The 121,896-nt window shown below is 36.8% G+C and overlaps 1 protein-coding gene and 1 non-coding gene across 4 annotated transcripts; both read right to left on the reverse strand.

Moving 5' to 3' along the window:
* Positions 1–21,646: 21,646 nt before the first annotated feature.
* Positions 21,647–21,753, reverse strand: LOC114893459. Its single transcript, XR_003792888.1, has one exon. It is a non-coding gene; the product is annotated as a U6 spliceosomal RNA (small nuclear RNA).
* A 12,468-nt stretch (positions 21,754–34,221) lies between these two features.
* Positions 34,222–113,208, reverse strand: CEP120 (centrosomal protein 120). 3 transcript variants are annotated; one of them, XM_029216594.1, is made up of 21 exons: positions 113,005–113,208; positions 112,436–112,516; positions 108,607–108,763; positions 106,627–106,741; positions 103,374–103,515; positions 93,334–93,482; positions 85,556–85,753; positions 83,652–83,879; positions 82,463–82,679; positions 80,833–81,010; positions 77,613–77,762; positions 76,654–76,836; positions 74,735–74,831; positions 74,493–74,630; positions 73,846–73,935; positions 69,864–69,956; positions 68,648–68,809; positions 65,037–65,159; positions 57,718–57,816; positions 39,908–40,053; positions 34,222–36,083 (listed from the first exon to the last, which is right to left on the reverse strand). In XM_029216594.1, the coding sequence occupies exons 2-21, from the start codon at positions 112,482–112,484 to the stop codon at positions 35,849–35,851; spliced, it is 2,949 nt and encodes a 982-aa protein (XP_029072427.1). In that variant the 5' UTR covers positions 112,485–112,516; positions 113,005–113,208; the 3' UTR covers positions 34,222–35,848. The 3 variants fall into 3 exon arrangements, with proteins under 3 accessions (XP_029072427.1, XP_029072428.1, XP_029072429.1); XM_029216595.1 differs by lacking the exon at positions 113,005–113,208 and adding an exon at positions 112,763–112,869 and having other exon boundaries at positions 112,436–112,513; XM_029216596.1 differs by lacking the exons at positions 103,374–103,515; positions 108,607–108,763; positions 112,436–112,516; positions 113,005–113,208 and having other exon boundaries at positions 34,235–36,083; positions 106,627–106,737.
* Between the last annotated feature and the right edge of the window lie 8,688 nt (positions 113,209–121,896).

The following is a 121,896-nucleotide window of genomic DNA, read 5'->3' on the forward strand; positions in this document are numbered from 1 at the left end:
TGTTTGTAGATTCTTTGATGATGGCCATTCTGACTGGTGTGAGGTGATACCTCATTGTAGTTTTGATTTGCATTTCTCTAGTGATTAGTAATGTTGAGCATCCTTTCATATGTTTGTTGGCAATCTGTATATCTTCTTTGGAGAAATGTCTATGTAGGTCTTCTGCCCATTTTTGGATTGTTTGTTTGTTTGATATTGAGCTGCATGAGCTGCTTGTAAATTTTGGAGATGAATCCTTTGACAGTTGCGTCATTTGCAAATAATTTCTCCCATTCTGAGGGTTCTGTTTTCATCTTGTTTATGGTTTCCTTTGCTGTGCAAAATCTTTAAGTTTTGTTAGGACCAATTTGTTTATTTTTGTTTTTATTTCCATTTCTCTAGGAGGTGGGTCAGAAAGGATCTTGCTGTGATTTATGTCATAGAGTGTTCTGCCTATGTTTTCCTCTAAGAGTTTGATAGTGTCCAGCCTTATGTTTAGGTCTTTAATCCATTTTGAGTTTATTTTGGTGTATGGTGTTAGGGAGTGTTCTAATTTCATTCTTTTACATGTAGCTGTCCAGTTTTCCCAGCACCACTTACTGAAGAGGCTGTCTTTTCTCCGTTCTATATTCTTGCTTCCTTTATCAAAGATAAAGTGGCCATATGTGCGTGGGTTTATCTCTGGACTGTCTGTCCTGTTCCATTGATCTATCTTTCTGTTTTTGTGCCAGTACCATGCTGTATTGATTACTGTAGCTTTGTAGTATAGTCTGAAGTCAGGGATCCTAATTCCTCCAGCTCTGTTTTTCTTTCTCAAGATCGTTCTGGCTATTTGGGTTATTTTGTGTTTACATAAACATTGTGAAATTTTTTGTTCTAGTTCTGTGAGAAATGCCAGTGATAGTTTGATAGGGGTTGCATTGAATCTGTAGATGGCTTTGGGTAGTATAGTCATTTTCACAATGTTGATTCTTCCAATCCAAGAACATGGTGTCTCTCTCCATCTGTTTGTATCATCTTTAATTTCTTTCATCAGTGTCTTATAGTTTTCAGCATACAGGTCTTTTGTCTCCTTAGGTAGGTTTATTCCTAGGTATTTTATACTTTATGTTGCAGTGGTAAATGGGATTGTTTCCTTAATTTCTCTTTCATATTTTTCATCATTAGTGTAAAGGAATGCAAGAGATACCTGTGCATTGATTTTGTATCCTGCTACTTTACCAAATTCATTGATTAGCTCTAGTAGTTTTCTGGTAGCATCTTGAGGATTCTCTATGTATAGTATCATGTCATCTGTGAACAGTGACAGCTTTACTTCTTCTTTTCCAGTTTGGATTCCTTTTATTTTTTTTTCTTCTCTGATTGCTGTGGCTAAAACTTCCCAAACTATGTTGAATACTAGTGATGAGAATGTGCAGCCTTCTCCTGTTCCTGATCTTAGTGGAAATGGTTCAGTTTTTCAACATTGAGAATGATGTTGGCTTTTGGGTTTGTCATATATGGTCTTTATTATGTTGAGGTAGGTTCCCTCTATGCCTACTTTCTGGAGAGTTTTTATCATAAATGGGTGTTGAATTTTATCAAAAGATTTTTCTGCATCTATTGTGATGGTCATATGGTTTTTGTCCTTCAATTTGTTAATATGGTGTATCACACAGATTGATTTGTGTATATTGAAAAATCCTTGCATCCCTGAAATAAACCCCACTTGATCATGGCGTATGATCCTTTTAATGTGTAGTTGGATTCTGTTTGCTAGTATTTTGTTGAGGATTTTTGCACCTACGTTCATCAGTGATATTGGCCTGTAGTTTTCTTTTTTTGTGACATCTTTGTCTGGTTTTGGTATCAGGGTGATGGTGGCCTCGTAGAATGAGTTTGGGAGTGTTCCTTCCACTGCTGTATTTTGGAAGAGTTTGAGAAGGATAGGTGTTAGCTCTTCTCTAAATATTTGATAAAAGTCACCTGTGAAGCCATCTGGTCCTGGGCTTTTGTTTGCTGGAAGATTTTTAATCACAGTTGCAATTTCAGTGCTTGTGATTGGTCTGTTTATATTTTCTATTTCTTCCTGGTTCAGTCTTGGAAGGTTGTGCTTTTCTAAGAATTTGTCCATTTCTTCCAGGTTGTCCACTTTATTGTCATATCATATAGTTGCTTGTAGTAATCTCTCATGATCTTCTGTATTTCTGCAGTATCATTTGTTACCCTCCTTTTTCATTTCTAATTCTGTTGATTTGAGTCTTCTCTTTTTTTTCTTGATGACTCTGGCTAATGGTTTATTAATTTTGTTTATCTTTTCAAAGAACCAGCTTTTAGTTTTATTGATCTTTGCTATTGTTTTCTTCATTTCTCTTTCATTTATTTCTGATCTGATTTTTATGATTTCTTTCCTGCTGCTAACTTAGGGGGTTTTTTTTTGTTCTTCTTTCTCTCGTTCCTTTAGGGGTAAAGCAAGATTGTTTATTTGAGATTTTTCTTTTTTCTTGAGGTAGGATTGTACTGCTATGAACTTCCCTCTTAGAACTGTCTTTGCTGTATCCCATAGGCTTTGGGTCATCGTGTTTTCATTGTCAGTTGTTTCTAGGTATTTTTTGATTTGCCCTTTGATGTCTTTGGTAATCTCTTGGTTACTTAGTAGCATATTGTTTAGTTTCCATGTGTTTGTATTTTTTACAGTTTTTTTTCCTGTAACTGATATCTAGTCTCATAGTATTGTGGTTGGAAAAGATACTTGATATGATTTCAGTGTTCTTAAATTTACCAAGGCATGATATGTGACCCTAGACATGATCTATCCTGGAGAATATTCCATGAGCACTTGAGAAGAAAGTCTATTCTGATGTTTTTAGATGGAATGTCCTATAAATATCAATAAAGTCCATCTTGTTTAATGTGTCCTTTAAAGCTTGTGTTGCCTTATTTATTTTCATCTTGGATGATCTGTTTATTGGTGAAAGTGGGGTGTTAAAGTCCCCTACTATGATTGTGTTACTGTCGATTTCCCCTTTTATGGCTGTTAGCATTTGCCTTATGTATTATGTATTGAGGTGCTTCTATGTTGGGTGCATAAATTTTACAATTGTTATATCTTCTTCTTGGATTTATCCCTTGATCATTATGTAGTGTCCTTATTTGTCTCTTTTAATAGTCTTGATTTTGAAGTCTATTTTTTCTGATATGAGAATTGCCACTCCAGCTTTCTTTTGATTTCCATTTGCATGGAATATCTTTTCCATCCCCTCCCTTTCAGTCTGTATGTGTCCCTAGGTCTGAATTGGGTCTCTTGTAGACAGCATATATACAGGTCTTGTTTTTGTATGCATTCAGCCAGTCTGTGTCTTTTGGTTGGAGCATTTAATCCATTTACATTTAAGGTAATTATCAGTATGTATGTTCCTGTTACCATTTTCCTAATTGTTTTGGTTTTGCTTTTGTAAGTCTTTTCCTTCTCTTGTGTTTCCTGCCTAGAGAAGTTCCTTTAGCATTTGTTGTAGAGCTGGTTTGGTGGTGCTGAATTCTCTTAGCTTTTGCCTGTCTGTAAAGGTTTTAATTTCTGTGTCGAATCTGAATGAGATCCTTGCTGGGTAAAGTAATCTTGCTTGTAGGTTTTTCCGTTTCATCACTTTTAATATGTCCTGCCATGCCCTTCTGGCTTGCAGAGTTTCTGCTGAAAGTTCAGCTGCTAACCCTATGGGGATTCCCTTGTATGTTATTTGTTGTTTTTCCCTTGCTGCTTTTAATACTTTTTCTTTGTATTTAATTTTTGATAGCTTGATTACTATGTGTCTTGGCGTGTTTCCCCTTGGATTTATCCTGTATGGGATTCTCTGTGCTTCATGGACTTGATTAACTATTTCCTTTCCCATGTAAGGGAAGTTTTCAACTATAATCTCTTCAAATATTTTCTCATTTCCTTTCTTTTTCTCTTCTTCTTCTGGGACCCCTATAATTTGAATGTTGGTGCATTTAGTGTTGCCACAGAGGCCTCTGAGACTGTCCTCAATTCTTTTCATTCTTCTTATTCTGCCCTGCAGTAGTTATTTCCACTATTTTATCTTCCAGGTCACTTACCCATTCTTCTGCCTCAGTTATTCTGCTATTGATTGCATCTAGAGAATTTTTAATTTCATTTTTTGTGTTGTTCATCATTGTTTGCTCTTTAGTTCTTCTAGGTCCTTGTTGAATGTTTCTTGTATTTTCTCCATTCTATTTTGAAAATTTTGGATCATCTTTTCTATCATTATTCTGAATTCTTTTTCAGGTAGACTGCCTATTTCGTCTTCATTTGTTTAGTTTGCTGGGTTTTTACCTTGCTCCTTCATCTGGTGCATATTTCTCTGTCTTCTCATTTTGCTTAACTTACTCTTTTGGGAGTCTCGTTTTCACAGGCTGCAGGTTTGTAGTTCCTGTTGTTTTTGGTGTCTGCCCCCAGTATGTGAGGTTGGTTGAGTGGCCTGTGTAGGCTTCCTGTTAGAGGGGACTGATGCCTATGTTCTGGTGGGTGGGTCTGGATCTTTTCTTTCTGGTGGGCAGGGCAACGTCTGGTGGTATGTTTTGGGGTGTCTGTGAACTTAGTATGACTTTATGCGTCCTTCTGCTAATGGGTGGGGTTGTGTTCCTGTCTTGCTAGTTGTTTGGCATTGGGTGTCCAGAACTGGAGCTTGCTGGTCATTGAGTAGAGCTCAGTCTTAGTGTTGAGACAGAGATCTCTGGGGAAGCTCTTGCCAATTGATATTATGTGGGGCCGGGAGGTCTCAGGTGGTCCAATGTTCTGAACTTGGCTCTCCCACCTCAGAGGCTCAGGCCTGATACCCAGCCAGAGCACCAACACCCTGTCAGCCACACAGCTCAGAAGAAAATGGAGAAGAGAGAAAGAAAGAAAGAAAGAAAGAAAGAATAAAGTTATTAAAATTAAAAAAATTAATTATTTTTTAAAAAGTAATAAAAAAGAAGAGAACAACAAAACCAATAAAGAAATCCACCACCAATGATAACAATCACTAAAACTAAACTAAGATAAACTTAAAAATCAGATACAAATCAGTCGCAGACAGCAAACCCCAAGTCTACAGTTGCTCCCAAAGTCCACTGCTTCAGTTTTGGTACAATTCATTGTCTATTCAGGTATTCCACAGATGCTGGGTACATCAAGCTGATTATGGGGATTTAATCCACTGCTCCTGAGGCTTCACGGAGAAATTTTCCTTTCTCTTCTTTGTTCACACAGCTCCTGGGGGGTTCAGCTTTGGTTTTGGCCCCCCTCTGCATGTAGGTCATCCTCAGGCATCTGTTCCCGCCCAGACAGGATGGGGTTAAAGCAGTGGCTGATTAAGGGGCTCTTGCTCATTCAGGCAAGGGGGAGGGAGGGGTACAGTAGTTATAATTGGAATGTGGGGTGAGCCTGCGATGGCAGAGGCCAGAGTGACATTGCAACAGCCTGAGGTGCGCCGTGTGTTCTCCCGGGGAAGTTGTCGTTGATCATGGGACCCTGGCAGTGGCGGGCTGCACAGGCTCCCAGGGGGTTGGGGATAGTGACCTGTGCTTGCCCATAGGATTTTTGGTGGCTGCAGCAGCAGCGTTAGCATTTCATGCCTGTCTCTGGGGTCCAAGCTGATAACTGCAGCTTGTCCCTGTCTCTGGAGCTCATTTAGGTGGTGCTCTGCCTTCTGTGGGAAGACAGGGAAGGAATCCCCTCTTCTTGCGCACCCTGAAACAATGGTCTCTTGCCTCTTAGGCAGGTCCAGACTTCTTCCTGGACTCCCTCCCGGCTAGCTGTGGCACACTAGCCCCCTTCAGGCTGTGTTCACACAGCCAACCCCAGTCCTCTCCCTGGGATCTGACCTCCGAAGCCCAAGCCTCAGCTCCTAGCCCCTGCCTGCCCCAGCGGGTGAGCAGATAAGCCTCTCAGGCTGGTGAGTGCTGGTTGGCACCTATCCTCTGTGCAGGAATCTCTCCACTTTGCCCTCTGCACCCCTGTTGCTGCACTCTCCTCCATGGCTCCAAAGCTTCCCCACCCACCCACCCCCCGTCTCTGCCAGTGAAGGGATTTCCTAGTGTGTGGAAACTTTTCCTCCTTCACAGCTCCCTCCCAGAGGTGCAGGTCCCATCCCTATCCTTTTGTCTCTGTTTTTTCTTTTTCCTTTTGCCCTATGCAGGTACGTGGGGATTTTCTTGCCTTTTGGGATGCCTGAGGTCTTCTGCTAGAGTTCAGTAAGTGTTCTGTAGGAGTTGTTCCACGTGTAGATATATTTTTGGTGTATTTGTAGGGAGGAAGTTGATCTCCACGTCTTACTCCTCCACCATCTTGAAGATTCCCCGCCAATGGAATCTTGATAGAGATTGCATTGGCTTTTGGTAATATTGACATTTTAACAATATTAATTCTTCCAATCTGTGAGTTTGGATTATCTTTCCATTTATTTCCATTTATTTGTGTCTTCTTCCGTTTCTTTCATCAATGTCTTGTAGTTTTCAGTATAGAGATCTTTCACCTCTTTGGTTAAATTTATTCCTAAGAATATTATTGTTTTTGATGTTAGTGGAAATGGGATCAATTTCCTTTTTAAAAATTTATTTTATTGAAGTATAGTTGATTTACAATGTTGTGTTAGTTTATGGTGTACAGCAAAGTGATTCAGTTATACATACGTAAAATAGTTTGCATCTATTATTCCCAAATTCCCTATCCATCCCTCCCCCATCCCCCTTCCCACTTGGCAACCACAGGTCTGTTCTCTATTTCTGTGAGTCTGTTTCTCTATCATAGATGGGATCAATTTCTTTATTTCTACTCAGATAATTAGTTTCTAGTGTATAGAAACACTACTGATTCTTTATACTAATTTTGTGTCCTGAAACTTTACTGAATTCGTTGTTTAGATCTTACAGGATTTTGTGTGTGTGTGTGTGTGTGTGAAGTCTTGAGGATTTTCTATATATAAAATGATGTCATTGGTAAATAGAGCAAATTTTACTTCTTACTTTCCAATTCTGATACCTCTCATTTCTTTTCATTGCCTAATTACTCAGGTTAGAACTTCCAGTATGGTTTTCCATAGGAGTGATGAGAGTTGAGACTTTGTCTTGTCTTGATCTTAGAGGAAAAGCATTCAACCTTTCATCACTGAATATGATATTATCTGTGAACTTGTCATACATGGCCTGTACATTGTACAGGCCATGTTGAAGTACATTCTTTCTATACCTAATTTGTTAAGATTTTCTATCATGAATGGGTGTTGAATTTTTAAATGCTTTTTCTGTGTTTTGATATGATCATGATTTTTTCTTTCTATTATGTGATATAGCACATTTATTGATATGCATATATTTAACTGTTCTATATCTTAAGGAAAAATCCCACTTGATCATGATGAATGATCCTTTTAGTGTGCCACTGAATTCTATTTACTTGTATTTTACTGAGAATTTTTGCATCTATATTCATTAAGAATTTTGGCCTGTAGTTTTCTTTAATGTCCTTTTCTGATTTTGTTATTAGAGTAATGCTGTCCTTTGGGAGTGATCCTCCTCTTCAATTTTTAGACAGTTTGGAAGTATTGGCAATCTTCTTTAAATATTTGTTAAAATTTTTTGTAAAGCCAACTGCCCCTGGGTTTTTCTTTGTTGGGAGATTTTTGATTACAGATTCAATCTCCTTACTAGTAATTGGTCTGTTCAGATTTTCTATTTCTTCCAGTTCAGTCTTGGTAGGTTGTATGTTTCTAAGAGTTTTTCCATTTCTTCTAGGCTGTCCAGTTTGTTGGCATATATTGTTCATAGTAGCCTGTTAGGATTCTTTGTATTTCTGTTATGTCAGTTGGTAAAATCTTCCTTTTTATTTATAATTTTGTTGATTTGAGTGCTCTTTTTTTTCCCTTGGTTAGTTTAGCTAGATTTGTCAATTTTGTTTATCGTTTCAAAGAACCAACTCTTGGTTTGGTTAATCTTTTCTATTGTTTTCCTGTTTTCTATTTTATTTATTCTGTTCTAATCTTTATTATTTCCATCCTTCAACTAACTTTGGGCTCAGTTGGTTCTTACTGTAGTCCTTGAGGTGTAGTTAAGTTATTTATTTAAGAATTGTTTTTCGGGGGTTCCCTGGTGGTGCAGTGGTTTAGAGTCCACCTGCTGATGCAGGGGACACAGGTTCATGCCCCAGTCCGGGAAGATCCCACATGCCACAGAGCGGCTGGGCCTGTGAGCCATGGCCACTGAGCCTGTGCTTCCGGAGCCTGTGCTTCGCAACGGGAGAGGCCACAGCAGTGAGAGGCCCGCGTACCGCAAAAAAAAAAAAAAAAAAAAAGAATTGTTTTTCTTTATTTTTTTATTGAAGTATAGTTGATTTACAATGTTGTTTCAGGTGTACAGTAAAGTGATTCAGTTTATATATATATATATATATATATATATAAAATCAGTTATATATATAATGTGAAAAAGAATATAATATTTAATATTATTTAATATTTATATTTTAATAATATAATATATATTATATATGTTCTTTTCCAGATTCTTTTCCATTATAGGTTATTATAAGATATTGAATATAGTTCCCTGTGCCATACAGTAGGTCCTTGTTGTTTACCTATTTTATATATAGTAGTATGTATATGTTAATCCCAACCTCCTAATTTAGCGCCCCCTACTCTCCCCTTTGGTAACCATACGTTTGCTTTCTGTCTGATGAGTCTATTTCTGTTTTGTAAATAAGTTCATTTGTATCATTTTTTTAGATTCCACAAATAAGTGATATCATACGATATTCCTATTTGTTTTTTTTATCTTTTTATTATTTTTTTAATTTCGTTTTTTTTCTTTTTTGTTTGGCTGCATCAGGTCTTAGTTGCAGCATGTGGGATCTTTTCCTTGTGGCACGTGGGCTCTTTGTTGCAGTGTGTGGGCTTCTCTCTAGTTGTGGCATGCAGGTTTTCTCTCTCTAGTTGTGGCACATGGGCCTAGTTGCCCTGCGGCATGTGGGATCTTAGTTCCCTGACCAGGGATCAAACCAGTGTCCTCTGGATTGCAAGGCGGATTCTTTACCACTGGACCACCAGGGAAGTCCCCATGATATTCCTATTTCTTAATGTACACATTTATTATTATGAGCTTTCCTCTTAGAATTGCTTTTGCTGTATCCCATAAGTTTGGATATGTTGTATTTCCATTTTCATTTTTCTCAAGAAACTTTTAAATTTCTTTAAATTTTTTCTTTGATCCTTTGGTTGTTCAGGTGGGTATTGTTTAAATTCTAAGAATTCATGAGCTTTCCAGTTTTCCTCCTGTTATTGATTTCTAGTTTCATATCATTGTGGTCAGAGAAGATATGTATATGGTATGCTCTCGAGCTTTCTAAGACTTCTTTTGTGGTCTAACATTTGGTCTATCCTAGATAGTGTTCCATATGTGCTTAAGAAGAATGTGTATTTCGCTGGTTGTCAGAGTGAATGTTCTATATATGTTAGGTTCATTTGGTCTGTAGTGTTGTTCAAATCCACTGTTTCTTTATTGATTCTCTTTTTGGATGATATATCTATTGTTGAGAGTGGGGTATTAAAGTTTCCAGCTATTCTATTGCTGTTTATTTCTCCTTTTAGCTCTGTTAGTTTTTGCTTTATGTATTTAGGTGCTCAATATAGTTGATCACCTAAATATAATTATTTAAAAATTTTTGTCTGGTAAAACTGAAACCTGTGTTTTTGTAGGGTTGGTTTCTAGAGATTTATTTTGTTACTTTGAATAGGCCATGTTTCCTTTTTTCTTTGTATGACTTGAGATCTTTTGTTGAAAATTGGGCACAGGAGGAATGAGCCACCTCTCCAAGTCTTTCCAGACTGGCTCTGAGCAAAGGAAGAATTTCACTAATTCAACTGGCCTGAAGGTTTAATTCTTTTCAGACCTTTTCAGGGCTTGTGTCTTCCCTGAGCCTGTGTGTGTGTTTTCCCCTAACTCCCCAGTATACATGCCTGCTTTTAAATCTGTTAATTTCCCTTAGTTTTACCCCTGATTTTTCTCAGGTCTTCAAGGCTTTATTGTATTCTTCAGCCTATAGTATCTTGCCCCCAGGCACCCATGGGTCCGCAGTCCCCTGTAGTTTTTATGTGTCATTTTGCCTGCCACTGCTCTCAGCAGCCTCCAACCTGATAATCAAAATTATGCCACTGTTCCTGTCTGAGATTCAAGTCAGGAGAAACAGAAACTAGTCCCTCAGGGTTTTTCAGATAAGCCAAAATGTTGCAAGCAACTTCTACTCTTTCCCTTCCGTCCTGAGGAGAGGACCAGGTATTTGGCAACTTTCTCCTGACTGCCTTACTCTGCACTATTCCACATCAGGGATGGGGAGGGGTAAATGTGAGCAAAATATGCCACAAAATTTCCTATCATTTTGTGTGATTTTGTGTGTGACTTTTTAAAATTGTTATTCACTTGGTTGCTGCATAACTTCGATTTCTAGAGCTCACCAAAATTATTCTAGTCAGTCCGTTGTTTGCTTGATGTTTCCATGGGGGAATGAGGGCCTGGAGCTTCCTGGTCCACCATCTTGCTTGTGTCACTATAACATTAATTTTAATAAGTGTACTTTTCATCAATTTTATATTCTAGAGGTCTTGTAATTTGTATTGATTTGTATTTTTCTCTTTGATGCAAGTGTAAAGAGAGTGTTTAAGTAATTTTTAAGTAGAAGAGCCTCTTTATAATCTAGTTTTCGTATTAATTTTTAGTTTTTTCTCTTTAACTGGGGTATAGTTGTTTTACAATATTGTGTTAGTTTCTAACAAACAGCGAAGTGAAGTAGAGTTCCCTGTGCTATACAGCAGGTTCTCATTAGTTATCTATTTTATACCTATTAGTGTATATATTGTTAATCCCAATGTCCCAATTCATCCCTCCCCCACTTCCCCCCTTGGTGTCCATACATTTGTTCTCTATGTCTGTGTCTCTATTTCTGCCTTACAAACCCGTTCATCTGTACCATTTTTCTAGATTCCATATATATGCGTGAATATATGATATTTTTCTCTTTCTGCCTTACTTCACTCTGTATGACAGTCTCTAGGTCCATCCACATCTCTACAAATGACCCAGTTTCATTCCTTTTTATGGCTGAGTAATATTCCATTGTATATATGTACTACATCTTCTGTATCCATTTGTCTGTCGATGGGCATTTAGGTTGCTTCCATGACCTGGCTATTGTAAATAGATGCAATGAACATTGGGGTGCATTTGTCTTTTTGAATTATGGTTTTCTCTGGGTATATGCCCAGTAGTGGGATTGCTGGGTTTAATTTTTAGTTTTATCAAGACTGTGCTTTCTACATTTTTAGGTCATAAAATATTCTATGGCCTAACATACTCAATTTTTGCATATTTCATGTGAACTTGTAAAGGTTTATATACGGTTTTCTGGGTACAAAATGCATATATAAAAATTATATCTATCTAATTAATAATATTGAAGGTCTTCTACAACCTTTTTTTCGCCCCTTAATGTAGTGAAGGAAGGAGCCTTTAAGTACAGAGAAGCAAAGATAACAACACTCAGAATCCTAATGATGTTAATCTCAAGGCCATTCCCATTTCATTACTGCTGTATTTTTTTTGGCAATTATATCCTCTTTAGTGCCCAGACAATTTCAAGCTGGATTTTCTGTCACTTAGAGAAATAGACTTAAGTATGATGATATCACTAATATTTTCTCTGACATTAGTATTTGCCAGTCTATGTTTTTCTCTCATACTGATTCTTCAATTATTTGTTATTTCCTTTTGAATTAAATTTAATTTTGTAAATCATCTGAAATTCCTTGTTAAGGGCAGCAAATATAAACCTGTACATAATATCAAGTAACTTCAAATAGAGTACTTTTCCACCTCTGCTGCAGCTGTCATAATGTTAGTCTGTGACATAAAGATTACTTGGTTTCTGTATTCTCTGTTTCAAAAAGCAAAGATGACTTTGACACATTAAATATTTATCTTTAAAATGGTTAGAATAAGCAATTTTCAATGCAGTAAATGCTAAGCCTCCGTTATCTGGAAAATCCACTTACATGGAAATGTACAGTTGATCCTTGAACATGCAGGAATTAGAGGCACTGACCTTCCTCAGAATTGAACTTTACAGTTGGCACTCTGTATCTGATATTTTGCATCTATGGAATCAACCAGCTGTTCATTGTGTAGTACTGTAGTAAGTATTTATTGAAAAAAACCCACATATAAGTGGATCTGCACAGTTCTAATCCATGTTATTCAAGGTCAACTGCCTATAACCTAATATGGGAAACAGATGCATTATCAATATAGTAAATAGTATATTAAAAACTGAATACAATTGAAAAACAACCAAGAATGCCTTTATTAAGGCATTAGTGACATAAAGTAAATAGCAAATATTCAAAGTATACAATTCAAAAAGTTTTGAAATATGTATAAACCTGTGAAATCACCACCTAAGTCAAGATAATGAACATATCCATCACCCCTAGAAGTTTCCTTGTATCATTTTATAATTCCTCCACACTGTTCCTTTCCTTACTTTACACCCTAATACAAATGAAATGTTGATGTGCTTTTGGTTATTATGCATTAATTTTAGCTTTTAAGAAATCTCTATAAGTATAATCGTTCATTAAATGCTCTCTTTTAGTTGGACTTTATTCAGCCTACGAATACACTCTTTGAAATTATTTTGAGATTTATCCTTGTTGCATCAATAACTCATTCCTTTTTATTGGGGACTAGTATTCCATTGTATGGATATGCCATAATTTATCCATTCTCATACTGATGAACATTTGGACTGTTTCCAATGTGGCTACAAATAAAGCTTCTATGAACAGTTATTTACAAGTCTTTGTATGGACATATGCTTTATTTTTATTTATTTATTTATTTATTTTGGTAAACACCTAGGAAAAGAATGGACTATTTAATGTATTTAGTCTGTTTAGTGTATTTAATTTTAGCCATTCTAATTGTTGTATAGTAATATTGTGGATTTAATTTGCATTTTTTAATGACTATTGATGTTGAATATTTTTTCATGTACTTATTGGATATTCATATATCTTTCTTTAGTGAGGCATTTGTTCAAAGCTTTACCTTCCTAAAATTTGAGTGGTTTGTTTTCTTATTATTTTCTTGCAAGAGCTGTTTATATATTCTGAATACAAGTCCTGTATCAGATATGTGATTTGCAGATTTTTTCCTCCCTAGTTGTAGCTTGTTTATTCATTTTCTGATCAGTGTCTTTGAAGCGTGAGTTTTTAATTTGGATGAAGTTCTATTTATCAATTTATTCCTTTATGGATTGTGCTTTTGGTATTACATGTAGGGCATTTTTTTCTAACCCCAAACTACAAGGTTTCCTGCCAAAAGTCTTATAGTTTTATGAAATATTTTGAGTTAACTTTTGTATATGGTGTGAAGTATGAAAAGAAGTTCAGGTTTTTTACTTAAGGACAACCAAATTTTCCAGAACAATTTGTCAAAGACAATTCTTTCTTCACTGAATTGACTTTGCATTTTGGTAAAAAATCAGTTCTGTGTATATATGTGGTCTTTATTACTATATCTTTATAAAACTTGAAATTGGGTAGTGTTCATTGTCCAAATTTGTTTTTCATTTTGGTAAGTTCCTTTGGCTATTCTCGGTCCTTGGTATTTCAGTGTAAATTTATATCTCAACCTAATGAAGGCCATTTATGACAAGCTTTAATATTTTGGATATTAACCCCTTGTCAGTTGCATCATTTGCGAATATTTTCTCCCAGGCTATAGATTGTCTTTTTGTTTTATTGATGGTTTCCTTTGCTGTGCAAAAGCTTTTAAATTTAATTAGATCCCCTTATTTTTGCTTTTGTTTCCTTTCCCTTATGACTCAGATTTAAAAAAATATTGCTACAATTTATGTCAGAGTGTTTTGCCTATGCTCTCTTTTAGGAGTTTTATGGTTTCAGGTCTCACATTTAGGTCATTAATTCATTTTGGGTTTATTTTTGCATATGGTGTAAAAAATATTCTAATTTCATTCTTTTACATATAGCTATCCAGTTTCCCCAGCATCATTCATGGAAGAGAATGTATATTCTTGCCTCCTTTGTCATAGATTAATTGACCATATAAATGTGGGTTTATTTCTGGGCTCTCTGTTCTGTTTCATTGATCTATATGTCTCTTTTTGTGCCAGTACCATACTGTTTGCTTGTTTTATAAATTTATTTATCTATTTATTTATTTTTGGCTGCATTGGGTCTTCATTGCTGAGAGTGGGCTTTCTCTAGCTGCAGCGAGCAGGGGCTACTCTTTGTTGTGATGAACAGGCTTTTCATTGCAGTGGCTTCTCTTGTTGTGGAGCATGGGCTTCAGTAGTTGTGGCTCACAGGCTCTAGAGCAGAGGCTCAGTAGTTGTGGTGCATGGGCTTAGTTGCTCTGCAGCATGTGGGATCCTCCTGGACCAGGGCTCAAACCCGTGTTCCCTGCATTGGCAGGTGGATTCTTAACCACTGCACCACCAGGGAAGTCTAGTACCATACTGTTTTGATGACTGTAGCTTTGTAGCATAGTCTGAAGTCAGGGAGCATGATACATCCAACTTTGGTTTTTTTGTTGTTTTTTTCCCCCCCTCAAGATTGCTTTGGCAATTCAGGGTTTTCTGTGGTTCCATGTAAATTTTAGGATTATCTGTTCTAGCTCTGAGGAAAATGTCATGGGTATTTTGATAGGGATTTCATTAAACCTGTAAATTGCTTTGGGTAGTATTACCATTTTAACAATAGTATATCTGCCAATTCATGAACACAGTTTATATTTTCATTTCTTTGTATCATGTTCAATTTCCTTCATCATTGTTTTATACATTTCAGAGTATAGCTCTTTCACCTCCTTGGTTACGTTTATTCCTAAGTATTTGATTCTTGATGGGATTTTAAGTGGGATTTTTTTTTAACATTCTGTTTCTGATAGTTCATTATTAGTGTATAGAAAAGCAACAGATTTCTGTATATTCATCTTGTATCCTAAAACTTTACTGAATTCATTTATTAGTTACTGAATTCTAATAGTTTTCAGAAAGGTACTATCGGGTTTTCTCTATATAGTATCATGTCATCAGCAAATAGTGACAGTTAAAATTTTTCTCTTCCAATTTGGATGCATTTTCTGTTTCTTGTATGATTGTTGTGCCTAGGACTTCCAATGCTATGCTAAATATGAATAGTGAGAGTAGGCATCCTTGTCTTGTTCCTTATATTGGAGGAAAAGCTTTCAGACTTTCACCATTGAGTATGATGTTAGCTGTGGTTTTGTTATAAGTGGCCTATCATATTCCTGATCTGATGAGAGAGTTTTCATTGTGAATGATGTTGAATTTTGTCAAATGCTTTTTCTGCATCTATTGAGATGACCATGTGGTTTTTATCCTTCTTTTGTTAATGTGGTGTACCATCTTGATTGATTTGTGGATATTGAACCATCTTTGCATCCCTGGAATAAATCTCATTTGATCATGGTGTATGACACTTTTTATATATTGTTGAATTCAGTTTGCTAATATTCTGCTGAGGACTTCTGCATCTATTTATCATATATTGGCCTGTAATTTTGTTTTTTTGGTTGCATCTTTGTCTGGGTTTGGTATCAGGGTAATGGTGGCCTCATAGAATGAGTTTGAGAGTGTTCTCTCCTCTTCAATATAGTAGTATGTATATGTTAATCCAAAACTCCTAATTGATACCCCTGCCCCACATTTCTGCTTTGGCAATAATAAGTTTGTTTTTGAAGTGTGTGAGTCTGTTGATCTTTTGTAAATAACTTCATTTGTATCATTTTTTTAGATTCCACATATAAGTGATATCATACAGTATTTGTCTTTCTCTTTCTGACTTACTTTACTTAGGATGATAATCTCTAGGTTCATCCATGTTGTTGCAAATAGCATTATTTCATTCTTTTCTATGGCTGAGTAATATTCTATTGTATATATGTACCACGTCTTCTTTATCCATTCCTCTGTCGATGGACATTTAGGTTGATTCCATGTCTTGGCTGTTGTAAATAGTGCTGCAATAAACATTAGGGTGCATGTATGTTTTCGAAGTATGGTTTTCTCTGGATATATGCTCAGGAGTGGGATTGCTGGATCATATGGTAGCTCTATTTTTATTTTTTTAAGGAATCTCCATACTGTTCTCTCTAGTGGCTGCACCAATTTACATTCCCACCAACAGTGTAGGAGGGTTCCCTTTTCTTCATACCCTCTCCAGAATTTATTGTTTGTAGACGTTTTGATGCTGTCCATTCTGACCAGTGTGCGGTCATACCTCAGTGTAGTTCTGATTTGCATTTCTCTAATAGCTATGTTAAGCATCTTTTCATGTGCTTCTTGACCATCTGTGTGTTTTCTTTGGAGAAATGTCTATTTATATCTTCTGCCCCTTTTTTGATTGGGTTTTTTTTTTCATATAGAGCTGCATGAACTGTTTGTATATTTCAGAGATTAATCCCTTGTCACATCATTTGTCGGTCGCATCATTTACAAATATTTTCTCTCATTCTGTGGGTTTTTTGTTTTGTTTTGGTTTCTTTTTGTTTTATTTATGGTTTCTTTTGCTGTACAAAACCTTTTAAGTTTAGTTAGGTCCCATTTGTTTATTTTTGGTTTTATTTTCATTACTCTAGGAGGTGGATCCAAAAAGATATTGCTGCGATTTATGTCAAAGAGTGTTCTGCCTGTGTTTTCCTCTAAGAGTTTTACAGTATGTGGTCTTACATGTAGGTCTTTAATCCTTTTTGAGTTTATTTTTGTGTATGGTATTAGAGAATATTGTAATTTCATTCTTTTACATGTAGCTGTCCAGTTTTCCCAGCACCACTTACTGAAGAGACTGTCTTTTCTCCATTGTATATTCTTGCCTCTTTTGCTGTAGATTAATTGAGCATAGGTGTGTGGGTTTATTTCTGGGCTTTCTATCCTTTTCCACTGATCTATAAGTCTGTCTTTGTGCCAATATCATACTGTTTTGCTTACTGTAGCTTTGTAGTATAGTCTGAAGTGAGGGAGCCTGATTCCTTCAGTTCCATTTTTCTTACTAAAGATTGTTTTGGCTATTCGGGGTCTTTTGTGTTTCCATACAAATTTTAAGATTTTTGTTCTAGATCTGCAAAAAAAATAATTGCCATTGGTAATTTGATAGGGATTGCATTTAATCTGTAGATTGCCTTGGGTGGTACAGTCATTTTGACAATATTGATTCTTGCATTCCAAGAATATGGTATATCTTTCCATCTGTTTGTGTCATCTTTGATTTCTTTCATCAGCATCTTACAGTTTTCAGAGTACAGGTCTTTTGCCTCCTTAGGTAGGTATTTTATTCTTTTTGATGTGATAGTAAATGGGGTTGTTTCTTGAATTTCTCTTTCTGATGTTTCATTGTTAGTGTATAGAAATGCAACAGATTTCTGTGTATTAATTTTATATCCTGCAACTTTACCAAATTCATTAATGAGCTCTAGTAGTTTTCTGGTAGCATCTTTAGGATTTTCTATGTATAGTATCATGTCATCTGCAAACAGTGACAGTTTTACTTCTTTTCCAATTTTGACTTGTTTTATTTCTTTTTCTTCTTGGATTGCTATGGCTAGGACTTCCAGAACTATGTTGAATAAAAGTGGTGAGAATGGACATACTTATCTTGTTCCTGATCTTAGAGGAGATGCTTTCAGCTTTTCACCATTGAGTATGATGTTAGCTCTGGGTTTATCATATATTGCCTTTATCATGTTGAGGTATGTTCCCTCAATGCACTTTCTGGAGAGTTTTTATCATAAATGGATGTTGAATTTTGTCAAAAGCTTTCTCTGCATCTATTGAGATGATAATATGGGGTTTCTTTCTTTTTGTTTAATTGAAGTGTAGTTGATTTACAGTGTTGTGTTAATTTCTGCTGTACAGCAAAGTGACTTCATTTTATATGTGTATATATATATATATATATATATACACACACACATTCTTTTTCATATTCTTTTCCATTATAGTTTACCACAGGAGATTGGATATAATTCCCTCTGTGAGACAGTGGGACCTTGTTTTTTATCCATTCTAAATATGCCAGTTTGCATCTGCTAATCCCCAAATCCCAATCCATCCTTATCCCACTCTCCTCCCCCTTGGCAACCACCAGTCCATTCTCTTAGTCTGTCATTCTGTTTCTGTTTAACAGATACGTTCATTTTGGTCATATTTTAGATTCCACATATAATTGATATCATATGGTACTTGTCTTTCTCTTTCTGACTTACTTTACATAGTATGATAATCTCTAGGTTCATCCATGTTGCTGCAAATGGCATTATTTCATTGTTTTTGATGGCTGAGTAATATTCTATTGTATATATGTACCACATCTTCTTATCCATTCATCTGTCGATGGACATTTAGGTTGTTTCCATGTCTTGGCTATTATGAATAGTGCTTTTGTGAACATAGGGGTGCATGTATCTTTTCAAAGTGTGGTTTTCTCCAGATATATGCCTAGGAGTGGGATTGCTGGATCATATGACAGCTCTATTTTTAGTTTTCTGAGGAAACTTCATACTGTTTTCCATAGTGGCTGCACCAATTTACATTCCCACCAACAGTGTAGGAGTGTTCCCTTTTCTCCATACCCTCTCCAGAATTTATTGTTTGTAGAGGTTTTAATGATGGCCATCTGACTAGTGTGAGATGATACCTCATTGTAGTTCTGATTTGCATTTCTCTAATAATTAGCTATGTTAAGCATCTTTTCATGTGCTTCTTGGCCATCTGTGTGTTTTCTTTGGAGAAATGTCTATTTAGATCTGCCTCTTTTTTGATTGGGTTGTTTTTTTTTATATAGAGCTGCATGAGCTGTTTGTATATTTTGGAGATTAATCCTTTGTCAGTCACATCATTTAAAAATAATTTCTTTTATTCTGTGGGTTGTCTTTTCATTTTGTTTATGGTTTCCTGCACAAAAGCTTGTAAGTCTGATTATATCCCATTTGTTTATTTTTGTTTTTATTTCTTTTGCCTTGGGAGACTGACCTAAGAAAACATTGGTACGATTTATGTCAGAGAATGTTTTGCCCATGTTCTCTTCTAGGATTTTTATGGTGTTAGGTCTTATATTTAAGTTTTTAAGCCATTTTGAGTTTATTTCTGTGTATGGTAAGAAGGTGTGTTCTAACTTCATTGAGTTACATGTGGCTGTCCAACTTTCCCAGCGCCACTTGCTGAAAATACTGTCTTTTTCCCATTGTATATTCTTGCCTCTTTTGCCAAAGATTAATTTACTGTGGATGTGTGGGTTTATTTCTGGGCTCTCTATTCTGTTCTGTTGCTCCATATGTCTGTTTTTGTGTCAGTACCATGCTGCTTTGATTACTGTAGCTTTGTAGTATTGTCTGAAGTTTGGGATGGTTATGCCCCTGGTTTGTTCTTTTTCTTCAGGATTGATTTGGTAATTCTGGGTCTTTTATGGTTCCATATGAATTATACGATAATTTGGTCTAGTTCTATGAAAAATGTCATGGGTAATTTGACAGGGATCACGTTAAACTGTAGATTGCTTTGGGTAGTATGGCTGTTTTAACAATATTAATTCTTCCAATCCAAGAGCATGGGATGTCTTTCCATTTCTTTGAATCATCTTCAATTTTCTTTATTAATATTTTATAGTTCTCAACATATGTCTTTCACCTCCTTGGTGAGGTTTATTCCTATTTATTTTATTTTTGGGGTTGTGATTTTAAAAGTTATTATTTTTTTTAGCATTCCCTTTCTGATATTTCATTGTTGGTGTAAAGAAATGTAACTAATTTCTGTATGTTAATATTGTATCCTGCTACCTTGCTGAATTCGTTTATCAGTTCTAGTACTTTTTGTGTGAAGTCTTTAGGGTTTTCTATACATAGAATCATATCATCTGCATATAATAACAGTTTTACCTCTTTCCTTCCAATTTGGATATGTTTTATTTCTTTTTCTTGTGTCATTGCTGTGGCCAGGACTTCCAATACTATGTTGAATAGAAGAGATGAGAGTGAGCATTCTTGTCTTGTTCCAGATTTTAGCAGGAAGGCTTTCAATGTTTCACCATTGAGTATTATATTGGCTGTGGGTTTGTCATAAATAGCTTTTACTATTTTGAGATATGTTCCCTCTATACTGACTTTGATAAGAGTTTTTATGATGATTGGATGTTGAATTTAGTCAAATGCTTTTTCTGCATCTATTCAGATGATCATGTGTTTTTTGTCTTTTCTTTTTTTTTGATGTGGTGTATCATGTTGATTGATTTGTGTATGTTGAACCATCCTTGTGAACTTAGAAAGAATTCCACTTGATTGTGGTGTATGATCTTTTTTATGGGTTGTTGGATACAGTTTGCTAATATTTTGTTGAGAACTTTTGCATCTATATTCATCAAAGATATTGGCCTGCAATTTTCTTTTTTGGTGGTGTCTTTGTCTGGTTTTCGTATCAGGGAGATGGTGGCTTCATAGAATGTCTTTGGGAGTGTTCCCTTCTCTTCAGTTTTTTGGACGAGTTTGAGAAGGATTGGTATGCCTTCTTCCTTGTATGTTTGGCAGCATTTGCCTGTGAAGCCATCTGGTCCTGGACTTCTGTTTGTAGGGATTTTTAAAATTACAGATTCTATTTCACTTCTAGTGATCAGTCTGTTCAAATTATCTAATTCCTTTGTCATTCAATTTTGGTGCACTGTATGTTTCTAGAAACTTGTCCGTTTTTTATAGATTGTTGAATTTGTTTTAATATAATTGTTCATAGTATTCCCTTAAGGTTTTTTATATTTCTGCAGTATCTGTTGTTATGTCTCCTTTTCCATTTCTCATTTTGTTTATTTGGGCTCTCTCTCTTTTTTCTTCTTGGGGAGCCAAGCCAGAGATTTGTCAATCTTGCTTATCCTTTCAAAGAGCCAGATCTTGGTTTTATTGAATTTTTCTATTTTTTTTAAATTTCTATTTTATTTATTTCCTCTCTGATCTTTATTATTTCCTTCCTTCTGCTGACTTTACGTTTTGTTTCTTCTTCTTTTTCTAATTCTTTTAAGTGGTAGGTTAGGTTGTTTATTTGAGATTTTTCTTATTTTTTTGAGGATGGCCTGTATTATTATGAACTTCCCTCTAAGAACTGCTTTTCTGTATCCCACAGATTTTGTGTGTTCATTGTCATTTGTCTCTGAGTATTTTTTAATTTCCTCTTTGATTTCATCATTGACCCATTGGTTTTTTAGTAGCATGTTTTTTAGTCTCTGTGTAATTGTTTTTCCTCATTTCTTTTTCTGTCATTAATTTCTAGTTTCATGCTGTTGTGGTTGGAAAAGATGCTTGAGATAATTTCTATACTCTTAAATTTGCTGAGCATTGTTTTGTGCCCTAGTATGTGTTCAATCCTAGAGAATGTTCCACGTGTACCAAAAAAAATGTGTATTCTGGTTTTTTTGGATGTAATTTCCTAAAAATCTCAATTAAATCTAACTGTTCTAGTGTATCATTTAGTATCTCTGTTGCCTTATTGATTCTCTGTCTGGAAGATCTGTCTATTGATGTCAGTAGGGTGTTAAATTCTCCTAGTATTATTGTATTCCTATCAATTTCTCCCTTTATGTCTGTTAAAAATATGAAATGCTTTATGAATTTCCATTTCATCCTTGCACAGGGGCCATGCTAACGTTCTCTGTATCATTCTAATTTTAGCATATGTGCTGCCAAAGTGAGCATGAACATATGGTTTTATTTTTCAGTTTGTAAACATGGAGTATCACACTGATTTGCAGTTACTGAAAAATCCTTGCATCCCTTCGATAAATTCCCCTTTACATGGTGCATAATCCTTTTAATGCACTGTTGGATTCGGTTTGCAAGTATTTTGTTGAGGACTTTTACGTCTATGTTCATCAGTGATATTGGTCTTTATTCTCTTTTTTTTTTTTTGCAGTATCTTTGTCTGGTACTGGTATCAGAATGATGGCCTCATAGAATGAGTTAAGGAGTGTTTCTTCCTCTGCAGTTTTTTGAAATAGTTTCAGAAGGATCAGTGTTAACTCTTCTCTAAATGTTTGATAGAATTCGCCTGTGAAGCCATCTGGTCCTGTACTTTTGTTCATTGGGAGTTTCAATTTCAGTACTTGTGATTGGTCTGTTTATACTTTCTATTTCTTCCTGGTTCAGATTTGGGATATTGTACCTTTCTAGAAATTTTTCCATTTCTTCTAGATTGTCCATTTTATTGGCATATAGTTTCTTGTAGTGGTGTCTTATAATCCTTTGTAATTCTGTGGTGTTAGTTGTAACTTCTCCTTTTTCATTTCTAACTTTATTGATTTGAGCCCTCTCCCTTTTTATCTTGATGAGTCTGGCTCAAGGTTTATCAATTTTGCTTACTTTTTCAAAGAACCAGCCTTTAGTTTCATTGATGTTTTCTATTGTTTTCTTCATCTCTATTTCTTTTATTTCTGCTCTGATTTTTATGATTTCTTTCTTTCAGCTAACTCTAGGTTTTATTTGTTCTTTCTCTAGTTGCTTAGGTATAAGGTTGGGTTGCTTATTTTTGATTTTTCTTATTTCCTGAGGTAAGATTGTATTGCTATAAAGTTCCCTCTTAGAACTGCTTTTGCCACATTTCATATGTTTTGGATCATCCTGTTTTCGTTTTCATTTGTCTCTAGGTATTTTTTATTTCCTGTTTGATTTCTTCAGTGATCCAGTGGTTGTTTAGTAATATATTGTTTAGCCTCCACATGTTTGTGTTTACAATTGTTTTCTTGTAGTTGATTTCTAATCTCATAGTGTTGTGGTCAGGCAAGGTGCTAGATATGATTTCAATTTTCTTAAATTTACTGAGGCTTGCTTTGTGGCCCAGCATGTGATCTATCCTGGAGAATGTTCTGTGTGCACTTGAGAAGGTGTATTGTGCTGCTTTTGGATGGAATGCTCTATAAATATCAATTAAGTCCATCTGGTCTAATGTGTCATTTAAGGCCTGTGTTTCCTTATTGATTTTCTGTCTGGATGATCTGTCCCTTGATGTAAATGGGGTATTAAAGCCCCTCACTATTATTGTGTTACTGTCAATTTCTCCTTTTATGGCTGTTAGCATTTGCCTTATATATTGAGGTGCTCCTATGTTGGGTGCATATATATTTACAATTGCTATATCTTCTTCTTGGATGAATTGTTTGATCATTATGTGGTGTCCTTCTTTGTCTCTTGTAACAGTCTTTTTTTTTAAGGTCTATTTTGTCTGATATCAGTATTGCTACTCCAGCTTTCTTTTGATTTTCATTTGCATGAAATACCTTTTTCCATCCCCTCACTTTCATTCTGTATGTGTCCCTAGATCTGAAGTGTGTCTCTTTTAGACAGCACATATATGGGTGTTGTTTTTGTATGCATTCAGCCAGTCTATGTTTTTGGTTTAATCTGTTTACATTTCAGGTAATTATTGATATGTATGTTCTTATTGCCATTTTATTCATTGTTTTGGACTTGTTTTCGTGGGTCTTTTTTCTTCCCTTCCTCTTTTGTTCTATTGTGATTTGATGACTATCTTTAGTGTTGTGTTTGTATTGCATTTTCTTTTTTGTGTGTACATCTATTGTAGACTTTTGGTTTGTGGTTACCATGAGTTTCTGATGTAGCAGTCTATATATATACACAACTGTTTTAAGTTGCTGGTCTCTTAATTTCAAATGCACATCCAATATCCTGCATTTGTACTCTGCTCTTCTCACAATTGGTGGTTTTGATATCATATTTGTGTGTGGATGATCTACTACATTTATGTTTGCCTTTACTGGTGAGCCTTCCCATTTGTAATTTTCTTGTTTCTAGTTGTGACCTTTCCTTTCCTTCTAGAGAAGTTCCTTTAGCATTTGTTACAAAGCTGGTCTAGTGGTGCTGAGTTCTTTTAGCTTTTGCTTGTCTGTAAAGCTTTTGATTTCTTTGTCAAATCTGAATGAGAGCCTTGCTGGGTAGAGTATTCTTAGTTGTAGGCTTTTCCCTTTTATCACTTGAAATATATCATGCCACTCCTTTCCGACCCACAGAGTTTCTGCTGAGAAATCAGTTGATTATGGGAATTTCCTTGTATGTTGTTTGTTGCTTTTCCCTTGTTGCTTTAATATTGTCTCTTTGTCTTTAATTTTTGTCAATTTGATTAATATGTTCCTCAGTGTGTTCCTCCTTGGGTTTATCCTGCCTGGGACTCTCTGTGCTTCCTGAACTTGGGTGACTGTTTCCTTTCCGATGTTAGGGAAGTTTTCAGCTATTATCTCTTCACGTATTTTCTCAGGCCTTTTCTCTCCCTCTTCGCCTTCTGGGAGCCCCATAATGTGAATGTTGGTGAATTTGATGTTGTCCCAGATGTCTCTTAAAGTGTCCTAATTTCTTTTCATTCTTTTTTCTTTATTCTGTTCCACGGTAATGCTTTCCACAATTCTTTCTTCCAGCTCACTTATCTGTTCTTCTGCCTCATTTATTTTCCTATTGATTCCTTCTGGTGCATTTTTCATTTCAGTTATTGTATTGTTCAACTCTGTTTTTTATATCATCTAGCTCTTTGTTAAGCATTTCTTATGTCTTCTTGGTCTGTGCCTCCATTCTTTTTCTGAGATCTTGGATCATCTTTACTATCATTTCTCTGAATTATTTTTTTAGGTAGATGGCCTATCTCTGTTTCACTTGTTCTTCTGGGGTTTTATCTTGTTCCTTCATCTGGAACATATTCCTCTGCCATTCATTTCGTCTAACTTTATGTGTTTGTAGTCCCACGGGCTGCAGGAATTTAGTTGCTGCTGCTTCTGGTGTCTGCCCCCATCTTGTTGCTGCTTCTTCTTTGTCTTTGGAAGTAGAATATCATTTTCAGTAGGTTCGAGTCTCTTTTATTGATGGTTGTGCAGCAGTTAGTTGTGATTTGGGTGTTTTCATGAGAGCAGGTGAGCTCAGGTCCTTCTACTCTGCCTTCTTGTCCTCAGACCCTACAAAGCTTTTGTTTTCCTTTGTGCTCTGCCTAGTTTCACTTGTTTATAATGTGTTGTGGGCAGAGGCCTTTTACCTGGTGATTCAGGTAGAGATCCTGGTGAGAAATGGATGCACTGACATGTCAGCTCAGGATGTGTGCAGAGGTTTTTTCTTATTCTTGCATTTGAAACAAATTCCTGTCTTTTCATTTTCGATAAGTTTCTCTATTTCTATGAAATTAGATGCAAGAGTTACCCATCCTGGTCTTGAAGGGGTGTCCTTATGTGGGTGTGTCCATCTACAGTCTGTGTGTGTCTAGTGGCTTTTGATGAGAGAACACGAGTCATGTCTTCCCCCAGGGTATGCTGACAGCTATCACTGAGGTGGGCCACAGAGATGGCAGAGCTAGAGCCAGAGCCAGGTGTGAGCTGGGGCTTCTCCTATGTTCAGTGCCTGACACCACCGTATTGAGGGTGGCTTCAGGTCTCAAGGTGCTAAAGAAGAGGCCCTGAGGTTTGGATCCAAGCTGGTTCTGTTCTAAGTGTGTGCTCCTCACTCCACCCAGCATTGATACCTTAGCTCCAGATGGAAGCAGAGTTGGAGCAAGAGGGGCCAGATCAGGCACCCAGTGCAGGCCAGGGCCTGTACTAGAGTGGTCCCATATACCATTCAGAGTTCCAGACCACTCCTGATCTGCCTCCAAGAGTGCCAGGAAGGGCCACTCCAAACCCATTCAGATGTAGTGCCAGGTATAAGCCAGCTCCATCCTCCACAACTGCACATTCCCCCTGGCAGCAGCAACCTTCATCCTAGTGGGATGCTGCCCCACAGAGTAAGAGGGGCCAGAGTGGGCACTCAGTGTGGGCCAGGGTGCATGGTGGGGTGTCATGGGAAACTGGCCAGAGTCCCAGGCAGTCTCAAACTGCTTACTCAGCCTTGTTTGGGGAACAAGGAAGCATGTGCTTGCACTTCACAAGTGCAGTCCAAGTTTCTCACAGCCCCCCTACCAGTCTTACTGGTCCTCAAACAAGCCAAGGGGACTTATCTTCCTGGTATTGGACTCAAGGTCTGGCACATCCCATATGTGGTTTGAACCACTCACTTCCCAGGAAGTATCTCCAGGCCTGTGTAATACCCCCCTTCTGTGTCCCCTCCCAGGGGTGCAGGTCCTGACATGATCACTTCTCTTTCCTTCCTACCTGACTTTGTGTGGCTCTTTCTTTATAGCCTTGGTTTCTTTATCGCCTTTATAGTCTTTCTGCCAGTCTACAGTTTGTTTTCAGTGAGAATTGCTCCACATGTATATATATATATTTTTTTTTTTGATGTGTTCATGGAGGGGAGACAAGCTTAGCATCCTCCTACTCCACCATCTTGATCTCTCTAGTCATTATTTCTTTACATAAGCTTTCTGCCCCCTTTCTCTCTTTTGGTACTCTCATAGTACATATATTGTTTCACTTAATGGTATCCCATAATTCACATAGGATTTCTTCACTGTTTTTCATTCTTTTTTCTTTATTCTCCTCTGACTGGATAATAACAAATGACCTGTTCTCAAGTTCACAGATTCTTTCTTCTGTATCATTAAAGCCTGCTGTTGATGTTCTTCTTGCATTTTTGTTCATTCCATTATAATCTTCAGCTCCAGAATGTTTTTTTTTTTTGGATTTTGTTGTTTTGTTTTTATGATTTCTCTCTCTCTCTCTCTCTGTTGAGCTTCTCATTTGGTTTATGTATTGTTTTCCTAATTTGTCTATTTGTATTCTCTTATAGCTCACTAGTCTTCCTTAAACCAATTATCTTGAATTCTCTGTCAATTCATAGTTTTTATTTCTTTGGAGTTGATTACTGGAAAATTATTGTGTTTCTTTGGTTGTGTCATGCTTCCTTGATTTTTCACCTTTATTGTAGGCTTGTGTTGATGTCTCTGCATTTGATGGAACAGTAACCTCTTCCAGAATTTATGGACAGGTTTTGGTGGGAAAAGATCATCAGCATGTGGTACAAGGGCAGTGGCTGAGTGGGGTGTGGTAGTTCTGGCTCCCGGTAAGTCCTGGTGCTGCTGCTCCCTGCAGCTCCATCAGCTGACGTCACTGTTCACAAAGATTGCTGGGGTCTTCATTGGCCAGGGCCGTGACTGTCTGAAGCAGTGGTGGGGTCTGATGGGGTCTTTGGTGGTAAAGTCTTCTAGGGAACTCCTGATCTTTCTTCTCCTGCTGGGGTTGTCATGGCAAAGGGTATCCCTTTTGGATCCATGTCCAGCTCATGAGAGCCGTCGTGGTAGAGTTGGCATTGGTGTCGGATGCATAGGCACCATGGAACAGCTATGAAGTTGGGCTCTGGAGTGGATGTCCACAGAGCAACAGCGGCTCCAGGGATTGGGGCACTGGCTGCCCACAGTGGTGGTTGCTCTGGTATCTGAGATGTTGGTGCAAGCTGAGCAGCCAAGGAGCTGGGAGCTGGAGAGTGGGTGCATTTGTAGAGACAGTAACTCCAGAATCTGGGGCACTGCCTAGCCTTCAGTGGTGTTGACTCCAGTGCCCAAGATGTGGGTACACACAGAACAGGCACACAAAGAGCACATGCACAGTCAGGGTCTGAAGTTTTGGGACATGCAGAACAGCTGTGGCTCTGGGGTCTGGGGTAAGTATGGGGCTTGGTGGGAGGGGTGGCATCCTTGGTCCCAGGACACCAGACTCTTTCTTGGGGGGTTGTAGTATCTCCTCTCTGAGGGGTCCATTATGGCAATGGTTGTTGCTTACCTCAGTAGTGAAATCTGCTTGTATTCTCTGTGGAGCAGGCCATTGGGATTCATATGCACAAACACAATGGGGAGTAGTCCATACTGTCACGGGGGCTGTTGAGCTCCTCAGTGGCAAAGTCTGTTGGGATTCTCCACAGAGCACGCCATGGGGAATGTGGTGGCCTTTGCCATGTGGCTGACACCGATAGCCTTCACCTTTTTTATTTTTTGGTTCCTAGCTGTCTCTGGACACCTCAGCTACGCTGATTTCCTCGGAGATCTTTGTCGTGCAGTTATTCTCGTTTGGTTCCACTGTGTTGCTATAGGCTCTTAATTGGACTCTTGAGTCCTCCCAGGGCTGTTTTCATTCATGAATAGCTGCATACTTGTTATATTTTCTTGAGGAATGAAGGCTGGTATCTCCTACTCCATTATCTGGTTCTTTTCTGCCTTATTTCACTGGCTATGAACCTTTCATACAGTCTTGAACAGAGATAATGAGAGGAGATACTGTTTTGTTCTTGATCTTTTGGGAAAGCACTCACTCTTTTACTATTAAGTATGTTAGCTATAGGGTCCTGTAGATGTCCTTTATCAGGTTGAAGAAGTTCCCTTATATTCTTAGTTTGCTGGGAGTGTTTATCAGGAATGGATGTTGGATTTTGACGAATGCTTTTTCTCACTTGACTGCTATTGTCACTCGTACCCAGAACTGGCTATTGACACATTCTATGGAAATGCTTTGGACGCTATGGATTTTAAGGCCATCTTAGATTCCAGCTGAGTTTGCCTACATACACACCCCCCTTTGCTAGCTAAGCTTTGGGAGCACAGGCTTATAAACATACTGGTTTGTTGTTGTTTTTGTTTTTCTCATTCTCCCCCCTATACCTACCTCTGAAGTTTTAGTGTGACTAGCAACTACTCTGATGTAGCTTATGACATAAATTGTTCCTCTGGTTCAAACAAGTTTGATGCTACTTTTAATATCAAATTTAGTATCCAAATACTCTTACAAAATCTGAGAAAAAGTCTTGATATAAAATAACATGCATGAGCAAAGCTTCTACTAATAAAGCTGTGATTGGAAACTTCGTTGCTTACTCTACTTTATAGTAACAGAATCTATCAGAAACAGAACAGTGAGTGTAGATAAAGGACGAGGAGAAGGAAAATGCAGAAATGCTATTTTGGTCATTCTTTGCTGTTGATTACATGAAGGGATTGGAGGTGCACTGTCACCTGTAATTTTTCCTGATAACCATGAAGCGTATAATCTCTTTCCAAGATAACATACTAGGAAGAACAATAGTAATACTTTATATATAACTACAGTTGACCCTTGAACAACATGGGTTTGAACTGTATGGGTCCACTTATACAAATATATACTATAGAACTATGTGATCTGTGGTTGAATCTTCAGATGCAGAACCGCAGGTAGGAGGGTCGTCCTAAAGTTACAGGTGGATTTTTGACTGCCAGGGTTGGCACTGCTAACACACGCATTGTTCAATAGTCAACTGTATGTAGAACTGTATACTACATAAAGCACTTACATGTAGTGTGTATGTGTATATATATATTATATATAATAAATGTATATAAATCTATAATTTGATCTCTGTGGAACAGGCAGATTATTCTCTTTCATTTGGTAGAACAGCATGCCACTAGCAATTGCTAAATATGTACACACACTGAAGGAAGCATTGAAATGAATACTGCACATGTGCTCCAAATTTTAAGCTTAGATTCATGCCAGAATATACTAGATTGACAATTACTTCTCATGTGTACGTATACTGCTAGATTCATAGACATATTCAGATGGATCTGGACAGTGACACTGAGGTTCAAGTGATAATATAAGGGGTAAAGAGTAATCGAACCAGTGAACCCACCTGACAATTTTATAGACCTTAGGAAGAAAAAGAAAAGGTATACCACAGGAAAATTGAGGTGTGAGCTCTTCTTTCCACTCTTTCTTTCCCTCGTTTTTCTTTCTCCTTCTTTCTTTCTTCCTTTTCTTTTTTGGGGGGTTTATAAAGAATCTTTTACAGACAAATTTTGGGTGTCATTTGTTCCCAGTAAACACTTACACATTCATAGGGAGATAAGAGAGAAAGAAGTGTGGATTGATAACAGGGAGAGAGGTGGTAGGCCAAATGTGGGCTGGCTATTACAGTTTTTATTGGTGAAAAAAAGTCTGTGGGCTAAATCACTTCTGAAGACTATTTATAAAACTTTCCTATTTGGTACCTTTATTCTCTTCCTGCAAATTTTACAAATTTCAGTTGGTTCCCTAAATAAACTTCTGCCAGAAACCTTCAAGAGAATACCATTAATCTCACCTGCCAACAGTGAAGCTAAATCAGGAATTGAAAGTTCCTTCCTTGAGGCAACAACCGGGCACTACACCAGTCTACTATACTATCTCATCCAATCTAAACAGGATGACTCAAGATATGTGCTGAATATTAATATCTCAAGTTCTTGATTTGACATCCCATTTTCAGGGCATCTTTGCACACAATCTGAACTGAATTCAAGTAATGCAATAATAGCCTTGCTTGAAATTCAGAATTTCTCTCAAGAAAACAGATGGAAATTTTAGTAACCAAATCTTTCTCAATTTTTCAGATTACAGTAAGAAGTCATAGAAATGAAATGAGTTCTTTAATGCTTTTCATCTTGCTCCATCTATTAATATGAGAATTTGCTTAAAAAATGAGCAAATCTACTAGGCATAGGCTCTCTCACTATTGGGTTAGCATTCACTAAAATTTACAATAATGTCAAAGTAGGATTTTGCAATAATATTTCATTTGCCCTGGCCAAGTTTTAATCTAAAATATTGAGGAAAATTCAGCACTCATCCAATGAATCTGCATGCTTTTGACTAGTTAACATGTTAATCAAGAAAAGGGTTGTGCTGTCCAACTATTAGATAAGCTATTTGGAAAAGAAAAAATATTTGTCTGTGAATTTGTGGATGAAATGTTTCCAAGAAGAAATTATAAATGGACCCTATTTTAGTTCTCTCCTGTTATGAATGACAGGTTTAACATTCTTAGAAATCCTAAGAATATAACGACTACATCTTTAAAAGCCTCTAGGGATTATTGTACATTAATGTATCAGAGTCAGTAAATTATTTATCTATAAATTAGTCTTTCTAAACAGATTTCCACCCCCCTTCAATTTGAAAGCTAAACTTCTGAGTCTGTATTTCAGCAACTTTATATCTGAAGAGCCTACATCTGTAAAAACATTTCTAATGAAAACATGAAGACAACCCCCAGAGAAGCAAATAAAATGAGATTTAAGTATATAGCAGCCCTTCTACTGTTACATTCCTAACAACAGTGGGTTCTAATTTGATGCCAAATAGAGGTTATATAACAAAATCAGTGAGCACTCTAGTGCTTTTGGTTTCAGTGGAAAATTCAGGTGCTTAAACATTTCCGTCTGTACTTCCACATTTACACCAAGATGGAGGAGTTATGTCTTTGCCAAGTCACAGAAGCCGAGGGCCCATCGGATAGGAAGATACATAGATTGTGTTCTAAGGCAGGTGGCAGAAGAAGTGCATGCTGGGAAGTCTGTGTTCTGAGGCCTTTGTCCCAGTTGCCAAAACACAAATATCAAAGACGGATTTGAATTTTCAAGTCATACCATGTTAAAAATTATCCACCCAGACTTTATTCAGCACTCCCACACAAACCATTTCGTCAATTAATAAGACCACCAACCAACAATAAGACTACCTCATAGTAGCAACAAACTACCAGACTACCAAACTAACAGACTATCTCAATCGAAAAGATATTAAGCCTAATTTAGGGAACTAGTAATCCACTGTGAAAAATTCTCACTCAAATTTATGTCCATGTTCTGGACTACCTGCTAAATTAAATAACCAGTACTGTTTTGTGTTGATTTTGTCATTATTCTTTTTTAAAAGGATAATAAGACCTTAATTTTATAATACATGAAGGCATTACAATTCCAAGTTTCAAGGATGCTCCAATTTTACCTTTAGAGGTTGGGATGAAAAAAGTAGCCATTAATTTTCACTAATTTCAGAATTTGTCAACAAAGGCACTACAAACGTACAATGAAGTATCTGATCCACTCCTACAATCAAGGAATGAAAAGATAGTATCTTTAAAAATGGCTTGCCAGGAGGCTCATGTGCAAAAACCCTTTTAGTATTTAAACACTGGGTAGGCAGATCTGAAGCAAACGTTTTTTTAAAATTGTATAAATTGTTTTTTTTTAATTATATACATTTTATATAACACAAAATTTTAACAATTTTAAGCGTACAATTCAGTGGCGTTACATATATTCACAATGCAACCATTTCCACTGTCATCATCCTCAACAGAAACTCTGTACCTATTCAGCAGTGACTCCCCAGTTCCTGCACCCCCTCTCCCAGGTAACCTCTTTTGTACCTTCTGTCTCAATGCAATTGAAGCATACTTTTAAAAAGCCAAACAGGGCTCCCCTGGTGGCGCAGTGGTTGAGAGTCTGCCTGCCGATGCAGGGGACACGGGTTCGTGCCCCGGTCCGGGAAGATTCCACATGCCGCGGAGCGGCTGGGCCCGTGAGCCATGGCCACTGGGCCTGCGTGTCCGGAGCCTGTGCTCCGCAACGGGAGAGGCCGCAAGAGTGAGAGGCCCGCATACCACAAAAGACAAAAATAAATAAATAAAAGCCAAACAATCCAACAAACGAATCCCTCAGTTTCAACAGAGCCGGGTCAGTGAGGCCAGGAAAGCGCATTCTCCCAGTACCTCAGTCGTTAATTTTTATGTCTGTTTTGACTGGCAGGCCATATACACTATTTTTTCTTCATGAATGCAGCAACTATTGAGTACCTACCTGGGGAAGCCACTATTTTAGTCCTGGCAAATGGCAGAAAGTAAGACAGACCTAACCTCTGTCCTCATGGACCTTCTATTCTAGTTAAACATGCTTCTCCTTATCCCCACTCTAGAAATCACGCGGGAAAGTGTGCAATTTTGATAGGATACCAGTGGCACGACACATGCCCTGTATCAATAATCCATTTCCAGCATAAGAGGACTGCTCAGAGGTGCTACGGCAGAACATTATCTACCGTTCTCTATTTTAGGTCACTGCTTTACTAGGTAATGGATAATAGAACAGCTGAGCTATACTAACTGATTGATAAATGTTATACCCTTATTTGGGCCTTCTGCATCTGTTTCATTTAATTTAACATCTGATAAAATGCTATATACCATAGAAGCTGGGCACACAAAAATACTTAAGGTTTCCGATTTTAGGATCAAATTTGGAATTTCATTTATATGAAATGTCCAGAATAGACAAATCCACAGAGACAGAAAGTAGCTAAGTGGCTGTCAAGGGCTGGGGAGAGGGGTAAAGGGGGAATGATTGCTAATGAGTGTGGTGCTTCTTTAGGGGATGGTGAAAACGTTTCAGTATTAGATAGCAATGATGGCTGCACAACCGTGTGAATATACTAAAAACCACGGAAGTGCATACTTTAAAATGGTGAATCCTATGGTATGTGAATTATATCAATGAAAAAGTCAAGTCAGGTATTCAGTCAAGCCAGACACAATGGTAGTGAGAGGCCAAATTTTCAAAGTCCATCCATAGCTACCAGGGGACCCTTTTTATAGACTGTAAGAACCAGGTCAGTCAGTCCATTCGGAGGTGGCTGAGGACAAGCAAAATGTACTGGGGCAATCTGAGGACTCAGATTCGGGCTGGGACGTATCTGGACAGAGCAGTAAGTGGATGAGAAAGTCATCTGATCAGACTTGCCTGTTGTAATCTTAAAATTGTTCATGCAGTGCCTTAATACGTCCTTAAATCATACTCAAAACTTCCACACCTGCTGGAAGCAACAGGATCCCAAGTCTATATAGAAATCACTGGGATATACCTGTAAAGGAACTCTTCCAATTTATACAGACATGGCACCACACATACCGGGAAGACGTAGTAATACACCTTCCGCGCAGTATGTGCTAGCCTTACACATGGAACTAGGCTTTCTCCGTGAAAAGGAATCACAAACATTTTAAAGGTAAACTTTGTTTCACATGAAAATACCTGATGAAAGGTCTGCTGTTACATATAGTACTGAGGAAACTTCTTATTCACTCACCTACTCACTTGGTCATTCACTCATCTCTCTACTATGGTCATAACTCAACTCCCAGGCACCGATGATAATTTAGTAAGAGCAATCAGTATAAATACGGTAAATGCCACTTACAAATGAAATGTCTGTTGCTACAGGACCATAAAAAGGTGTTAAAATTTCAGAGTCTCCCAATCAGTTTTAGAACATATAAAAGTATCTATCTGCAATGTAAGCACTTAAAAACCCAAAATACAAAGTAACTTGATACAGCAAGTGCCAAGCACTTGCCCAATCCGTTTAACAAAAAAGTAACAGACTGCTCAGAAACTCAAAGATGCATACAAGTGTCATTTTTATTTGATGAAATACATAGCCAAAAGATTAGAGAAGGCAAACCGCACATCCATTTTAGAAACGTCCTTTTTGTTTCTTTAAATCTAAGGCCCCCTCTAGTGTCTGAAAACAGTCACATGCAGCACACAGTGCAATTGAAGGCACAGTCACAATATTTCCCCAAGACCTTCCCAAATAAAAAGAATACTTCTGTTCCATTCATGTGGCACAAAAATCAATGAGAGAAAATATATAGCCATAATTAATACTTCACATTCTTGCTATAATTCACATATTCATTATTCTCTCAGTAATTTCTCTATTTACTCTTGGGTTGTTTTCAGATTAATACTTGTTAACAAGGGGGGGAGGAAAGAAACATATAAAGCATGTAGGGACTTTAATTTCCCAAACAAGAAATATACCACCTTGAAAACAACAGAAAATTTAGTGTCACCAAATAGCCTATTCTGTTTTTGTGGAAGTTATCAGTAAATAGTATATATTTCTTAAAGTATATACTTAAAATTTATTATATTTGGAAGTAAGAAATTTTAAACTACATATATTTCAAAGCTCACCTAATCTGTGAATTTGCTAATCAAACCTTTTTAGTACCCTGTAAAAGGAAGTGGAAAGTGTTGCTTTGAGGGCAAATGTTGGCTCTGAAGAATACGATGTAAAGGAATTCTTAAAAATTTATACTGACATGGCACTACATAAATCCAATGGCTTAATCTCATGTTCTTTTGTAAAAGACTGATTAAATTCAGGGGGAGTCAAAAATAGGTTTTCACTCTACTTTCTTAGCTAAAGCGTTTATGCATCTGTTTCCATGTTTTATTACAGAGGGTTTACATTAACAACTAGTATTACTATTACTGGAAAATGAAATCTCTATTTTTAACAAAAGAAAACAATGCAATCTTGAGCAGGAGACTGACAGAGAAAACTTACTAAGCTATTACTTCATATTCTTAAAAGTTAAGAGTATACTAAAAAATTGAAAATTCAATAGCTGTTGAAACAAGTTTAATCTGTATTAACTTTATTTAAATAAATGACTAATTTGTCACTCAATAGATCACAAATGGCTTCTCTGCACTGATCCTTTCTGTTTTCGAACTTGTCACCTGCAAATGTTACAAGTTAAAACAGACAGCTCATCTAAAATGAATTAAATAAAACTAGTTGCATTTACAAGTGGTCTCAACTTTTAAGATACCTCTATTCAAATGAACAGGACAGCATTTTTAAAGTGCAACATGTACTCTTTTGGCTCAACATAAAAAATTATGTAACTGGAAATTACTACAGTCATTTCTCTGAGAACAAATTTAGTGAAAAGCTGTTCTGAAAGTTAGCCATGAAATTATAAATTATGAGAAACACTGAAAAGTCATTAAAAATGAGAATATAAAACGCAATTACAAATAAACCAGAGTGGGAGAGGTAGCATAAAGTGAATAAAATCGAATAAATACTATACAATAACATACAAAATTTTGCTTATAAAAAACTGAAAATTGCATTGTAAAACATCCATTTTCCCTTCTTTTGAGGGCTTTACTATTAAATTAAAATTCAGACCTGGAGTCTCTGTAAAGATTTTCCAAATGTTATTAATTACTGGCATTGTTTTTTGCCAAAATCTCTCCGATCTGTCGGTCAAGTTCACTTATTATTCGATCCTCATGATTATACACACCCGTCCTCATCAAAGTATCCCTTTCTTCTATGAGGCGAGTCAAATAATCATCCAAACCTTCTTCCAATGCACTGCCATGTGGGCCATCCATTTTTCCACTCGCAATCTCTCTGGAATCCTGGTACTGTTTTTGTTCTTGTTGCCTTAACCTGAGAAGTCAAGAACGCATGCCACTCTAGCAAGCAACAAACACTCTTCTGGTTTTCGGTTAACAACACCACTTAAAAACAAAATGATTTAGTGGTAAAATACATTTTTTAGTAATATTTTCAGGAAGAAAACAAAAACCACTTGGTTGGGCAGAGTTAGGGCACTTATAAAAGACAGTTTTAAAAACAATACTTGTTTTTCTAATTATAAAATACATGAAAACTGTAGAAATTTGGGGAATGTGTAGAAAAGAAAATCATCACAATCTTATTAACCAGAGATAACCAATCTGAGTAATAAGTTTCTGTATTCTCAATTTAAAAATGCATGTATTTTAAACACAGTATTGCTAACTTTTTAGAAAACTATATAGGCAATTCTGTACATTATATGTATCACTTATTACTATAATGAATATCTTCCTATATCATTATTATTGATCTTTAGGTTGTTATTAAACTTTTGTTATGTTTTTTGAACATAAAATTTTCTTCTAAATTCATCCCACAAATATTTACTCTTACTAAACAGTGCTAGGTTTGGGGGATACTGCAGTTGAATCAAGAAGAAAAGTTCCCATTATTATGGAGCTTATATTACTAAGTATTCATAGAAAGTGATATTCTATAGATGTGAATGCCTGGTTCAAAGGGCATGTACATTTTAAGAGACTGTATGGATAGCTTCAAGTTATATGCATGATGATCTTATCTAAGAGATGAAGAAAGGGGAGCAGGTGCCAGCCTGGGATTTGGGTCTTTACAATGGAATATCATCAATCACTTTACCTTGAAAATGGGAAGTATACTTAGCATTACTATCACTTAGTAAGTATACTAAGTTTGGACACAGAGTAGGTTTTAATTTAATTTGGAATCTACAACTAAGACATAACTTTATACTCTACGTAACAGGCTACGAAAATATTTAATTTGCAACTACTCCTAACCTTTGTCTTTATAAGTAAGATAAAAAAGCAATTGAGTCTAAGCCCCTGCTTCTAGATGGTCTTCATGGTAAGTAAGCCAATGGAAACCAAATCCACTTCTCAAATTACACATGGCGTTTGGGGGGAGAGGGAGGAAGAGCCTGGGAGGACAGTGTCCTGCCCCGACAGACAAGGAGCACTGGGAGTGTACAGTCTTGTTTGTTCATATACCTCTGAAACCTGAACTGACTCCTAAGATCCCTCACAAAAGAACAAGAAACTGAGGTATACAGTCCAAAAAGGACACCAAATACCTCTCTCTGTTCTAAGAAAAAAACCCTAAATAGTGAGGGCCCTGTGCTTTGAGACTGGGGTGGAAATCAAGTGATTAATGGGACACTAGTAAAACTGAGCAACACATGGGGATGAGTAAGAGAAGACTTCTGAATAGCTGTTTCCCCTACTCTAACTCTTACAACAGCTCTCTTGGAGGAATAGGTCCTCTTGGGAGATTAATGACACACAGTGCCAGACTATGTACCAGGAAGTTCAACCATTTCCCTGTTCATCTGTTTATGCATGAAGGACAAATGAAATTTTTACACAACTGAGAGATTATCCCTATCAATTCTTTACTAAAATGCAATCAACATTCATGATCACAACAGGATTTTAGAACCCTGTGGCTGAAGAAGTCCATAAAGTTATCAAAGGAAACTTTACTTTCCTGACAAACACTATGTATGGACTCCACTCACCCAGCTTCGTGTCACTAGGAACCTACTGCTTTTAGAATTGCTGTTAGAAAGTTCCTTCTTATATTGAACTCAGTATGTGCCTTTATACTCTCCAATAACTGGCTATGATTCTGTTCAAGAGGAAATCCTACTGAATTATTTTTAACATGGTAGCCCTCCAGATATCTGAAGAGAACTTTCTAATACTTTGCCCAAGACTTCTCTACAAATTAATATCCCTCACTCTCCTAACCACTTTTTGGTCACATTCCTTTGGCAGCTCTCTAGGTAGCTGATTTCCCTTAAAGTCTGTTGCACACTGGTAAGAACAACCCAGAGGTGGTTTTACCACAGTGTGTATTGAACACTCCTCCTATGAATGTCCCTAACTGCACTGGCTCTTTGGCAGCCAAGTCACATTGTTAGTAGTAGTCACTTAAACCCTCCTAGGCTTCCTCACATCAACTGTTTTATTATGTCTTGCCCATCACTTGAGAGATTTTTCTTATAATTTATACAGAGAACTCTGCTTTTGTTTCTAATGTATTTAATCTTGTTGGTTTCAGTTCTCCCTAAATCTTAATTAAGACATTAATAATAAGTTTTAATTTTATATGACTTATCGGCAAATAGCTATCTTTGTTTAAACCACCAAAACAGTGCTCAGCAAACAGTAGGTGCTTAATATGTATTTGCTAAACTAAAACACATTGCTATATATAATAGCAAAATTTTGCAAGGCAAAGGACATGTTAAAATTAATTTGTAACATCTTCCAAACCTATGACATAGTAGATACCAAATAAATATCTGCTGAACAAAAAGAGAATAATAGTGTGAATTGAGCCCTGCAGCATGCATTATAGACCTTGACCTTTTCCAACTGATATTTATACATTAATATTCTAAATGCAGTGGTGTAATTCAGCTCCAAACCCACCTAATATAGTGACTGAATTTTCCCCATTTATATAGGGATATATCATGGGATATTCTGTCAAATGTATGTCCTATGTACACATTGTGTCCTCCCAAAATTCATATGTTTAAAGCCCCAGCCCAAAATGTGATGGTATTTGGAGATGGAACCTTTGGGAGATGATTAGGTTTAGATGAGCATGAGCAGGGGTGTCATGATGAGATTTATGCACTTATTAGAAGAGACACAGTAGAGCTTGTGAGGACACAGAGGTAAGGCAGCTGTCTAACAAGTCAGGAAGAGAGTCCTCACCAGAAACTAACCATGCTGGCACTTTGATCTTGAACTTTTAGCCTCCAGAACTGTGAGAAAATAAATTTCTGTTGTTTAAGTCACCCAATCTATGGTATTTTGTTCTGCCAGCCTGAGCTAAGACAGTATGCTTCGCTGCAACAAAAATACTAGTCTCTTGCTAAACTAAGTTAGAAAGTCTTCCTGTACACTCCCCTTAAAGAGACAGTAATTTGTTCTAATACTGCTTCCTAATGATACTTTTCTAACATCAAATACTTGAAATTGTAACTAAGATGAACATGACACTATAGAGAAGCCCACTGTTGCAGAGTAGTTAAAAATACAACCTCTGGAATCAGATATGAACTCTGGCTCCCCGATTTACTAGCTGTGTGACCTTGGAAAGGGTACATAAATCTCTTTAATCCTTGGTTTCTTCATCTCGAAATGGGGATAATATCTTCCTCAAAAAGTTGCTTCGAGGATTAAAAAAAGTGGAGATAGGCATATAAGGCATTTAAAATAGCTGCTGACACACAGGGCAATAATTAAGAGCTATATTCTGTATTACTTACATTAAGAATATAACAATATTTGAAATTTTTTTTACTTTATATGTAATTAAAAATTCAGTATAATCAATTACCTTGAAATAGTAGCAATAATCCTAAAATAGTCACACAGGAATAAAATTTAAAGTACTAATGCTATGAGTGGAAACAAAAAAGCTAAACACGGCTACGTTCATGGCAAAAAAATGTTAAGAGTAATGGTCTTTGGCAAAGATTTTCTATTGTATAACTCAGCTACATTTTATATATGATGTACCTTATTCTTGAAAGACCTGATGTTGTACTTTCCCTAGACCAATGACTAAATAAAAAGTTGTCCTATTTGAACTTTAGTTTTTGTATGCAAAAAAAAGTAATTTCTTAGTTATTATACCTGTTCAGTTCATTTCTTATATCCAACAATTCTTGTCTCTCAGTGTTTACTGTATCTTTTTCCTCAGCAGCCAAGTAACGTAGTCTCATCTGTTCCAACTCTTCTTGCTGTTTTTTAAGACGAGCCATTTGACTTTCTTGCTCCCGCTTGAAAGAAACAAGCCAGATCTCTAATGTTAGGAATAAATATATTTATATGACTTTGACTTATGATTATAATCCTCCGTGACAGCACCCATGATAGAGCCACACACTGCAGATTCTATTATCTAGAAAGCCCAGGTTCTCTTTACAAACTTTTCTGTGATTTCCCTTCTTGTTATAAGCCATAACCACTCATGGCCCAATCAGTGATTGAGGTTAGCTAAATATCGTAAGATCTAATAGTAGTTAGAGGCAAGAAAGAGTCTGCTATCAACACAATGAGTTGCCACAGGACCAATGGTAAGAGTAGTATTTAAGAAATGGTTAATTATACAAAATTATCTAAGAAATTACAATTAGATAAAGGAATGGTAAATTATACAAATTAATTATACAAAAATACAAATTATACAAAGAGGTACTAAGATTCAATAACTGTCCCTGTACTAGTAACTCCACTCCTACCTCAAGAGATAATATGCCTTTCCACTCTTTTTTCAAGGCTTACATAGAAATCTATGCACATGATAAAATTTCTTTTATATAAATGTGTGACATTCCACACAATGGATATTCCATGATTTAGTCAACCACTCTCTCAATAACGGAGATTTTGGAATGCTGCAGTAAGACATCCTGTCATCTAACACAGTTAGCTCATGAATCTTTCTATAGATTTCCTTAGGGACCAGGAGTGCTTTTCTTTCTTTAGGACAGAGCCCCTAAATGGGAAAGCTTAGATCAATAGGTAATATCATCTTTTTTAAAAAAGAAGCATTTACTGAATAACAAAACTACCAAATCATAAACGTGCACTTTGGTCAAATTTTACAAAGTGAACTACTCACATAACCACCATCCAGAATAAGAAACAGGAGATTATCGTAACCCCAGAAGCCCCTCTGTGCTCCCGCCCAAGTCACTGACCACTCATCCTTCACCAAAGATAGGACTAATTTCTAACACCATGAATAAGTTTTCACTGCTTTGAACTTTCTGTATGTGGAACTGTACAATGTAAGTTTATGTCTGGCTTCTTTCGCTAAATATTTTTTCAGATCCGTCCGTATTATGTGTAGTTGATGATTCACAGTACTACTTAGCATTCTATTGGATGAATATACAGTCTTTTCATTCCACTGCCGAGGGACATTTGCGTTAAGTTTCCAGTTTTGTATTTTAAAGCTGATGTGAACATTATCATACATTCATGGACTTTTGTATGCATTTCTACTGCGTATATACGTGCGATTCAAAGTGCTGGGTCATTGGGTTTAAGAATTTCAATATTAGTAAATATGGTCTGTTTTTAAAGTAGTAGTACTAATTTACACTCCCATGTAAGCATTCCAGTGCTCTATACTCTTGCCAAAACTGGGTAATGTCAGTTGTTTTTTTTTTTTTTTTCATTTAAACCATTCTGATAACTTATGCAGTGGTATCTCATGATTTTATTTTGCATTTTTTCAAATACTAATGAGGTTGAACGTGTTTTAATATTTTTAATGGCATTCTTATTCTGTAAAATTCCTGTTCAACCATTTGGCCTATTGTTCTACTTGGCAGTCCATCCTTCCTTATTGATATGTGTGTGGTTCTTTACATATACTGGATAAATCCTTTGTCAATTATTTAAATTGTAAATATTTTCCACTAGTCTTTGTCTTGCCTTTTACTTTAATGGTGTTGTTTACTTAATTCTAATATGGTCCAAATTTATCTGTCTTTTTGTCTGCCTCAGTTTTTTGTTTTTAATTTTTATTTATTTATTTGGTTATATGGGGTCTTAGTTGCGGCATGCATGTGGGATCTAGTTCCCTGACCAGGGATCGAACCCAGACCCCCTGCATTGGTAGTGTGGGGTCTTATCCACTGTGCCACCAGGGAAGTCCCTATGTGCCTGTTTTGAAGACACTACTTTACATTACCCTCTTGAAGCTTCATTTATCAAAAACTCATATGCAATTGGTTTTGTGTATGGTGAGATCAAGTTTCTTCTTCTCCGCATATAGAGCTCCAATTGACTTAGCAACATTTACTGGAAAACAACTTTTTCCCCCACTGCTTGGCAGTGTCACCTGTTATACATCACCTCTGTCCTTTTATATATGAGTTGTTTCTGGACTCTCTATCCTTCCATTAAACTTCACTGTCTTAATTACTGTAACTTTTGTAACAATAACTCTGGATATTTGATAGTATGTCTTCTGTCTTCAAAATTCTTATTCTTGACTTGTGTGTTTTCATATAAATATCAATTTCTAGGGTTGAAAAAAAACTGGAACTGCTTATGATTATGCTGAATCTACAAATCAAATTTGGCCAAAACCATTATCTTTACAATATTAATTCTTCAAACAGTGAACATAGTTTACCTCTCCAATTATTCAGGTCTTCTTTAATTTTGTCTAACAATATTTTATACTTCTCTATATACTGAGTAGCATCTTTCTCGGAATGTGCGCCTAGGAGTTTCAAGTTTTTAAATGCTACTGCAAATGGCAGAGTTTAAAAATTTCTGTTCTCTGCCTCTGGTATAGAGAATTAAAATTGATATTTACATACTCGTTTTGTTTCCAGCAAGCTTGCTAAACTCATTTATTAATTCTAATAGGTCATCTGTAGATACTTTCTGGTTTTCTATGTACATAACAACTGTCATCTGCAAATGACAACAGTTTTACTTTTTCCTTTCCAGATGATAGACCCTTTCCGCCTGTTACACTGGATAGAACCTCTAGTACAATATTAAGAAATGATAATAGAGGGCATTTTTCTCTCATTCCTGATCTCAGAGGAAAACCTTTAAGAAATATTTTTTGGTAGGTTTTATTAGATTAAGAAATTTCCCCTACATTCTTAGTTTGCTAAGAATTGTTACTATGAATGGGTACTGACTTTTTCTGCATTTTTGATAGGAGCATTTGATTTCTTCTCCTTTATTTTTTTTTTCTTTTATAAATTTATTTATTTTTGGCTGCATTGGGTCTTTGTTGTTGGGTCTTCGTTGCTGCGTGCGGGCTTCCTCTAGTTGTGGTGAGTGGGCTTCTCATTGCAGTAGCTTCTCCGAGTTTCGTAGCTTGGGCTCTAGGCGCACGGGCTTCGGTAGTTGCGGCACGTGGGCTCAGTAGTTGTGGCTCACGGGCTCTAGAGTGCAGGCTCAGTAGTTGTGGCACACGGGCTTAGTTGCTCTGTGGCATGTGGGATCTTCCCGGACCAGGGCTCGAACCCGTGTTCCCTGCATTGGCAGGCGGATTCTTAACCACTGCGCCACCAGGGAAGTCTTCTTTTATTTTTTAAGGGGGTAAATAGTCAACTTCCCCTTTGTTTCATAAATAAACTTAGTTGTGATGCTTACAAGTTTTATATCTATGTTCATGAGATTGGCCAATTAATTTTCTTATAATGTCCTTGTCAGATTTTAGGATCAAGATAATGCTGGTCTCGTTTTTTTAAAAAGTGAGAAGTATTCTCTCTTTATAGTTTCTGAAACAGTTTGTGTAAGATTAGTGTTAGTTCTTTCTAAAATGTTTACTAAAATTGAAACGTGAAGCCATTTAGGTCTGGAGCCTTCTTTTGGTAAAGGTTTTTCATTACATATTAAATTTCTCTAATAGCTATATGACTACTTCTATTATGTTTCTTTTTGTATTGGTTTTGTGAGTTCTGTGTCTCATATTCACATAAAAGTTTCATACCATTCTCTTATGTCCTTAAATGTCTGTGGATCTGTAGCCCTGTCCCATTTTTTTAAACGTTGATATTGGGAGTTACTGCCTATTGTTTTGGTCCTTGAACACTCTTTGCCAACTTTGTTGATCTTGCTGTACATTTTCCCCATATTTCATCAATTTTTACTCATTTTGATTATTTCCTTCCTCCTAATTTCCTATTTGCTTACTGTTTGAAAGGGATATTTAGAGAATAGATTTCATGCTTTTCTTATTGATATTTTTCAAGTGAACCTGAGGCTATAAATCTCCTTAAGCACAATTGTCATTAAAGCTCATGTCTTTACATGTTTTAATTATTTAGTTCAAGACATTTTCTAATTTCATTTGTGGTCTCCAATTTAGCCATGGGTTATAAGAAGTGTACTATTTCAATCATGGGGGATACTTATTATCTTTTTATTACTAATTTCTAGCTTAATCTCACTGTGCTCAGAGAACATATTCTGAATTACAATCCTCTGAAATTTGTTTAGAATTGCTGTTCGATTCAGCATATGAGCAATTTAGCTAAATGTTCCAGTGCACTAGAAAATGATGTGTATCCTGGGACTTGTTTATTTATTTATTTATTTTTTAGAGGGCTTCAAATGCTTGGCTATCTATTTATTTATGGCTGTGTTGGGTCTTCATTTCTGTGTGAGGGCTTTCTCTAGTTGTGGCAAGGGGGGGCCACTCTTCATCGCAGTGCACGGGCCTCTCACTATCGCGGCCTCTCTTGTTGCAGAGCGCAGGCTCAGTAGTTGTGGCTCACGGGCCTAGTTGCTCTGCAGCATGTGGGATCCTCCCAGACCAGGGCTCGAACCCATGTCCCCTGCATTAGCAGGCAGATTCTCAACCAATGCACCACCAGGGAAACCCCCTGGGACTTTGATGAAGTATTCTACATATAACAATGGTTAGGTCATCTAAATCTTATTATCCATTGTTGGTTTGCTCTATCAGTTCCCAGGAGAGTTACGGTAAAATCTACCATTATTATGCGCTTGTCCATTTCTCCTTTTAGTTCTATTAATTTTTGCTTTATATAAATTTGTGGCTGTTACCAGGAACACTCAATGTAGAACTGTTGTCAGCTTCTAGGTGACAGACCCTTTTATGATTATGAAAACTCTCTTAAACTACAGTAATGCCTCTTGCCCTAGAGTCTAAGCTCTGTGGGTTAATATTAATGTAACATACAATTTCCCCTCTTTTTAAATTCAACCATTGTGTACTTATAGTTAAAGCGTCCTTATATGTAAGTCACATACTGTTGCTTTTTTAATTCAGGTTTTAGTTGAATATGTCTTTAATAATGGTATTCAGTCCATTTATATTTAAAGAAATGGGTGATATATATGGGTTTAAATCTTTACATATTACTATTTTCTACTTTTTCCATCTATTTTATGTTCTGCTTCTCTCCTTTTGTCTTTTTTTAGATTTATCTAATATTTTATGTCATTCTATTTTTCCCTTCTATCAGCTTATTTTTACTCTTCTTTTACATGGAAATTAGGACCTTTACAACTTCACAGACAATGCAACATACTTTAAACATTTTAACTCTATTTATCCCTTCATATCTTTTGTACTATTATTTGCCATGAATTTTAATTCTCTATATTTTAAACCCAACAAATACTGTGATTGTTTTCTCCCAATTTTTGTTAGTCTGAAAGTCTTACGTCGCTTTCAATAATGAAGTACATTTTCACTGGCTACTCAATTTAGGTGGGCCATTACTTCTTTTCAGTACTTTAAGGATGTTATTCCACTATGAATTCCTTTACTACTGTTGAAAGTTCATCTGTCAATCTCATTGTTGCTCCTGTGAAGGAAACGTTTCCCTCTTCATCCATGGCTTTAAATATTTTCTTTGCTTTGGGGCTATTTTTTTTAAATTAATTTTTATTGGACTACAGGTGATTTACAATGTTGTGTTAGTTTCTGCTCTACAGCAAAGTGAATCAGTTATACATATAAATATATCCACTCTTTTTTAGATTCTTTTTCCATATAGGTCATTACAGAGTATTGAGTAGACTTCCCTGTTCTATACGGTAGGTTCTTATTTGTTAACTATTTTATATATAGTAGTGTGTATATGTCAATCCCAAACTTCTAACTTACCCCTCCTTCCCCCTTTCCCCCTGGTAGCCATATGTTTTCTATAACTGTGACTCTATTTCTGTTTTGTAAATAAGTTCATTTGTACCATTTTTTTTAGATTCCACATATAAGTGATATCATACGATCTTTTTCTTTCTCTTCACTCAGTATGACAATCTCTAGGTCCATTCATGTTGCTGCAAATGGCATTATTTCATTCTTTTTTTATGGCTGAGTAATACTCCATTGTACATACGTACCACATCATCTTTATCCTTTCCTCTGTCAATGGACATTTAGGTTGCTTCCATGCCTTGGCTGTTGTAAATAGTGCTGCAATGAACACTCGGTGCATGTATCTTTTCGAATTATGGTTTTCTCCAGATATGTGCCCAAGAGTGGGATTGCTGGATCACATGGTAGCTGTTTTTTAAGTAACCTCCATACTGTTTTCCATAGTGGTTGTACCAATTTACATTGCAACCAACAGTGTAGGAGGGTTCCCTTTTCTCTACACCCTCTCCAGCATTTACTGTTTGTAGATTTTTTGATGATGGCCATTCTGACCGGCGTGAGGTGATACCTCATTGTAGTTTTGACTTGCATTTCTCTAATAACTAGTGATGTTGGGCCTCTTTTCATGTACTTTTTGGCCCTGTGTATGTCTTCCTTGGAGAACTGTCTATTCAGATCTTCTGCCCATTTTTTGATTGGGTTGTTTTTTTCATATTGAGCTGCATGAGCTGTTTGTATATCTTGGAGATTAATCCCTTGTCAGTAGCTTCGTTTGCAAATATTTTCTCCCATTCTGTGGGTTGTCTTTTCCTTTATGGTTTCCTTTGCTGTGCAAAAGCTTTTAAGCTTGATTAGGTCCATTTGTTTATTTTTGTTTTCATTTTCATTACTCTAGGTGGTGGATCTGAAAAGATATTGCTGCGAGTTATGTCAGTGAGTTTCTGCCTATGTTTTCCTCTAAGAGTTTTATAGTGTCTGGTCTTACATTTAGGTGTTTAATCCATTTTGAGTTTATTTTTGTGTATGGTGTTAGAGAATGTTCTAATTTCATTCTTTCACATGCAGCTGCCCAGTTTTCCCAGCACCACTTATTGAAGTGGCTGTCTTTTCTCCACTGCATATTCTTGCCTCCTTTGTCATAGATTAGGTGACCATGGGTGCATGGGTTTATCTCTGGACTTTCTATCCTGTTCCATTGATCTATATTTCTGTCTTTGTGCCAGTACCATACCGTTTTGATGACTGCAGCTTTGTAGTATAGCCTGAAGTCAGGGAATCTGATTCCCCCAGCTCCGTTTTTCTTTCTCAAGATTGCTTTGGCTATTTGGGGTCTTTTGTGTTTCCACAGAAACTGTAAATTTTTTTGTTCTAATTCGGTGAAAAATGCTATTGGTAATTTGATAGGGGTTGCACTGAATCTGTAGATTGCCTTGGGTAGTCATTTGGACAATACTGATCCTTCCAATCCAAGAACATGGTATATCTTTCCATCTCTTTGTGTCATCTTTGATTTCTTTCATCCGTATCTTATAGTTTTCTGAGTACAGGTCTTTTGCCTCCTTAGATAGGTTTATTCCTGGCTATTTTATTCTTTTTGATGTGATGGTAAATGGAATTGTTTCCTTAATTTCCCTTCTGATCTTTCATTGTTAGCGTATAGGAATGCAAGAGATTTCTGTGTATTAATTTTGTATCCTGCAACTTTACCAAATTCTTTAACGAGCTCTAGTAGTTTGACTATTTTAAATTATTTACAAAAGAGACCCAGCAGAGTTCTCTAGCTCTTCTATTATGTGAAGACAGTGGAAAGATGGCCATTTATGAACGGGGAAGTGGACCCTCTCGACACAGGACTTGACCATGTGTACACTTTGATCTCAGACTTCCAGCCTTCAGAAATGTGAGAAACAAATTTCTGTTGTTTATAAGCCATCTAGTCTGTGCTATTTGGTTACAGCAGCCCAAACAGACTAACACAGGGGTCTGTGGCTACACAAAAAGTAGTCAGTCTCATATACCCTATCCTGTATGTCACTTATGTTCTTTGTTGTATTTTCCATCCTTTCTTCTGTTCCAGTTTGGACACTTTTTATTGGTTTATCTTCAGTTCACATATCCTTGGTTCTGCTGTTAATTCATCTATTGAATCTTACAATTCATTTGTGATACTTTTCAGTTCCAGAATGTCTATATGATTGAAAAGGTTCTACTTCTCTAATACATCTCTCCATCATATCACCTATTTCCTAGTAGTTATCTCTAACTTTGTGTCTGGTGATTCCAAAATCTGTTAATTTATTTCTGTTGAGCAAAAGACAATAAGACATTCCACATGCAAGTCTAATAAACAAATGAAAAGATGCTCAAAGCCAATAATCAGGGAAATGAAAATTTAAGCCACAGAATGATATGATCTCAGACCCACCAAACTGGAAAAAATTAATACATCTGATAACAGCCAAGTGTTAGACATGGTGTGAAGAATAACAATTATACACCATTCTTGGGAACTGCAGATTTGTACAACCACTTTGGAAAGTAATTTCACAACATTTAGTGAAGCAGAAGAAATGAGTGAACCCTATGACCAGAAGTTCTACTTTTAGATTTAAACACTAGAGAAAAATTTTAATGTATAAAATATTTCACTGTTGTCTTATTTTCAGAAAACTTAGAATATTCATATGTTTAAGTTTTATAAAGCAATAAAATAAACTTTAGCTACTGCATCAAAATAGCTAAATTTTGAATCACACAAGGTAGTCACAGAAGAATGATTCAAACAGAATATTTCCATGTATATAAAGTTTAAAAACATACAAAAGTAAACTGTTGTTTACCAATATTTTTAATACCTTATAAGCTTATAAAGAAAAGCAAAGGAATAATAAATACCAAATTCAGCTAAGTAGTTACCTGCGGAGAGGATGCAGGTTAGAAAAGGCACAAGGAGCACTGATAATGCTGTTTCTTACACTAGAAGGTGGGGGTTGAAGTGCAGAAGAATCTTCTTTTTTCCCCCTCTTTGGAATGTATGATATATTTCATTTAAAGAGTAATTATTAGAAAATAAAGAAAGGAAAAAAAATCCAGACAAGGATACACCAAGTTGTTATCTCTGGCTGAGGAGGTGATAAGGTTACCAGTGACTATTATTTTTCTATGTCATGATGCTGCAAAATTTGGATTTCTTTTACACTAAGCAAATATAATTGCAAACAGGAAAAAAATGGTCAATTATTTAATTTTAGGTTATTTTGTAAAACTGTAACTTTATAAACCTTGAAACATTTTAATCCTTAAACATAAGAAAAGCCTTTAAATGCCCTGAATTTTTAATCAAGTATATATCATTAATAATAATCACACACGCACACACAAAAATTAGAGGTTAGAGGAAGAAATCCTCTCTGCTGCCAGGTGCTCTGGGTTAAAGGCTCCTCAATCAAGTGAGTATAATCTTTATTTTGCCTTGGCTGCCTATAAATCCAGAGAGGAGATGTAAACATGCATACACTAGACTAAACAGCGGCTAAAACGTGGCCACTACTTACTCTCCCACTCACACATACCATGTAAGTCTGTGGGAAAAAACTTACAGCTAAACTAAGGAGCTCAAGTCAAGTTTTCTGAAAATAACCCAGAGCTGACAAGTCAGTAGGAGGGCCTGGATGGTTTCAAGACACAGTTTTTAACCAAGACTTGGACCTCCAACTGTTTTCTTAAACAAAGATTTACATCCCATCCTTGGCTAAATTACTTGTAAATTAATCAAATTAATTACTCTGAGTGGATAAGCAGGAGGCTGGACAAGATAGTGCTGATGTCAGCCAATGAAGTCTGTGTTGTTTTAACTAAATATATCAGCTTAGTTTTAAACAGATCTACTGTGCACAAATATGGTAAGGGACTCACATCCTACCCAAAATCTTAGTTCTGTTTCCTGTCCTGTGAACAAACATACCTAGTTTTAATGTTTCAGACATGATAAATTTCTGGGAAATTTAAATTTCCCAGAACAACAAATTCATACCTTTTAACAATGATTCATTTATTTTTAAAAAGTAGTGGCTGTTATTCTTCCTCCATAACTATATTCTAATGTGTCAAGAAATGTTTTAAAATAAATATGCTACTTAGAACACAGTAAAGTAACAATCTTAGCTTGGAGATGGGAAAAAAAGAAACTAAATTACCCCTTAAATGTCTAACAACCAGAACTCTTTAAAGTCAGTGTTATACATCATACCAAAGATAGCAAATCCAGACTGTATGGATATCGTTTCCTTGTCTTCTAAGTTAGGACCCATTTTACGTTACACTTATTTATATTTTACAGCTGTTGCCTACCCAGTTACCCAAGAACAAAAAAGTTTACAACATGGAAACAGGGTTTTATGCTTTTGAATCAGAAGAAAAGGGTTTTTTCCAAATAATTGGAAGATTATGATTTTTTTAAATTCACAAATTGACTATACTGGGTCACCTTTGAGTAATGGAAATCTCTGTTTAAACATTCTTTTGGCAACAGGCACGGAGCATTAGGTCTTATTTCCAAGCTTTACCAGCTGGGTTTTGTCATTAACATTTATTAACAATCTAAGATATGGCTTTCGCCGTCTAATCCGTACTACACAAATGTTTTGTATGGCCCTCCAGAGGATTTTGCTGTGACAAATTACTGGCAGAGATTATAGCCCCGTGGCTATTCACCAGAGGCAATGTAAAATTAACATGGTACTAATCCAATTTAAACAAGAAGTTGCACAAACAATCCTCTGAACAAAAGCAGATAGAGGATTCCAATTTTATATTCAAATACAATGTGTTTTGAATAAAAAGCCTTAGAAAAAAAATTGAAGTAACTTTCACACATATAAATTGTGCCTATTTGATGAAGGTATTAATTTTAATCTTCCAAAAACAGTGGCAGAACACAATTCACTACGGTAATCGCAAGGTCTATTAAATTTCTTCTTAAAGTGTTGCATCTCAAATGTGGTCTGTAGCACATCAGTGATTCCTAGTGACCTTGAAATATGTTTACAGTGTTGTTTCTAAAGCAGAAAGTCTGTGGGATAAGGAATAGAAGTGGTCTGCAATGAAGGTTACTGTACTGAAAGAATGAGACTATTTTCTTTCATGAAGTAGAAGTCTGGAGTTGAACCAGGAATTTAACACCATGTTTTCTTTTCTTCTTAATTCACTTACAGTAACTTAAGAGAAAAGAGGCATCTGAACTTTTGCGATATCCTCTGTTATTAGGCACAAATAGTTAAAATTACTTTGCCAATGCTTTTTAGGCAAGAAGGTAGAAAACACTTAGGAAAAAAGGGTAAACAGAAAACAATGAATTAAAGGAAAAATCCAGAAGATAGCAAAAGTGTATGAGAATGCATATGTTAGGAAGGAGGGGTGCTTGGGTGGGAGCCTTTTAAACTGAACGTTTTTTTAAGAGTCTCAGTCCATGAACTGGGGGGTTTTTGTTCAGATTATTTTCTTACATTTGAAAAACCACCTCAAACAGTGAAAACGATGTCGTCTGTCAACATACACATATGAACATAACTTAAAAATCAATTTACTTAAAAAAAAAATCAATTTACTCAAAGTAATAAATTTTTGCATGGATATTTCTTAAGAAACATAACAATTATAATGAAATTATGCTCTGATAATTAATCACTCATTTCTCCAGAAGAAATGCCCTATCAACAGCTCACAGGCTTCCGTCTTTTCATTACTAACTTTGGTAATGCCTTGTAATTAATTACCATTGCATTAGCTCTTATCCTTCATAAGTTGCATAAATTTCTTCAGTGGTAGGCACTGTCTGCCACTTCCTCCCAATCTACTCTCCATTTTAAAACTTGAAATGAGGGGCTTCCCTGGTGGCGCAGTGGTTGAGAGTCCACCTGCCGATGCAAGGGACACGGGTTCGTGCCCCAGTCTGGGAAGATCCCACATGCCATGGAGCGGCTGGGCCCGTGAGCCATTGCCGCTGCCTGCATGTCCGGAGCCTGTGCTCCGCAACGGGAGAGGCCACAACAGTGAGAGGCCCGCATACCACAAAAAAAAAAAAAAAAAACTTGAAATGATTTCATATCTAATACTGATATTTATTATTATTTTTTAATGTTTATTTTATATTGGAGTATAGTTGATTTACAATGTTGTGTTAGTTTCAGGTGTACAACTGAGTGATTCAGTTATACATATACATATGTCCATTCTTTTTCAAATTCTTTTCCCATTTAGGTTGTTACATAATATTCAGTAGAGTTCCCTGTGCTATACAATCCTGTGCTTATATTCTTGTTGATCATCTATTCTATATATAGTAGTGTGTATAAGTCAATCACAAACTCCTAATTTATCCCTCCCTCCAACATTTCCCTTTTGGTAATCTTAAGTTTGTTTTCTATGTCTGTGCATCTGTTTCTGTTTCGTAAATAAGTTCAGTTGTATCTTTTTTTTTTTTTTTTTTTAAGATTCCACATATAAGTGATATCATGGTATTTGTCTTTCTCTGACTTACTTCACACAGTATGATAATCTTTAGGTCCATCCATGTTGCTGCAAATGGCATTATTTCATTCTTTTTTATGGCTGAGTAATATTCCATTGTACATATGTACCACATCTTCTTTATCCTTTCCTCTGTCAATGGACATTTAGGTTGCCTTCCATGTCCTGGCTATTGTAAATAGTGCTGCAATGAACACTCGGTGCATGTAGCTTTTCGAATTATGGTTTTCTCCAGATATATGCCCAGGAGTGGGATTGCTGGATCATATGGTAGCTCCATTTTTAATTTTTTAAGGAATCTCCATACTGTTTTCCATAATGGCTGTGCCAATTTACGTTCCCACCAACAGTGTAGGGTTCCCTTTCCTCCACACCCTCTCCAGCATTTACTATTTGTAGACTTTTTGATGATGGCCATTCTGACCGGTATGAGGTGATATCCCACTGTAGATTTGATTTGCATGTGTCTAATAACTAGTGATGTTGGGCCTCTTTTCATGTACTTTTTGGCTATCTGTATGTCTTCACTGGAGAACTATTTAGATCTTCTGCCCATTTTTTGATTGGGTTGTTTGTTTTTTTCATATTGAGCTGATGAGCTGTTTGTAAATTCTGGAGATTAATCCCTTGTCGGTTGCTTTGTTTGCAAATATTTTCTCTCATTCTGTGGGTTGTCTTTTCATTTTGTTTATGGCTTCCTTTGCTGTGCAAAAGCTTTTAAGTTTGAGTAGGTCCCATTTGTTTATTTTTGTTTTCATTTTTATTACTCTAGGAGGTGGATCCAAAAAGATAGTGCTGTGATTTATGTCAAAGAGTGTTCTGCCTATGTTTTCCTCTAAGAGTCTTATAGTGTCCGATCTTACATTTAGGTCTCTAATCCATTTTGAATTTATTTTTGTGTATGGTGTTAGGGAGTGTTCTAATTTCATTCTTTTCCATGTAGCTGGTCCAGTTTTCCCAGCACCACTTATTGAAGAGACTGTCTTTTCTCCACTGTATAGTCTTGCCTCCTTTGTCATAGATTAGGTGACCATGGGTGTGTGGGTTTATCTCTGGGCTTTCTATCCTATTCCTTTGATCTATATTTCTGTCTTTGTGCCAATACCATACTATGTTTTTTTTTTTAATTAATTTATTTTTGGCTGCACTGGGTCTTCGTTTCAGTGTGTGGGATTTTTATTGCAGTGGCTCCTTGTGTTGTAGAGCATGGGCTCTAGGCTCACGGGCTCTAGAGCGCAGGCTCAGTAGTTTTGGTGCACGGGCTCAGTTGCTCCATGGCATGTGGGATCTTCCCGGACCAGGGCTCAAACCTGTGTCCCCTGCATTGGCAGGCGGACTCTTAACCACTGTGCCACCAGGGAAGCCCATACTATACTGTTTTGATGATTGTAACTTTGTAATACAGTCTGAAGTCAGGGAGCATGATTTCTCCAGCTCCGTTTTTTTTTCCTCAAGATTGCTTTGGCTATTTGGGGTCTTCTGTGTTTCCACAGAAATTTTGAAGTTTCGTTCTAGTTCTGTGAAAAATGCCATTACTAATTTGATAGGGATTGCACTGAATCCGTAGATTGCCTCGGGAAGTAAAGTCATTTTCACAATATTGATTCTTTCAATTCAAGAACATGGTATATCTTTCCAACTGTTTGTGTCATCTTCAATTTCTTTCATCAACGTCTTATGCTTTTCAGGGTACAGGTCTTTAGGTAGGTTTATTCCTAGTTATTTAATGTGATGGTAAACGGGATTGTTTCCTTAATTTCTCTTTCTGATCTTTTGGTGTTGGTGTATAGAAGTGCAAGAGATTTCTGTGCACTAATTTTGTATCCTGCAGTGTTACCGAATTCATTGATGAGCCCTAGCAGTTTTCTGGTAGCATATGTAGGATTTTCTATGTATAGTATCATGTCATCTGCAAACAGTGACAGTTTTACTTCTTTTCCAGTTTGGATTCCTTTTTCTAATACTGATATTTGAAACACCGTTTTTGAACCATTTCTCCCTCAGCTTTGAATGACAAAATACAATGATAACCCACTGTCCTCGTGTTTTTCTAATGCTTATTTTCTATTATTTATGCTAACTTCACTTGCATTTCTTACTACTCTGCCATGTTCTTGTTAAATATCAGCCCTCCCAGCTGAACTTTAAGTTTACTGTGGGGAGAGAATTGCTGTATCTAGAGCATCTACCAGTGTGCAAGGTGCAAGTACTTGATGAATGAAAAATAAACAAATAAAACAACTATAGATGTTTCTTCAGACTCAATGCACTCTCATCTCTTTACACCTAACTTTAGGAAGTTCACCTACTGACTGACAGTATTGCATATCTGCACAATTAGCCCTAACATAGGTTTTCCCCCTTTTGTCAGTTTCTACAGAACATCTATATTCAAGCTACCATCCATATACAAAGTACTGTTACTAGTCAAACTACACTGAACCTCACTTCCCCACTGCTACTATTATATAACAACATTCTCCTATCCTGTAGACTTAAAAATTTTCTATTTTTGGTTGATGTCTGTCATTTTTCAGCTACTCAGTGGTAAATCCTTCTAATATTTGTTCTATTCATCAATATTCCAAAGCTACCATCTGATTAGGTCCCCAATGACTGAAACCAAGAATACTACACAATAGCTTTATGGCTCATATCCTCTTAACAAGTTACCATTTATTGAGCATACACTATGTACAAAACACTGTGTTAAATGCTTTACAGACCACTCATTTAACTCTCAGAACAACCTGTGAGGAAAGATTTTTCATTTTCCAAATGAGGAGACTAATCAGAGAAATTATATTCCCCAAGTCCCAGAGGTAGTTAAGAAGTACAGCCAAGATTCAATACAGCTCTCTTGACTCCAAGGCCATGTTCTAAACTGCTATGTATGCTGCCTGTGGTAGAATTTGTATCCTGTTATTTTTAATAGCCACTCTCACCACATTATTTCCTTGCTCCCAATTCCACAGGGACTCCTCCCTGTGGTGCTAAATGTAACTTAAATATCTTGCCATCATGACTTTATATTAGCTTATTCTCTTTCAAAGTCACTTTAATTCTCATTACCTGAGCTAGTCTATCTGTCAGTGATGTCATTTTCCTTGCTTATGATAGGCCAAATCATGACTTCTTCTGCTTCAATACTCACTCTGTCAGAAATCCCTAATGTCTTCCACAGCTCACTTTGTTCTATTTGAAATTCTTTCATTATGTGGCTTCTATGGAATTAAACCATAACATTATAAAGCAGGAAGAGCCTGAGACCGCACTCTAGTCAAATGAGTCTAATCCTTGCTCTATCACTTAGTACCTGTGTGATCGTGCACAACTTACTTAATGTCTCTAAGTCTGTTTCTTTCATCTATAAAATGGAAATATTACCTGCTATATAGGGATCTTGGTTAGGATCAAATGAAAACGTATGAAGGGCTTAGCATAATACCAAGCACTTATCAGCTTTCCTTCCTCCTTAAACATGAGAATTCTAAGTTCTATCTGCCACATCTTCAATTATCACCTCTGCAAAAGGATTCCTTCATGTTATTAAGCTCAATCATCCTCCCAACATCAGTCCATATTTCTAAATGCTTGCTGAATTTCTTTCTGTAAAAATTAAAATGTTCAAATCTGCAAGTCCTATCTCCTCCCCATGCCTCAATCAGCTTCTTGTCTTAATAACCATCATTACAATCCTGGAAAACTCTCTTTCCAGACACGAAGGCTTGAACCCTTGACATCATCTTTGACTTTCCACTCTGCATTCTGATTAGGTATAGTGTACTGTATAGAATCTACCAAAACCATGTCTTTTAAAATAATCTCCTTGTCATGTTCCCACTGCTACCTAGTCCTTATTTCCTGAAATGACCTCTAAAATGGGACCTCCTCTGTTCTCCATGGAGAGTCTATGCTTTCTGACTTTGTGCCTCCTTGCTATAATCATTCTATTCATTGTATATACAACATTTTCGCCACAGCTTTCCTAAATCACAACCAGTTCTCCAGAGATCCATCTCAAATATCTCGTCCTCTATGACACCTTTCCTAAGTTCTATTAAATAGATGTACTTCCCCTCCTGAGTACTCTGTACAGGTCTTTTCAGGGCTCTTACTATTTGGCAGTAAATGTTATATTTACAGTTTTCTTCCCTATTACTAAACTGCAAGCTCCCTGAGGCAAAGACCTATGTTTTACTTATAACTATAAATCTAGGACAGTGCCTTGAACACAGGAGGCCCTCAGTACTATATATGATTATTCCACTCATTCATCTATCCTTAGTCTTGTGAGCATCTATAAAACATATTCAGTGTGTGTAATATTATTTTATACTTATGCTTACAATCTCAATTCATCTAAAAGCTATGTTAAGGCAAACTGCACGATTTATTCTCAGGCAGTCTAGTACATACTCTTCTATGAAGGTGGTAAGCATTTAGTACAATACCACAAAGATGTTTAATGACATTTGATGGTTTGGGAGACACATTAAAAAAAAATACAAATCTGAGAGACCCTACGTACCAAAATTGCATTCGGCATATAACGGACACATTTCAGAAAAGCAAAACTTACAATAAACTAACCACTAATGATCCTTAAAAGTTTAGGTCAAATAGGTGAGATTCAAAATAAAAATCTTGCTCATATTTTACTTGATCTTAATAATTTGAAGAAATTATAGCCAACATTAAGGTTAATTCCTCAGGAAGCTAATGGCATTTGTTACCTGGTACCAGGAAGGAAAAAAAAAGTAATGTAAAGAATTTAGGAAACTACTCTCACTTTTAAATCCTTGTAAAATTATGCAAAAATCCCGTGATCCCTTTTTTTTAATGAATAAATTACTGTGTCTTCCTAGGAATGACTTTTAAAATATGTTCTTAAAATTCTCCCCCCAAAGGCACTCCCAATAGAAGGAAATTAATACCAAGGAAAAAAGGATGGTAGTTTTATAAGTGAAAGTAAAAGGAGAAAAAGAATGATTGTTTTTAAAGTAAAAGTAGAAATTATTCCCAACTTGCTGTGGGGAAGAGGATAGTTGGCTTTAAAAAAAAAAAAAAAAAAAAAGGAAAAGAAAAAGAAGTTTTAGTTTTTATAAAGGAGGATCTTATATGTAACACATTAAAAAAAGGGGGGTGGGGCCTAATCTCAAATACAGAACTGGACATTTAAATACAGACATGTGAACCTAACAGATATTGCCAAATGTGCAAACTTGTAAAAAAAAAAAAAAAATCAGGGGAGAAAGACATAAAAAGAATAATCCATCATTAGCTATAAACTACATACCTGTTTAAGTCTGGCAAGTTCTTTCAAAGCTCGTCCCCACTGCTGCTTATAATGCAGCTTAGACTTAGTTGTGGATTCCAACTTTCTTTCAAGTTCAACCTAACAGTGATTAAAATCATATCAAGTGAAACACTATACCACTGTGTACAATCACTGAAAGATAATATATACAAAGACTCTGGCTTAAGAAAAGAGTTTATATAGTGTAACATACGACATCATCTAAAACTGTTATATAATTTACTGTAAATATTATGGCACATGAACATTTTCTTGTTTAAAATATAGTTGTATTTTTACTGCCTAACAGCCGATACTAAAAGGAACTGAATCAGTCTTAACCTCCAGGCAGTTGCTATAAATGTATTTAAAACATATATATTACATAAAGATCACAGAGTGAATAATACATTTTTTTTTAATATAACAAAAAGCAGTTGTTAGCATTCCATTTCACTGACACTCTCAACCTTGAAACCAAATTATTCCTGTTGGAGACCTATCATTATGTGGAATTTTGTCTTACATTGAAGAGAGCTTGTAGAGATACTTTTATAACTCTATTTTGGCAAAAATCATAGAATGCTGAGAACAGTGAACTGTTTTATCAGAAGGCAGTTTACTGAGAGTACAAAGTCAAAAATATTTTAAGAATGTTAAACCCAAGAGTAAGAAAAATAATGCTCCTAAAAACACTCATCTAACTTTTATTTTCTATTTTTCCTCAAATATATAAAGAAAAACACGAAATAGATTTGATTTTTAAAATACGGTTATTTATACTTGCAGCAGGCAATCTGTTGTGTATGAACTGAAGCCAACTTGGCTAGGTTTTGGAATGTACTCTCTCAAAGTTTCAAACCAAGTACCAAACAAATTCATGTAGCCAACAGACAGTTTTACTATTTAAGTGATAAGGTAATTATATGGATGAATTACAGTAAAATACTGTTAATCTAAACTGGTCTAATTTTTTTATATCAAGTCTAGTTTTTCCCATACACACAACTCCTAATGTTTTGCAGAAAAATAAAATCGAAGACACTATCCAAAAATTCAAGCTTCAGAAAGCTCAGAAGGAAAATAAAATGAAAGGAAAAGCAGATTGCCAAAATCCCTTCACAAAAGACCAGAATGTTCTCTGCAGTAATATATGACTTCATGGAGTCAAGGTCTTTTCTGCTTTACAAATCCCTAGTGCTTGGATTTAAATGTGTTGACATTTCACAACTATACTCATACATCTTAAGTTGAATAATACTCTGAGATTATCAAAGATGATCTCTTCCACTTATGCCCTAAAGACTTATACTTATTAGTTGGTAATTTTAACAAGAGGACATATGTCAGAGGAAAAGCAAAAATCTGTTTTATGACTGTGTGATAAAAGAATAGGATTCAATTATAAAAGTGACCATGTCCCTGGGTCTTGGAGAAGGTACAGTATCCTGGACGAGCCTCAGAATGAGGGTTAGGACAACCTAGAGAGATCACTTATACCCACTGAACTGACTCCATCAGAAAAAGCTGGGGAGGTTTTATCAGTTTTGCCATGATTATCAAAATAACTCACATTTGCATTGATATTCACACAGTAGTTCACACTAATTTAAAATGCATATATAATCAAAATATATAATGTCTTTATTCTTAACAAACCAAAAAAACCTGTAGCTAACAAATCTGAGACGTTACACATCATTTTTCTAATTTACCCCAAACTACCAAATCAGTGATGCCTAACTTTTTTTAAGGATACAGATGCCTCTGTGATTCTAAAGAAATATATGGACCCAACTCCCAAAAAAAGGTACACAACCAAAATTTTGACACAATTTCAGGGCATTCAAAGACCTCGAGTTAAGAGCCCTTTTTGTGCGTAGACATGAGACTTCGGGAAGGCTTTTTTGACTTAAATCATAAGCCAAGTTATAGACTCAAATTAAAACTTGGCTCAGGACCTAGAGTCAATTCAGAGGCTAGGGAAGACCAAGCACAGACTTTCACTGATTCTCAATGTCCCTGTTTCTATCCTTGATATACCCACAACTCTAATTCTCTACTGGAGGCATGGCATTGTCTTTGCCTCTAATTTCCTATTCCCCAGTTCCAATGTGTCACAAAAAACTATAGATTTCTCCCTTGAAATATTTTCCAGTTTTATTCTTTTATGTTCTTTCTACCATTTCCTAAGCTCAGGCTTATCTCATCTCTTGTCTGCTCAGCCTCAAACGTATTCCATCTACAAATCCTGGAAATCACTATTACATCAATTTACTCTCTACTAAAAAATCTACAACAGCTACTACCTGCCTACAGGACTGAGCCTAAACAACTCTGCCTAGATGTTAAAGCACTCCGAGATAGAATTTCCATCCTACTTGTTCTACTACTTTCTTGGTACTCCTCAACAGGAAACCCTCTACTCCAACCACCGGGTTTGTCTCCCCTACATTCACCTTGTCCAAGTTACTTCCTGAGCCTGTCGATTCTTTTTCTTCATCGCTTATTTAAAACTTCAGATTCAGCTCAAATTCTACCTCTCCATGGAGCTGTCTTAAAACTACTATATTCTGAACACCAAATGACTTCTGAATTGCAAAGAGTTCCTATCACATTCCCTGGTATTCGATTATATATGGTCATTTAAGGTTCTCTGAGTCATCTCCCCAATTATATTACAAACTCTTCTAGAAGTGAGGTCCCAGGGACTTCCCTGGTGGTCTAGTGGTTAAGACTTCGCCTTCCAATGCAGAGGGTGTGGGTTCGATCCCTGGTCGGGGAGCTAAGATCCCACATGCCTCGCAGCCAAAAACCAAAACATAAAACAAAAGCAATATTGTAACAAATTCAATAAAGACTTTAAAAATGGTCCACATCAAAAAAAAAAAAGTGAGGTCCCAAAAGGATAACATACTTTTACTCTTTTCTTTTCTCTCATTTTTCCCTTTGTCCTAAGACACAGTAGATACTCACCAAATGTTCTTAAATACACAAATTTAGTTTCTGTCTTAATCTTCTGTATGCATTACTAAATTATAATGCTTTCCCTATTTTATTTTTTAAAAGTTCCAATTGTTTTTAAGCCATCTAAAAGTCATTTCCTAGCTAAAAGCACATCAAACTATTATTCACTTCTTAAGGGAATCAAGAATTGCATTTGGTAAAACTGTATCTTAATGTTAACTTATTTTTAGACTATTTCAGTGAAAATGGAACTATTTGTGTTATACTGAAGAGATGAGTAAACAGAAAAGAAAAAAAGCTCTCAATCAGACATAACCAGAAGTTGCAGACTAAATCAGGTACCTTTTCACTTAAGTCTTCCTTTTTATGCTTTTATCTCTTTGTTACTTAAGAAATAAGATTCTGCCCTCTTCTGGCTCCAAAAAAACTTACAAAGAATGTTCAAAAGAGCTGAGAAGCCTTGTTTTGCTAGGCATTTAAAAACAGTGGATGAATTCATTAGGTCTGATATAAAGGCGCTTCCATTACACTTTTTTTTTTCCTCAACAAGTTCATGGTGCTGTTTATATTTGTAATATGTTTGGTGATTTTTATCCTTTTGGTAGAAGTGTAATTGGAAGAAGAAATTTTTACAAATCATTTACAATTATTTCTATGGTGATATCTAGTATATATTCAGAAAAGATGAATATCATAAGCCCTCTGTTCCAATTTTGAGATATTTGGCCCTGAATTTCCCCAAGATAAAATGGAAATACTCTTGACACCTACTTAGGAGAACTTGTGAGAATTGATGAGATATTGTCTGAATGCTTCAAATATCTCTGGCAGGCCACATAATTCATAATATATAAACAGAAATACTTTAATATTTGGTTTAATCAAAAGGGGTGGGAAATGTCCAGTTTGATTCAAATTCAAGGTTACTGGTAGAGAAATGAGAAGGCCAAAAATGGAGAATGAAGAGATTGTCCAGATATGTACGAAGCAGAATCAACAAGACTTTGCAATTAAATAGATATCGGGGTAAGAAGAGGAACCAAAAATAGCATGGCACTTGACAAGCTGCAGAAACATTTAATGAATTCAGAAATGCTAGAGGAAAGCAGTTAATACCCTTTTCAACTCAATTTTTTTTAACCACTCTTATTCTTGTCTCCAAATTTTCTATATGCACCCTTCTGCCTCTTGAATAGTCATATCAAGGGCTAAATTTTATATCTATGCTCCAACCATCCCCTCCTCTCTTAAAGCTTCAATTTCTCCTTGCTGTTAATTTCTTGTCCTTAATCTAAAAATATTCTCTGATTTTTCCTACCTCTAAATAAGCTTTTCTCAAGAGCTTTAGGCCCTTGGGCTACATTTTTTCTTGTCTTCTGAGCTTTTTTGAAATTTATTTTTTTATTATATTTTAAATTTTTGGCTGCGTTGGGTCATCGTTGCTGTGCGTGGGCTTTCTCTAGCTGTGGTGAGCGGGGGCTACTCTTCGTTGCAGTGCGTGGTCTTCTCACTGCGGTGGCTTCTCTTGTTGTGGAGCACGGGCTCTAGGTGTGCAGGCTTCAGTAGTTGCAGCACACAGGCTCAGTAGTTGTGGCTCACGGGCTTAGCTGCTCCTCGGCATGTGGGATCTTCCCGGACCAGGGCTCGAACCCATGTCCCCTGCACTGGCAGGTGGATTCTTAACCACTGCACCACCAGGGAAGCCCTTTTCTTGTTTTCTTTTCAAAGCCAAACTTTCTATAACCTTCTGCAATTTGGCTTCTTAAAAATCAGTGACCTCTTAACTGCCAAACACATGGGGGTCTTTCCTCAACCACTCTTGACTTGCCCATCATGAAAGATTACTTTCACTTCCTCATTCTTTAAACTCCCCCTTTCCTTTTGGGCACAGCACTAGACTGTTTTTATTACTTCTCTAAATCTCATTAGCCTCCTTCCTCAACTCTTGATTGTTCTCAAAGCTGAACGTCCCCCCTAAGTTTTATCATCAATTAGCCTTCCTAAACACTCCTTAAGCAATTGCATATACCTGTAAGCTGTTACTTTATTCAAATGATTCTCAAATCTGTTTGTCTAGCCCTATTCTCTCCCTACTGTATTTTCTCATTTGTTAACCATTTAGTTAAACTCCTTCACTTAGATTACTGCATTAGCATCTCAAATGTAGTATGTCTAAAATCTGAATTCCCTACAACTTCCATCCCTCCAAAGAAGTTCATCGAAAATCTTCATTTCTATTAATATTAACATCCATTAAGCCAATCTTATAAATTTGAGAGTAATCTTTGACTTTTCTTACCAGATGAAATATGAATTCTTTAAGCAAACCTCTAAGCTCTTCCCTCATATGGCTGAAAATTACCTTTATTTCCAGCATTCTCTTATCAGGCCTATATTTATTTTAAAATTACAGCTGACATCTGCACAATGCAGGGGTACCACATGCTAATCCTCCATGCTGTCAAAAAAATGCCTATAACTTTACAGTTGGCCCTCTGAATATGTGGTACTGCATCTGAGGAATCAACCAACCACGGGTCATGTGGTACTGCAGAATGTATTTTCTGAAAAAAATCTGTGTATAAGTGGACCCTCACAGTTCAAACTCATGTTGTTCAAGGGTAAACCGTACTACTATAATGACTAGACTCCAGGTTCTAGTCAAGCAGCTATCCAAATATGCAACAGATATTTTAATCTTTTTTATGCTTTTGTTCAGTACTTCTTTTTGGAATAACCTCACCCACATATTTACCTATTTCAAGTTTCACCTATTCTTAGGCTCCATATACAATGTCATTCCTGCTTTATACTTAGTGTGTTGATTTCAGAAGTTGACTTTGTTTTCCCTTTGGACTCATGGCATTTAGCAAGAGAAAGTTAGACGATATCTGCTCGTTTGCCTTTTGCTATAATTATTTGGGTATGTTCCTCGTCTCCTTCTGTAACTTGTTATTTACTTGACGGTATCCTGAACATTTCTGAATCATTCATAATGGCATTTAGCATGGTATCATAAACAGCATACAACTTTGCTGGATAATGAAAAACCAACCCTATCAATCAGCATCCTGCCAGGAATCTAGAAATCAGAAGCAATTTAATACAGGAAACCGGTTCAACAGATAAAGGAAGAGCAGAAAGGCCAAAGAGGATATGGTGAGGCAACCCAGTAATCAGCAGCAGCAAGAAGCCCCCACCTCTCCTAGGTAGGAGGGACTACAAAAAGGTACCAGGAAATAGTAGTTCTTAATACAAGCAACCCACAAACTGGGGATGTCCAGTGGGCTAGAACCACAGTGGAGACTGACTAAAGGAAGCTGGAGAAGGGATGCCTGGTGGGAGATGGAACCATAAAAAGATGTAACTACTGCCAGAGAAAATAAGGGAGGTAGAGAGGCAGAAAGAGAGAGAAGAAAGAACTACTCTGGCATCTTCCCAACTCCTATCTACCAATCTTCTGTTAGTGTCCCCTAGTGGCTGAATCTACAGAAGAGAAAGGGCAAGGAAGCCTTCACTACAATGCTGAGTGGGAACAGACAGGCAATGGCTGCCATGACAATTAAATCCTTAAGCTTCTAAAGCTTATTTTCCTGTTTATTATTAACTCTGTTATTTTCTTAAGTCTGCTGTATCTTTTTAATAATGCCTAAAATTTATCAAACTCTAAAATGCAAGAGCTCATATTGTCAAACTTAGATTGTCTGTTGGATAGTACACATTTTTTAATGCCTAGAACTTGAACATTCTGTCTGTGGGGAATCCCAATACAAATTAGAGTCAGGACCTGGCTTCCAACCGCAGAAAGCAAAATAGGATGGCTATCGCTTCTTCCAAACTAAGAGTAGAGTACAGACCTGTGATTTAAATGCATGCTCCTACCTGAGACAGTGAATCTAAAGGGCACTAATACGGAGAGAGGGTATTCACAATGGCTACTGCAAAACTGAGAGTTCAACAGCCTAACACTAGAATCAGGGGAGACAGAATCCAGGGACATGGCAGTCATGGCACCAACAGTAGCATCCTGAGTAGACTGTTTTATGACAGGATGGGCCCATGACTTGCTTCCCCCAGGTTTTTTAGCTTTCTTGACAGGTTTGTGAATTCCTCTAGTCCAAGAGTTACTCAGTTCTGTTGTCTGTAACCAAGGACTGTAGTATAGGCTATAAACTGATAAAAGCTATGAAATTCAAGTATTGACAATGTCATGTGCCTCAAATTCTCTGATATGTTATTTGATATCAGAATACTACAGTTAAATGTTATTACATTGTATATGCAAGTATCATTTTTTATTTTATAAATTTACCAGTAAGGCTAGTTAAATTGCCATAACTTGACATGGGTACCTTTTCCAAAGTGAGAAGATTTATTTCAGACTGTAGCCGAATTTCTGGTTTGCTGCTTTGCTGATCCTTGAACTGATGGAACTCTTTTTCCAAAATCTTATACTTATTTTCAGCATCATTGAGCTGTATTAAAAAAAATTATAGCCACTTTAAAACAGCAGTACGCAAAGTTTAGTATTACAGAATTCAATTCAATAGTGTCATTTTTTCTTACTTTAAGGCATGTTTATATTAGAAAATTTAGAAAATACATAAAGTATAATGAAGAAAATTAAGATCTCCAGTAATCTTAAAAGTTCAGTAACTCAACTATATACAATACAATTGATTAATAATACAATTGTACAATTGTATTGATTAACAATACAATTGATTAACAATATACAAAAACTTTTCAGGAGTATGAAATTTCTTATAAAACCAGTATCTTGAGAACATTTTTGTTAAACTTTGGATGGCAAATGGAAAAGTCGGTTTATAAAAATACTGAAAATAATTTTTAAAAATGCAACATGTAAGACTGAGCATTATAGATATACCTGATTATCGATGAAAGTAATTTTAATGCAGTATTTATCGTTCCTATAATTTGATACTGTATGAATTTCATAATTCCAATGCTATTACAACTTACAGATTATTTGGCCCAGTCCCTTCATATTTACAGGTAGGAAAATTGAGGATCAAAGAGCTAAAGTACTGAGGCAGTGCCAAAGAGCTAGGCACTAGGAGACGCATGAAGAGAATTCAGATCTTTTCATCCCCTTGAACGATGCTCTAATGAATAGTTCCTTAAATTTAAAAAAAAAAAAAAAAAAAAAGAGAGACTGCCTTGACTAAACACTGTAATTTCCCTTAGAACAGTTTCAAAACTACCAAGAAAAAGAAAAAAAGATATAAAGGTATTTTTTTTAAATGTGGGATTTTTCTAACCAAATGCAAAGAAGCACTGTTTAAAGATGCTTTCTGAAAACATACACCAATATGACTAGCCATCTTTAGATAACCCAATTATCTCTTTAAGACTGACTTAACTAAATGCGAAATACTGAGAAAACTGGTGGCAAAAATGGAACTTAAATTACCAATAATAAATTCTTGTTTTATGCTAATAATTATCAATAATTCTAATTAGGATTTATCTAGCATCTTTAGGTAATGAATATCCCACACATGGAAATTTTCCATATAACTGAAGTTTACTTCTTTGAACATGTAAATTTTGTTTAAAGTTGAATAGAAACCTCTCTAAAGAATCTGTCACATTTTTGTTTTAAACAAAAACTAATAAACTTAATATTTGGCATTTTTTGACCATTCAGGACATTATCAATCTACTATTAAGAATTACTAATCAAGCTACTAGGCATACTGGGTTCTTTTTCCTTTGCTAAGTGGCCTATAAACTACATTGATTTTTTTCAGTTCCGATAACTGCCTTTACATATTTGAATATATATACTTTATCTTCATCACCTTGCACTGACAGTGTATCTATCTGTCCCTTCTACCTGTCCAGTTAGAATTGTGTGTATAGTACATGTAACCTGGTTCAGAGTAAGGGCCTAAAATATAAAAGGGGAAACGTTTACAGTCATGGACTTTGCAATTTGGGCATCCCAGAAACTTCTGCTGCCCACCACAGTTTTTTCCCCAGGTCTTAGCTTATGTTTTAGAAGTGCCCCGGGGAATTTTTCCAAAATACCAGTTCTTCCCGCCAAGGTTCTTCCCACAACGTTGTAAGCTAATTATACCAGTCTGGGACAGGGTGGACACGTGGATTTTCTCATGAGCTCCCCCGGTGATTCTAATACATGTTAGAAGCCTTTGTTCTAGATGGCTGAATCTCCCTGATAAGTGGTAGAAGAGAAGCATTACTGGCGAATCCCATCACAATTGCCCACTTTTACAACTTTATCTTTCATAAATTTACATGCGACCACCACAATAACAATCAAATTTATATTTATAACCACCTAAATAATATGATCTTAACTGACCCTGAACTGCTATGGAAACTATTCTTCATGCCAGGATTTACTAAAGACTTCAGAGGCATTCATCATACATATCTAATCTACACTGACATGTTTCAAGACAGATAAGCTTCATTTTTAAAAGCCTGAGCCTTCCTTTTTCCAGCAGATATTTATTAAGCCCCTATTATGTGCTGAAGACTGGCTGGGCTCCAGCCATACAGACAGAAACCGACACAGTTTTATGGAACTAATAATCTGACACTGATCAAATTATCACACTAATGAAAATAAAAACAAACTGCTGTAACAACATATCATAAAGAAATAGAATAAGAGAATAATACCCCAAGAAAACATACAACAAAAACTTGACCTAGACTTGGACAGCAGGGGTCAGGGAAGATTTCTCTGGGAAAGTGATGCCTCAGCTGGAAACTGAGGGATTAGTACAGTTCACTAGGCCAAGAAAAAGCAGCACACACAAAGATCCTAAGGGTGAAGCATGCATGGTATGCCTGAGGACCTGAAGAGGACGAGTGTGGCTGGAGAGCACACAGAAAAGGTGAAAGAGTGGGAGATGAGGTGAGAGAGGTAGGCTGGGTCCAAACTATGCAAAGACTGGTAGGGCAAGGTAGTAATTCTGATCTTTATGAGCGTTAAGACAACCCTGAATTTAGAGGAGGGTGTCATGATTCCAAATTTCAAAAATATCACTCAGGCTGCGACAGGAAGAACAGGTTACAGGGGTCCATTACTGACATAAAGAATACTTACAGCAAGGTCAAGTATGGATAGGAGGATCATGGTGGGTTTTAAATGCCTTTAAGACACCCAAGTAGAGATGTCTAAAAGGCAATGAGATAATTGGGTTGAGAGTGCAAAGGAAAGGTTTGGGATATAAATGCACAAGTCTCAGAGATACAGATTGTCTCTGAAACCACAGGCACGAATAAAAGATTGTTTAGCACAGTGTAAGTCTGGAGCTTGGAGGAAGTCCAACATTTAATGGCTAGATAAAGGAAAATAAACCTGCAACGGACCTGAGGCATGGCCGGAAAAGCAGAGAAAAACAAGAAGAGTGGTGTTATAGAAGTTGAGAGAAGAGAATATATAAAAACAAGAATAGTGTTGATGTTGTCAATAAGTTTGAGTAAGATGAGAAATGAAAAACACCCACTGAATTTAGTGACGGAGCCACTGGTGGCTTCTCTGACAACTGGCTGGCTGGGACAATGAGGATGGAAAGCTGAGGTGGATGGGTTGAGAGGTGAGAAAATGGAAAGGAGCACAGACAATTCTCTCATGAAATTTGGTTCTTAACTGAACTTGGTCCAAGTGATATATGAAGAATATCTACATTTGCTCAAAGGAGCAAAAAATTTTAAGATGAGAGTTAACTAAAATATAGCACAATCTCATACAAATAATTATAAGGGAAGTAAGATTACTCCAATATAGTCCTCAGCTTTCAGGAAAAGGAGATCCAACTTACATTTGACTCTCAGTGTAGTAAATGTGATTAATAATCCAAATTACTGGGAATTTTTATAACTCCTTAGTGAATGATTTCTATTATTTCTAGAATGCAAATAAACTCTAAGTTTAAAGAGATGACAGGTATTTTCATCCAACCTGTTGCTGAAGTCGGTGTTTATCCTCTTCTAGTTGCTTCATCTTCAACCTTTCTAGTTCTACTTGGTGAACACAATCTTCTTTGGCCCTACGGATAGAGTCCTGGAGTTCTTGCAGGTTCCGTTCACGTTCTGATTTCAGTTCCCTTCTTTCTCTCTGAAGCTTAAAACAGGTACATCTTTAAGAGGCTGACCTATTCCTACCTGCATTATACTAGTCAATATTCTATTATCCTTACATATGGTCAAATGTTCAGAATATTTTATGAAGTGATTTTTATATCATTTTCAGGTATTAGAGAGTTAATGTTTAAGTGTATTGAAATTATAAATTTTCGATCATTTACTCCTAAAATACAAAGTATATCCCAAAATGATGCATAAATTCAATTGAAAAGGCCCTAAATGCTTAAAACCCCTATTTGAATAAATCCATTTTATTATGTAAGCAAATATGCCCAAGTTTCTTTACGTCTTTAGAAACTTCTTATTTTTTACCTAATCACATAGAAGATAACAAAGCCTTAGTATTAGGAACAAATACACATTATGTTTAGGTTTAACAATCTAAATCAATTTAGAAATGGCCGAAAATGTGTAGAAATAAGGCTAGGGTGATATGCTGAGAAAATTTTAAGAAACATTTGGGTAAGGAAGGGGCATATAAATTTCACAAGGAAGAAATTCTAATAATTTGAGGTGAACTTTATAGTAATTTAAAAAAGTAGTTAGGGTACAATTTAATAAGACCTAACAAAAATGCTAACTAGGCATGGTACTAACGTAAGTTTATCCTTTCTTGGGATCTAATCTTCAATAGGCAAGAAGGAGGTATATTCCCTTCTTAGTGAAATACAAAATCATGATTCTAGGTCCCTGAGCCTACACTACATTTTCTCTTTTCTCTAGGTAGTGCAACTATCCATTCCTTCCACATAATTGCAAAGGTAACCAAAAATCTCCACTATTGCAAAAGCCAGCCAAAACTGACTGAATAATAGTTAAGAATTTCAAATAACAAACAGTTTTCTACCTAATTCCTCACCTTCTAACATATAAAACATGCTTCACCTAGTTGAATAGCAGTTTTCTCCATAATGTCTGAAAGACTATTTCCATGAAATATACTTTATACAGTACAAAGGAAAAACAAATGAATGGTATGAATTTAATATATGGATTCTGTGAAATAAAGACATGATAGATGAATAGAGTACCTCTGATTCTGCAAGGGCCAGCTGCTGCTCTCGCTTCTCCAAGTCAACTAGGGTTTTTTGAAGTTTTCCTTCGAGAATAGTATATTCAGCAACCTAAAATATAATAAAAGTTACCTTTTCCCCAAATTCAAAACACAAATTCAAAAATGCATATATTATGATTTTACTGAAACAGAGGATCTGAGACTAGGAAAATCATGAATTACATATACCAATTCACAGCAGAAATTCTTTCCACTATACTCCAAGGAAGGAAGCCAATCTAGCTTCTGCTTGGGTATCTCTAGTAATACTCAGTCTCCTGAGGAAGCCCTTCTCCCACTGGGTGGTAAGTTAGACTGCCAGTAAAACCTTGTGTTTTAGTAAAAACCTAGCTCCTTAAAAATCTGCCTTGCTCAATATTCCAGTATTTTTCTGAAGCCCTCTTAGTCACTTATGCTCTTTCTCTGGAACTAAGACTGGTGATAGGCCAGCTATCACCAATCAATTTCACGTCAGTCCTCCCATTATTGAGATCTAGTCCTTTATTACAGTTTAAACAACTGAGTTCTTAATTGCTTCTGAAGCTACAGTTCCTGCTTGGGACCTTAGCCTAGTACCCCAATCTGTACAAGCCTAAAGTCCTGCTCTGCTCTGTCTTTAAGGATGTGAGTCCCATTAAGGATAGAGGTCTACCTGCTTGGCCTGTATAGGATCCTCTCTCATGGTTTTCTGTCTTTTAGTTCAGACTGATCATATTTACTAGGACTTTCTGAACCAAATTTTCTGTGCTCCTCACCAACAAGTCTCCAGGTCCCAGGCCCCAACCTGATTTTCTCTTTACAAGCCTGGGTTTGATGCTCGTTAGAAGCCCTGTTTTTTTTAAGCCTTTAATCCTGTTTCTATCCCTTGGGAAGAAAAAAAGTAACTTCACATATTTGACTCCAGTGATAGCCATCATACATCCTCCTAGTCTTTTTTTCTCCAAGATAAGCACAAGCGTCAACTATTATTCACATGTTACTGTTTCCACATCCTCTAATACTTGGATTTAATCTGGAGTCTACATTCTAAACTAAGTCCTTTCAAAAATATGGTACCCAGGGGGCTTCCCTGGTGGCGTAGTGGTTGAGAGTCTGCCTGCCGATGCAGGGGACACGGGTTCGTGTCCCGGTCCGGGAAGATCCCACATGCCGCGGAGCAGCTGGGCCCGTGAGCCATGGCCGCTGAGCCTGCGCGTCCGGAGCCTGTGCTCCGCAACGGGAGAGGCCACAACAGTGAGAGGCCTGTGTACCGCAAAAAAAAAAATATCGTACCCAGATGTGATCTCACTAGTTCAGAGACTAAAGAATGTGCACGGCTAAAGACAGGTCAACAAATGTCTCCTAATTTTAACTCCATCTAAAATTGCATTTGCTATCTGAGGATCCTAGTCACACTGTTCGTTATGTCAAAGAAAATCCCCAAGGTCTGTGTTTTTAAACTTGGAATAACTATACCCATTGTCCAAGTGAATGTTTTACTCTGACTACAGAATGACATTTTTTTTTATTAAACTTTATTTTGATGATTTAGCTCAACATACCAACCAAGCAAGATCATTTATTTATTAATTCTGTTAACTCTACCACTGATTTTTGGTTCATCTTTAAATTCTTAACCAAATCACTAATATAAGTGTGTCAAATTCTGAGTGCCACATGTAAAAAAGCCTTATAGAAAGACAGGTAAACAGGATGGGGAGGAAGTATTCAAACCATGTGTTCGTCCTCTGGCAACCCAAACATCTTATCTATGTACCATCACAGATACGAAGAACTCCCAAATTTATATTGCAAAGTCAACCCCCCCTCCAGAGTTGCAGACCTGTAAATCCAAATACCTGCTGAACATGCCAAGAGTCCCCATAAATCTCAAACTCAAAACTATAAAACCTGAAATCATTCATTATCCTTTTAATTTTTTTTTTTTTTTTTTTTTTTTTGCCGTACACGGGCCTCTCACTGTTGTGGCCTCTCCCGTTGCGGAGCACAGGCTCCGGACTCACAGGCTCAGCGGCCATGGCTCACGGGCCCAGCCGCTCCGCGGCATGTGGGATCTTCCCAGACTGGGGCACGAACCCGTGTCCCCTGCATCGGCAGGCGAACTCTCAACCACTGCGCCACCAGGGAAGCCCTATCTTTTTAATTTAAACAAATATTTATTGTATACGTAGCAGATGCTGGGCAAAACAAAGTCATGTGGAATCTATACTCTGAGAGAAGACAAACTATAAACAAAGAAGTGGATATTTAATGTAATAGTAGGTAAATGCTACGAGGAAAATAAAGCAGAATGAGGGGACAGTTAGTGCCTGGGGGCAGGGGAAGAGAGCAGTATTTTGGATACAGCGGTCAAAGAAGGCCTCGCTCACATTACTCTGAGCAGAAACCAGAAAGTATCTCTGAAAGAAAAGCAGTCTACAGATCCTGAGGAGAGAGGTGGCTTAGCATGTTTGAGGAAATACACAGAGGCCAAGATGGTCAGAATAGACTGTGTGAACAGAAGGCTGACAGAAGATGAGGTCACAGAGAAAGCGAGGGGACAGATTACAAAAGGCCTTGTAGGTCCTGGTAAGAACTTTGAGTTCTATTCTAAATGTGATGAGGAGTATGATGTGTTTTAAGGAGGAGGAGTACATAATCTGACCTCCTCTACTCTTGGCTGATATCTCAAGCTACAGGGGTCAGTAATGGAGGACAGGATACCAAGTTAAGAAGTAAATGCAGAGACTCCGCAGTGCCAACGCAGGGGGCACAGGTTTGATCCCTAGCGGGGAAGATCCAAAATAATAATAATAATAAAAATAAAAATAAAGAAGTAAACGTAGTTATCTAGCAAAGAGATTGATTGCTTAAACTAGTAAAATAGTATGAGAACGTTACAACAGCGTTTGTCCATTTCCTCACTTCCATACTTTGTGTTATTTTCATCATATATTTTGCTTTTACATATAAGCATCAACACTGAAAAACACATCAGACACATTAAAAAATGGCTCAAAGATTAACTTGTCTTAAAAGCTAAATGTGCTATATCATCTGAAGGCTTACTGTGATAAGATGCATACCGTAAGCCCTACAGCAATCACTAAAAAAAGAAATAGATATTGCTAATAAGGCAACTGTAGAAATAAAATGGAATCATAAAAAAAAAGAAAAATTCAATGAATGCAAAAGAAAGCAGGAAAAGAGAGAAAACAAAGAATGTATGGGACAAATTGAAAACCAAGAGCAAGATAGTAGATTTAAACCCAAGCACGTCAATAAATATAAATGGCCAAAAGTCAGAGACCTGAAAAAACTTTAAAGAATTTTCTAGTCCATACCCTGTCCTGTCTCTTGATCTAGTGTAGCAAACTACCCTGCCACGGTCTTCTCCCATTTATAGACAGTTCATTAACCACTAATATGAGAGTATTTTTACAGACTTGAATTTGGAATATTTTAGACAAGTCTAATTTTCAGGGTTGTTTTACTCAATACCTTGAGTATAAATAGATAAATATTAAATTTTGGCTTTCTGGAATAAGATCAGATGGTGTCACGTTATCATTCTAAAAGATGTGATTTATAACATTTCATGATTCAATCTTTTAAAACAGCTTAAGAGTTTTTGGTCCTTTTTATTAACGAATAGATTATAATGTAATATTTATATATACTTAAATGTTCTATTTTCTTTTTAAATACAGAGATAGGCTTCTTCTCTAAAGTATTCACTTTCTATATTTATTCACTTTTTGAACAGGTAACACATTTGCAGGGTTCAAAATCTAAGGAGTACAAGACAACTTACAGCGAAAACCCTTCTTCCTATCCCTGACCCATTCATTCACTTTATCCAAGCCAATATATAACCACTATAATTAGTTATTCCTTCCAGAGATTTCCTTTAATGTATATAGAAGATACTATCATTAATATTCTTTCTTTCCTCCTTCAATTTTTATAAAAGTCATTACCTTTTTCTTTACTAGTGATTCCCTCTCTCGGTCCCTTTTCTTCCATTCCTCTGCAAGAGCTTGCATATGAGCCAGTTCTTTCTGCTTTAGCTGTCAAAGGAAGAAAAATAAAGTAAAAAAGAGAAACTCTAAATATTTCAAATAAATAAACCAGCTGTTTTCAGTTAAATAATTAATATTGATCATGATATATTTCTTTCAGACATTCCATTTTATTTAAAACAGAGGATGCCTGCGGTGAGTAATACCCATATGAGTATAATTCAGGACAGTATAAAGTTAATAGCTGTTTTCTACCTCTCTTGTTTAACAACTAATGATTCCAGCTTCCAGGCGGGTATGCTAAATGAGATCTTGAAATTAAAAGAAACCTTCAAGTCCTTAACCTCTGAATTCTAACCTTCAGTGCTAATTTTGCCCACAAATCATGGAGAAAGTTTAGGAGAATCCTTTACTGAGTGGCTTCTGTGAAGCTGTCACATTTTGAGTAATTTTTAATTCTTCATTTTTTTTAAAGAGTAAGGCATTCTTGAATTCAAAGGGACTAGACAGAGTACCCATGGAAAAGAGAGAGAAGCCTACTATGGAGAAGGGAAAATATACTAAATAGACAAAAAATCTTTTAAGTAACATTTTAAAAAAGTAACCTGATTTTCAAAAATGTCTTCCTGCATCTCCTTCCACATTTCTAGCTCAAGTGCTGCTTTGTACTCTAAGGTTTCACGAGGCTCTGTCTGGATTTCTGGAGGAACAGAAGATGGCTTTTGTTGTACAGCAGATACACCCTAAGATATGAATGAAAGAAGCATACTAAAACAAACACACTCACGCATATATACCCGTTACGTCTGTTTTAAAGAATAATTTCATAAGATTCAATGACATATACCTGAGATGAATCAGATACAAAAATCTCACGCATTTTCACTAGTCCATAATCTTCTAAAGTCACTGTGTAAGAAAGATCTACTATCCTGTTATTTGACCTACAAATGAAATCAGAAATATTTTAAAACTCATGGAAACACTTTTATATTTTTTACTTCCCCAATGCTAGAGCACCGAGTAGACAGCATGTCTTGCACCTGACACTTGCTGCTCAAAGTGCAACAGCTTCTGCAGACTTCAAGACCTTCTATATATGTGATATTATATGATCACAAACACAGTATGAAGTACATACTTACATTCACTACAAAATGACCTACAACAGTTACAGATTTGAAAAAACTGAACAGTATAAAAGAGAAATTTTAAATCTCACTGCCCACAGATAATCACTGCTAAAATTTCATTTCCTTCCTCTTTTTTAGATATGTAGATACACATGTACCCATGCACATAAAATCATACAGTTTTGTCCTTTTTTCCCCATTTATCCTCCTGCATTTTCCTCCTGTGTAATGACAAACATTAATTAAAAAATATAATTTTTAACGCCTGTAAAACACACTAATGAATTTATGTAGTAAAATTTTAAAAACTTAACAATTCCCCTACTCAATTATATATAGATTATTCTAGACTCTTTTTCTACTTTGCCTGGAATGAACAGCCTTGTTCATAAATCTTTTACCGGATATGAGCACTGCTTCAGGATTAAATCCTAGAAGTGGGATAATTATGTTACTTTTATTATAACGAATACCTTTCTGTATCACAGAACCTGAATGCAGCATTTACCATTAAATAAAAGGACAATGTTAGAGGAAAATAAAATTCTAGCAACAAAAAAATGTGGCTTTGTTTAAATCAAACAAAACTTTAATGAATGGATCCCACATGATTAGAACTCCTAATAACTTTTACATTTTCTTCTTCTAATGTCAGATTTCAGAAGAAATGAATAAAATAAAATGAAGCGCTATCATCTCTGAAGTTTTCACTTAGGTAAATCTCTTAAAACGTCTGTCTACAGAGCAGGGCGATAAAAGTTATTCAAAGCAATCAGCATTAAAATAACTTCCAACAAGTAATGATTATTTTCATTATATTCTACTTACAATAAGAGAAAAGAATGCTGATTTTTAAAAGAATTTTCAGTTAACCAGAATAACCGATTCTCTAAAAACCTGTTCCCAGATCTCCAAGTGAATAAAAGTTTACTAAACCCTTCACTCTCTGGAAGTGGCATGGATGAGGAAAAGTAAGGGAAGAAATTCCAATAATACTTCTACATCTCAGCTTTTTACTGGGCCTGATTTTCTTCTACAGTCTTACTATGCTTTAAAAATACAGGCATGTGATATGTAAGGTTAAAGTCAATTTAAATTTCTATTGTTAAATATAAAAAGATAACATATTTGTTGAATGATTTTGTGTAAAATATGTGAACTCAAGTTTCTCACGGTGGCAGTGAATTTCAGGGCAAAAAAATATTCTTTTTTTTTTTTAAAGTGTCGAACGTTTGCAACGTTCTCCAAGTATATTTGAGGCAAAAGTTTAAATATTTTTCAAGTAGAAAAATTCAAAATGTAAAAATACATTATAAATTTGACCCTGAGTTACTAAGCTAAAAAAAAAAAAAACACAAAAAACAAACTGATCCTGAACTTAAAATTATCAGTCTAAAGAGAGGAGAGAGAAATACTTACTCAACACTCTAAGTATAACAGTATTATGGTAGCACAGATTCACTCTGTGAGGATATAGTAGGTATCAGAAAGCTAAAGAGCAAACTGGGATATAACCCCCACAGGTCAAAGAAAAAAGATCAGAAAAAAAAAAAAATGACATGAAAGGATAAGGTTGTAGCTGGCTAAATGGAATAAAAAGCAAAGCTAAGACCAGCTCTAGGAAATGCATTACCCTTGTGCTGCTATAACAGGCACGCTTTCACTGAAAGTTTGTCGCCAACACTGTTCACCATTAGAACCTAAAAAGCGAGTTTTTTCTGAAGACAAGATGTTAGAAAGTTGGATTCTGGCAATTCCCAGAAGTAAATCTTTACTCATTTTATCCTTGTGCCATAATTCAACCAGCAATGGAATCCTAAAAGGAAAAGAGAAACATATGTTCATACCTATCAACTCTGAACTAAGGCTTTTCTGGACTAAAATTTTTGAATTCCTTTAATGTAGCCAAAGATGTTTTTGCTATCTGGAATGTAAAGGCTCAATTCCACAGGTAACAAACAGAAAATACTATTAGATTTTTTTTACACCTCTTCCTGTGCAATAAAGAAAAACCCTTCCGAACACTACTATTCCCACAAATGGTTACATAACGTTTAGTTACTCTTCATTCTTTCTTTTAAAATTCTTTTCAAATTGTGATACTCTGAGAAAGTAAAAAGACACTTCACAGATCTCATTTTTCGTCACAAATCCATTTCAGATGGCTGGATCGACATTTCCATTTTATATAGATGAAAAAACAGAAAAAGCAAATAATGCATTACAGTCATTAAGTAAATCAATAATAAAAACTAAACAGTTTATTTATCATCACATATTATATTAGGAAAAAGCAAGATTACGTTTCAAGGTTCCTTCATTATTCATATATTGTTTTAAGAAAGTTCTAATATCCCAACTCAGGCAAACAAGATATGAAAATCTAAAAAGAGCCCTCGTAACCACATAAAACTTTATAGTGGAACCACAAGTGTCACAGATTTTAAATTTGTTTCTAGATTCGCAAATGCATAAGCAGCTATGGATGTAAAAATATAGGAATTCCTCCTGTTAATCTGATACAAATTTTCAAGAGTTGATTTGAGAAAATCATATCCTAATATAATATCATACACGCCATGTATACATTACCTTAGGAAGGTATCCTGCAGCTGATGAGGCATAGTTGCAAAATCAAATGCACAGTAAGATTGGGGAAGAAAAACTTCCATGTTTTTCCGAACTTCTATAGGAGGATTAGTCATAATAGGAGCTGCACTTCCGAAGAAAGGATATGAGTACCTAGAAAACAAAATCCTATAGTTTACAAATTTATAGTCTGTTAAAAAGTGTAATATGAATATTAAATAAAAATTTTTTCATAGATAAATGGTACAAATACATTATGGTTTTACTCCTATCACCAACTTTAAAATTATACAAATATTTTCAGTGTTGATATAAAAATCACAGAAATTATAGAGAATTATAGAGAAAATTATAGAGAAAATGCATTATTTGCACAGCACTGGTTTCCAAAGTTCCTTTACAAGATCCTCTGGGGAAGGAGGAGTATACACTGGTATTTTGAAGGCAATACACCAAATAAGAAAGAGACAGTCACTCTGATACACTTCAAATAAGACAAAGATTCAGAAGTGAAAATGACTCCACTAAACAAAGACAGAGCTGCCATCTGTTAAGTGCTCCCTGAGGTATATAAATGTAGCAAATTAACATATTGTACACATTACATTCATACAATGTAATATGTCAAAAATATTTTTATAAAAAAATAAATACTAAAATGTGGGGGGGGGGGGGGAAGAGTTCCTGAGGGCATGGGTCTTACCTTTTTCATCTTTGCGCTCCCAGGACAGTTTCTGTCATATAGTAAACTGTCAAGAAATGCTTGCTAAATTTAATTTCTAAACCGATTTTTCTTTATATAATAATGTCCTGATTTTGTATGAGCTAAAAAAACCCTTAGTCAACTCCAAAAGGATGCATTCAGAGTATTTTGTCTCTGAACTGAGAATCAAGCATGAAAGCAACTCAAATATACTACAGATGAATCAAAGAGTGGCATAACACTATTTCTTTCTTTCATCATAAAAGTCACACCAGATTAAACAGAAGAATGTCTGACTACTGCTGAACTTATTTTGTACGTAAAGCCAAATAGAGATATTGTAATGCTCACTTAAATTTCATTTTATAATTTGTTATTCATTAATAAAACTAGACTTTAACTCTACTAGTAGAAATTGCTTTTCCTACAAGAAGAATCCTGCTCATAAACTCAATTCCTACACAATTACATAAATTGAATTTAGGTCATCTCAGAGAGCTCATCCCCTAGAAATTTAACCCCCTACTACAGATGTAGTGATTTAAAAGGAAAAAAAAAAAAGCAAACACATTAAACTTTTTCTAATATCAGTTATTTCACAAATTTCATTAGACAATTGTACACTACAATTTCATATCAACACAGAGCATGATAACATAAAATCTATCAGACATAAAATGCCCAACATTTAAAAAAAAAAGCCTTAAAATGAATCAAAGACAGAAGCAGTAGTCCTCAAGTGATTTCTATAGAGTATTAAGTGGATCATACCTATTTCCTCGGGGTAGTATATTCTTTCCCTTTTCTTTGTCAAGTGAACTAGTAGCCTCCCTCACGTACTGACATATTTCTGACTCTGTCTTCTTCACTAGATTGAGCTCTTTGTTTATATGCCCCATGCCCTAATACCGGACAAACTGTTGGCACAATGTAGGCACTTAATGATTAAACAAATGGCCCTATGGCAAGCAGGAAACACAAAAACTAATATGTGCTTTCTAACTGGGCTTGTTCAAGGCTCCTCCCTCACAGCATCCAATCTCAGATCATCCCTGTGCTTCTGGCCAACATCATCTCTAAGTGTCCTAAGATCAGTTTCTCCAGTAGTAGCAGGAGAGAAAAAGGAACAGTTCTATGTTATATAAAGCCTGTGAGAAAAGCTATGTCTATGGCAGAAAACTTTTTCCTGGCTTTCAATTTTTAAAAAAACAATATTTTAGTCATGATTCTCAGCCTCTAACATGAGGTAAAATGCAGAACTTAGGCTGTGAGGACAGACTTCCATTCTATGACTTCACCGTGTGAACTCAGTGCTGGGTCCCTTTGATTCTGTCCATTATTCACACCAAAGCTCACAGGACTTTGGAAACAACTTGATAAGGAATCAAACAACTGAAAAATTAGATACAAGTAGGAGTTGATTTATGCATTTGAAAGGCAGACATGCCTCAAATAACAGCAGGAAGCAATGAGAAGTTGCTGACATTCCTGGGAATGGCAATCCAAGATGATGGAAAGATTTTCTGATTTTCTCATTTTAGTCACATAAAGACCAAAAATTTTATTAAAAATGCTAATGCTTATTCCAAAGTAATTTATGAGGACCTAAAGACTCCAAGCTAAAACACATAATTATATTACATTTAATATATATATTAGCCACAAAGTCTATGGAAATGTAATATTATTAAAAACAAGCCATTATGGGGACTTCCCTGGTCCTAGGACTTCCCGCCTGCCAATGCATGGGACATGGGTTTGATCCATGGTCCGGGAAGATGCCACATGCCGCGGAGCAACTAAGCCCGTGTGCCACAACTACTGAGCCTGTGCTAGAGCCCACGAGCCACAACTACTGAAGCCCGCACACCTACAGCCTGTGCTCCACAACAAGAGAAGCCACCACAATGAGAAGCTCATGCACCGCAGAGTAGCCCCTGCTCACCACAACTAGACAAAGCCCAAGCTCAGCAACGAAGACCCAACGCAGCCCAAAATAAATAAATTAAAAAAAACAAAAAAACAAGCCATTATGTAAAAGCCATTTAACTGACTGAAATATATATGTTTCAATTCTCTAAACTGAACAGTGTGGACACTTCCAGTTCATTAGGTATGGTTTTTAGATTCACAGGTATAAAAGGTAGATATTAAGACTATAACCTCCCATTATAACACAGTTTTATAGAAAAATCAGATACTATACTCCCATTATTTTGACCTATGGCACCTTTTCTGGAAACAATACATTTTAAGTTCAAGAGTCACTATATTTTAAAAAGGAACATTAACAAATTATTATCAATACCTACAATTATTAGCAAGACTGTTACCTCTCATACTACCAATGCCACCTTTGATTAAGTTCAAAGTCATTAGGACATAATAGCCTTACGCCCTTTTAGTCCACTGATTTAACAAATGTCATAACTTCTTTGGTGACATTTCTCCTCTGCAAACCCCAAACAGAGGAAAGGCATTTCTCCTCAGAAAATATTCTGAAACAAAATCAAATCATACCTTAATATACAGTTGACTGGAAAACCAACTTCCAAATCACGGATACTCCTTAAGTCTATTGAAAAGCAAAAATGATGTGATGTTGCAGGAACAGCAATTTTCTGTCCTGAAGCTGTTCCTGAAGCAATGGATGTAGTCACTGGCTGGGCCAGTAAAGCAGGTTCAGAAGAACTGACAGCTAAAATGAACATAAAAATTAAAAAAAAAATTGTTTGCTGACAATTTCTCTTAAGTTATTCAGATAATTTAAAGATATCATCTCATTTACCTTCAAGCAAAGACTTGACTATCTGATTTTATAAACATATGAATTGAGGCATAAACTTCTTAAAGTGACTTATCCAATATTATGTAGGCTTTAATTCCCATTATAGAACTGTGTAAAGAAAAGAGCTTACTCTCACTCTCAACATATATTGCAAAACATAAAAGCATACAGTACCAATGCGGTAATGTATGATAGCAGCCTGGCAGGCACTAATATTTCTAAGAGACAGGTGAATATAGCTTAGTATTTGAAGGGTTGTATTTGAGACTTATTGCAGATATCATTACATCACTTTTTAAAAAGTAGTTTGGTTAGGGTTTAAAATGTAGTTTGTTAGACTATGTCTAACAAAAAACTAAAACTTGACAGAGAGACAATATCATATGATATTGCTTGTATGTGGAATCTAAAAAAATGGTACAAATGAACTTATTTACAAAACAGAAACAGAGTCACAGATATAGAAAACAAACTTATGGTCACCAAGGGGGAAAGGGGAGGGGAAGGGATAAACTGGGAGATTGGGATTGACATAGACACACTACTATATATAAAATAGATAACTAATAAGGACCTACTGTATAGCACAGGGAACTCTACTCAATACTCTGTAATGGCCTGTATGGGAAAAGAATCTAAAAAAGAGTGGATATATGTATATGAATAACTGATTCACTTTGCTGTACACCTGAAACTAACACACCTTTGTAAATCAACTATACTCCAACAAAAATTAAAAACAAACAAAAACACAAAAACTTGAAAAGACAGAGGTATCTAGTCCAATCCTATTATACACCAGAGATGTTTAATGAATGGGCCAAGTCCTATAGCTACTCAGTGACAGACCTATAACTTGCACCCAAACTTCTAACTCCTAATCTACCACTGCTCTTACAATTTATACTACTAAATTTAACTGTAGATTCTTACGTAACAGATGGAAAAATTTTATAAGACCAGATAAATATGCATTCTCAGACTGTCTCAACTTTAGGATCAAAAATGATTATTTTAAGTTTACTATAAGAGGCAGTTAGTATCTCTTTTCTCTAAAATTCCAGTGAAATTGAGATACTGAAGAGTTTGCTAACAATCTATTAGAAAGAACTATATTCTTTAATTTCTTTTGAATAAGCTACTATTTCTAGTATGAAAATAAATGAAAAATTCTCTTACCTTTTAGCAAATTCTACTATGAAGTTAAGTAAATTGCAATTACTTTAATCTGATTCTTTTTTTTACATTGGCTTTTTAAAAAACTCAATTTTTACTTAGCACCCATGAAAACTCGCACAGTCATTTATTAGATGGCTGAAAAATCTATACCTAAAAGATAGATCTGTGAAAAGAATACCTTACCCTTTGGATTGGGTTTTGTGTCCTTATCATACTGTAAGCTTTCCACTTCACTTTCTGTTGCGTCGTCTCTTGTTGGAGGTGACTGACTGTGAGGTGGAACAGGGGACACGCGTGGAGACTTGGCCCCAGTGTGTGTCTTCTCCTTTGTGGGGGTGAAAACTGTCTTCTTTGAATGGTGTGGCTCATGTTCATTCTGGGTCTTTAATTCAATTAAAGACTAAAAACAATTTTTAAATAAAGTATAATTTGCAAAGAACTCTCCTTCATAATTAAGCAAAAATCGTGATGTTGTTTTTAAAAAATATTAGCTTCCTTTCCCAGTTTAGACATTCCTAGTCTATTTCTCTTCATAATTTGCAAATTTTCTTATAGCATCTAGGACCATAAAAAGGAAGATGAACAGGAAGGAAATATGATATCCAGAGCTCCGTATCAAAATGCATCCTAATGCATAAGAAGGGATATTCAATAAAAGAAGTCAGGCATAGGTGTCCTTGGGAATGGTTATTCCTACCAAAGCAATACAAAGGAGGTCTATATTACTAAAAAACAAACAAAAAACCAAAAACCCAGAAGTCTAGTATGATTTTCTTCCTTTGCTCCACTATCCTCTAAAAATACACGCATATATGTCTTTTTAAACTCTCACTTCAGTTCACAGCCTACATAAAAATCAGTTCTTTAAAAGAAACATGACACTAAAGTTGATTCTGGGGCTATATATAATCAAAAAACATATATGTTCAAATGAATGTCTCTATTGCCTAGAGACAGTATGAGGACTATAAAATACTGAGCCAAAAACCTTATCTTAGCTAAGGCTGAGTCAACCAAAAAGGATCCATTAACGCAGGTTACCAGAAACTGGGTCTAAAAATATTCTCTTCTACCGTAGTCCCTCTTCTGCCACAGTCACTGACTACGAGCTGGGGGTGTGGGGAATGGTTTTCACTACATGAAAAGATTGGACTGAAGGGCTCTGGACAGTGTCACCTATGAAATGTGGCAGAAGCCACAGCACTTTTCAGAAGGGTCTCTTTGGAGAGGAGGTTATCATATAATGAAGGCCACTACCTAAGAATAATAAATACTTTCTTATGCGGGGTAATGCTTCTGAAGGTCAACTTTTGTGACTAATCATGAACTACATCGAAGAAGCTGGAGGAGGGGAAGGAGGGTCACTACTTGCCTGGGCATCTAAGCCTTCTCTCTGCAGAGCCACAGACACTCCCACAGTGGGGGCTAGATCCACAGGAACAGGTGCAAGCTTTTGTTTGGCTCGGTTTGGAGGGTCCAGAATAAAAGCACCTTCAACTGTGACTGGGCGATGGTTGATCTCTGTACTACCCTTTTTCAGTAGTCCGGTTAAGGGTATTTCTGTACTTCCCAGTGACTGGTCTCCACAGCAGAGGTGGATCTAATATGACAGGGAAAATCAAAATCAGGCTTTATATTTTCTCCTTTATTCTAAACACACAAACTTAACAAAAAGTTATAAAATGATCCATAGAAGGAAAACAGAATGCAGATTATCTTATTGACCTGCAGTGACTAAGGTACTCACACATGATTGTTAAAACTGTTGCTAAAGCACAAAATTTACCCAGAACTCAATAATAAAGTTATTAATTCTTTTCATTTTTCCTTTCAGTACTGTACCCTCCTATGTTATCACATTCTCTTTTCTGTCTCTTTGGTGAGCTATGGTTACTTTAATATTTTACTATGCTATCTTACATATGCAAATTATATCATGAATATATGAATTTAAACGGAAAACAAATACATCAAGCATCTTTTCTATTTCCATTATAACATTAAACACAGTTCTTAAAAAATAAGTGAGTGGGTCCAGCCCTATTTGGAAATTAAAGAACCTCAAATAATTCTGTTTTATTCACCCATAAAACACCATGAATGTTTCTTTCTCTCTTTTTTTGCTTTTCAAACTTTATATATAAAACAGAGTGCTTAACAGTGAAAGGTAAAAGAGAATACCTCTGGGGTGGTGGAATGTACCGTTAATCACTGCTAGCTAATCAAAACTTAAACATTACCACCTTTTGCAACGACCAAAAAAAAAAAAGAAAGGCTGCTCCAGATATGTGTCACATAACTATTCTTTTCCCTTACTACATTGAAGCCACAGCAAACCTAGTATTCATATGAACAATGAATACTAGGTATTCATTGAGGCCCGCTTACCACAAAACAAAACAAAACTTTTAATTCTACTATCAGCAATGACCTATAACAGTCCTAATGTTATTAGGTGTGATATTTTTAATGGGCTGGAGAGAAAGGATTTTTATGACTTAAATGTCCATGAGAATCAAACTAATAAATAGTTTTGGTAAGGAATTTTATAAGATAAAATTCAAAGTGCTTTTTTCCTGCATTTCATTTTATATAATCTTCAACTTTCTAAATAAATACCTTGGATTTAGCAGCACCACCTCTAAAATTTAGTTCCACTAAAATTTCTTAATGCCTCTTTTCACTATCCACTCAAAACGCAAAGTCTAATGAATGATCACTTTACTATATAAAAAAATGACTACCCCACCCTACTTCACCACCCATTTCAGTCTGATTAAAATTAATCATAACAAACAGAAAAGTAATTTTGGACTAGATAAGGTTCACTTTTAAATAAAGTCCAATTTAAAACTGGTTTACAAAACTACCAAGTTCAAGAACAGGTTTTAGAAAGTTGTTTTATCTCTTTGATTTTAATAGCAATAAGGTGTATAAATTCTGAAATCTAGAGTGTGATCTGTGTAGTGACAGCTAATCTCCACTAACAATAATAAAACCTGCCTGGTGCCCGCAGCTTTAAGCTCCAGGTACAACTTTTTATTATAAATGACCGATAACTGATCTACCGCTTTCCACAGTAACAAAGTAAGGCGGTATCTCTCCTAAAATTCTGAAATAACTGTCATGATGTGACTGTACAAGTCAGGATAATTCCTTAAAAATTAAAAGATGTGGCAGAAAGATGATATCCACTTCAGAAATAAGACAGAGTTTGGGTACCTCTTTAATGCTTAAAAAATCATCTCATAGGAAACAATTCTCTGCCATACCTACCTGTAGTTTAGACTGAAGAGCCAGGTAAACACGAAGAATTTCTATACTGCTACGTATTCGAACAGATGCTCTCTCTGGCTCAAAGTCTGGGTTGATCAAATCATTGAAGGGTTCATTTGTAACATCATTCCCCAGTAAAGAATAGTAAAAGAAAAACTCAGGCCGTCTTTCTGGAAGTTTCATGGTACATGGAATTAACTAAATATTTAAGAAAAAAAAGGATTATTATATTATAAACCACTAAACATCCTTAAAGATGTCTGACAACCTCCAGAAATATTTACTAAAATGATTTTTTATTTCAAGCCTTAAATTAATAACTCAAAATTTCTAAATCTCTGCCAAATTACTACCAAATCACTAGTTTAATTTTTAAAGGTTTATCTTACACAAGCACAGAGACTAAAATGTTTTTATACATTAATGTTGTTTTAAAGCTTATGTTTCATTCAACTAGTCGATGAAAACTCCATAAAAGTTCTTTTAGAAGAAAGTGGTCAAATATTTTACACTGAGCTTTCCTTATTTCCGCATATCCTTACTCCACCATCCTCTCTGTAAATGAGAGAAGGTTTTTTAAAAAATCTTAATCCAAGCTATTTACTATAACTTCTTTGATGGGAAAAAAAAAAAAAGCTTTGTAGCTACTCTTACAAAACTTGGAGACCTATAAATTAAGTTACAAAAGGCTGTCTTCCGCCCACTGTGAGGAGCTGCTGCAGGGGGAAAATGGAGCCCTTCACAAATGAAATGTTTACTGGGGGTGGAACAAGATGGCGGAGGAGGACATGAGCTCACCTCTTCTCAAGAAAACACCCCAAATCACAACTAACTGCTGAACAACCATCGACAAAAAAAAAAAAAAAGATGGAACCTACCAAAAAAGATATCCTACATCCAAAGACAAACAAGAAGCCACAAGGAGATGGTAGGAGGGGCACAATCACGATAAAATCAAATCCCATACCTGCTGGGTGGGCAACCCACAAACTGCAAAATAATTATATCTCAGAGGTTCTCCCACTGGAATGAAAGTTTTGAGCCCCATATCACAATCCCCAGCCTGGGGGTCTGGAATCAGGAGGCAGAGCCTGCAAGGCATCTGGCATTGAAGGCCAGAGGGATTTGATTGCAGGAAATCCACAGGACCAGGGGAAACAGAAGCTCCTCTCTTGGAGAGTGCACGCAAGGTCTTGTGTGCACCAGGAACCAGGGGAAAGAGCAATGACCTCATAAGAACCTGGGCCAGACCTAATTGCTGGTATTGGGGGGTCTCCTGTAGAGGCAGGGGTTGGCTGTAGCTCACTACTGAGATAAAGACACTGGTGGTTGTACTTCTGGAGAGTACCCATTGGCATGAGCCCTCCTAGAAGCCACCATTTTCTCACCAAGACCTGGCCCTATCCAACAGCCTCTAGGCTCCAGTACTGGGATGCTTCAGGCCAAACAACCAACACAGCCCCACTCATCAGCAGACAGGCTGCTTAAAGCCTTCCTGAGCCCACAACTTCCTGATAAACACACCCCTTGACATGGCCCTGCCCACCACAGGGACAAGACCCAAGTCCACCCACCAGTGGGTAGGAACAAGTCCTTCCCACCAGGAAGCCTGCACAAGCCACTAAGACCAGCCTCATCCACCAGGGGGCAGAGAGCAGAAGCCATAAGAATTACAACCCTGCAGGCTGCAGAATGGAAACCGCAATCACAGAAAGACAGACAAAATGACATGACAGAGGAATATGTCCCAGACAAAGGAACAAGATAAAACCCCAAAAGAACAAGTAAGTGAAGTGGAGATAGGCAATCTACACGAAAAAGAATTCAGAGTAACGATAGGAAAGATGATCCAAGGTCTTGGAAAAAGAATAGAGCCACAGATTGAGAAGATACAAAAAATGTTTAACAAAGAGCTAGAAGATCTGAAGAACTAAGAGATGAACAATAAAATAACTGAAAAGAAAAATACACTAGTAGAAATCAATAGCAGAATAAACAAGGAAGAAGAACAGATAAGTGATCTGGAAGAAAAAATGGTGAAAATCACAACTACAGAGCAGAATAAAGAAAAAAGAATGAAAAGAAGTGAGGATACTCTCAGAGGCCTCTGGGACAACATTAAGAGCACCAACATTTGCAATGCAGTAAGTCCCTTAAATACGAACTTTCAAGTTGCGAACATGCATCTGGTTCCAGCAAGGAACCAGAACCTGTGCCATCAATGTCAGGCATGAGTGAAACTGCAGCTTACCCTCCATCTATTGCTGATAATCCTTCAGATTTACCATCTCCCACCTCCTCTCCCTCCTCCAGTCAGTAACTCTTCTTGCCTGTTTACTTGATGCCAGCCCCTGTATGCCAGCTGTTGTACTGTACTACCATACATTTCAAGGTACTATACTGTAAGATTAGAAATGTTTTCTTCATTTTTTGTGTTTTTTATGTATTATTTGTGTGAAAAGTATTATAAACCTATTACAGTACATTACTATACAGCTGATTGTGTTAGTTGGGTACCCAGGCTAACTTCATTGGACTTTCGAACAAATAGGACTTACAAACACACTCTCAGAACAGAACTCATTCGTATGTAGGGGACTCACTGTATAGGGGTCCCAGAAAAGGAGAGAAAGGACCTGAGAAAATATTTGAAGAGATAATAACTGAAAACTTCCCTAAAATGGGAAAAGAAATAGTCACCCAAGTCCAGGATGTGCAGAGACTCCCAGGCAAGACAAACCCAAGGAGGAACATGCAGAGAACACGTTTATCAAACTGACAATAATTAAAGACAAAGAGATAATATTAAAAGCAACAAGGGAAATGCAACAAATAACATACAAGGGAATCCCTATAAGGTTATCAGCTGATTTTTCAGCAGAAACTCTGCAGGCCAGAAGGGAGTGGCACAATATATTTCAAGTGATGAAAGGGCAAAACCTACAACAAATAATACTCTACCCAGCAAGGCTCTTGTTCAGATTTGATACAGAAATCAAAAGCTTTACAGACATGCAAAAGCTAAGAGAATTCAGCACCACCAAACCAGCTTTACAACAAATCCTAAAGGAACTTCTCTAGGTAGAAAAGAAAAGGACACAACTAGAAACAAGAAAATTACAAATGGGAAGGCTCACCAGTAAAGGCAAACATAATGTAAAGGTAGTAAATCATCCACACACAAATATGCTCAGAGGGGAACAGCAGGGAGTTTCCTTAAAAAACTAAAAATAGAGCAGCCATACGATCCAGCAATCCCACTCCTGGACATATATCCAGAGAAAACCATGGTTTGAAAGGATACATGCACCCCAACGTTCACTGCAGTGCTGTTTACAATAGCCAAGGCATGGAAACAACCTAAATGTCCATCGACAGATGAATGGATAAAGAAGATGTGGTACACATATACAATGGAATATTACTCAGCCATTAAAAAAAAATGAAATAATGCCATTTGCAGCAACATGGATGGACCTAGAGATTATCGTACTAAGTGAAGTCAGACAGAGAAATAAAAATATCATATGATATCACTTATATGCGGGAAAAAAATGATACAAATGAACTTATTTACAAAACAGAAACAGATCTGCAGACATGGAAAATAAACTTATGGTTAGCAAAGGGGAAAGGTGGGGGGGAGGGATAAATTGGGAGTTTGGGATTGACATATATGCAGCACTATATTTAAAACAGATAACCAACAAGGACCTGCTGTATAGCACAGGGAACTCTGCTCAGTATTCTGTAGTAACTTAAGTAGAATATATATATATGTATGTATGTATAACTAAATCATTTTGCTGTACACCTGATACTAACACAACATTGTAAAGCAACTACAGTATAATATAAAATTAAAAAAAAAAAAAAAAAAGGATGTCTTCCATACTAGGAGTGTTACTTCTCAAAGCTGGTAGTTTCCTGGCTATGTGACATGAAGACATGCGATGCTTGTCGCATAAAATGCAAAATACCTTCTAACAGTCCTTTAATGTTTGCTAGCACATTGTTAAAAGTAACAAACTATAAGTAACTGACATGTTCTGCAACAGGAGATGGCTTAAAAATATTATAGTTATCAAACAATATGGCTCCTAAATAATGATATAGTGACATGAAAGTTACCTAAAATATTTTTAGGTCAAAAAAACTTACAGGACAGTTTGTAAGTCTGTAAGTTTGTGAAAATAAAAGTAAAAGATTAAAATAACCCAGTACTGAGCACACAGTAAATAGTCAATAAAGTTATTTTATATTAAATATATTTTATATACAAAGCAAGTTATTACTTTAATCCTATACTTTAAAATGTATTTGTTTGATTAGATTTTAATCATGTGGATTTTAATCATGTAGATTTATATTTATTGAGAGCCAGCACCTATACACTTTTAGTTGTTGAGAGCACAAATTCTGGAGTAAGCCCCGACCCTCAACTTTGGTTCCACCAATGGCTTCCTATGAGACTTCAGACAAGTACTTAATCACTCTGTACCTCCATTTCTCTTAGGGTTCTTGGAAGGATTAAAAGAGATAATACATGTTCACTTCTACAAGTCGGCCTAGCACATAGTCAGCTATTATGTGAACGGGAAAATATCTGAGGAAAAGAATATACTGCTCTTATGGGTGATTATTTCTGAGGAGTTTAATTAAAAGAGACTTTCATTTTCTTTTACTTTCTTCCATAGTCAGAAAGCAATAAAAATTTTAAGAAATAAAGATAGCCGTTTTATATTTCATAGCACATTTAATTCTAAGTAATTTCCACTAAGAGAAGAGATGCTTTTAAAAATCCTTTATCATCCTTGGATTTAGAAACAGGTTTTTTGCCCTAATTTCAATATTTAAAAAGGAAGCAAGATTATCACAATCCAGTATTCTTACTCTAATTTCATTCCTGCATTCTACTACTTTACAGTATCAATGTTCTAAGACACTTGTGTGCATCTGAAAGGTATGTTTGTTTATCGCTAGATGCTTTCTCACACTACCTTTGACTAGCTTGAGAAGAAAAAAACTAAACTATTTTTTAAAATCCTTGGCTTGTCCATAAAGAGTGAAAAAAGCAAACAAGTAATACTAAGCAGTATCAAGGGATGAATAAATTATTGGGCTTAATTTTTTGTGTTTTAAAAAATTATTGTAAAATACACATAACAGAAAATTTATCATTTTAACCATTAAAAACTGTGCAGTTCAGGAACATTAAGTACATTCACAATGTTGTGCAACCATCACCGCTACCTAGTTCCAGAACTCTTCCATCACCCCAAACAGAAACACCAGAACCACTGAGCAGCCACCCCTATTCCACTCCCCCATAACTTCTCCCTCCCCTGGTGACCACAAATCTGCGTTTTGTCTTTATTGGTCTGCCCATCTGGATATTTTATATAAATGGACTCATACAGTATGTGACCTTTTGTGTCTGGCTTATTTCACTCAACATGTTTACAACATTCATCTTTGTTGTAGCATGTATCAGTACTTCATTTCTTTTATAGTTAAATAATACTCCAGAGTGTGTGTGTGTGTGTGTGTGTGTGTATTTATTTATTTTGTTAATCTATTCATCCATAAATGGACATCTGGGTTATTTCTGTAATATTCTGGGATACTGTAAATAGTGCTGCTATGAACATTTATGTACAAGTTTTTATCTGAATACCTTGTTTTCAATTCTTTTGATATATACCCAGTAGTGAAATTGCTGGGTTCTATGGTAATTCTGTTTAATCTTTTGAGGAACCTACTTGGCTTAATTTTTATCAGAGATAGCAAATAGCTTGCCAGACATCAATCTGTTTTTTTATTTTTAACTAAACTGAGTGACTTGTCCTAAAAAGTTACTTTGTATTACCAAGAACTGTATTAGTTTTAGTCGTGGATTCAGTAGGTCAATTACCCACAAGCTTTCACTATATAAATATAGGTTCACACATACAAACTACAGGTTAAGCACATTAGTTTTATCTCATTCCTCATGCACACCCACAAGGCTGGTACTACTGCCACCATACAACTGAGAAAATTCAAGTCTGAGAAAGGTTAAGTAAGTTGCCTAAGTTAAAGAAGCCAGTAAGTAGTGAGAATTAGATTCCAACTCAAATTGATCTTACTCCAAAACCCCTTCAGAGACAAGAGAGCAAAATATGGGAACAAGAGAATGTGGAGAGTGACCATATGGCCAGAAATTCCTAGGATATTTACTAGCTAAAAAACTTTCTCAAAACTTGGTTTCCTCATCTCAAAAATGAAAATAATAATCCCCTAAAGTTGTGCTAGGATTAAATACAACATTAGCAAAGTAGTGAACACATACCTATTTCACAAAACATAACACAAGTAAAATTATGCCTTCCTAGGGAGTTGAAAAAATATTTTTAAAAATAAAGTAGCAATTTAAAATACTTTGCAGGTATTTAATAATAACACAGTAAAAACACAGTAGACTCACTATCTAATGTGTGTTCTGATGTGGTTAATGAACGAACAGTGGACATCTAGCTTCCCCCCCAACCAGGGTGGCATATTAAGCCGGGGCAATCCACAAGCAGAGCTTTTTGAAGAGAGGAAAAAAAGGAAATTGATGGAGAGAGACAAAATCACATATATATAGTGTCAATGAGAAAATGACAGTACCAAATTGGGAAAGAAAAAGCTCAAAGAATACGTATATATAAAAAGTACTTTTTGTAGTGGGCATGAATTCAGTGTGACAGAGCTAAACACATTTCCTGAGAAAAATCTGTACCTGATAGATCTTATTAAGATTTCGTGTCGTCACTAACTCATATTTCACTTATGAATGCGGATTATCTGGGAAAGTGAATAGTCTGATAAAAATTTTAAAGTCATAAGCCATATTCTCTATTTTTTAAAGTATTAATTTATTTCAGGTGCTATAGATCAACATAATGTCAAAAAATCTGGACTCGATCCTGAAAAGGACAATGAAATAACAGCTACTTTTGTGTTGAACCATTGCTGGGAGGAAGCAATCGGCAACAGGCCCTGAGCATCCCTGCACATTCTTGCTGAGTGTAACAAGAATGCAAGGCCCTGACCACTCTTACCCAGGCCATCTCCCAGCGTTGTTTATGCAGATCATAACTTTCATAAAGTAACGTGTCTTCCCAGACAAAGACCTAGACTACTTACAGTAAAAGTCGTATATTCCCTAAGTTCTGTGTTCCTCAGCTGTGACACACTCCCAATGAGTGTGGAGCAACCACCTGAGCCCCTCTACGTCACCTCCATGGGACTTGGGATGGGGGAACTGAAAGAAATATGCTGATATTCATGTTGCTTGCTGTGCTAAGAGTAGTATACTCCTTTCTCTCTGACCCAAGAATCTTCTGTCTTCTGGCAGCATTTAGGCTAATTTGTTAGTGTGTAAATAACGTAAAATCTAATCCCAGACCTGACAGCTATTAAGGTCTGACTGAGACAATGTTCCCAACATTGTATATTTCTCCAAAAAGTAAAGTATTTAACACTTAGAAAAAAATCATTTCATAACAGTCTTTACAATGTGAAACAATGCTTATTTATGGTCTTTCTTTTAAATTCTAAGAGATTTAATTTATTCTCTTACTACCAAGATCATCCCAATTTATTCTTTTCCTAAAACAAAAATGCTTTCTGATATGAAAGACAACATTTTTCTAAATTATTTTTGTAAGTCTACTTGCGAGTCTTTTTAATACCTAAAAGACAGATTTTAAAAATAAAATGTTTTCAAGTTCTTCATGAATCACTCATCTCACCTGCTCCAACTGGGTGGCGAATGCTATGGTCACGGACATCATGAAGAATTCAGTACAATTCTCTGCTGGTCCAATCTGATGATAGCCTCCCTCCTCATTCAGCACCGCCACAATGTCCTTTGCGTCAAGTCCAGACAGGCTGGCAGGTACTTTATGGAAAAAAACACAATTAAACTACATTGTAGTTTGCTGGTTATACTTTTTAATTTACTTGGCAGTTTTCACAGATACAGTTAATATCTCAGTAAGGTTTCCTTTGATTTCAATTTAATAAACCATGTAGAAAAGGTATCACAGGTTGCCCCAAGGAAGTGAATCTAAACTGCGAACTGAAAAATAAGTAAAACTTGGCTAAAAAGAGCAAGGTGACTAGACAGAGAATGAGGGAGTGGAAAACAGTGTTCTAGGCAGAAGAAACAACATATACAAAGACACTGAAGCAAGAGAAAGCATGTGGTTAGAGAACTGAAATAGATATGGCATGCTGGATCATAGAGTGAGGACTCAGGTACAGAAAGTGGGGAGAGGCCATATCATAAAGAGCTTCCTTGAATGCCATGCTGAAACATTTGGATAGTTTTCTAAGAATAAGAGAAAACAATAAAACAATTTTGAGGAGAGAAGAGATATAATCAAATAGGCTTCGTTATGAAGAGACTGGAGAGGGACAAGGATTTTTCAAAACTGATTAAGGAAAAAAACAAAACTACACAAAACTAAAATAATAGACAATATTCAGTGTCAGGGAGATTGCCAGCAGGTTGGCACTCTCCACATTGGTAGGTCCAGACTAGTACAACCTTTTGGAGGGTAATATATCAGGGCTTATCAAAATTTTGTATCTGCATACCCTGTAAACCAGCAATCCTCGACTCCTTCAGGAGTTAAGCCAAAAGAAATGTGCTTACAGTAGCACTAGCTAAAAACAGTTTAATGGTTAAGAGTATAGACACTACATTCACATAGACCAAAGTTCCAACCCTAGTTCTGTCATTCAGTAGTTGTATGGGAAAATTATATGATCTCCTTTAGTCTCCATTTTTCCTTCCGCAAAGCTTTTACAGTGTTGTTGAGAAGACCAAATTAGATAACAAAAGCACTTAGCACAGTACCTGACAATTAAGTACTTTAATAAAGGTAGCCATTAAATAGTAAGGTCAGCAGAGCTTAAGAGGTCAAAATACTAACTATGACAGGTCTCACATTATCAGAAAGGGAGAACACTAGGATAAATCTTGTGGTGTAGGATTAAAAGGATTGAATGTGTCAATGTGAATATATGTTGTTCAGTATATATATAGGCAAATCGATATATAAAGTATATAGGTATATATACATGTGTCTGTGTATATGTATCCATGTGTCTGCGTGTGTATGTATACATACATGGGAACAACACCCCAAGAGCACACCTAGCAGCTGGATCTTGACTTGTAAACATCATTCTTTTCTAAAAAGAAGCAGGGCTCCTTAAAGTAATGGCTGAATCCAGGGCTGAGATAGGAAAATTATTTGATGAACCTGGACCATCTTCTTGTATCAGGAAAAAGAAACAAAAGCTCAAAGAGACTTCCCTGGTGGTCCAGTGGTAAAGAATCCGCCTTCCGATGCAGGGGATGCGGGTTGGATCTCTGATCAGGGAACTAAGATACCACATGCTGCAGGGCAACTAAACCTGCACACCACAGCTACTGAGTCCGCGCACTCTAGAGCTCGTGCACCACAACTAGAGAGCCCATGTGCTGCAACTACTGAGCCTGCGCACTCTAGAGCCCACACCATGACTGGAGCGAAGCCCGCGAGCCACAACAAAAAATCCTGCATGCCACAACGAAGATCCCATGTGCTGCAACTAAGACACAACACAGCCAAATAAATAAATAAATAAATAAACTTTTTTTTTTAAAAAAGCTCAAAGGATTATTGAGATCATAAAAAGGAAACAGAAGAAGCTTGAAGGGGTTCTCAATGCCCAAATCTGGGACAAATAATGATGGTTAAAGATTATAACCCGCTAAATAAAGAGAAAACTGTCAAGTCCATACTTAGGCAATACAAATAAGTGAATAAATTGAAGGTATAATGAAGAATAAATATTTTTCTTATTTTCTAAATCTTCCCCACAAAATATTTATTAAGTACAAAAGAAAACAAAAATTTATAGTTGAGAACAGACACACACCACCATAATCAAGTAATCAAGTGATCATAATCAGTAGTGAGACTAAATCAAAATAGTGCGCCACCTGATAAGATGCAATGAGAACAGAGCATCTTAATAGGCCTGCCAAAGATGCATAACCAAAATCTAGTACCAGACAAGCCCAAACAGTACAGGGGACACAGCCTCACCAAGACTGAAACCTAATCACAAGACTATAGAATGCTTCCCCTCCCCCTTATCGCTATATTACTAAAAGTCTATTTTCCTTTACCCAGTATATCATGTCCATCTTTCAATAAAAAATTACAAGGCACACTAAAAGGCAAAAAAAAAAAAAAAAAATCCATAATCTACACTTCAATCTTAGGAAAACAGAAAAAGAGGAGCAAATTAAATCCAAAGTAAGCAGAAGAAGAGAAACAATAAAAACTAGAGCAAAAATCAATGAAATTGAAAACAGGAAATCAATGGAGAAAAAATTTAACAAAATCAAAATCTGGTTCTTTGAAAAGATCAATAAAATCAATAAGCATCTAGCCAGCCTAAGAAAATAAAGAAGACACAAATTACTATTAACAGAAATGAAAAAAGGGACATCACTACCGATTCCCATGGACATTAAAAGTTTAATAAAGGAATGCTATGAACAACTCTATGCCCACAAGTTCGATAACCTAGATGAAATGGACAATTCCTTTCAAAAACACAATCTGCTAAAACACACACAAGAAGAAACAATCAGAATAGGCCTATATCACTTAATGAAATTGAATCAATAACTTTAGAGAACAGAAAACACCAGATCCAGAAGGATTCACTGGTGAATTCTACCTAACATTCAAGGAAGAAATTATACCAATGCTCTACAATTTTTTTTTTTCCACAAGACAGAAGCAGAGGGAATACTTCCTAACTCATTATATGAGACTAGCATTATCCTAATATGAAATCCAAGCAAAGACATTACAAGAGAAGAAAACAACAGACCAATATCTCATAAACATAGATGTAAAAATCCTCAACAAAGTATTAGCCAATAAAATCAACACAATGTGTAAAAAGAACTATACACCACAACGAAATGGATTTATTCAAGGTACACAAGACTGGTTCAACATTCAAAAAGCCATTAATGTAATCCATCATGTCAACAGGCTAAAGAAGAAAAACCACATGATTGTATTAATACATGCAGAAAAAGCATTTGACAAAATCCAACACTCATTCATGATAAAACACTCTGCAAACTAGAAATAGAGAGTAACCTCCTCACCTGATAAAGAACATCTACAAAAAATCTACAGCTAACATCATACTTAATGGTGAGAAGCTTTCCCACTAAGAACAGGAGTACGGCAAGGATGTCCCCTTTCACTACTGCTTTTCAATAGCACACTGTAAGTCCTAGCTAATGCAGGAACACAAGAAAAGAAACAAAGTCATGCAGATTGGGAAGAAAGACACAAAACTGTCTTTGTTTGCAAGTAACTGTAGAATGACCATCTATGGAAAGACCAAAAACAAAAACAAAACAAAAAAAACCTACTACTGGAACTAATAATAAGCAATTATAACAAGGCTGCAGGAGACAAAGTTAATATGCAAAAGCCAACTGCTTCACTACAGACCAATAATAAACAAGTGGCATTTGAAATTTAAAATACCATTTACAAAAAATTAACTACCACGGAGACAAGATGGCAGAGTAGGGGATGTAAGCTCACCTCTTCCCAAAAAAACACCAAAATCACAGCTAACTGATGAACAACCATCAACAAAAAAAATGCTGGAACCTACCAAAAAAGATATCCTACATCCAAAGACAGAGAAGCCACAAAGACAGGGTAGGAGGGGCGCAAACTCAGTAAAATCAAATCCCATTCCCACTGGGTGGGCGACCCACGAACTGGAAAATAATTATATCACAGAGGTTCCCCCACAGGAGTGAAAGTTCTGAGCCCCATGTCAGGCTCCCTGGCCTGGAGGTCTGGCACGGGAAGGAGGAGCCCCCAGAGCAAACTGGCTTTGAAGGCCTGTGGGGTTTGATCGCAGGAAATCCACAGGACCGGAGGAAACAGAAACTCCACTCTTGGAGGGTGCACACAAGGTCTCATGCACACCAGGACCCAGGTGAAAAAGCAGTGATCTCATAGGAGCCTGGGCCAGACCTACCTGCTGGTACTGGAGGGTCTCCGGGAAAGGCGGGGGGCAGCTGTGGCTCACTGCAGGGACAGAGACATTGGTGGCAGTACTTCTGGGGAGTACTCATTGGCGTGAGCTGTCCTGGAGACTGCAATTTTCTCCCCAAGATCTGGCCCCACCCAACAGCCTGTAGGCTCCAGTGCTGGGACACCTGAGGCCAAACAACCAACAGGGCAGGAACACAGCCCCACTCATCAGGAGACAGGCTGAGTCTTTCTGAGCCCACAGCTTCCCGCTAAACAAATCCCTTGACACAGCCCTACCCACCAGAGGGTCAAGACCCAGGCCACCCACAAATGGGCAGGAAACTCCCACCAGGAAGCCTGCACAAGCCTCTTAGTTGGGCCTCATCCACCAGTGGGCAGAAAGCAGAAGCAAGAACTACAACCCTGCAGTCTGTGGAACAGAAACCTCAATCACAGAAAGTTGGACAAAATGAGATGACAGAGGAGTATGTCCCAGATGAAGGAACAAGATAAAACCCCAGAACTACTACTAAGTGAAGTGGAGATATGCAATCTACATGAAGAAGAATTCAGAGTAATGATAGTAAAGATGATCCAAGATCTCAAAAAAGAATGAAGGCAGAGACTGAAAAGATATAAGAAATGTTTAATAAAGAGCTAGAAGATCTAAAGAACAAGCAAACAGAGATGAACGATACAAGAACTGAAACAAAAAATCCACTAGAAGGAATCAATAGCAAACTAAACGAGGCAGAAGGATGGATAAGTGAGTTGGAAGACAGATGGTGGATATATTGCTGCGGAACAGAATAAAGGAAAAAAAATGGAAAGATATGAGGACGTTCTAAGAGACCCATGGAACAACATTAAAGGCAACAACATTCTCATTACATGGGGTCTCAGGAGGAGAAGAGAGAGAGAAACGGTCCAAGAAAACATCTGAAGAGATCATAGGTGAAAACTTCCCTAACATGGGAAAGGAAACACTCAAATCCACGAAGCGCAGAGAGTCCCAGGCAGGATAAACCCATGGAGGAACAAAGGCCAATATCACTGATGAACATAGATGCAAAAATTCTCAACAAAAAACTGGCAAACCAAATCCAGCAATATATTAAAAGGATCATACACCACGATCAAGTGGGATTTACCCCAGGGATGCGAGGATTCTTCAATATCTGCAAATCAATCAGTGTGATGCACCACATTAACAAACTGAAGAATAAAAACCATGTGATCATCTCAAGAGATGCAGAAAAAGCTTTTCACAAAATTCAATACCCATTTATGATTAAAAACTCTCCAGAAAGTGGGCACAGAAGGAACTTACCTCAACATAATAAGGGCCATATATGAGAAACCCACAGCTAACCATTCGCAATCAGGAACAGCTGAAAGCATTCCATCTCACCACTTTTATTGAACATAGTTTTGGAAGTCTTAGCCATGGCAATCAGAGAAGAAAAAGAAATAAAAGGAATCCAAATTGGAAGAGAAGAAGTAAAACTGTCACTGTTTGCAGATGACATGATACTATACATAAAACATCCTAAAGATGCTACCAGAAAACTACTAGAGCTCAACGATGAATTAGGTAAAGTTGCAGGATACAAGATTAATATACAGAAATCTCTTGCATTTCTATACACTACCAATGAAAGATCAGAAAGAGAAATTGAGGAAACAATCCCATTTACCATCACATCAAAAAGAATAAAATACCTAGGAATAAACCTACCTAAGAAGACAAAGATCTGTACTCTGAAAACTATAAGATGCTAATGAAACAAATCAAAGATGTCACACACAGATGGAAAGATATACCATATTCTTGAATTGGAAGAATCAATATTGTCAAAATGACTATACTATCCAAGGCAATCTACAGATTTAATGCAATACCTATCAAATTACCAATGGCATTTTTTGCAGATCTACAACAAAAAATTTTAAAATTTGTACGGAGACACAAAAGATCCCGAAGAGCCAAAGCAATCCTAAGAAAGAAAAACAGAGCTGGAGGAATCAGGCTCCCCAACTTCAGACTATACTACAAAGCTACAGTAATCAAAACAGTATGGTACTGGTGCAAAAACAGAAAGATAGATCAATGGAACAGGATAGAAAGCCCAGAAATAAACCCACGCACCTATGGTCAATTAATCTTCGACAAAAGAGGCAAGAATATTATAATGGAGAAAAGACAGCCTCTTCAATAAGTGGTGCTGGGAAAACTGGACAGCTACATGTAAAAGAATGAAATTAGAACATTCTCTAACACCATACACAAAAATAAACTCAAAATGGAGTAAAGACCTAAATGTAAGACCGGATACTATAAATCTGTTAGAGGAAATCATAGGAAAAACACTCTTTGACATAAACTGCAGGTATATCTTTTTCAATCCATCTCCTAGAGTAATGGAAATAAAAACAAAAATAAACCAATGGAGTAAAAATAGAGCAACCATATGATCCAGCAATCCCACTCCTGGGCATATATCTGGAGAAAACCATAACTTGAAAAGACACATGTACCCCAATGTTCACTGCAGCACTATTTACAATAGCCAGGACATGGAAGCAACCTAAATGTCCATCCACAGATGAATGGATAAAAAAGATGTGGTACATGTATACAATGGAATATTACTCATTAAAAAGAATGAAATAATGCCACTTGCAGCAATATGGATGGAGATTATCATACTAAGTGAAGTCAGAGAAAGACTAATATGATACCACTTATATGTAGAAATTTTAAAAATATGATACAAATAAACTTATTTACAGAACAGAGACTTACAAACTTAGAGAAGAGACTCATGGTTACCAAAGGGGAAAGGTGGGGAGGAGGGATAAATTGGGAGTTTGGGACTGACATATACACACTACTATATTTAAAATAGATAACCAATAAGGACCTACTGTATAGCACAGGGAACTCTACTCAATATTCTGTAATAACCTAAATGGGAAAAGAATTCGAAAAAGAACAGATATACGTATATGTATAACTGAATCACTTTGCTCTACACCTGAAAGTAACACAACATTGTAAATGAAATATACTCCAATATAAAATAAAAATTTCTTTAAAATGTACCATCAAAAAATAAAATAAAATACCATTTATATTAGCACCCAAAACTATTAAATACTTAGGAATAAATCTAACAAAGCATGCAGAAGATCTATATGAGGTAAACTATAAAACTGCGATAAATAAAGTCAAAGAAGAACTAAATAAGGAAAGATATTCTATGCTAATAGGACAATTCAATACTGTCAGGATGTCAGTCCTTCCCAACTTGATCTACACAATCAACGCAATCCCAATCAAAATCCCAGAAAATTATTTCGTGGACATGGACAAAACGCTTCCGAAGTTTACATGGAGAAGCAAAAGACCCAGAACAGGCAACTCAACACTGAAGAACAACAGAGTTGGAATACTCAACCTCAAGACTTAATATAAAGCTACAATAATCAAGACAGTGTGGTACTGGTGAAACAGACACAAAGATCAGTGAAATAGAATAGAAAGACTAGAAATAGACCAACATAAATACAGTCAACTGATCTTTGACAAAGTAGCAAAGGAAATACAATGGAGCAAAGATACTCTTTCAAAAAGTGGTGCTGGAACAACTGGACATCTACATGTAAAAAAAAAATGAATACAGACACAGACCTTAAAACCTTCACAAAAATGAACTCAAAATGGATCATAGGGCTTCCCTGGTGGCGCAGTGGTTGAGAGTCTGCCTGCCGATGCAGGGGACACGGGTTCGTGCCCCGGTCTGGGAAGATCCCACATGCCGCGGAGCGGCTGGGCCCGTGAGCCACGGCCGCTGAGCCTGCGCGTCCAGAGCCTGTGCTCCGCAACGGGAGAGGCCACAACAGTGAGAGGCCCACGTACCGCAAAAAACAAAACAAAACAAAACAAAAAAAACGGATCATAGACCAGTGTAAAGCACAAAACTTTATTAAATCCTAAAAAGACAATACAGGAAAAACCTGGACGACCTTGGGTATGATAATGACCTTTTAGATGTAACACTGTAGGTACAATGAATGAAAGAACTGATGAGGTGGATTTCATGAAAATTTAGAAACTTCTGCTCTACTAAAAACAATGTCAAAAGAATGAGAAGACAAGTCACAGACTGGAAAAAGTATTTGCAAAAGAGACATCTGATAAAGGACTGTTATCCAAAATATAAAAAGAACTCTTAAAATGCAACAAAACAAAACACACAACCAATTAAAAAATGGGCAAAAGACCTGAACAGACACCTCACTTAAGAAGATATACTGATGGCAAGTAAGCACATGAAAAGATATTAACATCATTTATTACTAGAGAATCGCAAATTAAAACAATGAGACACCACTACACATCTATCAGAATGAACAAAAACAGTGACAACACCAAATGCTGACAAGGACATGGAGGAACAAGAACTCTTATTCACTGCTGGTGGGAATGCAAAATGGTAGTCACTTTGGCAGACAGTTTGTTGGTTTTTTACAAAATTAAATATATTCTTACCATATACTCTTACAGTTTGGCAGTTTCTTATAAAACTAGGCATGCTTTTACCATAGGATCCAGTAATCACGCTCCTTGGTATTTACCCAAATGAACTGAAAACTTAGGTCTGCTCAAAAGCCTGCAGAGATGTCTGTAACAGCTTTATTCCTAACTGCCCCAACTTGGAAGCAACCAAGATATCCTTCAGTAGCTGAGTGTTTAAATAAACAGTGGTACATCCAAACAATGGAATATTATTCAGCTCTAAAAAGAAATGACCTATCATGCCACAAAAAGACACAGAAGAAACTTAAATGCATATTACTAAGTGAAAAAATCCAATCTGAAAAGGCTCCATGCTACATGATTCCAACAATACAACATTCTGAAAAAAGCAAAACTACGGAGATAGTAAGATCAGTAGTTGCCAAGGGTTAGAGGGGCGGGAGGGATGAACAAGCAGAACATAGAGGATCTTCAGGGCAGTGAAACTATTCTGTAGGATACTCCAATCACGGATATGTGTCCTTACACATTTGTCAAAACCTATACAGTGTACAATACCAAGGACAAACCCTAATATTAATTATGGATACTGGGTGATAATTATGTGTCAGTGTGGGTTCATCGATTTCAACAAGTGTACCGCTCTGGTGCGAGATGCTGATAGTGGTGGGGAGGACTGTGTGTGTATGTGGGTATCTGGGAACACTGAGTACTTCCCACTCAATTTTGCTGTGAACCTAAAAATGCTCTAAAAAAAAGGTTTATTAATTAAAAAATAAAGGGGAAAAAAAAATGAAGGTTTTCTTAAACTAAAGCTGAGTTAACAGAGACCAGCATAAGCATTTTTGGCTATCCTGCACTCATCCTAGGAAGAAAATTTTCCTAAATAGCAATTTTTATAAACAATATAAAATTCTGCTTTGTTCTATTATACATATCAAATAAAGAAAAGACAATCTTTCCTATTTCTAATTTTTGTAAACAAGAGATAAGAGCAACAAGCATTCATGTGTAACAATGTCCCAACGTTTGTCTGCTGCTCTAGAGTAAGATCAGTTTACACTCCTGCATTTATCTTCCTATAATACCTCCTCCCCTCCCTTCCTCAAGTTCTAGTGCACAGATATAACTGCTCAGAGAATAACCTTAGAGATGATGTACAAACCTCTTCCATCTCGAGAAGGGGCTCCCTTTGCTTTAAAACTATCCACTGGTGCCTTTGTATCTGTTTCCAAAGCAATGCTTATCTGTATCTCAGACTTGAACTTGGTGTATTTATTACTCAGCAACTGGTACCATTTTGGTGCCTAGAGAGTAACAACAAAACAAAACAAAAGCAAAACTCCTTAATAGTTAATAGGAAATATACAGTAGTGGGAAATGTTTTATAAGCTTCTAAATATACTTCCTGTAGTTTCTCAGTACTTTCTCCTCCTTTAAAGCATTTTCTTTCCCCACATTTTCCTCAAAAGAAATTAATCCTGCTTAGGAAACTAACTGAATTTCCTCATGAAAAAATTAAGTATAAGTTTAGATTGCCTTCCTTGTTTCTACTCCTATGCTTCAACAGGTAATAATATATTAAAGAGGAGGAAACCCAGTACGTGTATTTCTTTCTATCTTCACTCATATCCTTAATCTCACTTCATCCCTTATAACAACAACAAAGACTATCCAATTTTCCATTTCCTAACCCCTAATTTTTCACTTTTTCTGTTATACGTTTTCTGCCTGCCACATTTCTGCTTTGTTCTGTTTATATCAAATCAGAAAATGAAAAGCTTAGTGTTAATAAAAATACTAACAAAATACTTAAGTAAGGTCTAATGGTAGAGTTCTGGGTTATGAACCATGTATTTGACTGAAACTGAAATAGAAAGGGTTTCTCACAGAATGAGGTATCCTAAATTACCTGAATAGCCACCTCCTCCCCCAAACCGCAAGGTAACCTCAAGAATTCTAATACCAAAATCAAAATCTCATGGCCCAAGACCACGTGTATCATTAGTGAAGGGGCACCATTTCAATACGTGTAAACAGCACTCTTACTCTGACCACTGTAATATAGAGGCATAGGAACTGGTGCTTATAGTGATCAAAACCAAAAACTGCAGCTTTATATTCAAATTATGTTTGTAAGTAAAACAGAGTGAACTAGCCCACAGGTATTTAAAAAAAATCCACAACCAACTTTTTTAAAGGCAAAAACTCAGTTTGTTGCTGTATTTCTTATGACAGATATTTTCTAATTTTAAGTATAAGCCTGGAAAAAAATATTTTTAGCTGTTCACAGGATTTATATTTCTCTTATTAACTCAGAAAAATAAATCTAGGCTCTTCTGTTTGTGTTTATTTATAGAGAATCAATTTATCTTGAAATTCAAATATTCTACTATCCAACTTCAAATATTTCTTCTGCTGGCAAACCGAAGACATTAAACAAGACAATATTTGGTTTCCCCAAAACTAACATAATTTAAAAAAATTTCTCGGGGGCTTCCCTGGTGGCGCAGTGGTTGAGAGTCCACCTGCCGATGCAGGGGACATGGGTTCATGCCCCAGTCCGGGAAGATCCCACATGCCGCGGAGTGGCTGGGCCCGTGAGCCATGGCCGCTAAGCCTGCGCGTCCGGAGCTGTGATCCGCAACGGGAGAGGCCACAACAGTGAGAGGCCCGCGTACCGCAAAAAAAAAAAAAAAAAAAATTTCTCCTTAACTTTCTTCACCAATACGATGACAGACTGCCCTAAAGGACTAGACAAGGGGAAAAGGAACACCAAAAGCATTTAGAGGCATGATCTCAGCTCAGATATCCTCCTCCTGAAAGGATTTACCTTCTCTTTAACCAAAGCAACTGCGGAAGTATTCAGGGTCTAAGCTTAAAGAAGGAAAACCTTTTTCAGGACTTGGGGGCAGAGAGGTGATGAGTACCTAAGGATGGAGGAGAAAAAAGTCCTCTTTTAAAGCAGTTCAGTTTCTTTTGAATAATTCCAAATTTGGGCCAGGTTGACTGGCTCATTTGCAAATACACACACACCCTTGGAGATATTGTAAGTTCAGTTCCAGACCACCACAATAAAGTGACTATTGCAATAAAGTGAGTCACACAAATTTTTTGGTTTCCTGGTGCATAAAAAAGTTATGTTCACACTATCCTGTAGTCTATTAAGTGTGCAATAGCATTATGCCTAAAAAAACAATGTACATACCTTATTTAAAAAGTACTTTATCGCTAAAAATGCTAACCATCATCTGAGCCTTCAGTGAGTCATAATCTTTTTACAATAGTAACATCAGAGATCACTGATCACAGATCACTGTAACAAATATAATAATGAAAATGTTTGAAACATTACAAGAATTACCAAAATGTGAGCAAATGCTGCTGGAAAACAGCCCCAACAGATTTGCTTGACATAGGGTTGCCACAAACCTTCACTTGGTTTAAAAAAAAAAAAAAAAAAGTATCTGTGAAGCACAATAAAGTGAACTGCAATAAAACAAGGTATGCCTCTATCATTGCTATCAGTACCAAAAATGTTAGTAACAGGTAAATTTTTCTTCACAGAATCCTAATTTAAGATTCAAATCAACTGAGGACTTTAAAAGAATTTTTTTTTACTTTATTTTCTTAAGAAAGTTGGACCAAAAAAAAGTCATTAGGAAAAACTGAAAGTGAGAATTTCTAAAGTCAATAACACACAAAGAAGGTTCTAAGATATTTCCAAAGACATAAGAAGCATTTTCAATAACAAAAAGCACAGGAATCAAGACGCTGAGTTGTTCTTCCTTCCTGTGGTGGGAGTACTATTTACATAACAAGTGTGTTTCAAGAAATTTCCTTCCTCTAACCACTACATAAGGACTGCAAGGAGCGGGAAGCAGGGAAACCAGTTAGAAGGCTACTATTAAGACAGCCAAGGTAAGCAGCACAGATAGTGGCTTAAGTTGACACGGCAGCGTGAAAATGCAGAATAGCAGATGGATCAGGAAGGAAAACCAACTGCAAAGGGTGGCCAAGGAGGCCAGGAAAGGGACGTGTCAAGGAAGACTTCTATATTTCTAGCCCGCCTAACTGGTAGGAGGGTGGTGACCATCCACTGAAGCAAGGAACTCTAAAAGAGGCACACCTTTGAAGGTGAAGTGCAGGAGCTGAACGTGTTAAAGGTAATAGCAACTTGAACACAAATTTGAACTCAGAGAGAAGTTTCTTTGAGAGAGATGGTTCTAGGCCAAAAGAATAACCAAAAGGTCAGGATTTTCTAAATCAAATTCATCATAAGAACTAAGAACCACCATATTGGCTCAAGCCCATTATTTATTAGGTCCAATATTCCATGTCCTTTCCATCAATCTGTTATCTATTGAATATAACCAACTGTTTACATAATCAGTAACAAAACATCAAAAGGCCAGTACCTGCTTTGTTTCTTGAGCAGTTCTTAGGTCTAGAACAATGTAACCTATAGTTTCCCTGGCTGAAGATAAAGGATCCAAGGCAAAACAATGGAGTTTGATAGGAGTACGCTGTAGCCTGCAACATAACAATTTATGTGATAAATAAAATCGCTTTTGCTTAATACTGAACTTTCTATTAGCTTTGAAAAAGCAGCCTACTACTATCAAGACAATTATAATTTTGTTGGATAACCTATATCTATTCTATACTTTCTGAAAAACTCTTCAACTGGCATAACTATTATGTCTACTTATCTATACACCAACTAAAGTAATATACAAAACATGTCAAAAATTTTAGTCTCTCTCATCGAAGAAGCTAACATCTAGATCAATGTTTCTCAAGCTTCTGTAACATACAAAACTCTTTTAAAGTCAAAAATTACCATGAATTTTCAAGATTGATTTTAAATTGTCTTTCTTAGACTGTCACACACACATAAAGCTTCAAATACACACGCGTATATGCTCATAGCTCTTTTTGTTGCTAAAAAAATGAAACAAACTTAAGAATCAAATGTCATAATATCACAAATTATTAAAATTAAGTTAACAACAATTCAATGTACTACATGATAAGGTCATATAAGCATGACCTTCACTGGCATAACATGGCTTCTCTTGAGTCTGGAACCCCTACACTGGCTCATTCATATAGTAAGCTGATTGGACTTTGCCATCACTGTCATCTAATGGAATGACTATGAAACCTGCACTTGGCACAAGATCATCATCTCTATATTTAATTTATCTGTGTTATTTTCTCAGTCTACAAAATACAGAGTGGTACCACTCTGCACTAACACAATTAGATACACAACCACCAAGGCAGGCACTAATATATCAAGTCTCTGTCTGAGCAGATATTCCAGAAGTCACTGAGATGATATACAAAATTCTAATATCCTCTAGGAATTTGATACCCTTTGAAATAAATCCATGGACTAATCTAACAACAGAAGAAATTAAATTTCTCCTTGTTTTCATTTTTTAAACTTGGTACTTTTATTTCATTTAGTACTAAGAAAGAACAAATATTAAAGAGATTCTATGTTCCCCAGAGGAAACATATTTTCAATTCTTTTTAAAATAAAAGTATTAGTGTTCTTGCCTGCTCTGGTCGTAATAGTTCATGAAATAATAAGAAGCTATAACTTTAAATATGTTTTATATACCAATAAAGTATTTAAAGGTCTAAAATCAAGTGTAAAATTAGAAAGAATACCTTATATAATTACTATATATATATCCTTGGCAAGCCAGGTAAAATATACAATAAATTTATTAATAAAAATTACAGTGGGGTTTCCCTGGTGGCGCAGTGGTTGAGAGTCCGCCTGCCGATGCAGGGGACACGGGTTCGTGTCCCGGTCCAGGAGGATCCCACATGCCGCGGAGCGGCTGGGCCCGTGAGCCATGGCCGCTGAGCCTGCGCGTCCGGAGCCTGTGCTCCGCAACGGGAGAGGCCCCAACAGTGAGAGGCCCGCATACCGCAAAAAAAAAAAAAAAAAAAATTACAGTGAATTCCAACCCACATTTAATAGTGGGTAGGCATCATGATGGCACTTCTAGAATATTTATTCTCTCAGACATTAGCAAAAAAAGAAAGAAAAAAAGCAAGCTAAGCTAAGTGTAGTGGTTAAAAGCTTAGCTCTGGAGTTGAACTGGCTGCTGGGCTCTACCACTGTCCAGCTGACTGACTTAAGGCAAGTTACTTAACCTCTTAGGCCTCAGTTTTCTCATCTGTAATATGGGGGAAATAATACCTATTTCATAGGGTTAGTCTGATGTTTAAATGAATTACTGTTGCAAAGTACTTACAAATTTCCTGACACATTAAAAAACCACTCAACAAATATTACTATTATCTACTTAGAGATATATATGTATTTATTTATAACAGACTGAAAAAGAGCCAAACAAGTTGAAAATAACAGTCACCTGTGCTGATGAAGTGCTTTCCTGTCAATTTCCCAGGCTAACTCAGTAGCAAATTCTGGCTGGTCAGTATGGTCCACAGGATCAGTAGCCAACTGTTCTCCATCAAACTTTGCTTCTACTACAAGCATATGTTTTGGACGTTTGGGGAAGTGGCGACCTAGAAAAAAAGACTGTACAGGTTAACCACAAGTGTACAAAAATCAAATATGATCATTTAGCATGTGTTTTAAAAAGTGACATATGTTAACAGTGGTTGACTTGTATAGTCCATAAACTACCTCACTAGCACATACTCACAGATACACTCAAATTCATGATCCATAAAAAGCATTTATCAAATTGAAAGCTATAATTAATAAATTAGTGCTTCTCTAACACTAATGTGCAATGAATTACCCAGGAACCCTGTTAAAATGTAGATTCTGGTTCAGTAGGTCTGGGGTGGGCCAGAGAGTCTGTATTTCTAACAAGATCCCAGGAGATGTCCATGGTGTTGTCCTTGGTTCACACTGTGAGCAGCAATGATCTTAATAACATTTGAATTAAAGAGTTAAAAATGTGATTACACCAATTTTAGATATTACGATACCAGTACTTAATACAGAACAGTTAAATCATCTGGAAAGTTGAGAAATAAATTAGCAAAAACAAATTTACCTGCATCTTAATTTTCCTGCTAACACAGTTAAGAATACCTTACAATTAGCCAAAGGAAAATAAACACATTTATTCATTCATGTTATTTTCAAGGACAATGTTGTATATTATCAAGAAATATTAAAATATTCTATCTACACATTACTGTCCATTTGTACTGCCTGACCTCATTCCTTTACTGTTTGTTGAAGGCATATTCAAAGTCGGGTATACGCCAGAAAATGGGATGCAAAGAGTAAAACAGAGTACTTGTTCTTGAGGAATTGAGGGTCTAGTGGAAAGAGACAAACTTAAAACACTGAAAACAGAAAGCTAAAAAACTAAGAAAGAAGCACTAAGAATCTTACAGCCAACATGTTTCCAGGTCTGGTGAGGGGGATTTCGGTGAGCGGGATTTCAGTTAGGGGAGTTTTAACCACTGTTAAGTAAATACATCCCTGCTGCTACTCACCCTGCTACAAGCCACTTAGTAAGGAATTAAGCTGGCCAGAAAGAGCTAGATTGCAAACCTGTGAGTTTCAACCTGATGTTCTCATTTGAAACTCCCTATTAAGAGTCTTACCACACATGTCATGGCTCTCCCAATTAGCACTAATTGGAGGCCTCTCGCTGGACCTCATTTTCAGCTGCTCTGAAAGATCACTAAGTTTCCCAAATGAATTTCATATATGTCAAAAAACCCTGTATTTTCAGACTATCCTAACTACAACCTCCAATAAGCTTGAAAATAGAGGACAAGCAATAGAACAAACAGGTCCCTGCCTCGTCCCAAAGACAATGAATACCTTGAGAACAGAAACGCTGTCATTTTCGTCCTTGGAATCCAGTAAATAGCCCGAAGTTTGCTCATAGTAGAAACCCAATCATTTTATTTTGAATAAAGGGCATTTCTAGAAATGTGGTCAAGAAACTGCAAGCAGCTCAATATAGTTGAAGGACTGGGAACACATGAACATATGGCAGGAGGGGAGATGAGGCTGAAAAGATAGGCAACAGGTCTGTCATAAAGGACCATGTACGCCACTCTTAAGTACAGACCTTACCCCTCAGCACACCGAAGGATTTTAAGAAAATTAGATTGGCACTTCAGAAAGGTTATCCCAAGACAGTAAGGTGGGCACTAAGTGTTTTCTGAAAAGAAAACATTCACGAAACAGACTACTGAGACGAATACTACAGTAGATTAGGTGGATAATGACGGCCCCAAAGCAAGACACCCAGAATGGAAACTCATTCATTTAAAAGTTTATATGAAGCACGTACTATTATTTTAAAAATAAAATCAACACTCAGTGACCATTTATCAGTTGGGGATGGAGAGGGAATGCAGGAAGATGATGACTCCCAGGGTCTTGGCTTGATGCAACAGCATGGTTACAATGAATGAAAATACAAACACAAGAGGAGGAACAGTTCGGAGGACCATGGGCCAGTTTTAGATATGTTTGTAGCAACCCCTAACTGACCTTCCTGACTCCAGGTTCTCTTCCCTGCATGCTGCTACTCAAGTACATTTGCAAAAAAACCTCTTTCCTACTTAGGAATATACACTGGCTCCCTATTTTTTAGAACATTAAACCTAAATTCCTTGGCTTTCAAGATCCTCCAAGGCCTATTCACTCTATCTGTACAAGCTTATTTCTTACCACAATATTCCTGAATATTCACCTTCCTTGGGTCTGGTCACCTTGCTGACCTCTTCACTGTTCCACCCACCATGCTCAATCCCACAGTCGCCTGGGTTGTCCAATCTCCCGGAATGACTTCCTTCTATCCTCGCTTATCTAAAGCTTACCTACCACTCAAGGCACTTCAGCCATCATCCTCTCCCACCTCCAAAACCTGCATTTACAGCCCGTAACATTTATTTTTAGTTTATTTATATTACATCCCAACATATGTCCTCCACATTAATTTGATCTCCCCAAGGAGACAGAACCCTACAACCTTGAAGGGAGAGAGCGCTGGACATTTCTGTTACCTCAATCCAAGTCCAAAAGCTTATGTTCACCAAATTACAATGGGATTTCAGTCCTATGTCTTTAAAGAGGCAGTAACCTAACAGTTAAATCTGCCCCAACACTAAAGCTTCTGGTCAGTCTTCTCTTCCAAAACTCAAAATTTGGGTTTGTAATGTTTTCTTTCCTCTCACCACCCATATGGTGCCAGGCCTCCACAAGATACCTCCCACGGCAAGGCAGGGGTCCCCAGCCATTCCTCTCACCACTCAAGATGACCTCTTCGCGTCATGTTATTCAAAACCTATCTTCAATTTACCTATCAACTCCTATACCCTCCACTTTCCTGCAACCTGCTCTCCAACCACACTGAATTCAAGCAATCAAAGAACATGCCTTGTTTTTCTATACCTTAAACACGCCACTGGCTCTTCCCTTTGCCTGGAATGCCCTTCCTTCCTTTTTTTTCGCCTGACAAATTTCGAATCATTCTGTAGGACCCAAATAAATGTCACTTCCTCTGGGAAACCTTTCCCAGCCTTTCCCCAGAGAGGTGGTCATTCTCTCTTCCACATCACGATGAATTATTTGAATTATTTATTGTTCTCCATGCTACTCCCTTAGCTTTTAGAACCAGGACTATTTTACTCTTCCATTCCCAGCACAGTGCCTGACACTCAGTGAGTCTCCAAATAAACAAATGTCACTCATTCAACAAACCAAACTTCGAGGCATGTGTAATAGACCCTCTCGACAACTGTAGTCCTCTACGTCCCCCGTCAAGAGCTGTAAAGGGAACAGCCACTGCCAACACTTCTGAAAATGCAGGAAACGTGTACTCGAGTCAAAGTAAAGTTCTCACCAATGGTACTACCAGGAGATTGCTGAACAGAACGTGCTTTCCAGGCACACTTTCGGCTCATAATATACGTCATCGACGTGCTGCCTCTGATGGAAATCGTTTTTCCAACATTCTCTGGGTCTACGGCTAGTCACGCTAAAAATCACCTACCCCTAAGAGCTCTCATACTCCGTTGGGGGATTTTTAAATCAACTGGCCAACAGACCTCACTGTGTACAACTTTGAAGAAGTCTCTGGGGACGGCACAAGCAAAGATGACAGGGTTTTTCAGGTTAATAAAGCCTCGGTCCCATACTACTCTGTTAAAATTCAGGAAGCAGCAGTCGCAAACGCCAAGTCCCGGGCCACTCACCTTCTAGGATGGACACGACGATGAGCAGTTGGTCGGACTTGGAGACCATGGTCGCGGTCGGCGGCCCGCAGGCGGGGTCTGCTGCGAGGAAAAGGAGCCCGGCTGAGTGGCTGGCAGCCCGCGACCCCCTGCTGGACTCCCGCCGAGGCTCCCGCCACCCGCCTGCGGCCCGGGACACCCGGACCCCGCTGTGCGGTCCGCCTGCAGCGCACCCGGCTCCCCGGCCCCGGGCCGCCAGTCCACCCGCAACCCGGCCCCGACTCAAAAGCCGCTCGGCCACCCGGCCCGGCCTGTTTCCAGGGAGACGCGAGTCCGCCGCCTGAGGACCTTTTGCCGCCTGCGTAGCAGCTTTTTAAACGCCCGGGTAGCCGCCGCGGCCGCCGCCGCGCCCGCCGCCGCGCCCCGCTTCCACCTAGCAACCAGGCCCGCAGGCCCACAGCCCGGGCGAGGCTGGAGGACAAAGGGTCATAGAGACCAGGGCAGTCGAGGATAGAACGCCCCTCAGCCCGCTTCGCCTCCTACCGTTTTACGCAAAGTTCCAGAGGCCTGAGGAGAAGACTAGCCATTACCTCACAGCGCCCCCTGCTAGCCGGACGAAGGAAAGCGGGCAATTTGGTGGAGACCAACTGCGCAGGCGCACTACTGCAGTAAACGCTTCCGGAAGTTCCCCAGAAACGAAAGTGGATTTGTTCTCTGCTTTACGCGCTAGACACAGCCTGGGAAATATATCAATAGAGATTACCAAAAAAAAAAAAAAAAAACTAGCTCTGTTCAGGCCCTCATTGTCAACACTGCTTAAGAGTTAAGTCACATAAAAATAATGATTTTAAGTCTGAACTCTAAAATCAACTAAAACTGTCCTCGCGCGGATGCTCAAGTTTCCATGCTTTGTAAACGAGTAGCGTCAATACGGTAATTGCTGTAAACTGTTGGCTGTGACGTAAGCTCTCTGAGAATTTCCTGTCCAGTAAAATTTACCCTAAAACAAAAACATTGTCACGTGGGCCGGGGAATTAAAGGTATACGTTCTTCTACCCCCTGACGACAAAGTAATGAGCAAAGTCAAGACCAGAATAAAGAAGGCATCTAAAAGCTGTAAACCGACATTTTCCCCTTTCTACCCCTTCTTCCCCACAAACTTCAGCCTTTATTTTAGGAAACATTAGAAATCTTTCGGAGGGCACCTAGTTTGAAACGATCTTGGGCGGGATAGGTGTGAGGGAGGAGGAAGAGAACAATTTCCACTCCTTCACCCCCCTCAACCCCAACCTCCGCTTTGTGCCCCAAAGAAAAGGAGGATGTGGAGACCACACTACTTCTAAGACCCTTTCAGGCCCCTTCAGAGCCCTCTCTGATATAAAGCATTATGCAAAATAAAATCAAAGTAGTGATCTACTTTGGGTTCATCATTGAACAATACGTTCCCTTGCAGAAAATGTCAAACAGACTCAAAAGTAGGTAGAATAATATAATGAACCAGCAGGTACTCAGAACGCAGCTTCAGAAATTGTCAACTAAAGACCAATCATCTTCATCTGTTGCAGAGGAGCAGGGATTTGAAGGAAATCCCTAAGGTCATATCAATTCATCCCTTTCAATATGTACCTCTAAAAGATAAAGATTTTTTAAAATATCTTAAAATATTAGATAATTAACCACAATTGCATTATTACACCTTAAAAGTTAACAATAATTCCTTAATACAATTAAATATACACTGTTCAAATTTCCCTGATTGTCTCATAATTTGTTTCAGTTGGTTTGCTCAAATCAGGACCCAGACAAGTTCCAAAACACAATGTATTTGGTTGATCTATCTCTTGCCACTTTTAATCTGTAGGTACTCGCCTCCACTTTTTTTTTTTCCTTGAAACTCTTCATCGAGGAAACTGGCCGCGTAATTTTATAGAGTTTACCACTGTCAAAATTTTGTTGATGCAATACCAATGTTGTTATTTAACATATCCTCTGTTGAGCAGTCTAATAAATATGTCCACATTGACAATACTCAAAGAATATTAGCAAACAGATAAACAACAACAAGCAAAATACAATGTTATCAGTGGTGTAAAACACTACTTAGCCTTAAACTCTAGAAAAAGGGAGGTCAAAGCATGAGACTAAGGGTCTCCTGTGGAAAGAGATCAGAGTTTAGGACCTACTTCTGCCAATTTACATGCTGGGTTACCTTAAGCAAGTCACTTTATCTGTTTTAGCCTCAGTTTCAGCTATACAGTGGTAGCATAGATGATGCCTTAGTTCAGAACTTAAATGTAGTAAATGCCATTTAATTGTTACCTTTTTATATGAACAATCTCAGACCTTAAATAGTAGCTGTAAAAGAACTAGGAACTGCCATCAATATACCTCATTGTTTTGCTTTAGGATATCCACCAGGGCTGAAAACCTGGATTGTAAACCATCGCTGAATGCCAGAGAATAATCTCAGGTGAGAAAAAAATCTGACAAATCGTCGACATAGACTAAGAAACTTTTTCACATGGTAAAATTTTCACATGGCTCTCTTTCTCTGGATTTCCCCCCCAAAACAACACTATTACTTCTAAAATCACCTCATCACAGCTAATGAAAAGTCATCAACTTAGTTGGCATGGTTTTTATGTTTTTACAACTATAAAACTAATGACATGAAATTTCTCATTTATCCCACCTAGAAATGGAATTATAATTCTATCAGCATCTAGAGCCTCCTTATCTGTTATTCTACAATCTAATTTCCTCTCATATGTGATATTTAGCAGTAATAACTTCAGTTCTTGCATAAATCATCGTATTTTAGTTTAAATTCATGAGAGAAAATTTTGTTATAAGTTTATAAAGTATCAATACTGTTTCAAAATACATAAGTGCTAATAAGATATAAAATTTGTGTCTATTACATAATGTGAGATTCATTACACTGTAAACATGCAAATTCAAACTAACAAGTTTGATTAAATCCTTGATTCTGAAATCATGTTTGTCAACCTAAAAGCTTATCATATTAGGTAGCTTTCTATTTCTAGGGATTTCCCAGAACCAAACAAAGCATTTTGACTCATTTCAAGCCTTTCTTTTTCTGTAGCTATTTTACATTCCCCCAAACCACTTTCCTAGTAGTATGTCTCTATATTTCTTATCAACACTTCTGTGGCCACCACAGGAGGGACCATGAGCTGTGTTCCCCTTCCTCAGCCCCTTGCCTCGTTTTGTCCCCTCCCCACATACTCACACGTTCACACTTAGTAAAATTTAAGGCAAGCTCCAAGGACTAATAAAACTAACATATCTATTGAATAACTGCTATTTGTAAAAGCATGGTGCCACCCTGACCTTCAAGCATGCTTAGAAAATAGCCTCCTTCTAGAAGAGGGAGCAGGAATAGACTTAATAACTAGTACTTACTTAGTGTCAAGGTGACTTCCAATCTAGGGTCTGATCTCATTAAACTTGGTCATTAATTTCTGTGCCTTTAATCCCTTAAAGAAGGACCACTAATATTTATGGTAGTGGAGACAATGGAGCCCCATAGTAAAGAGTCATACATAACCTGCATTCCAAGTTTCTCAACCTATCAGCCTTGTGGCTTAGCCAAAATTACTTTGCTCGGAACCTCAGTTTTCCCATCAGTAAAACAGAGTTAGTAGTCCTCACCTCACATGGTTTTTGTGAGGATTAAATGGCATTGCCTCTTTTAAGGGCCTAGGATGTGATGAAATCTCTGAATATGGTAGCTATTTTTATTGTGAATGTGGAGGGATAATTTATTCTGCTATTATTTTGTGATTTGTTCCTTTTCTGGTTCTTCAGAAATAACCAGATCCTCTATATCCCCCCCACCTAGGCCTATATTTATGTTCTGGGGTAATATCCCCCCATACAGCCCCTCTCCTTGCCTTTTGTGAAAGACCACAGCAGAACCTTCCAAAGTCAGATACTCCTCATGTCAGGCAGGTGCTCTTAACTAGTGCAGTGGGCTGGGCCTGGCCTGAGCAGAAGCAGGGACAGCCCTTCTCTGCCCCAGCTGGGTATTGTCATGCAGTAATAGTCAGATTTTCCAAATTTCCATAAGAAGCTAGCATTATAGATATTTACGTGAACCGATTCAATTTTTAAATGCTGGTAACTAATTTCAGTTTAAAGAAAACAAAAACCCACCGCAGGAGCCAAACCAAAACTTCTACCAGCCACAGGTTAGTTACCAACACCACACCTCATCCCCCACTCCCAACCTAAATTCATGAAGGTGGTTTTAATAGCTGTCCCTGACCGGCTGCGGAGAGAGAGTGGTAAGGAAAGGAGAAGAGGTTGCCTTCGGCTGGGAAGGAGAGGAGTGAAGGGGAACGTGGTGGGGACCCACAGTCCACTTCTTGGGAAACCCCTCAGGAGGGGTTGGAAATGGGGAGGGAAGTGAGGAGTTAGGCCCCAGTTTATCATCCTTGGCACAGGTTCTTATGCCCCTAATTTCACATAGAATCAGCAGATTCACTAGGCTTCAAGGGCTTGGATGAGAGACAGCTGAGCAGTGACGAGCAAGGGCAAAAATTTTCAAGGCCTCCTCAATATTTACTCGGTGTAAGAACCTTAGCACCTTTGCACAACATTTTGTGCGTGGATGAGGGGAGGGGAGCTCCAATGATGACTGAAATGGAATTTCTGCTGTTGAAAGGAGCTTCGGATTGAAGTTAAGAGTCTAAAGAAAAGCAACATTTCTGGCGCTCTCTCCTATGTGGAGTAAGCTTCATGGGGTTACTTTAGGCTGAGGTGAGCTTTGAGCCACCCTGTCATGGTATGTTGTCACAGTGGCTCTCTCTGAGGCAAGGTGTAGAGTAGAGAGTGGGAGAATGCACCCTACTCAAGACAGAAGAGCTGGAGACACTCCTGGAACTGTGGAAAGGGCTGCAGGCCAATAGAAAATGCTGCTCAGTTTTGCTTTACAAAGACTATGCCGTCAGTAGAGTGCCCACATACTAGGGGCAGCAGACTTTCAGGGGTCCATTTTAGGGGTAGAGGATAGAACAGATGGTAGACGCTGGGATGAAAGACCCGCCACAGTAACATTGACATTGAGAAACATTATGTGACATTGTGGGACTTTGCTTCACCTATTATGTAATGTCTGATGTGGTTTTTTTTGTTTGTTTTTCTCTAAAATGCTCCCTTTTGAAAAACTGAAACCAATACTGGTGGAAGAGCTGGTGCCAGCCTCCTCAGCTGTCTGGTGGAGAAATTCCCCAGGCTTCTGGGTGAGTGTTGGGCCCATAGAAGTCTGACCCCACTAAATGGTAACAGAGTCTTCTGTGCTAAAAGATATCCCTGGCACAAGAGTTCTATTTAATGCTGATGTTACAAGTACACCTGAAGCGTATAACGCTATTCCCTACCTCACTGTGTTAGGCTGAACCAACCACAACAAATTACATAAAAATAATTACAGCCCCCCCCCCCTTAAATTAAGAGAAAGGCTCTAAACATATGGCCTAGATTCAGAGAAGACAGAAGCCTCCCTTAACTTCTCACCCACATCCCTAAGCCGTAGCACAAGCAGCTCCCCTAATCAGCAGCTAGCAAGCTGCGTCTCACCATTTCATGAGTGGCACAACAAAACTGTTATCCCATGCGATTTTGCATAAGCCACAATACTATACTTCCCGAATTTTTGCATGTGTTCCTGCTGCCAACGTAATACTTTTTATTTGCATTAATGTGTACTTTTGCAAGCAGGTTCTAGTGAGCATAACAAGAACTCACACATGTGTCCCAGGAGAAATTCAGCATTGAGCCGGGAGCCACTCAAAGGGCATCAGGGATGGATGGATCTTGAACCAAGAAAGAGCAACAGAGAAGGGAGGACTACACCTGTATCTGCTGAGTTAGGGATACTTGCATCTTCGATCCCAATTCTTTGGAGAAAGAAAAGAGAGGAAGAAAGAGAGGAAAGGGAATAGAACAGTTGATCCCATTCCTTTCCCAATCTAAATTACTTAAACGGAAACTTCACTGAAACAGGGAGGGCGGGAGGAGATGAGATTTCAAACAGATGTGAGGTAAAATTTTCAACTGGAAATAAATTGGACTGAACTGATATTTTAATAGCTGAAAGTGATCAGAAAGCTGTGGGGTCTGACTAAGCTGTCATAAAGGGATGGGAGAAGGAAACTCAACGCTGCATAGTTGAAAGCAGTAACGGGAGAAAAATGGAGCCATTTCATATTTGTACCCTGACCTAAGTTCTGATTGTTGAACAAACCAGTCATTTGATGATGGTGATGATGATAATAATAATAATATTCTATTGACTCTTCTGATCTTTCCAGCAACATTATGGAGAATAAAGCAGGGTTTTTACCACTTTTCAACAGATAGGAAAATCTGAAGTTGGATAACTTGAACAATTTGATAACCATCAGAGGTCAGGTACTCTGAGTGCTTCTGTTAAGGTACCCTAGTGATTCTCAAACTGGGGTACACATATGACCTGAGAACATGGAACTGTGACAGAACTCTGGAGTAGAAATTTCTATATCATGTTGTGGGGCAACAATGTTAATCAGTGGTGAGAAATGGAAACATGTTTTTTATATTAAAACAAGCATGAAACTATATGGATACAATAAACATTTTGCATGATTTTTAAAGATAGAACATAGCACTTCAAAGAAGTTTGCTTTGGACTACACGGTCAGCCTTCGACCAACCCAGACTCCGTCCATGTTAACCCTCCTCTTCAGTTAGTGGGTAATTTAGTGGACCCTTTGAAAAGCCCCTCACTTACACTCTTGAGCTAGATTCATCTTTAAAGCTGTTTGCAATAGTGAAAGGAGGAAATACAATGTCCAAGGGGAAGTAATATCCTACTTCTACATGACACTCCGTAGGGTTAGAGAAGATTAAAGTCATCCTAATTATACGTTGAAATCGTTGTTATTTCAATGCAGTTCTTAGGAAGGTTGACTTTGATATTCTAGTTATGCCAGATTTAAATGGTTGGACATTTTCAGCTGAGAGGTACTCTTGGGATAGTTGAGTGTGATAACGGAATATTACTGCACTTTGTTAATTTTCACAATTGTGAATTGGTTTTTATCATAAAAGTAATTAATGTCCCAGATGAGAGCTGACTAAAAAGCAGTGATTTAAAAAAAAAATTTTAGCTAAAAACTGCAACATTAACGTTGAGTGGCTTATCCTAACGTTAACCAGAAATATACCATCTTCCAAATATCAGTAAATGTAAATTCCAGTAAGTTAGAAAACATGTCTATTTTGTTCATTGTCCTATTGTTATTGCCTGGAAGAGTGCTGAGTAAATGTGTAGTAGAGGCTCGATAGACTCTTATTGAGTAAACAAGCCAAATTTACAACAATCATAGAATTATATCTGCATCAGTTATAGAGAGTAATAGAGATGTAATTCATACATGTGCAGAGGACAGAGGTGAATACATAATTCAGTGCAGCTCAAGAAGTGTAGCTGTGAAATTTTCTTGATCAGATTGTACCAACCATTCTCTGATACATTAAAAACACTGTGTAATCCATTTAGTTTCAGCAACTTTTTAACAATATGAAAAGAAATGATTTATTGGACTACAGGAGAGAAGAAAGACCTACAGTGGTGCTTTGGGAAAGGCTCAAAGGCTAAGATGACAATAAAGAGATGATTTTGCAAGGACGTCAAGGATGAGAGTGAGTGAGTTACCCTTGAAAAAGTGATTATTCTACACGTGTTAAGAGGAGAAAGAGGAAAATTTGAAGAAAAGGAAAAAAAGATACAATATTAAATTCTATGTTTCATTAGTGTTCTCAAGAAGCCTGATAAGGAAAGAGGATTACTCCATTAGGGAGTGAGAAGGATACTTAAAATAAGAAAAAAGAACTATTTTAAAATCTAGACTTCTGCAGAATTTAAACCAATTGTTATAGACACAACGAGACGTATTTTCGAAATACATTTTTAAAAGTATGTGTTTATCAACCAGTTCTAATAATTCTTAAACAACATTTGCATTGTATCAAGATATGGAATTTTATAGTTTTGGCCACCATCCTGCAGTGTTTATTAACAAACTGGCTTCTGTCATCTCTATCAAGGAATATATACATGCCAAAATGATGTCTATTCAGCAGGGAGAAGTTAAAAAGATATTTTACTACTTGCTTGCTATTATTTTCTTGTCGGGAATGTTAACACTGTTTTGATACAGCACATCCCAAATCCTTGTTTAAATTAACAACATCCCAAATCCTTGTTTAAATTAACAAGTCATTATATTAGTAGAACACATGCCAATGAAGTACAACCTATTAATTAAGTTCCATGAGACAGGATCTTGTTTGTTCTACTTTCTATCCCCAGGGTCCAGAATAGTGCTTGGCACACAGTAGGCATTTAATAAATATTTGTTGAATGAATGGATGAAACTACAACGGATTTTAGCCAGTAGATGGACTCTAAACCTAACGTGACATGACCTATTTGACTAATATCCTCTATTATAAAGTAAATTTATCAAAATGTTAAACATTTTCTTGGAATATTCATTTCTTCCAAATAAAATGCTATAATATTATTTTGTTATATTTAGCTAGTAGCTTACTTTTGTCAAACTTTTATACTTCAATTTTTTTATTGTAGCAATCAGAAGTTTTCAAGGACTTTCTCTTATTTCTTACCTTGACCAAAATAGAACCATAAGATTCCCAGGAGTTTCTTCAAATTTCAAATACCCAAACTCACATTGCCGTCTATCTTGGAAAATTTACCTCTGAACTTAATCAGAGGAATTGAATAAATTTATCATATATCTATGTTCAGTCAAGTTCACTGGTGATTTTTTTTTTTTTTAATTAAAGTAAGCTTCTAAGTTTTAGGAAAACGGAGCAGAGATTCCAGGGCTTGAATTTGTTTCCATTTAAAAAGTATTAAATGGTATAACAAATGCATTGCAACGGACCCAATTATCAGCCCATCCAAATGGTTAACTTACCACTTCTCAGAGTAGAGCTTAGGGAGTGCTCATCTTACACAGGTGGCCAGGTTTCTTTTCTTCTTGTCCTTTCCCCTGAAGGGTTTCTGCCTAGATCAATTAGCTTTCTCCCTACCCAGCCTGGTTCTCATGAGTATGGGTGCCTAATGTTATCATTTTGATAAGAAAAGGTGGAACTTCATAGCAGTTCCTTGTATTCATTACCTTCACATCCATTTAAATCAAACAATTTAATCTGATACCTGGTAATGAGGCAATTATTCCATACATTTTTTTTCTCTCCCTCCCCTCAAATCAACCATGATTATATTCAAAGATAATAACATCCAGATATGTTATTTACTTTGGTCAAAATTTCACTCATTGGGACATTTTGTTTACAAGTCCTCCCCCCAAAACAAAATCTCATTGGATTAAAATGTTACAGGTTTTTGGAAACAGAACCAACAAATCTGCTTATATTAGTTGTTT

Source organism: Monodon monoceros, unplaced genomic scaffold, assembly GCF_005190385.1.
Source record: "Monodon monoceros isolate NGI ecotype Baffin Bay Population unplaced genomic scaffold, NGI_Narwhal_1 Super_Scaffold_12, whole genome shotgun sequence".
Classification (NCBI taxonomy): Eukaryota; Metazoa; Chordata; class Mammalia; order Artiodactyla; family Monodontidae; genus Monodon; species Monodon monoceros.

What these genes read in the sequence shown, in the direction of transcription:
- CEP120 (XM_029216594.1), bottom strand. Translation starts at nt 112,484, where the DNA reads ATGGTCTCCAAGTCCGACCAACTGCTCATCGTCGTGTCCATCCTAGAA. An exon ending in GAGAAGGCTTAGATGCCCAG is followed by an intron (nt 82,680 to 83,651) that starts GCAAGTAGTGAC and finishes AATTGTTTTTAG; the next exon opens with TCTTTAATTGAATTAAAGAC. An exon ending in CCAGTCAACTGTATATTAAG is followed by an intron (nt 77,763 to 80,832) that starts GTATGATTTGAT and finishes TTTGTTTTCTAG; the next exon opens with GTACTCATATCCTTTCTTCG.